Genomic DNA, 144,179 nt, shown 5'->3' on the forward strand with positions numbered 1-144,179 from the left:
TTGTGATAGGCCGGAACTTTTGCCGATTTAAAGTGCTACCTCACTGAAGCATACTGCCGAAGACACCCAGCAGCACACCCCCACCCGGTCACATTATACTGACAACGGGCAAACCAGTCGTCCCACTCCAAATATGCTGAGCGCTAAGCAGGAGTAGCAACTACCATTTTTTAAGACTCTGGTATGTCTCGGCTAGGGGACAGAACCAAAAGCCTTCCTCACTGGGGCGAACGCTCAACTAAAGGCCAAAAGTGAGGCAGTGTCAAGGGAGACGTTAGGAAGAAGAAAGTTATAAAGAAAGAAGAGAAAATATAACAGCAGGTACAATTCTTACGCCCTACCTGCAGGGCAACAGCATAAACGGTATCATTCAGATGTTGGAAACTTAATGTAACTAAAAGCTGAGTTTGATATTTAATACTTTTTATATCATAAAAGAAAGTTTCAAATCCAGGTCTTCATGACTTATTTAATGGTATTCGACAAATCATATTGCCTAAATATACACGTGCAACTCAGGGAAATCCTTAGTAAACAACGCGGAGCTAATTCACTCAAAAAGTGTTTTTGTCGAATAAAGTTTAAAAACAAATCTTTATAAACGTTAGGGTGAAATTATCAGTCATTGTGACCTACTTCTTGTACGCGACATAGCGGAAACACGCATATATGAACAATCCTGTTTGAAATAATATGGTAGATTTAAAGGTCGAAGGTCAAAAGTCCAATAGAATTTGAAGTTAATTTTGGTACGCAAGGAAAAGTGATTCCAGGATATTTCTATACACATATATAGATCCTTCTTGAGATAGTAAAGTTCACATGGACCAGACACACAGGTCAAATATCATGTTTCAGTTTAAGCGGATAAAATTAAAGGTAGTAGAACTAGGGTGTTCAAATGTCATTTGTAGTAAGAATGAGGGGCGTATGTCTGTCTGTGTCAGGTTTTTTTTTTGAAAATAACATTGGAATCTTTGGAAATTTTGGACGTGTTTTCTTTTTCTTTGGCAATTGGCAATTATCTGGGGTTTAGTTTTGGTTGCTTATTTCCCGTTAATTTTGGACTAGACTAGTATCCATGGACAATATGGATTTAATTCTAATTAAATAATGTTTTTTTTTTATTTATTGTATGCTTAAATTTTTTGAGATAACTATTCCCAAGGCCTAACCCCCCCCCCCCCCCCCCAAAAAAAAAAAATTGAGAGGGTCAGACCGGTGTATTATGCATTCATTCGCGTTGTTCTTGTAACAAATGATACGCGATTTAATGGCTGTTAAGAGAGAAGCTTAACGGGAATGGGATTCAAAAGTTGATCGAGTCATTAGAATTCTATTAATAGTAATCATTATCGAGCTGTCGAAATACGAACTAATAAAAGAGATGATGGTAGCAAACAAAATTAGCAATTTCATGACGATTCGATAAAGAATGATGCTGATCGAACAATGACATCGTTTGGTTTCGTCTAATGCGTCATTGTACCTAATACCCATAATTACCTTGAATTTTACGAGGACGTTCAGCACCTAAAATATTTCTTTTTTTCCCTACGCCTCGTCACGAAGCAAGTGACCTGTATACATACCGTCACAACAAACCAGCTTTAAACACTCCCTAATTAGTACTTTAATTAAAAATAACCAGTCTACAACCCCACAGTGAATTTGATTCCGCAAGTAATTTGATTCGCAGGAAAATAAAAATAACTCTAATCTAGTTCATGATCGTAAGTTTTACTTGTTTAAAATCCATTTCGTAATTACTTATCTTAATAATGTATGAAAAAGATAATTTGAATTATCTGGCTTGGGTTATTGGTTTAGTCCCAGGACAAACGTAGAAATATCTAAGGTGTCATTATGTTAAGCCATGCATGACAATTACTGTGAGTATTCTCTCTGTGACTGAATGACAGAGTCGTTATTATTTGTCGGTCGGATTAACACCACTCAGTAACAAAGTTGCATCTTGTCAACAAGCACCGCGTAATACCTAGTTACTTTAAAATATTCATCAGCTTTCCAGCAGGCCTAGAAAAATGTTAACAACATTTTTCCATAATCAATTTATTTATCTACCTGTCTATTTTCAACCAGGGCCCAGAAGGTGACTGCAAACAACGAACTCGTATTAACCAAAACATTCTCGTAAAACTAACTTTACAGTATTTTACAAATAGCATTCTTCACTCATTTCCCACTTGCCTATTTTAATGAATACAAACGGAAGTTTTGAAGTAAAGGCGAAATGAGATCTTCATTAATTAAGCTAGTAAGCCAATCAATCTTTAAACAACTGGACCCTGAAGTATATAGAAATACTAGCAAGTTATCTGCAATTAAAATATAATTTTGTAATTACAAAGATACTTTGAAATTTAGTTTGCCCCTAGCTGTTAAATAAATAGCAGAAAGGGACTACCAACAGTCAACTATTCTTTTTTCCCTTTTTGCATTGTTTTATTTGTTTATTGTACCTGTTACAGTCAGGGGTCATATGAGGACGGTGTATTTTTTGTAATGATTCCGATATGATAATGAATCATTATATCAGAGTTACTGTATAGTCGGTTATATTTGCTGTCATTAAATATAGCGCGAAGACAAATACCAAGCGAATGTTTATACAGTGAAATCGAAATTTTATGTATATACTCAAAACAAATGTAAAATAGTGTTCGAGTATTTGCTGCAGTGTGTTCACATAGAACTGTTGTGTGAAATAGGAAACCCACAAGCTACCTTCCATTGGGACTACCGCGAAACACAAGTCCCACAAAATTAAATGACTGCACGCTATTAAACAAATGTACTATTACTTTTCATTGTTAACGGAAAACATTTTTTCTCCATGAATATATTCATTTCTTATTTCCAGCATCTTTAAAATTATATTACAGACGTTTGTTACTACCCACTGTTCAATGATTGATTTCATTTTTTTTTAATGTTTAACCAATATTGTAATATACTAAAACAATATTCAATACGATTTAAATAATATTAGTGACCATCCCGTTCTATATCATAATATTTATTTACGGCCATTTTGATATCCCATGCGTCTTTTATGGATATTCAAACTCTTGGCTAAGCGACTTACCGATTGGACCTGGAGAGGATGGTACAGGTGGTTGATAAGTTGAATGAAGTGGTTAATGTCCTACCGTAAGCTTAGGTCATTTAAGGACGGCTTCCCCGGTAATAAAAACTGCATGTGGTGAATGCTAGCATGTTTGGACGGTTGCAGTATGTTTGTTTTTGCCTCCTTATGAGAAACTGAGAAGTCTTTGCCGAAGGTCGTTAACATGCCGTATGCAATAAAACACCGTTATCTCGAAGTCACTCATGTTCTGAAATCATCGAGATATCTCGAGTTTTCGAAGTAACTAAGTATATTTTATATTTTTTTTTTCTGTCGGGACTGAATTTTAACTTAGGGTTAATCTAGATTTTCTAGGTATTACAGTTCGCGACAACAAGGTTTGGCTATATTAGGTGTTATTGATCAATGTCTTTTGGCTCATTGATCAATGATATTAATTTTGTTTGGTTTGTGTTGTCAAATGCATCCTTGCCCTTGCTAGCAAACAAAATTATTCTCAAAGGAGTAAGTCAAGGTTACCAAATTTCGTTGCTATCATTTTTGTGAATTAAGGAATTCTTTAAGTTAAATGGCCGCTTACTATACTCAAAAATATATTACCTTTATATCAATTATTTCACGCATTGTCCCTCTGTTTAAGCTTCTTATTTCATACATACGCCTTGTTGGATCCTCATCCATTTTAAACTAATTATTTTGAGTTAAAATTCGCCATGATCTGATGTATGGTGGGTTTTTTTATTGGTTACAGCAAACATAGGAAGTGGGGATAGGATATAGTAAATTCTATTCGGAGTATCTATATATAACATAAAATAATTGTTTATCTTTCAAGTTGATATTTGGTTAGATATATTAATTGCAACCTACTTTCAACTTTCTGATGTTTGTCTTTGTCGTATTCATTTCCGGCGCACTGTAGGCTTACCTCAATGAAAAAGTATTTCCAGACTTCAGCTTGTCAGAGGTTGGTTTTCATTAAAATTTATACACATTAAAAACGATGTAAAAAATCCATGCTCTTTTAAATTAGCTACTAAAGTGAGTTTGGTTTGGTTTGGTTTATTTGTTTAACGTCCTATTAACAGCTAAGGTCATTTAAGGACGGCCTCCCGTGCGTGCGACATGCATGCGTGTGTTGAGTGCGTATGTGTGTTTTGGAGGCTGCGGTGTGTTCGTGTTAAGTCTCCTTGTGATAGGCCGGAACTTTTGCCGATTTATAGTGCCACCTCACTGAAGCATACTGCCGAAGACACCCTACTAAAGTGAGATGCATATCAACTATTTGCTTGCATCTAGCTTCTTAAAAATGTTGCCCAATGGAACATGTGGATATTTTTTTCTAAAATGATTTCAAACTAGAGTAATTTCGGATTTTTTCGGCCATGAATGAGTTTATACGTACGTTGGAAAGGGTGAAGGAATGTTGTTTTTTTTTGCAATTTTCAGTGACAGTCGTATTCTGAAACAATGCGATATTCCACATTGACTGATAATACTTATGCTTAATTTTGGTAACTTTCTCGACTCATCTTTAGTGGCACAAGTGGTATACCGGAAGTTTGCTAAGTCGGTGAGTTGTCCAAGATATCGCAACCGATACAAGCGTTTGTATGATCAACCGATATTAGCCACTCGAAGCTTTAATATTACGAGCGTGTTTACCAACACTATTTAATTAAGGTAAAACATGTTTTATTTAAAGTAATAGATTGCTGACTTATATCTTCGACTATTTTTTGGTAAAAGGGTAGTATAACCACGCGCGTAATGATAAAAAGTTAACAGGACACAGAACTTGTTTCCGGGATTCCATGCGCAGTAGAAATTAGCGTATGGCGGAAGTACATAGCCTCCACACCAAGGGCAGACATAACAGTGCATGGGCACTAGCACTAAAGCAAACAAACAAACAACCGCATATATTATCGATGAAATCGTAATTTTATTATACAAAGTCAACAATAGTGTTTATAATGAAAGCAGAAAAATAAGCCACACTGACGGATTACTTGATTTCCGAGTCGTACTTCAAATTGATGTGAAGTATTTTTTGGTCTTGTACTTGAAATATATATTCTTTCATTCAGACATTAACTCCTTCAATATCGCACAAGATGGCCATTCTTTACAAAATGAAAAATATTTTACAGTATTTGTAATGAGTAACCACCATGTGCGAAATTATTTTATTCTGAAATTATCATGCAAAGATGTTTCCCATTGTATCAAACTTCACGAATACTATTAATAAGTGTACACGTGTTTTACTCTATCTAATCTCTTTCCAAATCTAAATTTCAGGGAAGCCGTTGTTTCGTATAATTTCAGAATATACAGAAACCGAGGACTTCATGGATCGCACTCGTTGTGGACTGTTAAAGTCTACCTGGTACAGCCCAAACTTCTGTGTGTATCCACTGGTCCACTCAAAGTTGTCCATAAGTGACCAGGCCATATATCCTCGTACATCCACGTCGTCAAGTTTTATAGCTAAAAAGTAAACATAAAGGTCACGTGACGACTCAATGTTTTAATGTGCAGAAAAATATCATATTATGAGAAACGTACAGTGACAAAACATTTAAACAGCTTTGTGACTAAACTGTCATATTAAGTATGACGTCATTACGCCCCTACGTCATCGTATCATTAGCATAATTAAATATAAATGTTAAAGGCTTTACTTGTATCAAATGTTACCGAACCGGGTACCAGGCATTCTATCCTCGAATTGGAAAATAAAAAGTAAACAATTGTTGTATTATAACGGGGTTAAATACTTAGATTTTTTTTATAAACAAACACATTTTAAAAACGTTGTGAGAACTACCAACATTTCTTAGCTCACATGAATGTCAATCAAAGGAGATTTTTTTTCTCAAAAAAACAGCGGATGGGGGTGTAGAACAGTAAAGGGAATGTACAATCGATTATTGCATCAAATGTTTAAACTACAGAAATGATACCAAAGCCTTGTTAAAAAATATAAAAAGAATGCCGCTTACCAAACTAATTTCAAACTAATGACTTAACAAAGAGCAACAACCCATGAATTGCCAAAACGAAATTATTAACTTAAAAAACAACTGCATCATCATGATTATAATCTCACAAAGAGATAGGTAAAAACAATGAGCGAATAAATACATGATAGGAGATCTCCGGAAAAAAACAAAAGAATAAAAAGACGGAAAATTTTATATATATTTCGGTTTAATTGATTTGACAGATTTCGGTTTATCCAAATATAGAGCCATACACTTTCCTCGTTTGATTTCATGATCCTGCTCGTTTTATCTCCGTTGAAATCTGCATTTGAATATTTAAATAAATGCAAAAATCATATTTTAGTAACCCAAGCTAATGATAGGAGTAGGAACTGTAACCGTTGGGCTGTTAGACAATTTCTTTAAAATGTTTATTACGCGGCGTTCGCGTAAAACGGTTTTGTGTATTACGTCACATACCTTTCAACATCTCGTTGATATAATCCCGATAGTAACGTATACGTGTCTCGTCATTCAGTTGTCCTTTATCGGAAACCCCGTTTTCTGTGACGTAGATCGCAGGACTATCATATCTGTCGTGGATCCACTTCAAAAGCTTCCTAAGTCCCCAGGGATTCACACGTAACCATGACGACTCCGATCTATAATACAACAGGAGTTCTTATTGCGTAAGCCTTACTTAACCGCCTCTTACGCAATCTCACCAGATTAATAATTGATACTTCAAACCCATAAATTCAGCTACTTTAATTAAATCTTAAATATCTATAAATAGCCCCTATTAAAATATACATTACAACTAAACAAACATTCGTTAATATACACATATGGCTTGTTCTAATTGATACGACAAACGGTATGTCCCCATGATTGGTGTGGGCTTCCTATATTTTCTATTTAGGGAGCATTAGGGAAGCGGCGAGTAAAACTTGCCATATCTCGCTGCTGACGTGATGTGATGTTTGCTCAAGGAGCATTAAAGATCATAACTGAGTCGCTGCCTTTGTTACAGTATTTAGGATCGCCTGATGGCTTTTTCCCTGGCTATTTTGTTTGCGCGAGATTTTGTTATCTTTTGTTGAGTTCACAGACTGCTAAAAAACTCAAAAACTTCTAAAAACAAACAAACAAACATGAAACATTGTCTTTAAATACATAGATTACCTATTCCAGCAATTGTCGTAGGTGATGTCTAGGTCCTGGTCGTTTTCATAGCTCTGATCTTTGATCGGACGGTCAAGTTGAGATACAAGATTAGACGTATAATGATTCAAGCCGAAAAAATCAGCAGATTCTGCAACAAATATGTTTGAAATACAAGCCTAAAATTTGATTAGCTTACCAAAATGTTATGTGCAATTCTTTATTAAATTACTAAACGGAATCTAATATACTGAACACTTAAATATGGTGATTATAAATGACCCGTCGAGTACTTTCTCAGTTCTTGTGACACAAATTTGATAAAATAGCAGGAAACCATCATTCAACGATTTCGTCGAAAACCCTATAGGTAAACATTGCATCAATATATATACAAGACTGTATACCATTTTTCAATGTTTCAAATATCTGAGGACTTAACAAAGTTTTCAGCTTTAAAAAAATATAATTTTACGAAATATTTAAAAAAAAATATTTTTCAAACTTGAATACTATTTCAGACTCAGAATAACAATCTTAACAGACTAATTTTAGCTAAGATCATCTGCTTACTTTTGTTCTGTGCAATTTCTTCTGGAGTGAACTCCGGAAGTCGTGATTTCGAGAGTCCTTGCGCTAAGCTCTTTGACTTCACCACACGTTTCATGACAGATGGGTAGTCCCCATTACCAAAGATGGGATTGGCGAACCATCCGAGCTTAAACTGCAGCGCGCGCTCAGCGGCGTATCTATCATCGGCCGAGCGGAACTGATTAGGTTGTTTCCAATCACAGTCCAGAGTTATGCCTACCTGACCTGCAACCAACCAAAAACAGAAATTATTCTGTATCATATGTCTTTTATTGAGATAATGTAACTATTTTCTTTCCTTTGTACATCAGTACAATACCAAGCAGTAATGATTTAATAATGATTAAGCAGTTTGCCTACTACAATATCGTTTGTAATTAATGTCGACGGGACTTAGCAATGCAATAGATAGGTTATCTCGATTATCAAAATATCTGATACTGAAAAGAAATCAAACACGTAGATAAGCATTTTATAGCCACTTGCAGTTTTAAAATTTAAACATCCAAAAGAACACATAAAACAGTGACGTTAATACGATATCGTGTTTCTTACCGTTATATTTAGACCGGAAGTGATCATCATATGTGTGGTAAGCTTTTACATGAGACCGGATGATATTGTGCGCCACCTGGTATACAGCGTTACCAGGACTATATACACCAGGGGCAAATACCCCGATACCATATCCCAACCAGGAAACGACAAACGCCTCGTTGAATGTGATCCAAGACTTCACCTGAAAAGAAATCAATTTCGATTGATTATGTTCACAAATCAATCAAGTGATTAACACATGCGAATTTATTGATTATTTATTTCTTACAGGCAATGGCTGTGTAAGGAGATAAAATGTTTATTTCAAATAGATGTTACATACACAATCTGGTATTGTCTTCTGTGAAAAAATTTCAACTTTGTTTGAAATGATAACTGACTGAAACTTGATAAGTATTGATGGTCCTTTAAGAATAGAATTGCAATACTAATGTCTATAATTAGAAGACAAATTGCATTTTGTGGTCAAACCTTATAATGCATAAGCCGAAAAAAAATGTTTGTATAAAGAGATTAGATTCCACTTATTGTTTTCCTCTCATTCATGTCATAGTGACCTAATAAAATGATACGAGAATATCTAGACATCTAGACAGAAAATAAAATCAAAAACAACGGAGGTAGCATTTAACAATAAAGTGATTGTAAATTAATTTTGTTTTATATATTTAACATTAACAATTTGAAGTTTCCTTGATACCTTGTGTCCAAAGTTTGCAAAGCAGATCTCAGCATAGGCATTGAAATGGTCGATGATAGTGTCGTTCTCCCAGCCCCCGATTTCTTGCAGTGCCTGGGGCAGATCCCAGTGGTACAGGGTGACAAATGGTTGAATGCCGTTCAAAAGAAGCTCATCTATGAGATCGTTGTAGTACGCAATTCCCTTGGGATTCAAAGTGCCAGGTGTTCCATCCGCCATGATACGGGACCATGAGATAGAGAAACGGTAGTGAGATACCTAGGGAACAAAATACACGTGCTCTAAAACAGGATCAGCGCTTAAATGTGAAAGAGAGATGAATATGAAGATGAGACGAAAATTAGATGAACATGAGATGAAGATTCCATGTACTAAAGTTTTCATCTACCATTGAACATATTGATGATGTACATAAGAAAATTATCACCACCCTAATTCTCATTTCGAGAATGTGACCTCACTCGGATGGATTTGACCTAGATTTGCATGGCACTTCATACGATGAAATAAAAGGTGGTTATCTTTCCATACTTTCTATACGTTTGTTCGTAATTGCCGTCGTTGAATGAAGTTTTAATTTTGATGGAAACGTTATGCATTATTGTATGTTATTTTTGTAATTCTTTTCTTGCAAATTCAAAGGTTTTGCTCTAATCATGTTTGTTTTCATTGAATCCTCAGTTCAGTTCTATTTATTTTGATTTATTTTATATATTGTATTTGTTCATGTCTTTTACTGTTGGAGTCGGTTTTAATAGCTCATTAGAGCTAATGTTGATATGTTATAATATGTGCCGACTACACATAAAGTTTGAATTGAATTAAAGTCTACGTTCCATGTACGTCGTATATTGAAACTATTCCGAAGCTGGATGACTGATCGTTTTGGTAATTTCGTGGCAACCAAAAAGGTCACTTTCAAAGATTTCATAAGTATAGGGACTTTCAAAACAGGAAAATTTTATCAGCCTGGTGATTGGTCAGATGTTTTTGTCGGACACCAATCTAATTGATTATGCAAGAGCATGCAGTTTTGACATGACATATTCAAAGAGCACAGAGAGAACTATATACAGGTGTACTTGTATAACGACAGCTGGAACGTCATAGAGTTACATATTACTCGATTATGTGTCAATGATCCATGCTTTAATTGATGTTGACGTTACACATGTATCACAAAATATGCACTTAAATGTACACGTCATATGATGACGTTCCATGCCAGTACGTGTATCCACAAAGTGGTGACGTTTTACCCCCAGTTGCTTCAGCATTTGAACATCCTCCTTGTATTTGTGGTAGCTGTCACAAGCCACATCCCCGGTGTCGTGGTTGGCAATTCTCCCAGCATGTGAAAATACATCCCAAATACTAGGTCCTTTCCCTAAAACAAAGATAGATCCTTTCACTACAGCTCATATGACTAGGTTTTTTAGGTTGATAAACTTTCAGATGTTTGGAGAAATCTTCAAATCATTCCGGGACACACATTGATATTTTTACTATTTAATTTTAATTCGAAAAAATGGAAAATTAAAACAGAAATGAAAATGTTCAAAGAAAATCACGACGAAACGGATATGTAAGATTAAACTTACCATCCTCGTTCCATGCCCCTTCTACCTGGTAAGCAGCTGTAGCAGCGCCCCATGCAAAGCCGTCTGGGAACGAGTCATGAAGAAACATGTCCCGGTCTTCTACATCTGGAATGGAACGTGAAAACCTGTGTAATCTGTGATATATACTGTAACAACTCTGTAACTTATGTGTTAAGTGTACAGGGTTTATCTATCTTGCCCGCACTTCAAGTAGGGCAGAACAAATATACTCCCAGACCACATCGTATGATTTGCAAAAAGGCGATTAAATATGTGATGTAAACTTTTTGTCTACTTTCTGAACAATCGTTTTTTCTTTATAGCGCCTAATTAACATGATGTTGCTAAATATTTTGCCTGAAGTTGAATGTTTGTTCCTTTGAAAAAGATCATGGGTTCTTCCCCTTGATCAAACAAACGTAAAGTCAATAAAATCGTAACTTGCTGTTCTTTGCCTTACATTTAGCTTATAAGGGCTGGTTACAATACCATACCATGTACATGTCTGATACTGACATTTCAATGTGACAAAACGATAAAGAATGTCGGTGAGTAGTCCAAGGACAATATTAAACAATGTCAAACCAAACCTTATCGGTTTTAAAATGATATGCAACAAATATTAGATAAATCTACTTTAATAACCAATTAGTATGACGTTTAATATGGATATGATTTCTTACCCGCCTTTACGTAAGATGATGTATCCCAACCAGCTGGGAAGCCATTGTTTTTGACGAGATCAGCAAAGAAGAAGGCAGAGTCTTTGACAGTTCTTGGTCTCTCGTTACGCTCGAAATTCACCTTGATCAGTCCAAACTTCTCAGTGTATCCAGACGCCCACTCAAAGTTGTCCAACAAAGACCAAGCGACGTAGCCCGTCACATTACAGCCGTCCATTGTAATAGCTGTGTGTAAATAATGAGAGGTTTATCATTTTTCTCAGGTGAATGAGGAACACAACAATGATAGGATGAGAGTATTTAATTTGTTGTTTTTGTAAGGCCCAGTCATTTGCACAATTTGCTTGAGAAACGCTCATGCGTTTATATTGCGAATAATTGAAAATATTTAAACCAAAGATATGAATCGAAAATGTTAAGAAAGTGATTCCCAAAAAACGACGAACAAAATTAACATTTTACTGAAGGGTTGACAACTGTGTTTACGAGCCGAATGCTTGTTTATGGTAATTAAACCCTTTACATCTTTAAGCGACAATCTTGGTTTGAATTTCTTTTTTGCCTTTATACGGGGATGTAAAAACTATTTGATTTTTTCAACAGGAACTAAAGAAGATTTTACCTCTGAGCATGTTGTTGATGTATCCTTTGTAATAGTCAAGTCTAGCCTGATCCTGTAATGTTCCGCAGTCTGATATACCGTTCTCTGTTACATAAACTTTAGGATTTCCGTAAGTGTGTTTGATCCAATTCAGTATGCTTCTCATCCCACTAGGATTCACCTTGAGCCACGAAGAGGATGATCTTAAAAAGACATTTTAACTACTAGAAAAAAAATAAAGTAATATCTATGATTTTGTTATGGATTATAGATTGACTTTAGTAGCTGCAATATACATCTACACCTGTGTCTTTTCAGCTGATGATTCTAGTCTATTCAACAGTTAAGTTATATAAATACTTCTATGACTTCAAAGTGTAATTTTTCAATTTTCTACTCAAGTTGGACTGATTTGAGCTACCAAATTTAACCCGTTTCATTTTTCCATGAAATTGACCGGATTAACATAAATCTGCGGCTATGAAAAAAATGCGCTCATTAGGGATAAACCGCCCGTTTCTGCAACCCAGTACGTACATAATGTGAAAAATAGTCAATAAGTCTAGACGTAATTTGCAGTAATAATTCGGAGTCAAACAAATATACCTTATAGAATATCCTGGATTTGGAGAAAGTGAACGGGACTACGTTTACGTAATAGAACTGATACTCATACAGAATTATTGATACAAATTAAACATGAACTAATTCACATTTCTTTAAAAGTAATGTCATTCATCACCCGGGGAAATCGATCGAAACATTATTCAATCCTTAGAAGACACAGACACAACCCTATAGGTTACCAAAAAATATTTTTCCAGAAAAAGATGGCAGCGGGAAAACTAAAGCGAAAGTTGCTTTGGTAAGTGGAATGTTTTATCTGTGCACTTTGGCCACAGCAGTTTCAAGTGTTTTCATAACTCTGGTTACTGTCATTTGACTGTTTGATTCGTACTAAATATTCATGAGAAGTTTATTAGAATTCATTATACATGATGATCAGCAAGTGTAAACATGATTTGTCCTTATCGAATTTTGATAAATATTAAAACGTGTTAAGAATCATGACAATATTGAAGGGTACATATGATCTCAGTTTTGCAAATGGCGTTGCAATTTGATCAAAAGAAACAACATGTTGGACAACAGACGTCTATGGCACGAAGATAACTAGACATTTCATTTTACATTAATGCAAGCATTTCCTAATTAATTTATCTTTGAAAAAAACATTATTAAGGAGTATTACAAACTAGTCTGGGACAATAATGAACTGCGTTAAAATATTATCTAATTGAGTGTAAGGGAGATAAGCCTACCCTGATTCTAACAAAAAAATAGGAAACACTTTTTATTGATTGAAAGTTTGTCGTATGAGAATAATCATCATTCTGTGAACAATAAAAGGGAATTAAGACACAAATTTCACTTGGTACTTTCAGCTTCAAAATTTACCTACACGATGCCCATCGTTCAATTTAAAATCACAAATCAGCTTATTCTTAATAACCCACGTGTTGAATTCCTTTCGAAAATACTTCTAAGAGCGGGGACACGGTATTTACTTTAAAAAAACCCTGAAAAACTTAATTATACACATGCACAACAATTTTCTGGCTTTCTTTGGCGAGAGGCCTAAATGTCGCACTGACATGACTGTTTTTTTTGTGCTTTTTGTAGCTTTTTTTGTAGTTTTACCATCTTACACAATTTTCAGCTCATCAGTTCTACATACCCTCTCCAACTAGGATCGTCCTCAGTGCGGGTCTCGATGTCGGTGATGTAACTGACGGGGTCAGTAGCACCGCGGGGATTGTTCGACACCAGTTTACTTGTGTAATGATTCAGACCAAAGAAATCGGAAGCACCTTCAACAACAACAAAAAACCCGTTAACACAAGGGTTGTATTGTTTGTAGTCTTCCGGAGAATGAAATGACAATGGGTTTTGCTTAACACCAGAAAATATCTCTAGATCTTCAATGAAAATGACGTGTTGAAAATAGTATGATATGCTTATTGTTCCTGATCACATGGTTATATGCACTTTTAAATGTCCCAATGCAAATCTATATTTTGTTGATAGTATGTAGTTGTTTGATCGATTTTAAGTTAGGATAGTTTATATGTTCTATTTTCACGTCGACATTGTTATGTTAAACAAGACGCTTATTGACTTGGAACATATGGGCATATTCACTTTCAAATACCCTATGCAAATCTTTATTTTGTTAATATTGTGTCATTGTTTGAGCGATTTTGAGCTAAGATAGTTTTCTTGTCTTTTGTTTTCACGTCGACCTAATTATGTTTCTTTTCTTCATTTTGTAAATATTGTGTCATAGTTTGATCATTTTTGAGCTAGGTTAGTTTTTGATCTTCTACTTCATGTCGACAAAATTGTTTTTTTTTATAAATCATTTTTCTCAAAAGATTAACCTGTAGAAATATCAACAATATTATCATACACGTTTCTTACCCTTATTACGTTGTTTCTCGGCAGATGTGAAAACCGGAAGACGAGAAATATTTTTCATAACATCTGGATAGTCGCCATTGCTTCCAAAAATAGGGTTGGCGAACCAGCCAAGGCTAAATTGCATCTGTCGCTCAGCGGCGTCAACATCTGCTTGTGATCGAGTTTTAGGAATTGCCCAATCGCTGTTCATCGTAATACCGATCTTTCCTGTTTGAGGAAATGAATCAAAACAGTTACGTCATCGATAAATCCACAAATACATTTCACGTGTATAATCCTCATTTTTTTAATTTTTTAATTTAAGTCAAGCAACAAGTGTTGTGTTTCCAATGACTTAACAAACCACACAATATCAAGCCACCTTTGAAAATAAAATTTAAAAAAAAGAGTTAGAAACAGAGCCAAATGATTTAAAATGTATTTTACACTATTTCGTCCCTCTAGGACTCGTCAATGATGTTAAAAACCTAATCGATCAGAGGAGAGAGAAAATAACTTGGATGGAAAGTTGCAAGGGACCCATATTTTCAATATAGCTCACACATCTCTATATTGGATTGCAAAAGAACGTTAAGCACACCTTTATATTTTCTACCGTGTCACTATTCAAGCGAATCGAAGTGGGACAAGATATGTCATTGAACAGGAAGGGCGGAGCGGGCGTAGGGACATAGGTACAACTATTTCCCTATTAAAATGGCGAGGGTATAAAAAAAGACAAAAATACCTTTCTGATATTCCCTGAACTCAGTGTCGTATATATGGTAGGCTTCGGTGTGGGCAAGGATCTGGTTGTGTCCTACTACATAGGGGGTTGTAGCAGGCTCCTTAATCCCCGGGGCGTTCACACCAGAACCGTACCCGAGCCAGGCGACCACCCAAGGTTCATTCAGAGTGATCCAGAACTTCACCTAAAATATGTTATATGCATTACTACGACATAGTTCATAACAACTATCTGTGTGTGTTAAGAAAATGACTGGACATCACTGCTGGTATGGTGAATCATTCCTCTCAGCGACATTGGTATACTCTCTCACATAAACGATAATGTGTTATTGATATAACTGTTATAATATACACTTAAATATCTGGTATATTTCAGCATTGAGCCAAATGGTTGTATACAGTTGATTTAATTAAGCAATTTAGGTGACAGATAAATAGAATGTCGCCTGTTCGTTAGGGCGACGTGAAATATTTATAACCTGAAGCTGTATTCCTACACTGACCGACTCACTGTAAATTGTAGTATACAGTTTCATAAATACAATTTGGTTGACTAACGACATTTTCATTGTATTGGGGTTAATGTTCTCACAACAGCCAGGATCATACGAGGACTGGTGTAACGGGTACGTCAGTGGAAGAAAGCAACGCACAGAAAAAGCAAATACGTATAAAAAAAAAAAGAAAAAAAAAAGAGAGGTATAGATGGTAATGTGCAAACCCCGCATTTGAGAAAAATCATTGTTTTTGTATTTTGTATTTTGTATTGTGTTTCAAATGAACGTCGAGTACATAGATATTTTCTTAAAAAGTGTCAATATTCAAATATGAAAACACGACAAATCGGTTACGGCTCAGCTCGGGGGACTAGAATACATCAGCAGGGCCTTCTATCATAACTAAACATACCTGATCTCCAAGTTCTCGAAACATGACTCGTGCATAGGCACCAAAATACTGCGCTATTGTCTTGTTCTCCCAGCCTCCCATTCTTTCATGGAGGGCCTGAGGCAGATCCCAATGGTACAACGTCACCATTGGTTCGATCCCGTTAGCCTTCAGCTCCTTCACAAGGTTCTTATAGTAGGTGATTCCGGCAGGATTCAGGGTCGCCTCGGTTCCGTCCGGAAGGACACGGCTCCAGGAAATTGAGAACCTATAGTACTTCACCTGACAGAAAAGTACAATAGAAGTCATTAGCGTCTTTACTGAGTTATCGTTCCTGTTCAAGGCAATTCGCGAATTAAGCGGTATTGGGCTTTAATCAAGTCATTTATATGCTTGAATTCTATGCATTTTGTTGTGTAAACAAAATGCCCGGTCAGGCAATAAGTTATTGGTATATCACTAGCAAAATTGATCTGCTTTTGATCTATTAAAATGACTTCTTCAAAATTGTTAAAATTGTTCAATCTATTTATATATATATATATTAAAAATGTTGATATTAATGCTTGAAGGATATTGCATAAAACTCTCTGACGTAGGCCAAACCAACCAATGACGGAGCATTAACAAGCAATTGTCATCGTGAATGAAGATATATGGGGAGCAGACTGTCTACGTGTTAAAAATAATCCTGTTTTTTTTTCAAAAGAAATAGAAAGAGCAAAACCTATAAAGAAACCTTCAAAATGTTGCTTTACCACTGTCATGGATTACTTTACCACTATCGTGAATTACTTGACCACTATCGTGGATTACTTTACCATTATCATGAATTACTTTACCACTATCGTGAATTACTTAACCATTATCGCGGATTACTTTACCACTATCGTGGATTACTTAACCACTATCATGAATTACTTTACCACTATCGTGAATTACTTAACCATTATCGCGGATTACTTTACCACTATCGTGAATTACTTTACAACTATCGTGAATTACTTAACCACTATCGTGAATTACTTTACCACTATCGTGAATTACTTGACCACTATCGTGAATTACTTTACCATTATCATGAATTACTTTACCACTATCGTGAATTACTTAACCATTATCGCGGATTACTTTACCACTATCGTGAATTACTTTACCACTATCATGAATTGCTTTACCACTATCGTGAATTACTTAACCACTATCATGAATTACTTTACCACTATCGTGAATTACTTGACCACTATCATGAATTACTTTACCACTGTCGTGAATTACTTAACCACTATCATGAATTACTTTACCACTATCGTGAATTACTTAACCACTATCATGAATTACTTTACCACTATCGTGAATTACTTGACCACTGTCGTGAATTACTTGACCACTATCGTGGATTACTTTACCACTATCATGAATTACTTTACCACTATCGTGGATTACTTTACCACTATCGTGGATTACTTTACCACTATCGTGAATTACTTTACCACTATCGTGAATTACTTTACCACTGTCGTGAATTACTTAACCACTATCATGGATTACATTACCACTATCGTGAATTACTTGACCACTGTCGTGAATTACTTGACCACTATCGTGAATTACTTTACCACTATCATGGATTACTTTACCACTATCGTGAATTACTTGACCACTATCGTGGATTACTTTACCACTATCGTGAATCACTTGACCACTGTCGTGAATTACGTTACCACTATCATGGATTACTTTACCACTATCGTGAATTACTTTACCACTATCGCTGATTACTTTACCACTATCGTGAATTACTTCACCACTATCGTGAATTACTTTACCACTATCGTGAATTACTTTACCACTATCGTGAATTACTTTACCACTATCGCTGATTACTTTACCACTATCGTGAATTACTTCACCACTATCGTGAATTACTTTACCACTATCGTGAATCACTTGACCACTGTCGTGAATTACTTTACCACTATCGTGAATCACTTGACCACTGTCGTGAATTACTTTACCACTATCGTGAATTACTTTACCACTATCATGAATTACTTTACCAGTATCATGGATTACTTTACCACTATCGTGGATTACTTTACCACTATCGTGAATTACTTTACCACTATCATGGATTACTTTACCACTATCGTGGATTACTTTACCACTGTCGTGAATTACTTTACCACTGTCGTGAATTACTTGACAACTGTCGTGAATTACTTGACCACTATCATGAATTACTTGACCACTGTCGTGAATTACTTTACCACTATCGTGAATTACTTTACCACTATCGTGAATTACTTTACCACTGTCGTGAATTACTTGACCACTGTCGTGAATTACTTGACCACTATCATGAATTACTTTACCACTATCGTGAATTACTTTACCACTATCGTGGATTACTTTACCACTATCGTGAATGACTTGACCACTGTCGTGAATTACTTGACCACTATCGTGAATTACTTGACCACTGTCGTGAATTACTTGACCACTGTCGTGAATTACTTTACCACTATCGTGAATTACTTTACCACTGTCGTGAATTACTTGACCACTATCGTGAATTACTTTACCACTATCGTGGATTACTTTACCACTATCGTGAATTACTTGACCACTATCGTGGATTACTTTACCACTATCGTGAATTACTTTACCACTATCGTGAATTACTTGACCACTATCGTGAATTACTTTACCACTATCGTGGATTACTTTACCACTATCGTGGATTACTTTACCACTATCATGGATTACTTTACCACTATCGTGAATTACTTTACCACTATCATGAATTACTTGACCACTATCATTAATTACTTTACCACTATCGTGGATTACTTTACCACTATCGTGAATTACTTTACCACTATCATGGATTACTTTACCACTGTCGTGAATTACTTTACCATTATCGTGAATCACTTGACCACTATCGTGAATTACGTTACCACTATCATGGATTACTTTACCACTATCATGGATTACTTTACCACTATCATGGATTACTTTACCACTATCATGGATTACTTTACCACTATCGTGAATTACTTTACCACTATCGTGAATTACTTTACCGCTATCGTGGATGACTTTACCACTGTCGTGGACTACATGTACACGGCTTATATTGCATTCATCACCAGGCCAATGCATTATTAAAAGGTCACTGCAGACAATATATAAAAATAAAAATAAATAAATAAAAAAAAAAAAAAAAAAAAAAAATAGGAAACACAACAACTTCGACCTTTTTTGAAACATTTACTGCTAGAATTTGACTGGTAAATCTGAACTAATCCTGAAAAGTATGACCAAATACTTCGTGTTTCGCGCACTCACGTTTAGAGATTTGATGAGCTGCACATCCTCTTTGTAATGATTGTACTGGTCACATGCTACGTTGCCATTGGATTCGTCTTTCACGTGACCAGAGCCGTCCATGGTGAATACGTCCCAGATACTAGGAGCTCGACCTGAAAGTTACATGCAGTGATAAAGGGGTGGAATTTTCATCAGAGTCCTCTGTTTAAAGATCTTAAGAAATAGTTGAGACTTTTAAATCGATAACGTACATATGTCTTTTAAAAATCAGGACAGTTGTTATCATCGAGATTTTTATTTATTGACAGTGCATCAAAGAAATAAACATAACAAAATCAATGCTTCTAACATATTGATTATATTTTCATATTAATTTTTTCTTTTTTTTTTAGTATTTTTTGTTTTTGTTTTTTTTTGTTTTACGATTTATTTGACAATATCATGCAACATGAAAGTACTAAGTACTAAGGAAATGTCCTTCGTAGTTCCATGTCTTACAAACTCTTTTAACTGTCCAAGTTTAGTGACCAATACATAACAACAGTTTAGGTGGTTAGGGCTGTTCTTATATACACATCGTTTCTAATTTACACAAAGTAAACACCGAACAGTCTAGACTACAACATTCATTAGTTGAAAGTACCTTTATATTTTCTCCGCTTTAAATAATTGGTTAGTTTTGATCAGAAACAATTATATAACCTTATATTTCAACATCTTTTGAAGAAGCTTTAAATCACATTGCGGAATGTTGTATTTGCTTGTTTTTAAGGGGTATGAAATAATTGATTTATAACGAGGTAAACAAATGAAATATGTGCTACGCGACGTATTAAATATATCAGCGTTTTGGGTATAACAGGATTGATTTGTACATTACACTAAAACTTAAAATACGTTTTAGTAATAAATAAAGGGAATCTATGTCATCAAATGCATGTCACGTGTGATTATTCTAATCTCTAAACCAGCCTTAGTTTTAAACCGTGAGACAATGTAGACAGTTGTGGGGACCTTTGAACCAAATTTTCCTGCTACCAGACAACTAAGAAATGCTTATCGTGTAATATATACATAACACACAACTCCCGTAACGAATGTGACGCAGGGTCCTAGATACGTAAAACTATAGATGCGAGTACTCTGGTGATAGGTCAATGGAATCTAATATCTTGTCACGGGAAATAATTTAACATCTTGAAAACAAATATCTAATGTGCTGAAAAATCCTTATTTCAAATCTCGTACTGTAAATTTGAATAATGAATGTTGGTACGAAACATCGGTAACGAATTCTCGTTATGAAACAGACATTTCTTCCTTTGAAATATGAATCTTGAATCTAGGTTTTAAACAACGATAACGGATTCTCCTAATGTAACAGACATTTTGTATTTTGAAATATGAATCTTGAATCTAGGTTTTAAACAACGATAACGGATTCTCCTAATGTAACAGATATTTCGTCTTTTGAAATATGAATCTTAAAGCGGGTGATAAACAATGCTGACAATGTTGCTTTGTTCCAACATGTAATCTTTTTGACATCGCCATGTCCTCTTCAGTTATTAACAACCGTGAAATGTGAATCACTTCAATGTTTGAAACCGGTTGACATTTCATTCGAGATAAGGGGATATCTATGTTGTATATTGATCAATTAGGCACCATGCCCGTATCTGTTTGTCCAACATGGATGGGGTCTCTATCATCAAACCCGTCGAATTATATAGACACGCTGTGTCCGTTCAGGGGTATAACCTACTTAAATCAAATAGCTTCTCAAGAACATTTGCTCTCTGTGCTTTGCTCTAGTTCAGACCAGGTGACTGAACTAAATAATTCAGGCATTCTTGGTAAAACAATCTTAATAAAATAATCATCTGAATTTTCATCTATTATTTTAAAACAAAGGCATTAATCTCCTGAGATTCAAAGGAACTATTTTGGAATTGAGAAAACAAGCGTACTTAAATCAAAGCCTAATTAAAAGTCTAACTTTAAAGTACGTATATAACTTACGTACCCCTCGAATACAAGATGTACGTCGTGTGCCTAGGTTACATGTATTTCCTCATTCAGTTATTTAGATTGCAGCCACCACCCCACCCCAAACATTGATAATGAAAGTCTTAACACTTTTATTAGAAAGAGTTGCAGTCCAAACACCGATCCCTGTCGAACACCATTCGTTTCATAAATCATACAAACTCTACATTGTGTTATTTCACCAACTTTCGCAAGTTTCATGTAAATATTCCCTAATGGAAATTCTTCTACGCTAACGATTTGTTGATTTACTGTTTATTTTTAACAATTATGAACAAAAATAAAGAACATTATAAATCACCAAAATTGACAAAGCTGTAGAATATTTTTGGAGAATATATACCAACGATATTTCAGAAACAAAAAGGTCTTAGCGATGCAATCTAGTATTTCAAATACACGTACCCATATATATATATATTAGGCATCAGAATAATTTCAGTTCGCGTTTGTACTTCCGTAAATTCTCGTTGTAAAAATGCATTTTGATTAAAAGTTTAATATATTTATATACGTTGCATGTTCTACCCTGTCGTCCGGCTATGTCTTGAATATCGTAAGACAGCATGTGTATCATAGTAAGACACATGTGTAATATCGTAAGACAGATGTGTAGTATCGCAAGACAGATGTGTATATAGTAAGACACATGTGTAATAGCGTAAGACAAATGTGTAGTATAGCAAGACAGATGTGTAACATCGTTAGACAAATGTGTTGTATAGTAAAAGACATGTGTAATAGCTTCAGACACATGTGTAATATCGTACGACAGATGTGTAATATAGTAAGACACGTGTGTGGTATCGTGAATTACCACTATTGTGACTTAAAATAATATTTGACATGTCACAATAAATAAATCATACGATTGTCTCGGAAGAGAAAGGGTACCTGTAAAGTGCGAAACGAAATCACAACGAAACGAAACAAAATCAAACGAAACACAACGGAATCAAACGAAACGAAAAATGAAATATTGAAAAAAAAATGAAGCAAAAATACAAGATTGTACATAGGCCTAAGTGTGATATTCTCATTGGTGTAAAAAAAAAACCCAGAAAAGAATAAATTTATCGCAATATTCACTCAGTATTTTAAGCATGAAATAACTATTCAGAATATATGCTTAGTCCACAATCTTTAGACATGCAAATCGCGTAGTGTATTGGTGCATGTTCGATCTAAAATCACGCTACAGAGAAGATTTTAAGCAACTCCTCTTGTGGTAGGAAAGCAAGGTGTGTATCTGACCGTGAAAAGTTACGGGAAAAATTGCTGTATTTGAAAGGCGCGATTCGTATAAAAACACTGGCTTAACGCGCATGTTCCCGTATTGCTGGTCTTAGTATGGACAGAATGGAAGCATCAGAGGACGACTCCATTTCTGTAACGTTGATTAACTGTAAATAATTCTGGATATGTTTAAGACAATAATTAAATACTGAATTCGTTAAGTGAATTTCCTATGATCGAAAAAGGAATATATTTTTTTACTTCATTTCAGCTTTGCTCAGATATTTTCGTATGATTAACTTGTTATTTACATCTAAACCCAAGCTCAGACATGCATTAAATAACGTAGCTTAACGTTCTGAAAATAACGCTTATAGCAAGTTGAACTACGTTAACTAATGAGTAAAAATCAAATATGCTGTTTTAAGAATAACGTCCCTTCATTTTGAAAGTGAATCTAGCTGGCTATCAGTGATTGTTGATTAGCAGGTAGGTAAGAAATACTATATATTCTTTGCGTTTGATTTCGTTTCGTTTCGTTTTTCATTCGTTTCTCACTTTACCCGTAGAGGAAAGGCATACCGTCATGGCAAGCCAACTTAACATTTATTCAAGGAGCAATGTCGATTCTGTATTTTATCGAATTATATCAGATATCTTATATAATTATATAAGATATCTTATATACATTATATCTCATATAGCATATGAGATATCTTCCATATTATATAAGATATCTCATATACCATATAGATATCTTATATAATATATAAGATATGTCATAGAAATTAAATGAGATATCTCATATAGTAAATGAGATATCTCATTTAATTTTCTATATAAGATATCTTATACATTATATAAGATATCTGATATGTTATATAAGATATCTTATATAATTTAAATCTCGTTGCTATATAAGATATCTTATATAGGAACGAGATTTCTAGGCAATAAAACAAGAAACTAAGTTCTCCCTTGAACAGAGCATGTGGAATGGCACTATGGCGGAGAAGGATAGATTATTCGATGGCATTGAACAATGTGTTGACAAGGCAGAACATTTTCTTTTACATGGCAACGGTTTATCAGAACATATACTAGGCTATATAGATGATTCTAAAGCAGCACTAAATGTATTAAAAAATCATCATGGTTTGTCCAGCCTCGTGTCCGACCAACTTCCGGACGGGGAGACTTCATTTCGTCGTTTTGTTAAAATCTCGTTGTTATATAAGATATCTTTTATAGGAACGAGATCTTTGATTATATAAGATATCTTATATAGTATATAAGATATCTGATATATTAATTAAGATATTTTATATAGAATCTGATTTAATTTCTATATAAGATATCTTATATATTATAAGATATCTCATAATATCGTATATGAGATATCTTATATAATATATAAGATATCTTATATAGTATATGAGATATGTTATATAGTTTATAAGATATCTCATATGCTATATAAGATATATGATTTTTTTTTCTGAAATACAAGATCGACATTGCTCCTTGAATAAATGTTAAGTTGCCTTGCCATAAAATTCGGTTGTTTGATAATTTCACATACATTTTCATACCTGCCAATGTACACGTAGTATTTCATTTCAAAATATTTTATTGTCAATACAAAAAATATAAAACAAAGTATTCTTATAGAGAGAATCATTGTAGTTAAGTATTGACAAAAGGGGGTGGAAAACAGGCTAGGCCTGCATTTTCAACATCAGCATATATATATACCTAAAAGCTCGTGCCGTATATCAAATAATTGAACTCGCTTAATAAATTCAATAATACATTACATAGGCACTCGTGTCAGATCCTCTATATATGCACTAAAGTTGGTGGCATTGGGGAACTTTTCTTTTGACAATTAAAATAAACACTGGGCTGTTTAGTTTTGATAATTCACTATAAGCAACATATCACGGCAAATCAAGCGTCGATGCCGAGTCTAACAATTCTCCCAACTTTGCGAAGGATTCAGTTGTTTATTAACTAAACAGCAGCAAATAAATGTTGTAATATGAATTTAAGTATTCATAAGTTAGACTTTGTACCTGTCCCGATCAGATAGTACTTATAAGTAAGTTATTTTGTATCTTTAAGTGCACACCATCTTGGTCCGCCATCTTGAAAAGAACATTCTCAAACTGTTACACGACAGTGAACCTGTGGACTTATCTCGTCATTGTTGATAGAAGTAAGATTCGTGTACCGATACCATGATATGAAGATAACTAGAAATAAGTAAAATAAAAAATATGAATAACACTATCGGACATACAAAGAAAATTTCAGTTAAAATCGAGCTAGAATTTATATAAAACTTCAAAAAAACGCAGGGAACGTAAGCTTAAGCGTTGACGTTGAACGGTCATGTTATGATATTTACAGTCGTAATAATTATCATGGAAGACACTTTACCCTAATTGACCTGGATGGCATGTAACGGGCGTCTCGTATGTTGTTGACTGAGGTAGTCACCAGCTACTATAGTGAGAATCCCCCTCAAAATTACCCTGGCTGTTGACGAGGATATATACCCAGCAAAAAATTAATCATAGCAAGTCCAATACTAGAATACCGTTATGTGTGGCAAGAAAAAAAATGAAGCTGATATAGTTGCATTTGTAGTCACATATTGTGATTTCTTTCAAGATATGTGTTATTTCAATATCGGGGATTTCGGGATTTCAGATTAGTAAAATCATTAGATGTGTAGATGTGAATTCATGGATTTCGTGTTCCATAATTATTATGTCGTCATGAAATCGTATCAGTATTAATGTATGAATCCAAGCCTACTGTATTTATACTTCATGAATTGCAATACCTTTTGAAAAATGTATTCACCTTCAAACTTTGATATAATACCCAGGTTTGATTCTTTATTAGTTGAGTGACTATCACAAGTCTACAGTTCTAAGATTAACCGCGTGACTGGAGCAAAAACTCAAAACTTCGGGCTTTTGATCCTATTTGTCTATGATTCATTAATCCGGAATATGTGGTTTCCGGATATTTATGTCATAATATATATATCATTTCTCGGGATAAATTTATGTCCGAGCTGTAATTAGTACGTACCATCTTTGTCCCAGGCCCCCTCCACCTGGTACGCCGATGTCGCCACACCCCATGCAAAGTCGTCAGGAAATGTCCCGGGGGTCACAGCATCTGGGTCGTATTGCGACTGCCCCATCCCTACCATCTGAGCCCCACCCCGGGGGGTGAGGACGAGGAAAAAAGACGCAATAAGCCAGATTTTCCCCGACACCTCCATCGCGATGTGGGTAAAAATGGATTTGATACCCGGACAGCCTGCTTTTATATGGTCGGAACGATTTATTCAGAAAGATAATGCTTACGTCTAAAAGAATCAGGTCTTTGAATATACTTGTAGACACATCACTAATTATACAAACATTAAACAAATGATAATATATATATCAACATGATTTTTAAAAAAATCTTATTAGTCGAACTTTAACAGAAAATGTGCAATTATACTTTATCAATTGTAATACTTTAAAAACAAAACCTTGAGCTAGAAATCATCAATGTCATAACTACTCATCATGCAGGAAACCTATACGGATTAAAATAGATACAAAGTTCTTGCTTCGTAAAGACGATACATTGACGTGTTCGAATAATTACTACCGCTATTTTAACACAGACGCATTTACGCTTACTAGTGAAAATACATTGTATGTAAATATGTAATGAAGTGGAGATGTTCCGTCTGTATAACGTAAAATGAGTAAAATTCGTCATACATGGATTCGTTTTTTGTTTGTTTGTTTTTTGTGTGTTTGTTTTTTTAATTTTTAATTTTTCTTTGTTTTTTTTTATATCTTTGTGTTTGTTTTGTGTTTGTTTGTTTGGCTTTTTTAAAAAAAATTTTTTATGTGTGCCCTTTTTTTTTTACATGTTTGTAAGTGTCTATATAAAGGCGGTGTCCATTAATAACGGACTAACGCGATACCCACACGTCACATTATATAATGATAACGGACTAACGCGACACCCACACGTCACATTATATAATGATATCGGACTAACGCGACACCCACACGTCACATTATATAATGATAACGGACTAACGCGACACCCACACGTCACATTATATAATGATAACGGACTAACGCGACACTCACACGTCACATTATATAATGATAACGGACTAACGCGACACCCACACGTCACATTATATAATGATAACGGACTAACGCCACACCCACACGTCACATTATATAATGATAACGGACTAACGCGACACCCACACGTCACATTATATAATGATAACGGACTAACGCCACACCCACACGTCACATTATATAATGATAACGGACTAACGCGACACCCACACGTCACATTATATAATGATAACGGACTAACGCGACACCCACACGTCACATTATATAATGATAACGGACTAACGCGACACCCACACGTCACATTATATAATGATAACGGACTAACGCCACACCAACACGACACATTATATAATGATAACGGACTAACGCGACACCCACACGTCACATTATATAATGATAACGGACTAACGCGACACCCACACGTCACATTATATAATGATAACGGACTAACGCGACACCCACACGTCACATTATATAATGATAACGGACTAACGCGACACCCACACGACACATTATATAATGATAACGGACTAACGCCACACCAACACGACACATTATATAATGATAACGGACTAATGCCACACCCACACGTCACATATAATAATTACGGACTAACGCGACACCCACACGTCACATTATATAATGATAACGGACTAACGCCACACCCACACGTCACATTATATAATGATAACGGACTAACGCGACACCCACACGTCACATTATATAATGATAACGGACTAACGCGACACCCACACGTCACATTATATAATGATAACGGACTAACGCGACACCCACACGTCACATTATATAATGATAACGGACTAACGCGACACCCACACGTCACATTATATAATGATAACGGACTAACGCGACACCCACACGTCACATTATATAATGATAACGGACTAACGCGACACCCACACGTCACATTATATAATGATAACGGACTAACGCGACACCCACACGTCACATTATATAATGATAACGGACTAACGCGACACCCACACGTCACATTATATAATGATAACGGACTAACACGACACTCACACGTCACATTATATAATGATAACGGACTAACGCGACACCCACACGTCACATTATATAATGATAACGGACTAACGCGACACACACACGTCACATTATATAATGATAACGGACTAACGTGACACTAACACGTCACATTATATAATGATAACGGACTAACGCGACACACACACGTCACATTATATAATGATAACGGACTAACGTGACACTCACACGTCACATTATATAATGATAACGGACTAACGCGACACCCACACGTCACATTATATAATGATAACGGACTAACGCGACACCCACACGTCACATTATATAATGATAACGGACTAACGCGACACACACACGTCACATTATATAATGATAACGGACTAACGTGACACTCACACGTCACATTATATAATGATAACGGACTAACGCGACACCCACACGTCACATTATATAATGATAACGGACTAACGCGACACCCACACGTCACATTATATAATGATAACGGACTAACGCGACACCCACACGTCACATTATATAATGATAACGGACTAACGCGACACCCACACGTCACATTATATAATGATAACGGACTAACGCGACACACACACGTCACATTATATAATGATAACGGACTAACGTGACACTAACACGTCACATTATATAATGATAACGGACTAACGCGACACCCACACGTCACATTATATAATGATAACGGACTAACGCGACACTCACACGTCACATTATATAATGATAACGGACTAACGCGACACCCACACGTCACATTATATAATGATAACGGACTAACGCGACACCCACACGTCACATTATATAATGATAACGGACTAACACGACACTCACACGTCACATTATATAATGATAACGGACTAACGCGACACCCACACGTCACATTATATAATGATAACGGACTAACACGACACTCACACGTCACATTATATAATGATAACGGACTAACGCGACACCAACACGACACATTATATAATGATAACGGACTAACGCGACACCCACACGTCACATTATATAATGATAACGGACTAACGCGACACACACGACACATTATATAATGATAACGGACTAACGCGTCACCCACACGTCACATTATATAATGATAACGGACTAACGCGACACCCACACGTCACATTATGTAATGATAACGGACTAACGCGGCGCCCACACGTCACATTATATAATGATAACGGACTAACGCGACACACGACACATTATATAATGATAACGGACTAACACGACACCCACACGTCACATTATATAATGATAACGGACTAACACGACACCGACACGTCACATTATATAATGATAACGGACTAACGCGACACACGACACATTATATAATGATAACGGACTAACACGACACCCACACGTCACATTATGTAATGATAACGGACTAACGCGGCGCCCACACGTCACATTATATAATGATAACGGACTAACGCGACACACGACACATTATATAATGATAACGGACTAACGCGACACCCACACGTCACATTATATAATGATAACGGACTAACGCGACACCCACACGTCACATTATATAATGATAACGGACTAACACGACACCGACACGTCACATTATATAATGATAACGGACTAACGCGACACCCACACGTCACATTATATAATGATAACGGACTAACGCGACACCCACACGTCACATTATATAATGATAACGGACTAACGCGACACCCACACGTCACATTATATAATGATAACGGACTAACACGACACCGACACGTCACATTATATAATGATAACGGACTAACGCGACACCCACACGTCACATTATCTAATGATAACAGACTAACGCGACACCCACACGTCACATTATATAATGATAACGGACTAACGCGACACCCACACGTCACATTATATAATGATAACGGACTAACGCCACACCCACACGTCACATTATATAATGATAACGGACTAACGCGACACCCACACGTCACATTATATAATGATAACGGACTAACACGACACCAACACGTCACATTATATAATGATAACGGACTAACGCGACACCCACACGTCACATTATATAATGATAACGGACTAACGCGACACTCACACGTCACATTATATAATGATAACGGACTAACGCGACACCCACACGTCACATTATATAATGATAACGGACTAACGCGACACCCACACGTCACATTATATAATGATAACGGACTAACGCGACACCCACACGTCACATTATATAATGATAACGGACTAACGCGACACCCACACGTCACATTATATAATGATAACGGACTAACGCGACACCCACACGTCACATTATATAATGATAACGGACTAACCACACCCACACGTCACATTATATAATGATAACGGACTAACGCCACACCCACACGTCACATTATATAATGATAACGGACTAACGCGACACCCACACGTCACATTATATAATGATAACGGAACTAACACGACACCACCACGTCACATTATATAATGATAACGGACTAACGCGACACCCACACGTCACATTATATAATGATAACGGACTAACGCGACACACACGTCACATTATATAATGATAACGGACTAACGCGACACCCACACGTCACATTATATAATGATAACGGACTAACGCGACACCCACACGTCACATTATATAATGATAACGGACTAACACGACACCCACACGTCACATTATATAATGATAACGGACTAACGCGACACCCACACGTCACATTATATAATGATAACGGTCTAACGCGACACCCACACGTCACATTATATAATGATAACGGACTAACGCGACACCCACACGTCACATTATATAATGATAACGGACTAACGCGACACCCACACGTCACATTATATAATGATAACGGACTAACGACGACCCCACACGTCACATTATATACTGATAACGGACTAAGCGACACCCACACGTCCACTCTATCTAATGATAGACGGTACTAACGCGACACCCACACGTTCACCATTATATAATGATAACGGACCTAACGCGACACCCGACACGTACACATTTTATATCCTGCTAACGGCCTAACGCGACATCCCACACGTCAATATATCAATGATAACGGACTAACACGCGTACACCCACACGTCACCTTCTATAATGATAAGGACTAAGGACACCCACCACGTCACATTATATATAATGATAACGGACTAACTGCGGACCCCCCACAGTCACATTATATAATGATCACGGACTAACTGCGGACACCGCCACGTACACATTATATAATGATAACGGACTAACGCGACACCACAACGTCACATTATATAATGATAACGGACTAACGCGACACCCACACGTCACATTATATAATGATAACGGACTAACGCGACACCCACACGTCACATTATATAATGATAACGGACTAACGCGACACCCACACGTCACATTATATAATGATAACGGACTAACGCGACACCCACACGTCACATTATATAATGATAACGGACTAACGCGACACCCACACGTCACATTATATAATGATAACGGACTAACGCGACACCACACGTCACATTATATAATGATAACGGACTAACGCGACACCCACACGTCACATTATATAATGATAACGGACTAACGCGACACCCACACGTCACATTATATAATGATAACGGACTAACGCGACACCCACACGTCACATTATATAATGATAACGGACTAACGCGACACCCACACGTCACATTATATAATGATAACGGACTAACGCGACACCCACACGTCACATTATATAATGATAACGGACTAACGCGACACCCACACGTCACATTATATAATGATAACGGACTAACGCGACACCCACACGTCACATTATATAATGATAACGGACTAACGCGACACCCACACGTCACATTATATAATGATAACGGACTAACGCGACACCCACACGTCACATTATATAATGATAACGGACTAACGCGACACCCACACGTCACATTATATAATGATAACGGACTAACGCGACACCCACACGTCACATTATATAATGATAACGGACTAACGCGACACCAACACGTCACATTATATAATGATAACGGACTAACGCGACACCCACACGTCACATTATATAATGATAACGGACTAACGCGACACCCACACGTCACATTATATAATGATAACGGACTAACGCGACACCCACACGTCACATTATATAATGATAACGGACTAACGCGACACCCACACGTCACATTATATAATGATAACGGACTAACGCGACACCCACACGTCACATTATATAATGATAACGGACTAACGCGACACCCACACGTCACATTATATAATGATAACGGACTAACGCGACACCCACACGTCACATTATATAATGATAACGGACTAACGCGACACCCACACGTCACATTATATAATGATAACGGACTAACGCGACACCCACACGTCACATTATATAATGATAACGGACTAACGCGACACCCACACGTCACATTATATAATGATAACGGACTAACGCGACACCCACACGTCACATTATATAATGATAACGGACTAACGCGACACCCACACGTCACATTATATAATGATAACGGACTAACGCGACAACCCACACGTCACATTATATAATGATAACGGACTAACGCGACACCCACACGTCACATTATATAATGATAACGGACTAACGCGACACCCACACGTCACATTATATAATGATAACGGACTAACGCGACACCCACACGTCACATTATATAATGATAACGGACTAACGCGACCCACACGTCACATTATATAATGATAACGGACTAACGCGACACCCACACGTCACATTATATAATGATAACGGACTAACGCGACACCCACACGTCACATTATATAATGATAACGGACTAACGCGACACCCACACGTCACATTATATAATGATAACGGACTAACGCGACACCCACACGTCACATTATATAATGATAACGGACTAACGCGACACCCACACGTCACATTATATAATGATAACGGACTAACGCGACACCCACACGTCACATTATATAATGATAACGGACTAACGCGACACCCACACGTCACATTATATAATGATAACGGACTAACGCGACACCCACACGTCACATTATATAATGATAACGGACTAACGCGACACCCACACGTCACATTATATAATGATAACGGACTAACGCGACACCCACACGTCACATTATATAATGATAACGGACTAACGCGACACCCACACGTCACATTATATAATGATAACGGACTAACGCGACACCCACACGTCACATTATATAATGATAACGGACTAACGCGACACCCACACGTCACATTATATAATGATAACGGACTAACGCGACACCACACGTCACATTATATAATGATAACGGACTAACGCGACACCCACACGACACATTATATAATGATAACGGACTAACGCGACACACACGACACATTATATAATGATAACGGACTAACGCGACACACACGTCACATTATATAATGATAACGGACTAACGCGACACACACGACACATTATATAATGATAACGGACTAACGCGACACCCACACGACACATTATATAATGATAACGGACTAACGCGACACACACGACACATTATATAATGATAACGGACTAACGCGACACCCACACGTCACATTATATAATGATAACGGACTAACGCGACACCCACACGTCACATTATATAATGATAACGGACTAACGCGACACCCACACGTCACATTATATAATGATAACGGACTAACGCGAAACCCACACGTCACATTATATAATGATAACGGACTAACGCGACACCCACACGTCACATTATATAATGATAACGGACTAACGCGACACCCACACGTCACATTATATAATGATAACGGACTAACGCGACACCCACACGTCACATTATATAATGATAACGGACTAACGCGACACCCACACGTCACATTATATAATGATAACGGACTAACACGACACCCACACGTCACATTATATAATGATAACGGACTAACGCGACACACACACGTCACATTATATAATGATATCGGACTAACGCCACACCCACACGTCACATTATATAATGATAACGGACTAACGCGACACCCACACGTCACATTATATAATGATAACGGACTAACGCCACACCCACACGTCACATTATATAATGATAACGGACTAACGCGAAACCCACACGTCACATTATATAATGATAACAACCAAACGCGATACCAACACGTCACATTATATAATGATAACGGACTAACGCGACACCCACACGTCACATTATATAATGATAACGGACTAACGCGACACCGACACGTCACGTTATATAATGATAACGGACTAACGCGACACCCACACGTCACATTATATAATGATAACGGACTAACGCCACACCCACACGTCACATTATATAATGATAACAACCAAACGCGATACCAACACGTCACATTATATAATGATAACGGACTAACACGACACCGACACGTCACGTTATATAATGATAACGGACTAACGCGACACCCACACGTCACATTATATAATGATAACGGACTAACACGACACCCACACGTCACATTATATAATGATAACGGACTAACGCGACACCCACACGTCACATTATATAATGATAACGGACTAACGCGACACCCACACGTCACATTATATAATGATAACGGACTAACGCGACACCCACACGTCACATTATATAATGATAACGGACTAACGCGACACTAACACGTCACATTATATAATGATAACGGACTAACACGACACCCACACGTCACATTATATAATGATAACGGACTAACGCCACACCCATACGTCACATTATATAATGATAACGACCTAACGCGACACTCACACGTCACATTATATAATGATAACGGACTAACGCGACACCCACACGTCACATTATATAATGATAACGGACTAACGCGACACCCACACGTCACATTATATAATGATAACGGACTAACGCGACACCCACACGTCACATTATATAATGACAACGGACTAACGCCACACCCACACGTCACATTATATAATGATAACGGACTAACGCGACACACACGACACATTATATAATGATAACGGACTAACGCGACACCCACACGTCACATTATATAATGATAACGGACTAACGCGAAACCCACACGTCACATTATATAATGATAACGGACTAACGCGACACCCACACGTCACATTATATAATGACAACGGACTAACGCCACACCCACACGTCACATTATATAATGATAACGGACTAACGCGACACCCACACGACACATTATATAATGATAACGGTCTAACGCGACACACGACACATTATATAATGATAACGGACTAACGCCACACCCACACGTCACATTATATAATGATAACGGACTAACGCGACACCCACACGTCACATTATATAATGATAACGGCCAAACGCGACACCCACACGTCACATTATATAATGATAACGGACTAATGCGACACCCACACGTCACATTATATAATGATAACGGACTAATGCGACACTCACACGTCACATTATATAATGATAACGGACTAACGTGACACTCACACGTCACATTATATAATGATAACGGACTAACACGACACCCACACGTCACATTATATAATGATAACGGCCAAACGCGACACCCACACGTCACATTATATAATGATAACGGACTAACGCGACACCCACACGTCACATTATATAATGATAACGGACTAACGTGACACACATGACAACTCTCTCATTACCAGTATAGCTAGTCAGGGTTGTCTGACATTATTGAACGTTAGTCACCGCACCTTATATCATTCAGCAGCTTTTTCCTGGGTCGAAGGAGACTAAATCGTCCAACCCGTACCAACCGCATAATAGGAGGCGCACATAGGGTCTATGAGTTCAATTTTCGTATCAAATCTTACGGTGTTGACACATATTTCGGTCGACACAATATTCGCTGTTTGCATGGTTTTATAGAAAGAGATAGTGGTAGACAGACTGGGTGGCCTTCAAAGTTATTATGTATCAGGACGCGACTAGGCCAGGTCGGCAGAGAGGCCGATTACGAAAATCTAAGTCGCCGACGGGATTCAAAAGTCAATCCTCCCCAGAAATATCTGCGGCTGATCTACATCTATATTTAAATGCAAATATTTTTCTTTGCATCACAGATTCAATCGTTGATGTTTGTATATTTACGTTGGTGCCATTCAATAACTTATTGTTAAACTCACTTTTTAAATAAAAACTGTGTAGCGTTTACAGGACACCACACAATTATTCTCTTTATATACTGTAAGTTTAACCTTCCCCGGGGACGACGGTTCTGTCGTTTGGCCCTTCCATTATCTATCACGAATCAAATTAAACAATGTTATCCAGACCGACCACTTCAGTCAGTGGTCAACGGCAATGCTGTATTTGTTTTCTAATAGAATGTACAAACGCGTAACGGTCGTTATAGAACCCCCGACTATTTATACGAAATCGGCCCTTTCCGATATTATCGCGTCCAAACACCTGTTAAATGTTCTGAGCAGAGAAAAACAAGAAATCAATTTTCAATATGGCCAACTTTCAGCCATTTTGTTTCTCTGTTCTGACTCAAAATCAGAAGGATATAGCACTGAACTAAGAGGAACCTACATCAAGTTTGAGAAAAAAAATACAAGAAACTGTCAAAATCCAAGATGGACACTTGTAAGCCATTTTGTTTTCCTAAGACAAAAAATAAAATGGGCACAACCAGAGATTAAGGAAAACATACATATGATATTCGAGAAAGATCCCTTCAGCACTTTCTAAAAAATAAAACTTCAATTGCCAAAGTCCAACATGGCCGTCTGTCGGCCATATTGTTTTTCGATCGGTCCAAAAATACAATATACACAACTAGGGTCCAAGGGGAACTTACATATGAAATTTTAAAAAGATCCCTTTAGTACTTTACTTTATAAGAAATTACGATAGCAGTGGTTTTTACGACAGGGCGTGCGATGGACGTTGGACAATTTGTATAGGCCATTATCTATCTGATGATGGTAAAAAAAACGCGGAGTGAAAACATATTGCCGTTTAAAAGTTCATATCAGAATGACCAAGGTGATATTTTCACGGATTCAGAAAATTGTTTCCTTAATCTCAGGAAATGATAACAAATGTGATGACATCTTTGTCATACCGTTGTCTATTTATCTTGTGCAGTACATGTTTAGAATGTGAAATCATGTGCATATATTTACATTAACTAACGTATGGCGTAAAATGTAAGGGATTTCGGTTAATGAAGCATCCAAATCTCCCATAGTACGCACGCATACACCTCACGCATGCATCTCGCGCACAGAGGAGGTCGTCCTTATGTGACCTTAGCTATTGATAGGACGTTGAACAATCCTAATCCAGAGCAAAACTTATTTGAAAAAAAAAATCGAAATCTGTTGACATGAACTATTACAACTCATTGAAGCTCAAGTATGGAGTCTTTTCCTCTAATTAAAGTTCTTTTTATTTTAACATATTTTATTTGTCAAAACTGAAATGGAATAAGACACAAGTATAAACTTATAATCCGTTAATTAAAGGTATTGCATTAATTTACATATAATCAGATGAATATACATATAGGTCAGCTTGGTAATCCTAAAGGTCAAGGTCATTTAAAGATACGGGTAATCACCGATATTAGCAATTCAGATGGTACTTCAACGTATCATTAAACACCACAGGGACGTGATATTTTGTTACTTATACGCTAGGTGTACTTGAAATTGTATTTATGTGGACTTTTAAGACATTTAACGGGTTAGATATTAATTCGGTAGTGAGGTGATATCACTGAAGGGTGGTATTTAATATATATATATTCATAAATGTCTGCAACCGAAAAACACTAATTATCACGAAAACTCTACATACACGCAGACTGTGCAACAGATTATCAGGTCCCTGTGGCGTTCACGTGTAAATACCGGAGAAAGAAGCTGAAGTTTTAAGGAGATCTCTCGGAGCATAAACCTGTATCTATTTATATACTCTACGAGGGTGTGTATACCCTATCATCAGCACCGTGCTAGAATGTATTCCTAATTCACGTGAACAAGGCTTTCTTGGTTACAAAATCTCGCGGCAACAACCGGGTCACAGAGCTGGCCGGACGGACTTACACGTTACCAGAACTCCATCCGTCAAAGGTATCGGATATGGTTGTGCGCCTTGCGCTCTTGTGTGGCGTCCTCGCCTTCGCCCGAGGGGTCGGGCGAGGAGTTTATCTTTGGCAAGTTCCCTAATGATTTTGTGTGGGGTGCTGCAACATCGTTTTCAGGTAAGCTTGCTATAAATGGAGCCAGTAAAATAGTAATGACATATGTACATGCTTTTCACGCGGATTATAGCTTTTCAACATACGAGATGCGATACATATTATATTTATATATTTAGGAAAAATGAAAATTATTGTTTCCTTCCAAACCATTTTCTGTTGATATTGTTGTAGTTGATAATTATCAAAACGTCAAAATTTTACATAACATAATACATGTACACATATTGTTAACTCCTCTTAAGGGGTTATGCTATAATTATCATTTAATTTACTGTGATTTGTAGCTCCGGTACCAAATAATTTCAATCTTAGAGGAATATGATTTATACTTTAAATAAGTTATATACAACCGTTTTCATCAAATTTATTCAGTCTATTCAGTTTTGCAGGGAAAATACCATTTAGTGTAATTAGATGTACATACAATTGTCTTCAAAGCTATGTCATTCATAAGTACCTGTAAAGTCAGTTAAATATTATTTTTATTTTTCTCATTGTAATTAAGTAATGTTGTAATTATGATTATGCGAAATCAAACAGCATAACTTATTTGATGGTACATCTTATACGACAGATGTAGAGATTTTTCAGCAAATTAATTTTAAAGATTGAGTCTGCATGCTGTCAATACCTACCATCTAGATTTCTAGTCTCGTTTGGCATTTTAAAGTGGCGTGGTTGTTGATTAATCGATAAACTTAACGCCCTGTGTGATTTCTACAAAATCTTGACATAATCGTTGCGGCCATTTCTTCTGGCTCGTAAACCATATTCAGATCGGTAGATAAATCCCGAGTATTGTCGAATGGATTTGTGATAAGGACATTCGGTGTATCTTTAATGATGACACAAAAATATTTGTTTACTCGGCTACCCCTACCTCTCCGTTATGTAATAAAGAACCAACAAAAATTACAAATTCTGAATTAGCTATATTTACACCCAAACAAATAAATCATGAATTCGACACAAAATAAACCTTTAAATACCAATATGTTGTATTTATGGTAATAAAAGTTTATCTTTATAACTTTCCAGAAAGTACCGGACTTATCGCTAGCTTAGGCGGACAATGCCCATATTACAATCTACTCGGTGATATGAGAATTTTCCTACATCCCTATCCGATGTGAAGTTTGTCTCGTCCGTTTCGTCACAGACCTCCTATATCCACCGTTAAACCCACCTCTCCCGTCATTAAGCACCATCCCATCAAATCTTTCAGACTCTAATATAAATCAGCGAGATTAGAACCGTCGTATCAACTCGTTGACATATGGCTCAGGTGCATGCGACATTGCTGTGACTAACACGTGCACGCGTTCTGCCCCACCCCCTCCCCCTCTCAAATAAGAATCATATTGCGGGGAAAGCTGTTAGACCCCTCGCCACTCACCGTGGTTATATCCTCCCCGCTAGGTAATGCCTGTATCTATAAATGTATATTATCATATTCACAAAGACCAACTTAAATATATAAATATCAATATCTTTTCCCGGAGTATTCGTCCCTCTTTTCCCCGTGTACATTTCCAGAAACAAGAAGGATAACCCACTTGGTCACTCTGACCAGCATCTTTCGATAAATATTCGAAGTTAAAAAATATATATTGCTATATATATATATATATATATATCATTTTGAAGCTTTACGTCAATCAATGACACGTTTAAAAGATAAAAGAATTACAAAGTGAAATTCTTTAATAAAAAATATCGCTCGCTTAAACATATAATTTGAAAATGGACACATCTCGTCCACAAAATTCGGGTTAACTTTCTGATTTATTTCTTTACTTTTGTTACCAAGCAGTCAATTTTTCAATTTCAAGGGGATATATGATATATCATTTTGATAGCTGTATTTTTAAGACTAATGTCTGCACTAGTCAAGGACATATAGTTTTACACGTAACGCCCAAACGTTGGATCTCCTTTAAAATGACACTCGATGGGTGATAAATTATGCCCAGATTTAATATGAATGTCTGGATTTGTTTTCAAATCTCTCTAACCAGGAGACGGTTATAAATCGTGACTATATTGTATTCGGATATAACTGTAATAGTTACAGATTTTGTTTATCACCTTTCTAACAGTGACAATTGGGTCAAAGCATATCTTCAAGGCATATTTTGTCTATTATAAGAAAACGAAAAATCACATACTGTTAAACATTCTAAGTAGTTTGACGTATATAATGATTGCACCCAGAAAGAATGAATATTACATATTCTTTCGCAGTATAATGATCTTATCAATATTTTGAACCCAACAGACCCCAGTTTCATCAACATCCAATAACAAGGAATTGCCTTTAATTTCCCCATAGGAAAGTATTATTTGATTTAAGAAAACACAGTTGATAAACTTTCTTAAAATTTTGTCAAGTTTTTCCATGGAAAATTTTAAGCTAAGGAATATCAATTGGCCATTATTTATTAAAAGATGGTGTGCGTGTAATATCATTGTTTATATATGTAAGCAATAAAAAGTACAGTAATCCACATATTTTCGGGTATTTCCGGCAAAACCGGAAAGATGCGATAACACGAATATTTCGTGAGACTGAGAATTCATTGGTCATATAGCGTTCTACACATTGTGAACTCTATAAATATAACATCGCGATTAGTTTATTATCACAGCCTCATTTAGCGCGCTTCATTAACTTTGCCTTTGTCCAGTTGGCATTCATCAGCCCATAACTTCCAACTGAAAGCAGTTCAATGCTTATATTTACATTTGACAATGATTTTTAAAGACTTTATCCAGGAATTTTGCTTCTACGATGAATGAACAAATTATTATCGTCAAAGACGGAACATAAAAAACGATTTACCTTAGTTACAAGTAGTTCCGGTGGGTGAATATATTCATGCGCGGCATTGATTAATGTCACGTTTTGGGTGTCAATTATGGTCACATAGACTGCAAATCTTTTTACTTAGTTTATATCGTGGCTTTGCCACCAAAATGTAAATATTAAAAGTTATTGTTCTATTTACAACGAAAACTAACATGATTCAGTTTCCTCATATTCCTCCACGCAGGAAAATCTCTTGGGATGCAACATACATGTTTAGAATGTCTTGGTGTTGTAAACAAATTATGGTTTCCATTTCTGTTTTTGGTATTTTAAAAAGTGCAGATACCCCCGGTACTAAGCTTTAGGAGTATGTATAGTTTATTTAAGCAATGAACAGTGGTTTTAATGTCGTTATAGTCGATATGGCAGCAAGATGTATGGTGGGCAAATGTAGCATGGGAACCCGCCCGTTAGGGTTTCCATGCTACATTTGCCCACCATACATCTTGCTGCCATATCGACTATAACAACATTAAAACCACTGTTCAATACTTATATTTACATTGTCTTACTATTTTCGTCAACTTTGAAAAAAACTAAACCAACACAAAAAAATCCCGCCTTTTTAATGTCATATGACCCACTGGGTGTTATAGGCGTATGGTGGCAACTGCCTCTTAGCGTTATGTCGATGGCGATATGCGGAGCAATGTAAATATATGCGTGTAACATAACAGAGTATCTATTTTTTAATAGGAACATTTATCCAGCTAAATGGTTCTCAAGCATATCTCTTAATTTGATAGATTTCTTTAAATACAATTTCCAGATAATTCGGAAGCAATCGAAACGGCCTGCTTTTCCATCCAAATTTATGACTAGGTATCAGTAATGCTGATCCAAATACACATGTACATCGTTATGACAATTACTTCTTGTATGCAGCGTGCGTTAATCGAATTTTCATTTCAATAAGGTTTTCGGATTGTTCAGCTTTCGATTAGAGCATGTTCCATTGTAGTCATATGTTCATTGTATTCATCTGCTTTGATCCCAGACTGCAGTTGCTTCGAAATTATGTAAACACATTTTTTTTCCAATAACAGATAAAGATCCTTTCCAAATGACGTCATATGACGAAGCTGATCAGAACATTGGAGCTGCCAAGTTTCTTGGGGTATGTTAGGACTATGAAATAGTACTGGTATTTTACTTGCTCAGATTTTAAGATGACATTTTGCCTGCCTGTTGCTGAAATGTCACAAGCAATTGGTGCTTTCACAATTTGTTTGGGTTAATGTTTTATTTTCTAATTCTACCCCTCCCTATATTGCCAGACACATTATAACGCCTATGAAGTTATGTAACATACTACTAAATAATGGCGTTATATTGATATATATTCGAATCCGTTTCCCTGGTGCTTTTGTTCATGAAGAGAATACACAATGGGTTCAGTGGGATATTAAAACAATGGTATTATATTGATGTTTATTGAACACCGTACTTATATCATGTAAACAAATGGATTAGGCAGCAGGCAACATATACACGTCCTCCCAAAAGGCATCTCAAAGTAAATATAGTAAATACAAGATACCGTTAACAGTACAGTATGTAAATAAAGAGAAATAGATTGAGGAATGTAAGCATTAATGTTAGCATTATACAAACATTCAGGGAGAAGACTCATGACTTCGTGTAATGTATTATAATTACTTCTGTAAACGTCTACTCCAGCTTATACAGGCTTGCATATCCACATGCCTACACCATGGCATACACCTTCATACACTCTCACACACCATCACACACTCCCACACACCATCATGCACTCTCACACACTCTCACACAACTCCATACACTCTCTCACACACTCTCACATACCATCATACACTCTCACACACTCTCACATACAACACAACTAGATAAGATGTGTACTCAGCCTCAGTGAACACTGTTTTCCAGGTATTTTTGGTTTCTTAAGATTTCCTTTTTTACTCAATTTCCTTTAAGGTTTCACATTATCACTTCGCTCTGAATTGGTCGAGATTGTTAACGGAGAAGGATGGACAGAACAGTCCTGGATTGGATTATTATAATCACGTGATCAATGCTACCATAGCAGCAGGTATGACGCCAGTGGTGACGTTACTCTCGGGGGAACTTCCGGTTCACATACAAGAAGTCGGCGGGTGGCTCAACTCCTCTACATTACGTCACTTCCGGGACTACGTCAGACTCTGTTTTGAAGCGTTTAGTGACAGGGTAAGACAAAAGTTTCGATTTCACAGTTTTATAGTTAAGTCTACAAGCACTTTTAATCGAGTAGCCGACACCATGATTTCGTACCCTGGGCAAGCAGGTAGGGGTTACCTAGTTTACTCATATGAGTACCTTGAGACGAGTAATGTCATCAACAAATATGGGCATCTCAATGTCAGATGTAATATTTAAAATCTGTATTTGTCCCCTGTGGATGAATCTAGGGTGACAATAAGTTTCATCTCCGTCCGTCTGTGTATGTCTTCAGGATCGAAATGTGTCAGCGATTTAACGCTTTAATTCCTTGAATGATTTTAAACACACAATTATATAAAGGACCATGATATCCCGAATAAGATTCATGATAGTTGCAACAAGGTCAAGGACACCATTATTATTTTTAGAAAATCCTTAAAGGCGCTCTAGCGCAGGGCCGGTAGAGGACAGGTATTGCCAATACTTAGTATGCTTAACAAGGATGCAAATGCTATTTTGTGGCATATGTCTATGTAGGTACGTATTGTTGCAGACAAAGCATACTTTGTTTCTTCATTGAGGTTGATGTACAAAGTGACAGTTGTTATGGTAGAAATGACTTTTACACCTTGATTTGGAACGCTACAAATGACCGTGTCTTAAACAACTACATGTTTGTAAGATCTTATGAATGCCAGAAACTGGAAACCCAGTATAATGCCGTATTAAGTTCTTTGTCTCATGCATTCCTTTCAGAAATCACAAATCAACCTTGATTAAATAAATCTGGATTCGTACATAGGCTGGGGAAGTGTAAGCATGCCGTGCATCACTAGGTTGTATATCGTAAGATAGCGACAAAATGGCCGTTCCTTGCTTAATTCGGGATACGCTTCTCCGAACTATGTCATCTGTAGAGGGGACTTTTTAGACAACGAGAATAAGTAATGCTGTATAATGATAGAGGGTGGTTAAAATCGGATCCCTAATGTATGAAATGCTTTCTTCTGTCTTTTGTTGGTGTTTCCTTGACAACCATCTTTCGAACCATCTGGTTGTTGTGAGGACATTTTACCCGACCAAACAAACAACAAGCCTCCTTTTAGGCGTCGTATACATTTCCGGTTAACTGAAAAATGTTGCACAGATGTGTATTGATATTTCGTGATAGAATAGTGACCATTATGATACATCGACTCTTAAGCCTATGCGAACAATTTCATTACATGTCAATATGGCGCTGAAAACTTCTGGATATCTTATAAATGTCTGGCATCAGCATTAATCCTTTAAAGAAAACCGATTTAAATATAAGTTACATATTAGTGAAATTGTTTTATTGTGTAATTGATACAAAATATATACATATATATATTATATACATCCCAAGCTATGACCTTCATGAGTCAGTATTCACGTGTATGTCTCGTGTACGGACAGATATATATATAAGTTTAAGGTCATGTGGACTATGTTTTTAAAGTGTTGGCTGTGATAAGAGTAACTTAGAAACGCCTGACCGGAATTCGATGTGTTTCTGATCGTATATTAGTTGTGACCGATAAACACATTAAGCAATATCGTATGCCATACCGACGTTGTAACACAAACTAGTTACATGTATTTAATCGTCAGTGCACGCGTCATCAGAAACACACTCCATTTAGCAGCAGTAAGGGAGAACAGATATTTTTCGATACAAGTCTTGACATGAACATATTTTCGATTATTGTTTGTTTGTATTGTTTAATTGTTTTTTGTTGTTGATTTGTTTTGGTGCGTGTGGCGGAAGGGTTTCTTATGCAGATTCTATAGTTGTTTGCCGACCTGGAATCATAGGTAGTTCTGATGAAGCATAGTGTCATTTTGTTTATGTATTTAATTTTTGGGACTATAGCAAAACTAACACAGATTGTACTTATAACAAACCGGGAAACAATAAGGATAATTATAATAAATAAATAGATAAATAAATAAATAATAAATAAATAAATAAATAAATAAATAAATAAACAATAAATAAAATAAATAAGTAAATAGATAAATAAATGAATAAATATTTAAATGAACCCTTCGATACAAATATAAACATGTACTTTCGAACCTAGCTATGGTAGATAGCAGCAAGCAGTTGAAAACCTATATTTTTGTGATTTTAATTTAAAAGGTCATTTTAACCGAATACAAACATTGCAAAATTGATACCATTTTATTTGGCACGAAGTCAAGATAAAGTCTTTCATTCCGTCTATTATGGGTCAGTAAGACGTAAACGTGAAAAATCTTTACAAAAAAAGTAAATTGTATACTTTTTGCATATTACATAAGTTTATGTTTATTAACTGTGATAATAGGTAATTATTTACGATACAAATTTGATATTTTTATTGTTTTGAATGCATTTGAAACCAAATCTAGAGTACTTGTTTTAACAGGGTCGTTCAGATCCGTGTAATAGCTTTCCTTCTCGTTAAATGTTCATTAGCAGTCATAGATCACACTTCAAAACTTTTGCGTAGAGATGGCACAATTCTTGTGATGGAGATGTTCAAACATTGGAATCGAAACAAAATAAATTGTTGCACTTGAACGTTTTCATTACGTAACTTTGACAAGGACATGGTCTGTTGCTACAGAACGGATTGATTTGTCAACCTTCTTCAACGAATCCGTTTTCTGGGCTGGAACTAAAACGAATCTTGTTTACCTGATCATTGATAGGCTTGCTTTGGTATCCAATCAAAATTGCGCTTTTTGACTGACTGGGTCATTTACGTGCACATATGCAAATATATCTGGACTAAGTGATATATACTCAACCTGTCAACCGAGTTTTCATGTAACCAAAATCTCCAAAATGTGATAACAAACTATGTTTGTTTTGCAGGTTAATTTCTGGGTTACTGTGCAGGACACACATTCCGTGATAACATCCGCGACTCCTTCAGCAAAGGTCAAGGCTAATCTGATGACGTCACATACCGAGGTGTACAAAATGTACCACAATGAGTTTAAGAAATCGAGGGGAGGTAAATCATTTTGATGTTTAATTACGCCGAATATGAAGTTGATTAGTATCTCTTTAACCACCGAAGAATTCAATGGATAATTTTTTTTTATATAGATGAATAAATAAGAAATAGATAAAAGTTGCCGCTTTACATCTGTGATTTCATCAGATATGTACTCCGACCTCATTAATTTATGCTGTTCACAGTGTAATACGAAGAAAAATTCTGATTTAATTGGGTACATTTTAAATAAGCAACAAAATAACACTGTGTTTCTACCCCATACAAAACCAAATGTAACACCAATGTTTCTTGACTATTGTAGGTCAAGTAGGTATAATTTTATCTTCTACCTGGTACGAGCCACGTGAACCGCACGTGCCTGATGACGTTATGACAGCTTCTTCGTCATTGGCCAGTCACATAGGATATTTCTTGGAACAGCTCATGCACAATGGTAAAATATTACATACTATATACCATATACGTAAAATATCACTTCTTTTATACCATAAAGGGAAAATGAAACAAACTTTCTACCATACAGGTAGCATATCACATATATACCATATAGGTAAAATATTATTTTCGGATATCAGAACCTTTTTTTTGACATTTTATACATTACACGATTATGGCAAATTGAAATTGATGATTCTTAGATAATTGTTTATACTGTTTCATCGCCTTATTTTATTTATATTGATTTTTTTTCAGTCTTATATCTAATACACATAGTTTAAATAGGCATAATGAATAAAGTAAAAGTTGACGTCCTCTATCTCTAGTCTTGTCAGAGAAAGGACACTTTTCAAAAATGCTGTTTTTTCTATTAGCCGCGATTGACTTTTTGGGTGTGGAGTACCCGACAACCAACATGACGTCACGGTTATCTGTTACCGAAACAGCCGGAAGGTCGAGGTAAACTTTAAATCAGAATTTTATATTAATGAATCCGGAAAATTAAGAATATAATCTGAAGATATATATTAGATAGCATTTGAGAACAATGTTCGTCCCTTTTTTGTTATAGCACAAGTTGCATAGTTACATTTCCACGCATCGTGATTTCTAAAATAAATACCCTAGAGGTGCGCCCATATATCTATGAATAATATAAACGTTCTTCTTGTCGTCCGAAGGCAGTAAATACCAGTCATTCAAAATGGTATTTAACGTTCAGCACTGAGACATGTACAAAAGGAAGTATAATTTAATGTACCGGTGTACTTTAAGTTAGTCAATGTTTTTAGCATTCCCGAACTATAACAAACATCAATTTGCTTAAGGTCAATATGACGACAGTTGGCAAAATATATACAACTTGCAATTTCAGAGCAACTCAAACAGAAGAGGGCAGTTATACCCAACATCTGCGTGAACTACTGACACGGCTAAAGGGGTCCGTCCAAGGACTGCCCATATACGTCATGGCAAGCACAGTTCACACAGACCATTCTAGCAGTTCTCGGGATTTGGAGAGAGTGGATTGGTATCGTGATCAAATCAACGAAATATTAAAAGGTTTGAGCTTACTATCAATCGCAACTCTTACCGCATTCTTTTTTGAATATCCAAGGGAGTGCCAGACATGGTCACAAGTGATTATGTCTCTAATAACAAAAACCAAGTCATGTCCCAGTACCCTTTCAGTTCCGGATTCCACAATGCGCTTTATATAGGTGATCTAATTTTATATTGGACGGGGGGTAATCCCATACCTTCCGCTTATCCAAACCCTGGAAAGATATTTTGATGTTCATAACAGTTTTAAAAGCCATTAGAAAGATTACAAAACAAATATTTGATATTTTTACTACATGAATGTATCTTTGTTGATGAATTAAAATCCTATCGAATATGATAAACAAATAAAAATAAATTGACATGCGCAAACAATCATTTCTTATCCTTCTGCAGCAATCACCATTGATAACTGTTCGGACGTGAAAGGTTTTTTTGCAACCTTACCTGCCGCTGCACATGTAGGGATGGAAAACCGGAAATCAGACTCCAGTTCGGAAAGAAGTCTGCCGAGAGCTTCCGAATTATACATCCAACAGGTTGTCAATGACAACGGCTTCACAGAAGGCTACAACATGATTGGCGGCATGGCAACTGGGCATGTTGCTAATGAAAACTCCATGCTATTCGACAAATTTCCTGATGATTTCCAATGGGGCGCATCAACCTCTGCTTACCAAATTGAAGGAGCATGGAACGAAGATGGTTAGTGATAATACAAATATACATGTATACAAAAAACCGAGTTTCTTTTCTTCCTACCCCTACCGTTCTGATATTGATAATACAATCTAGTTCTATCCCCTATTTTGAAGGATAAGCAAACAAGCTTCAAAATATAGCATGATTGCTTAAGGTCAGCTTAATATTTTGCATTCGTGGAAATGTATTTGTTAATTTCTTCATGTGTTTTATGACAAAATACTACGGTTTTATGCAATTCGATACGGTATCTTTGTAGGAGTTTCCATAAAAAATCAGATTCAATTTCGCTATTGCGTCGTCGGTATTCCGTGTTGTTTTTTGTACAAGCAGATAGTTGATAATATATATATATATATAAATAATATAATGTATTTTTTGTTTCCTCAAACAGTTTTGTAATACAGATAGATGTTCTATATATTTGAAAGCACCTGTGTCATATTTACTCCTTTTATGAATTGATGTAATCTGTTATTTTTTAAACTTTGAAAACTGAATAAATCAAGACATGTCATAATGGAATGAAATCATCATCACTTACATATTTAAATTATTTGTCATCATAATATGAAATAATTGACAGATAGATACAAAGTTACTAAACTATTTACCTGTGTACCTATGTTTGCTACAGGGCGAGGCCCAACCTTCCTCGACTTTATTTCCCAGAGCCATAATGGTGCCATTATAGACAATTCCACAGGAGATGTGGCATGTGACAGTTACCACAAGTATATGGACGACATCAAAATTTTACAAGATACAAAGGTATTTCTACTTTAAGACTGCAGGTAGTAGGCGGGTTTGAAGTATCCTGCAAACCTCGTTATAATTCATTTGAATAGTAGTTCAAAATAAAATATGTGCTTGACGATCGCTTTAAATTCCATACAAGTGATTATGAAATTTATTTGCGGCAAATACACCTCCCCATAAAAGGGGCCGCGGTGGACTAGTGGTTAAGGTGTCCCGACACTTTATCACCAGCCATCCATCTCTGGGTTACGGGTTCGAAACCACTGACCCTAGGTCGAAGGCTTTTCTCGGGCTGCTCCGACTTTTCTCAACCTCCAATAGAAGGCACGTCCTTAGATGGACCCTGGCTGTTGATAGGACGTTAAAAAAAACCCATTAAACCCAACCTTCCTATAAAGATTTTGACATTTCTTATCAAACAGTTTTGAATTCCATTCGGCGTCTCCTAGGTATCAGTACTTTAGACCCTTGGCATCAATAGCTAGCCCTAGGAGGAAGAAACAGCTGTATGATGTAAATTCACGGTTTTACTCAAAATTGGTCATGACAGATGCCAATACATGTCGTAAAATTCTACAACATAGACAATGACAACCTGCAACAGGTTGAGGATTCGTTTCCTGATTTTTGCTTAGGTTAGTTTTATGTAGTTTAATGGCATATAAATTGTCATTTGAGGACGGCCTTCCGTGAGTACAAGTTACATGCGTGTGTTAAATGTGCATATTTTGATAGCATGGGCACAATTAGTATAACTGCAAGAGATATCAAGCAGGACACCTTACCCTGTCACATTATACTGACACAGATGAACCGCGAACAGTCGCCCCACCACAAACACAATGAGCTTTAAACAGAGTATTAACTGCCATATTTAAGGAATATGGTATGTCTCGGCTAGTGGACGGTTTCTTTTTTTCACGACAATGGTTAAGAATACTTTGAAGGACAGGCGTAAGTATATATTATTATCGGTACAGACAAAAATATCCTAATTATTGAGGAGGATCCGACAGGCAAGGTGAGTTCGGGCAATACTGTATATAAAAATAATAAAAATATACCTTAACCTGAAAACAGCGACAGGACCAATGGGATGACAATGACTTTGTCAGGGGGTCTTTACCGGGAGGGACTACTCTGGATTTATCACCGAAATGTTGTTGTGGATATTGAATGATTCAAATGAGGGACTATAAATATGAGTTTCAATAACCTATTCCAGTCTAAAAGCTTAGTGAGAAAGATACATAATGCACATTGTTTGACACTAACAATATTACTCATCAGGGTTTCGAGGATAGTTGTAATCTAGCCACTGACACTAACACAATATATTTAAAAACATCAATATAAACTCTAAACTTTTGTTTGATAATGAATATAGATTAGGAGACTGTGTCCCGAACGTCGCTGACAATTTCTGTTGCGACAAAACATGCATGACGCTGTTAATACGGCATTTGCTGTCTATCACTTTATTTATTCAAAAAATGTTATTTTCAGAATTGAAATATTAATCATAATGCAATGTATCAATAATTTACGAATGAACCATCACGGTATTTGTAATAATTCACACAATTTACGTTGTCCCTTAACAGGTAAACACGTATCGCTTTTCAATCTCCTGGGGACGAATTTTTCCGCATGGTGCCGACCACACTGTTAATCAGTTGGGTGTCAATTACTACAACAAGGTCATCGCTGGCCTCTTAGCCGCTGGAATCGAACCCATGGCCACTTTGTATAAATATGATATGCCGATGGATCTGGTTCAAGCTGGCGGATGGACGAATTCATCTACGATCGAGCATTTTAAAGCTTATGCGAGAGTCTGTTTTCAGGAATTCGGAGCTAAGGTATGATTAGAATTATTCTGTAGTATACTGATAATAAACACAAGTACATAACTACTAAATAATGGACTAAAGGAAATATTTTGTCAATTATTTCATGTCATTTTTAAAACTAAAATATTTCGGTTTCATGGTGAATTTTAGAAGCCCTTAGAAGCGTTGTCATCGCTATGATTTAATTCGATGAACATTTGTATACGTTGTTAAGTCCAGCACTCAATGATTAAGATATTGTTTTCCCCAGTTACAATATATAAGGTCAAACAGAATGTTTACATTAAAAAATATGTTAAAAATGACGTTTTCTAAATCAAGTATGATATACATGTACGCCATCACCCTTGTAAACTTTTCTTGTGAATGAAATGAGGAAATAACGAATATAGAATGTGAAATGACAACTATTTAAAGAGGGAAAGCGCTTACAGAATTTCGAATATATCTTTTTGTCAATACACAACACGTATCTCGGATGTTGCGCCTCAAAAACAGCATAACTGTACATACAGCCGTATATTGTTTAAAATAATAGGTGAAGACTTGGTTTACAATCAATGAACCGTATGTGATGAGCCAAATGGTGTATGCTAGTGACGGGTCTGGTACGAAGGACTACATTGCTGCTCACAACATGCTATTGGCCCATGGTAAAACTTACCGCATGTACGAGAAGGATTTCAAGCCCACACAAAATGGTAAGTAGGTAACTAGTGTAAAACCTACTATCTGATCCTGTAACTATGGTAATTGTACAGTGATGACGGGCATTAACTTATGACAGGTCATGCAATCGTCACTTTGTATATGATAATATGCATATAACGTCACATTATATCCTCTGAAAGCGTCAATCGTTGTCAGAGAGAATGGATGTTAACCTGTCTTCCGCTAAGGAATATTGAAGAGACAAACAGTATCTGTTGCCTTATTGTTATACATTGTCTCTATTTTATATTAGTTCCTTTCAATTTCAACAAATTTTATTTCTTAATAAGAAAAAAGATTAAACAACTGGCATAGCCTATATAAATTCCGTTCATTCCTATGTAATCATTCGTAGAGATATTTTTACTTGTTGGTTCCTAAACCATAAACGGTGCAGCAGAATACGTAAACATTCTCGCATTATCCAAGGTTTGAAACCAACTTCAAATACTATGTGTTTTAAAATTTAATTAAACACAAACGCAACGAGGAAGTAGACATATCAGGCAGATTCAAACGATTGAAGTGGGTGCAGCAATCTTATATTGGTAACTTTACTGTCACATAGATACACAGATGGAATTGGAATTATGTCGAGATGTGTGAGGAGATGGATTTGGTGTCCAGCTGATTTCACTCTTTGTTACTTGTAATAGAAGGTTAATTCTCTATACATGTGACTATAGGTTACACGTGGTCAGATCTTATGCCTCGATTTTTGATAGAAGAGTTATCTGTCTATTTAAAACGTGAATTAGTAGATCGTTCTTTCTTTGGTTTGGTTAGGTTTTATTTGCTTAACGTCCTATCAACAGCTAAGGTCATTTAAAGACGGTCTCCCGTGCGTGCGATATGCATGCGTGAGGCGAGTGCGTATATGTGTTTCGTTCTTTCTTTGATTTATATGTTATCAACAAGCAAATGCTATTACGGTCACCATCTTTGTGAACTTTGTGCAAACCATACAACCTTGAGAAGTTTTCATCAACTCATCTTCTGAATCCCTGTGTTGTAATGTCATGTCCGAAGTCGATATCTGTCTTGAAAATAGCAATGTTTCCTATTCTTACTTATAATTGTGTGTACACTAGCCACTCAAAAGGCAAAATGTGTTTATAGTGAAAAATGCTATAAAAGTGTAATTTTCTCATAATACAATTAGTCCAGATGTCTCGACAACTGAAGGAATTATCATTGCCGAAACCCTATCCTTGCCGGAAACACATTCAATGGCGAAAAACATTATCTTTTCCCGAAAATATGTGTAGGATTATAGTATTAAGATTTGCTACACATGGTTTAAGGGAAATAATGATGCGCACAGGAGCGCTGGAAATTCTTATTTCATGTTGATATAATTTGATAAATTTTATGAACTGAACGCAAAGACTCTAGATTGTTTCATCTTCAATTTTCATTTAAACTAGTTACGTGCTGTCTTACAAAGCGAATAAAATTCAAACTTTTTGCATATCTATCTTCGACCAATATGTGATAGATAGTTTTAGAAAATGTCTTTTTCTGTGTTGTTTATCTTTCTCAAATCGCAGTTAAATGTAAATATTGTCTCGACATAGATTCATTCGTTACCGTTGCATTATTGTTGCTTTCGAAGAATTTACATAAGAAAAAAGTGGAGCACCCTGGAAAACTCTGAAACGCTGAAGAATAATTGAAAAGGGGAAGAACATACCCTGGTGCACTCCTTTGTTAGATGCATTATTTTGAATAGGGGAAACCTAGTAACCGCATTAATACACCAAGCATTTTCATTTTTTCAGCGTTAAACATGCAATATTAAAAATAAAACCGCCACATGTTTGCAGTAATTTTTTCCCTTGGTGTATGACTTAATGTATGACTTAATATAATTACTATTTTATTGATCATGTGAGCATCAATCGTAAGAGAGACGTCCTTAATATCGGTGGAAACTCAAAGTCGGACCATATAACAGAAATCAATGCATGAACGGAAAACAATTGTTGATAGAGCATTAAACACATGATGTTTTAGATAATTTATGCAAAAGCATGCAAAACCTGTTGCTTTTTTCTATAGAATTTCAAAAAAGCCTTATGTTCTTGAAATATAAAAGATTTTTCCAAACTTGAGAATAAAATTTTCATATAAAAAACGGGTTTAAAAGTATTTAATTAATAAAAAGTTGTTTTCGAATTTAAAAAAATAAATATCTTACTATTATTTAATGGTGTATTCGGCAGGTAAAGTAAGCATAGTGCTTTACTCTGAATGGATGGAGCCAAAGCAAGCTGGGAATCCCTCCGATATGGAAGCGTCTGAACGGGCGATGGAATTCAAGGTCGGATGGTTCGCAGAACCAATATTCGGCAATGGATCATATCCCGATGTGATGAAAAAACGCGTAGCAGAGGCGAGTCGAGCTCAAATCCTAAGCGAGTCCAGATTGCAAGACATTACGGATGACGAACGCCTTATCATCAAAGGTAAAACAATTGTTGATCAATGATTTTGATATGAACTTTCAGGTTTCAGAATGAATTAGTTTTTTGATAAACAATAAAAGAATTTGTATTGCTATATAGTGTTTACAATACAAACGACTGATCTATAAACATTTTAAATATTTTCAAATTTTATTTATATTTGTACTTTAAGGTTCTGCGGACTTCTTCTCAATGAACATATACCGCACGGCACTAGTAACATCTGCTAATCCAGCTGATCTGAAGACGAGATTTGAAAAAGATGCTGGATATGTTCTCAGCGTTGATCCATCCTGGAAAGAGTAGGTTTCTATGTCTTTTTTGACACAATGATAATAACAATTAATAATAATATGTTTTAGATAAATTGAATAATTGCATGAAATCTGCAGACATGATAGATTGTGTTAGAATTTGATAATTATTTATCTGTAGTGAGGGTTAGGGAGCAGATTTCCTTCGTGCTCTTTTGGAACTCTAAATTCCAAAACATCTACATTTTATAAGCTTCGTCGGAGGAGCCTTGTTTCCTTCCTATTAACTTGATTATGCTTTTTGTTTATATGTTTGAAGCTTGTACCTGAGCAAGAAGGAACAACATGTTCAATTTAAAAAAAAAAAGTCGGTAAGAACATTTTTGTTCAAAAGCATCGTAAAGTCTCGATTGGTGTTCGTCTTTTTGACACACGAAAATAGCCAAACCTCCTGAAACCAACAGACATTCACCAAACGCATACTTTTTTGCACACAAGGAACGCCGTCATTAAATGACCATAGCTGTTGATAGGACGTTAAACAATTGCAAACTAAACCACACCAGATCTTTTTGAAACATGTAAATGACATCTCACTTAAATATGTCTTTATGACTTGAATAACATCTTTCAGAACATGTGGTGGTAGGATGTATACAACTCCATTGGGCATGCGCAAGATGCTGAATTGGATTAAACGCAAGTATGGAGATATTCCTATCTTAATAACAGAAAATGGAGCATGCGATCAGACTGACGGGATAGAAGATCAGGATCGGATAGATTTCCTTCGGGATTATACCAATGAGGTATTGAAAGGTGAGAATGTTTCTGAGATAAATTTTCAAAAATGGACGAGGAAGTTTTCGACCCCTGTAGAAGTTGTTTTGACACAGTAACCTCTTAAGAATAAATCCAATATTATGCTTGATAAAACGGTCTCCCGTTTTCTCCACTCAAGTTTGCTTCCCCGTGAAAATATTGATATGTTATAGTTTTTCTTCATTGTCTAAATTATAACCTATGTGTTAATACCGGGGTATATCGCAGTACACCTTTTTATTAAGTTAATTCCTACCCGCAAAAAATACGCCTTCCTGGCGTATTGAAAGCGTACTGGCTCCGAACATTCACGTGTTATTCCATTATGTATGCTAATGAAGCCAATATGGCAATAACGAGTGAGAAGTCTCCGAAATAAGGTGTTAAAGATATTGACGTTAAAGTAAGAAATGAGTATATTCTTCTTTGAATTAACAAGCCTACCAAAAAGGCATTCCATTATGGATGCTACACTGTCAGTAAAAATGGGAGATACATGGAAACCAAATATGTACGTAATATTACTCTTCCTTTCCGTTTTAAAAGTATATCGGAATATGTGTGTATGATAGAGCGCTCAGCTGATCAAAGCACTCTTCTAGAATACACTTCTAAAGTAGACTTCTGAACATAAACTGCTCTTAGCATAAAAAACCAGAGGAATAAAACGACTAATCAAGCAATTCAAGTTAAAAAGCTTCGAATCGAGTTTAAAAAAAATATAAGTTTCAGTATTCAGAAACGTTTTTTGAGATACTCCTAGGATAAAAGTATGTTCCGGTCATCGTTTCTATCCACATTTTGGTTTTAGCTTTAAGTTGAAATGTAGGACTTTTAATCGTAATATGGGCATTTACTAAAAATTAGTATGCCACGAAACTATTTAAATACATTAAAACCATGAAATAAATGAAGTACCCACACAATTTTATATTATGCAGTTTATGACAACTATTATCGATTGTATTAAAGCTATACGACTGGACAATGTCAGCGTGACTGGATACCTGGTATGGAGTATTATGGATACGTTCGATATCACCTTCGGCTATGCCAATAAATACGGTTTGTACCACATCGACTTTAGTGACCCTGATTTGACCAGGGTTCCCAAACATTCAGCCTCCTTCTACAGACAGCTGGTTTCGGAGAGCGCATTCCAACATGGCTACCCTGGAATCGGAGGTAGGGGCGTCGCACCTGAGATGGAGAATGAGTTCTTCTATGATGTTTTTCCTGAGGATTTTGTTTGGAGTTCAGCAACAGCAGCCTATCAGGTGGAAGGAGGCTGGGATGAAGGTGGTAAGTAATTGCCAGTAAAGGAAAATATGCCAGAGAAACGAAGATGATGTTAGCAAAATTATCTTATTCGGGAATATCGCTCATAATATTTTGTTTCAAGTTTGATGACGCATTATTATTTTGAAAAATATCCAAATGAGGTTTGTAGTATAGTATAGTATGTGTATGAATGGATAACAAGGTATTTCCTTAAGAGATATTAAGAGAGATGTGATTTATTTGAAAAATACCTCTCCATTAATGGTAGATCACGATAGTTTTCACATGAAAAACAAGAAGTTTAATACTTTATATTTAGGCACCGATCAAACTGTTAGTATATATCTAAGATACGTATAAGCTCCTAGAAAATTAATTCGGCTGTAAGCGAATGGTAGATTTGAATACATTTGGAGGCATTTGCATTGAGTTGTAAACAGTTAGAAGATGAAATTAACACCCCTCTAAGGATAGGGTGTATTTTGCGTGATGAAAACTGAACAGAAGACGAAATATAAAATTAAATTTATAGTAAATACTAGAAATCCTTTCGCTAGAGCGCCTATGAGTCTAACGGTATACGTACATTGTTTCTGTAACTAACACTTTACAGGGCGTGGTCTATCAATCTGGGATGTTTGGGCACAGACCCCAGGGAAAATTGCAAATAATAACAACGGCAATGTGGCCTGTGACAGTTACCACAAATACAAGGAAGATATACAGCTGCTCAAACACCTCGGGGTACGTTTTTATTCTACAGTCAGGTTAACTGTATTTGACGATACATATACTTGTCCTTAATGGCAACCATGGTTAGTTGAATATAAAAACTGACCTATGACTACTTCCGTTTTTCACTTTTTTTCGCACGCCTAATACGTAAGCTTGACCACTTGACCCTTTCCACACACACACTTACATACATCACATGTATGCAAGCATGAATAACGATACCTACCCGAACGCCTTTCAGAATCTCAAGCAATGCCCTATTTAAACAGCGTCAGAAACAATATACATACATGAATCACACTTGCAACGAGTACATCAATATATTATTTTAAATAGACTATATCCAAACGGACACGGTTTTTTTTTAGATCTAGAATAAATCAAACGATAAAAGGATATGAAAATCAAACGATAAAAGGATATGAAATTCAAACTCGGATAAAAGCCCTGTAAATATTTATCATGAAGACGTACTTTTAGCATGCTTTATATATAACCCGTATCGAAATCAGTTTAACAAATAATTCGCAAACCGTTAACAAAAGTTACAAAATGCACTCATTCGGCATACTTTCATATTATATATTAGTACAATTGTCAATCGTTATTTGATTTGTTTTATTCTTTGCAGGTTTCCCATTACCGTTTCTCAATATCCTGGCCAAGAGTCTTACCAAACGGCACTGTGGCAAGTGCTAATCAAGATGGTATCGACTACTATAACAAACTTATTGACGGTCTTCTGGCGGAGAACATCCAGCCCATGATCACACTCTACCATTGGGACCTTCCTCAGGCCCTTCAGCTCAAGTACAACGGATGGCTTAATGAATCTATGATCGATATATTCTCTGAATATGCAGAGTTCTGCTTCCAACAATTCGGAGACCGGGTATGTTGCGAAATTATTATGCATTAGACAAACATAACAAAAATATATGACGTACTTATAGCATAGTTTGTCATGGTCAGGTAGCGTTTTTGTGCATTGCTATTGCAATCAACCTTATGTCGTTGGATTTATTTTTTACCTTGAGTATAGTGTACATCCGTATCTTATTATCATATTATACTTATCATAACTATATATTTTTAATGCTTTGTCTCATTTCCTTTAAACTCCAACACGTTTGAAATGGTGTGTTAAAAAATAATTTTGATTAACAGTCAAAACGTTGATAGCGTAGCTTATTTTCAATAAATAAAGATTATACAGGATTTACATGCTTATGATTGACGGACGATATAAGTGTTTGAACTTCTTCAGGTAAAATTCTGGATCACTTTTAACGAGCCGTGGATTGTATCGTGGCTGGGATATAGTGTAGCCGTGTTCGCTCCGGGAATGTATGGACCTGGGACTAACGCATACATTGTTAGTCACCACTTGATCCTAGCTCACGCCAAAACGTGGCAAATCTACAACTCCACATACCGTCAACAGCAAAACGGTAAAGCCCACAAATTATATTCCCTGTACAGCATATACTCCCCCACACGTATATTATTAGCATTTGTGATATTTTAGCGTATTTGCTCATAAATATTCGAAATAAGTAAAGATTAACGCTGAATATAATATCACCAATTAAAACTTGTCATAGTTATCGCTGTAACACTGACTAGTGTAATGAAACAAAATGATGAAAATTTGCCTGAGTTTGTGTTAATCTCAGAAAAAAAAGTCATTTCCTCCCCGATGCATGTACTGCTATATTATAGACTTCGAATACCATTGACACACCAGCCATAAACACAATTGAAAGAGAGGGAGAAATCATAGAGCGAAAAGGCTTTAGTCATTCTTGAAAATAAGACGGTTATTGTGATAATGTCTTTATAATGATATATACATGTAGTTGCATGGTATTAGTCAGGTGGTTACAAATATTCAACATTTTCAGGTATGAATGACAGGTGAATAGATAAAAGTTTAAATAAAATATAGCTGGAGCTGATATGGCAGTCATCGTTGAATCAAATTTGAAAATTCTGTTATGAAAAAGATATTTGAATGTAATATGACTAAAATCTATCTGGATACATTGGACTCTTGTCTAATTTAAAACTACTCCGGATGCAAATTTGTATAAAGATATTTCCGAACTGAGTCATAATGACAACAACTAATGACTCGTGTATCCAAGTATGAAATGACCTGAAAAGACGAAATAAATTTGTAAAATTTGGCTGCAGGACAGGTCGGTATAACTCTGAATGCTGGCTGGTCGGAGCCCGAGGATCCATTCAACCCGTCTCACCTCGAGGCTGCAGAGAGGGCGACCCAGTTCGACTTCGGCTGGTTTGCCAATCCTCTTGTCCATGGTGATTATCCTGATGTAATGAAGTGGCAGGTTGGGAACAAGAGTGTTCTGCAAGGATTCAACGAGTCGCGACTACCACAGTTCACAGACACAGAAACAATGATGATTAAAGGTTTGTTAATATTCATTTCAGGACAAATGATTTTTAATTTTGCGATTTAGTTTCGGGAAATGTACATTTTTTGTTTAAAAATAGGGTGAACAACTTTTCATCTTGTGAAACTCGATAAAATCACACTTAATGAATACAAAATTTTAATTTATTTGTTGACATTTTAGTTTGCTGTGAAATCAAATGATAACTTCTGATTTCCCAGGAGCGACAGATTTCCTCGGTCTCAATTTCTACACATCCGGGCTAGTACATCCAGAGGATAGAGACATCAATGACATTAGTTACGATGCAGACAAAGATACTGGGGGCTCTACAGACCCAAAATGGCTAGGGTAAGGAAAGGATCAGGACTTCATTTCAAAGTAGGCTAAATCGTTTTTGAAATGTTTAGGATATATATTTCTTTCTTTATTAAAGTGAAACTTTTGTCCTGATTATTTGTATCTGTTATTTGTTTTTATTGATTACAAAAGAACAAAACAGTGACAAAATAAACCAGTATATAAAACTATCTGAATTAGAAATCTCAAAACAACAACAAAAAACAAAGCAAAACAAGTTTTTGATCATGATTGGAGAAATCACTAAATGATCAAAACTTCCATACGTGCATTACACATAAATATTTATGTTTCAAGGTCAGGGTCAAATTGGTTATGGGTGACTCCATTCGGTATCCGAAAAATGTTGAATTGGATCAAAAATCATTATGGAGATTTGCCTGTGTATGTAACGGAGAATGGAGTGTCCGATAGGAACGGGTCCTTGCCAGACGTACACAGAATTAACTATTACAGGTCTTACATTAATGAAGTGCTCAAAGGTGAGATTCAAAATCGAGTTAATTATTATGTATTTTATACAGGAAACGCAAATAAAGATAGATGTAATTATAACGTACACCTACATTGTACAAAGAAAGTCACTTCTGGCAAAATTTTAAAAGTCATGGAGGATAAGCTCAACACTAATTCCATCCTCATTTATAGAATGCTCAATATTAATCACCGATTGATACAGTAGTATTTCTTTAGAAATGATGCGATATTTTATAAAATAGGCTTCGCAATCAGTCATCAACTGTACGAAATATGTATAATCAGATCAGAGCAAATAATCACATGAACTTTTGAAGCATATCATCACGCTTGTTTAAAATAATTTTAACGCTATTTCCTTCTCTGTGCATTTAAGTTGTATAAGTTACAATTATGACTTACAGCTCGGAAGCTTGATGAAGTAAATGTGAAGGGTTACACAGCCTGGTCTCTGATGGACAACTTTGAATGGGGTAGCGGGTATGACGAGCGCTTCGGTCTTCACTTCGTCAACTTCACTGATCCTGAAAGATCCCGGACACCGAAAGAGTCGGCATTTTTCTATTCTCAGGTTATAAAAGACAATGGCTTCCGACGAGAGGCAATGACAGCTCCTGGAGTTATAAAGACTTACACTTACGAGAATGAGTTCCTTTACGGGGAGTTTCCTAAGGGTTTCGCTTGGAGTGCGTCCTCATCAGCTTACCAAGTAGAGGGCGCATGGAATGTTTCTGGTAAGATATTAATTCGTTTTTGTTATTATTACTTTATTTGACAAGATGTATTAAAGAAACTTAAACAGGACCGATCAATCGCGGTTACTGTTCACAGATTGTTTATATAATGTAGTGTCGTTATTCAAACTTGGGAATAAGTTGTGATACATATAGTATACAACTTACCAGGAAGCTTGAATGGAACAGGAAAACGTAAAGCATTATAAATATTCAATTTCGAAATAACAGTATATAAAATATTTCCCTTTTAAACTCAAAGATTAGTATCACTGAATTCCTTCTTTATTTTTCCAAATTTCTCAAAGAGAACAGCGAACAGTTTTACATAATTTATTGATTTCGAATTTTGGCATGTATGCTTGAAAACTACTAAACGCATATCTAATAAATAGTCGTACACATATAGGTTTCTGTACACTCCTTCCAATTATTACTGCAGATACAATTTTTTGGGGAAATGCCCTTTATTTAGATAGTAAGCGATACTATTATTATACTAAGATATAGATATAGAGATTGTCCTTTAGATGGAAGGTGACGTTTTGATAGAAAATATAGGAAATGTCTTTCAGATGGATGCTATGCTTTATGTAGTAGATACGAAGATATTCTTACGGTGCATGGGATATATGGTATTGTTTTAAAAATGTATTTGCATCTGTCGTATCTTAAATGATTACAGGGCGAGGCGAGAGTACATGGGATAAGTATCTCCACCAACAGGTACCAAGTTCTGGTAATGCTGATGTTGCCTGTGACAGCTATGACCAGTACACGGAAGATGTCAAAATGCTCAAACAACTTGATGTAAATATGACTTGATGTACCAAATGACAACACTTCTGATAACTGACTTTTTTCATATATTTCCACATAAAATGCAAGTGACAAAATTGATATGAACACATTTTACACCGGCCAACATATTTCTGTCTGTCGAGGAAACAAGTAACAAGATTTGATATATTTTCGTCTGTGTCCTTGCGTCCTACCTAAAATCCTACCTAAAGATACTTTTCCTGTTTTTGCTTTCCTGTCGTTATAAATTTACGTATTCAATATACAAATATCGCTAATAAAGAGACAGCTAAAGATTAAAACTTTTGATTACATTTTAAAAGCAACGCTTGTCAAGATAATTTGTTATTTCACATTCATAATATATCCTTGGTATCTCTATTATAACATGATATTTTAAATCTTCATCAGGATGCATTTCTCAATGAGTACGTATTGCTAACACTTTGAAATTAATCACATCAGTTTCAAGGTCATAAATGTGTCAACATTTTGCTTGTACGAGAAAGGATTATACAAAAGTATACGTCAGTATATTTTCCATACACTCTTTTATATTTATGCTTTGCAAAGATGTGTTTATATGAATAAAAAGTCATTTTGAGTAAATATAGTTTCACTCCATTTCAACTTACACTCAACAAGCTTGAGCTTCTGAAGTACTTAGATTTGTTTTATGTTGAATATATGATGACAGTTTGCGAAGTGTGCAATACTCATAGTGAGGCTTAAAACCATTTAATGTTAGATGAAAATACTTTGCATTGATTCCTTATGCTTGTGAAATATTCAATTTCCTTTACAGCACATTCTATATCTCTTATTCCACTCAAGATATCACCGGTGGGGACAAATATATTTGAAATATCTGTAATCAGAAATACTGATATTATATCAGTGTTGATAATGCAATGCGCTTAGTAACCAGAACTCATCATTGAAATATCTAACGAGTCATTTAGGATACAGTTAAGTACAATATAAGGATTATTCATTGCAAGTAATATTATTTTATTTCCCTTGTGGCATATTTGACTGATTTTGTTCCATGTTGTTTTAGCTTATCAAATCCAATTAATATAGCACTATTCAAATTTTCTTTTGCCAGGTGTCGCACTATAAGTTTTCTCTATCTTGGTCTCGGATCCTTCCCAATGGTACAAAAGGCAACAAAAATGACGCGGGCGTGGCATATTATCACCGCCTAATAGACACCCTATTGGAGGCCAACATCCAGCCTGTCATCACACTCTTCGACAGCGACTTCCCACAGGCACTACAAAACAATGGAGGATGGCTTAATGAGTCAATGGTCGATTATTTTGTCGACTATGCCAGGATCTGCTTCCAGGAATTTGGAGATAAGGTGGACTCTTTAGTTCTTGAAATTGAAGTTTATTTGACCCTCTAATGATAATTTCACATACTTGTCTACTCTGAAATTCAAATAGATTCTTGAAAAATAAAAATGACGATGAAATACAAACAGTAAAGAATATCTGAATGTGCTAGATGCCATGGCCGTTTCACTTTAAATGTCATGAAATGTTTTAATACAGAAGATTATCACATTAAATGGTCTTAATTCACAGTTAAATCGTACAAAAATTGCCTTCGCACACAGGTCAAGATGTGGTACACAATTGATGACCCCCACACATTTGCAGTATCTGGATACGTTGGTGCTACGTCACCTCCGAGCGTGTCTGGAATAGGCACTGAAGTGTACACAGCCGTCCACAATCTTATTAAGGCGCACGCAAAAGCTTACCGAGTGTATGATACAGACTTCAGACCCTCACAGAAAGGTAAGTGTCAGAAATGTATTATCAAGATTAACTTTTTTGTCTTCCTCTTCATACTGATGTTTATCGCTAGAACTTAACAAAGAAATAGGTTTCGTAGAAGGCATTACTTATATTACCCTCAAAATAAAGTGATGTGTAGCGTTTCTTTCGGATACGAAACTTTGTCTATATAAGTCCAGGAATTAATGTGACTACGGCAGTGATAACCCAAACAAATTATTCAAAGATTTCAAACTTTTATGTACACATCAATGACGTCATGATACACATAAATCCTAGTCCGAATCAACCATTCAGCACTTACTATGGTGTCTCACACAATCCCACAGAACACACTAGGTACTGGTGAAGTATACATCCCATATTAAGGAAAACATACAAATAGAAATCCACTAGAAAATTCTGAGAACACAGATACGTCCCAAAGTCCCAGATCTTCCCGTGTTCTCTCTTTTCTTGGTGTTGGTTCCTAAAACTACACTCTAATTTGCGAAAATACACTCCTTCCGGCTCCTCCGGCGTTTCTCGATCATACTGTTTGATCAATCCCGGTTGCTTAAGTTCCTTCGACCTATATATAGCTCTTTGATTGATAATGTGCTAGTTATTGTTACTAAATATACCCAGTCAAGCGTCAATTATACAACATTCTAATACGCAAACTCCTGCAATACACAACTCCATGTCATTAGCTGTCTAAAATGGAAATGATGCAACTCATTACAGTAAATACTCCTTGTGGGTCATTGTTGTCACAAAGTTCAATTTTTATTATGTTCAGTATGATGCCATTAATGTAAATTGAGGGCCAGAGTTGTTTGAATGTATATTCTGTATAAAAGCAAACAAAATATTCATTATCAGTTTTCGTATTTTAGGTTTGTTTCTTACAATTGGGAATACTTTTATATTATCTTAAAATACAGGAAAGATTGGAATCACATTACATGTAAAATGGGCCGAGCCAAAACAGACCTATAACCCGTTCGACGTGCTTGCATCAGAGCGGTATTTGGATTTCAATCTTGGATGGTTCGCCGACCCGATTTTCCTTACCGGACAATACCCACCAGTGATGAAAGCACAGATCAGCATGAAGAGTAAACTCCAGAACCTTACAAAGAGTCGCTTACCGGAGTTCACGTCTGCGGAACAAGACATGATTCGAGGTAAGACTGGCTTCTTAATGATCAGTATGAGATGTTGATACTTTTGATTGGTTATTTTGTGACATATTACAAACATAGTGAAAAGAGTTGCCAAAAAATGTTGTAAATTGAAAGCAGAAACAACACTTTTTTTTATTACTTTTCCAAATATCCTGCCGGAAAAAAATCAATGTTTACTTCTACTGTAAAAAGATTAAATAGTTTAAAACAATTTTTGAATGAAACAGCTTATTTACAGTATCAAAACAATGATACAGATTGTATAAAATACAAAATTTGAATCGGTTAACATAAAGTGACCATTATATAGGGATTATAGTTACGTTTTGATCAATATTTGCCGGTTTCTGTACCACACTGATACTCAGAAGAAATTTACGAGTTGCACTCTGTTATTGTGAAATGACATTTGCCAAACCGTTCCGTTTTAAATGACCGACAATTTTGACTTCCGAATTGTAAATATTTGAAAAGTAAATATAGTGGTGTAATATGATGCTACAACCATTAGAAAGGGAAACAATTCGTACACACTATCAAAGGTAAAATATGTAACGATGTACAAGAGAGATAAGGGAAGACTTTAAACTTCTTGTCCAAAATTTCAAACGAAACATGTGATATGTATAAAAATGTGCTTTTCCCCACCTCAATAGATATTTTACTTAGGTAAAATTCCATACTTACTTTAATATTGTTGAACTTATAATCTACATGAAGTTTTAAGTTGTATTTGATACTAATCGAAACTGCAGGTTCGGCTGACCACATGGGAGTCAAATTCTACACGTCACAGCTAATAAGCAATTCCAAACAACCACCGTCAACACCAAGTTATTATGACGACCAGGATCTCAAATCAGAAGTAAATCAAAGCTGGCCTGAGTAAGTATTTAGATAAACAGTTTTTCAAAAAAAAAGTGTAGCTCTTTGTTATATCACAATATTAATTTATTTCACGAATACACATAGATGAATAGATTCGTAGATATACCTAAATGTTGACATGTGAATACTAGTCAGCCATGAGGTAAAGCCACAATAAAAATTGCAGTACCTTGTCAATAGCAGTTAAAATATTATCGTAATATCCGACCTTGCGATTCCTTAAAATACAAATTACGAAAAATGACCTTAAAATCCTACCGAAATAGCCTTTCCATAAAAGTCTCAATACTACGATTTAATGGCTTTGAACATTATGAAGCATTTGCGAAGAGTGATGCTATTTTTAAACTCGGCTGTAGTTTTAAAATCTTATGCCATTCCAAATCCATCCATTGTTACTTTTTGTGATCATGAGACAGTGAATATATAATGCGCTTATTTTACCTGCCGTTTCTGTATTTCCGTACTTTACTGTGTGTTCATTCAACTATATCGTTCAAAGCGAAAAAGATAAGGAATGCTTGGAAAGTAAACAAAGATGTTGTTTTATCTGATATTTTTTCTTTAAATTACGTAAAAAACATTTCAAGCTTTATTATATTTGAACACAGGAGCGGGTCGTCATGGTTACGCGTGACACCGTTTGGCATGAGGAAACTGTTAAATTGGATAAAATATAAGTACCCAGGTGTGCCTGTGTACATTGCGGACAACGGAGTGTCGGATAAGGATGGGTCACTCCAGGATGACCATCGTGTCAATTATCACAAAGAACACATCGACGAAGTCCTGAAAGGTTTGTAAAAATAAGAGTGACCTAAGTGATCGATTGGCCACTGACATAACTTCTCTTATAACCAAAGCAGACGCTTGTTCAAAATAAATCAGTTTTTCTTTTCAAATGTGTTAATTCCTGAACTGCAGATCTACTGGTAAAATGTCAAGCTGTTACAATTTCAAGAATGATAATGCATTTCGACGACACTCTATACAGACAGACAGACAGATTCTTTATTTCCTCAATTTTGAGATTACATGTCTTTTATCAGTGAACTAATTAACATGAATAAAGTAAAGAAAACATGATATATACATGTTACATTGCTACATTATATGCGTTGCAGATTATTTACATAATTCAGTGTCACCGGTATCTCAAACACAGAAATTTATGCCTCAAGAAAAGTGCTAACTTCAAATAGCATCTGTTCTACGCAGTGCGCAACTCCAGTGATGCAGTTCTCCCACTCACTATCGTCTATATCCATCACCATTCTACTTCCTAACAGAAACAAGTACTGCTCATCTTCTTCCAGCGAATCCAATTTAACGTAATCACTAACTTTCAGTGTGTTAACAACATGCTCCAATAGCACATCTCTACTGCTGAATAGATATGGACATTGCACAAGAAAATGCTTTGCTATGTTGTCTGTTTCTTTTCGACACAATTTACAAGTTACTCTTTCGGCTTCTGTCCTATACGATAATTTTATTAATTCCGCTATTGTCCACGTTAGGTTTGGATACTTCAAGCTCAATTCCCAAAGAGGATTTGTGCCAATGTGTGGGTGTATACTAGTATAGCACTTCAGTAGATAATTGTTCTCACTTTTATAGCACCACTCATTGAAATAAAACTGTTCGGTAACGTTTTTAACAAAGAGTTTCCACTGTCTTGAGTTGCATGTCAAAGATGAAAGAACGAATTCAAGGAAGAATGAGTGTATTCCAAATCGTATCATGGTGTCTGATATGTCCCGAATAAAACTGGTTCTACAAAAAGGGTTCTTTCCAAATATAAAGTTACTCACCCGGATAAGGAATAAAGTTTTCCAAACGAAATCAGTGCTAGCATTGCACACCTTATTCCAAAAGAATATATATAACAAGGTTGACTATTTAGATCAAAATTACCGAACGGTTACCTAGTACTTGGAAAGCGCTACAACATAAATGAATACATATAGAGTCTGTAATCTGGTAAGTTGTTGAACTTGAAAATTTTTTGAAGCATTAATATCTACGCAGCAATTAAATTATTTAAATTCGGATATTAATAAAATCAAAATATCTTTTGGTCAAAATGATATCAAGGTCTGTGAAATCGTATTTATTTAGCGATTCACCAATATGCGATTTAATTCAAGCAGATAAAACATAGTTGAATTGTAGTGCATCCTCAATTCAAAAATACGTTCCAATACTTTATATGTGTCAAAACTCATTTCTAATCTTATAGTTAGTTTAAATGTTAGTTATTTTCCTTGATTAACCTAAAACATTTTCTTTCGACTGTGACCTTGAACCTAATTGTCGGTTTTGTATTTTAGCTATCAAGCTTGATGGATGTGATGTTAGGGGCTACTCCGTGTCATCTCTAATGGATCAGTTTGAATGGGGCGCCGGTTACACAGAGAAATTTGGAGTATATCACGTTAACTTCACAGATCCTCGCCGGACCAGGACACCGAAATTGTCCGCAAGTTTTATTCGGAACGTAGTTCGAGCAAATGGATTTTACAAGGATCTGGACCCATTGCCCTACCAGGACGAATTTCTGTATGAAACCTTCCCAGAAGGCTTTGCATGGAGTGCTGCTACAGCGGCTTATCAGGTGGAAGGAGGCTGGAACGAAGATGGTAAGTATAAACAATGCATATTCTTTCTATACAAAAGGACGAGGTTCTATACCGTTTTTTTTTTGTCGTGGCATATAGCGTTTTCCTTGGCTGCCATTCCATCATAATTACCTGTCCGCTCATTTGTCTTTTTCACGAATGCAGGTATGATGATATTGTTCATGTCAAGTGCTGTTTCTCACACAAATAGAAGCAAAATTGGAGAGCTCAGTCCACTATGGTTAAAGCATCGACCATAGATATACACGATGGTCCGTTGTAACAAGCCGGGCTCTAATTTGTTTTGGAACTAATTAGTTTCCCTAACCCCTGTACAACGTCATATCTATGCTCATCTAAGGACCGCCCTTCATGTTCGCGATACACTGCAGGTTTCAGTGTTAAGGCCTCGTCAAGAAACATGTGTGAATTACCTAATCAGTATCCCCATTTACACACTACACTGTTATCTATCAAAAAAAGATAACACAAATTGCTAAAGCACCAGAATATAGTAAGAGCTCCCACTAGACTTCGTGACGGCGAGTTACAATAATAAGAAAGAGAAGAAATGATAAAGTCACAACTATGTCAATATTGTGCAAATCTTACTCTTAGATAAGGGTAATTCATCATTATTCTTAAATAGCATTGCATACATTTTGATACATCAGTGAAAGGTACGATGTACTGTGTGTGTGTGTGTGTGGTATTTTTGTTTTTTGTTTGTTTCTTCTTTACGGGACGAACACTTTTATATTTCGTTATCATGTTAGTCTGTTATTTATCATCTTTGTTACAGTAACTCAAGCAACTGAACTTTTTTCAGAGTTTATATATGTTTTCCCTAATCCGTCTTTACGTGTTATTGTATCGTAATTACAGGTAAGGGATTAAGTATATGGGACACGTTCTCCCATCAAGGTCACGTGGACAACAATGATACTGGCGATGTAGCATGTGACAGTTACCATAAATACTTGGATGACGTCCAGCTCCTCAAAGACATGAAGGTATTGAAGGAGAAGGCATACATGCCATTATTACATTTTCATTTTGTATCAGATGCAAATTGGTCTATATGCGATCACGTGCTGTTCCATTAAAAATCTAATCGCTCTCTTTGATAATGTTACAACATCGTATTCACATCTGTACGCATAATTAGATTTGTCAAACGCATTCCATGAAGTTGAAAGATATAGCAATACGATATATCATACCTGTAGCATTCCCTTCACTTGTTTTGATACCAAAATGTACCTGCCTTCATCGATATTGGTTATCATTCGCTCTTTGTAAATCATCACAGCGATAGAAACAAAGTATTATAACTGTACAAGATCAGTATTTTTTCTTGATGACAAAACCTATTTGACAATCTAGCGTAGTTTCTATAAATATTTATGGCATTTTATGTTTTATGATAGCATTGATGTCACGAGGTATTTTAAAGTGCTAATTATATTTTATTTTGAAATTTAAATCATTTTTATATGAATATCTTAAAATTTAAGGTGACACATTACCGGTTCTCCCTATCATGGCCCCGAATACTACCAGACGGTACCACTCGCCACGTGAACCAGCTGGGCATAGCTTACTACAACCAGCTGATCGACGCCCTTATGGACGCTGGGATCACACCAATGGTCACACTGTATCACTGGGACTTGCCTCAGGCTCTACAGGACCAAGGCGGTGGCTGGCTCAACGCCTCAATAGCTGACGCCTTTGCCGACTACGCTAGGCTTGCTTTCCGGGAGTTTGGAGATAGGGTAATCATACACATTATGATAGGCGGTCTACAACATAAAATATGTTTTATTCAACAAGTTCGTCCTTATGTCTAGAATCTTTAAGCACAATACTTAACTGACAACATCATTCTCATAAGACTGCTAAACATAAGATTTCAGTAAGTTTACCTTGACTCGAATAGCACCCAAAGGAAGTAAATCAAGAACAATATTCGTGACACTTCATAATTAAAAACAATGTTCGTGCTACTTCATAATGAGTATAAAATTATTATTCTAGGTGAAAACGTGGATCACCCTGAACGAGCCATGGGTGGTATCGGTCCAGGGATACGGGCAGGGATACAAAGCCCCCGGGATCGTCAGCCCCGGGGACAAGGTCTACATCGCTGCCCACAATCTGATTAGGGCACACGGCAAGGCGTACAGGGTTTATGAAAACGAGTTCAAGCAGAAGCAGCATGGTATGGATACAGTGAATTACTTGCATGGAAGAGATGTAAATTATATTCAAAGGGTCTTAATAATTGACAGAGTAATTAGCTTGCCTTTGAAATCATATAAACTATCAAGCCTCGCTTAATTTGAAAATTGACAACTAGATCTCGGATAAAAAATTTAATCTGCTAATTTGGCAAACATCGAGTAACTTAAAAGCAATCAAATGAATTTCTTTAAAGTTAACTTGGTTTCATAGGTAAAGTGATATTGACCTTGACTATTAGCTAAGGTATTCCGTAATATTTGCTACCGTTACAATCATGTTACTTTCACCTTAGCGGTGCATATGTGGGAATATCTGTTTTAGGAAAGGTGGGCATTACCTGCAACTGTGACTGGGAAGTACCCAAAAGTGAGAGTGTTCCATCCGACAGAGAGGCAGCCGAGCGCGCGCTCCAGTTCCATTTCGGTTGGTTTATTAATCCAGTGTTAAATAACGGTGACTACCCAGACGTCATGAAAATGCAGATCGCAAACAAAAGTGCTATACAAAATCTGACAAAAAGTAGACTGCCAGAGTTTACACCGGAGGAGAAAAAGAATTTAAAGGGTAAGAAGTAATAAACAGTAGAAATATCTAAATTATAAAGTCGTGTCTTATTGAGAGAGTTCACTCTGTTTTATTGATCGTTATTTGCGGATGATGATATAAATTATGGTAATTGAAAAAGGTTAATTTTGTAAATGATTAATTTATATTTGAATACTAATCAATCATTGTGTTTCGAAAAAGCCGTAATGCACAATATTAAACGTTTAAGTTTATTTAGTAAAATGTGCCGCTTTTTGCAAAATATCAGTATGACAAACAGCGTAATATGATACAAATATTGAATGAATTGGGAGTTTTTCATTGTATGTATAATAGAATTTAGAATATAAGTGAAAGTTGTGTCACTGACAAAGAGCAGACAAATTCCAAAGTTCCCCTAAAAAATGCACCAGTAACTAAAAGTCTTTTACTCTAAGCTGAAGATGAATGTAATAAACGAAACTTTTTTTATATTACCAACGGCATGTTTAATTTCAGGAGCCACGGATTTCGTAGGATTAAACTTCTACACTTCCAATCTTGCGGAATATTACCTGGATGAAACCTATCCTCGAGATTACTACTCAGATATGGATGTAAAAATGTCTAAAGATCCGTCCTGGCTAGGGTAAATATTCATGTCAAATCCTTATAAAACTTGTTATGCTTATAGGGTTCATTTTGTAGTCTTTCTGCAATAAATTATTTTCCGCTCATTTAGTAATGGAGACAGACCTAGAGCTACATTTTAATATATTTAATATTATATGTTCTCTGTCCGACCAGCAAGGTATTGCTGCGAATTGTTAAACTAAACAAAACATATTAAAAACTGTGTAACGCTTTCTTACAAATCTACCATGACAGCATAATATTGAAAATGCGAAAGTGCAATGTAATGCATACCCTAGCTTATTCAATTAATTATCTTTTTCTTCAAATCAAGATCTGGGTCTTCCTGGCTGACGGTCACTCCGTTTGGAATCCGCCGAATGCTGAACTGGATTAAGGATCACTATGGTGACGTCCCGGTTTATGTGACAGAGAATGGCGTCTCGGACAGAAACGGCTCCCTGTCTGATGATCATAGAATCTTCTATTACAAACACTATATCAATGAAGTTCTCAAGGGTAAGTACATCGTATTACTTTAGATGGAATGAAAAACTGTTATTTATTAAAACTGAAAATGTGTTGGCACTCACCGGAAATACCAGACTATCGAGTTAGTTAGATATGGCTTAAATTGGTGCTTCGTGCTTCTTTTGGCTTTGTTTTGCTTTGAATTTGCTTTGTGCTTTCGAAAAGATCTTCTTCCCAAAGCATTGTAAAACTACTGAGCTTGATACCATTGTATTTCAAAAACAATGTCACCTGAACATTTCTCAGAAAATAGTTATTTCACACGACATTTTATTTTTCTACATTCTACTTCGAATAAATATAAAGCCTTTCTGTCAATATCATCAGATCATATTAAAATATTGTTTCATGTTCGAAAGTTTCTTACCACAAAGTGACCAACCCTAGATTTACGGCGAATTCAGAAATAATTAATCAGCGTGAAGCATTTTATCAAAAAATATATATACTTCAGTTTCATTACAAAATGTCAATTCATAATTCACGATTGACTAAACCTAAATTGCCTGCTTTTAAAATTTGCTCCTCATCAGCACTAAGAATTAAATGGCATGGCCATAGAAAGACAGTTGAATGGAGTTAAGGGGGTGCATGCATATATTGTTATCGCTGTTTTATTTTGAAACTGATTCTCTGCAGCTATCCACGTAGACAAAGTTGACGTACGTGGTTACACCGCTTGGTCCCTGATGGACAACTTTGAATGGTCGCGGGGATACTCCGAGAGATTTGGTCTTCACTATGTCGATTTCACTGACCCAACAAGACCAAGGACGCCCAAGGCCTCAGCCAGTTATTACCGAAATCTTATTGAAGACAATGGCTTTTACAGAGTAATACCTACAGTCCCCACAACACCAACTCCGCCTCCTAAAAGAGAGGACCGTGGTGCTTCTGGAACAAGTTCTTCACACCAAATTTCATTCCTTCTCATCACTGGACTCATTTTAGGACTGTTGACGAGTACTTTGCCATAATATATAAGCTTATCTTATGTAAAACATATCCACGATTCACAGAATTCTGGAAGACACTGGGAGGGAAAATAATTCATCACGTACAAAAATTTGTGAAATTGTATTTATGGCTTAAACATGTATACTGTATCTTTATGTGTTAAATCGATAAGCTGACACGAAATCAAATCTATAGGAAAATAATAGTGAAATAAATGTTTGGAGTAAAAGATCTATTATGCACCAATGCAAAGCAATATTTATATTACCGAATACTATATATGCATTTACAGATATCATTTGATAAATAAATAATTGAAATAATTATTAACGTGCATTGCTGCTATACAATACACATCAATTACCTCAATATGCCCATGACTGCTTCTGTTCTGGAGGAAAATGCCACATATTAATAAAGAATACCCGTGTACAACTGTCGGCAGTTGATCATGAACATATTTCTGTAGAGAACAGATAAACACCAATAATTTGATCAATCGACGATCGGTTCATCGCCTATAAATACATAAAAAAAATGTATAAATAGAGGCCGCTCCAGTCTTCAAGCAATATATGCCTGAATAGCACTTTTTTCAATTTCAACAACTTAACTACCTCCGCATGTTTAATTTTTATATATAATCTCGTCAAAATGGTCTTCGCGGGTATGGCGGTTGTATTTAGGCTAAACTGTACGTTGATGTCGGCGATTTTTTTCGGGTCAGTTCATGCTCAGCGTCAATCTGTAACTCAAATTCAAAACCTTTAAAAATCTCATATTTGAAATTATCACAAAAAAGTTATTTATTCTGTCCTAGTTTGAAAAAAAAAGTGAAACGAAAATATAATTAACTTACTGTGTGCATTTTTGAAGGAGTATCGGATGTATTTTGTAGTAGTCCTTATGTGTTCAACTTCTGGATTCATAGTATAGTAAACGTTCCTTTACATTCCATATTATTTTAGAGTTATATTATTAACTTTATGTTTAAAAATGAGGGTTATATACATTTGAAAGATATTTTGTGATATTTTAATGACAGACGACGCCGATGTATTAAGGATTTATCTCACTTATCAACCTATACATTCTATTTCACTTACATATTGTGAAACATTCCAGGATAACTCTTAAACTGTCAATGTGTGCTGTATGAGTCACGATTGAACCAATCAAATAAAGAACTTTAAAACATCACTTAGCGTGAATTTATGATTAATAACTAAATATTGAATCAGTGTTTTACTCACATAATCGAATATGGTATACAATCAAAAGAGCGGACTATCTTTTGATTGTGAATTTAGAAAGATATGCTGGTACCCATGGCTATTCCATTTGTCTGTTGCTTGCTTCTAGAAAACTAGTCCATAACTGCTGGAAATAACTCTGCTTAACGTGACAGTTTAAGAACCTCGCGAGAGATTTTTGCTTTTTTTCAGACTTGTATGGTACTTTATAGTAATATATTGTAAAATGTAAACTAATCGGACAGCACAACACATTTTTTTTTAAATTCTAAATGCTGATGTGACTCAAGTGATATAATTATTGTTGCATTTCAATCCCAAGCACTCATTAAATACTCTATAAAGTTGGATGTATCAAGGAAAGCTACATCACTAAGTACAATTTTGAAAGACCACAGCCATAACTGAACAGTCGCAAGTAACTTATAATTTGTCCATAATTAGTGTTAAATTTCTTTGCTGCTTTTTCAATATTAGAACTCTTTTGTATAATCACGATTATGCCTGTACTGTTCGGAGATACCACGAAATATCAGTAGCTATAAATGGAACTGAATTGTGATTGGCCTCATAACAAATAAACATCAAGATACGTCGAAAATACAGATGTTTCAAAGTTATCATTATGGAAATTGGGCAAATCCGAACAGTTTAACAATTTGTCTAAATGGCAAAAAACTCGACCGGGCACAGCAATTTAAGAACAAGTATACCTCGGTAATGTGAAGGATTTCATCAATTATTTATCTGTGACAAACAAACATAGTCGTAAACAATCGAACGAAGGTAATGTTAAATGAAGGAACATTGAAGACTACATTATAATACCATGATGTTTGCAAATGTTGCTAGTTTTATAGCAGCAATTATTTTTTTGTATTTTCTTATGTGGTTTGGGAGACAAAAGCTGTACAGTAAAATGATATAAAAATTGAACCGGCAAGGAATATGACCAGGTGTGGATGTAATATAAGCGTCATTTGCTTCATCAGCGCTTGATAATATACTGGCTTAAACCTCATGCCTGCATGCTTTTCTTTAAGTTTGTTATAAATTTGATATATATTATGTGTTTTGCCTACAAGAAAATAAATAAGTTACAAATGCTTTCTCCGCAGTCCTTATCTGATTTAAGATTCAGGACAGATTCTATATTGACTTTGAAAATATGCAATATGATTGTAGAGATTAAGTTTAATTCTAGAAATAAAAAGTTATGACATTATATTTATGTGGTAAACCATTGCATATTGATCTTATAGTGATATATCAATACGATATATATATATCCTATTCCTTCTGACTTTTCGCTGGTACTGTCAAATAAATGTCCATGTATTGTGTAAAAAAAAAGCCCTTCCAAGTATCATGTCACCTTCTCTAAGGTCATTCAGACAAGACGAAACATGCCGATTTATTATCTGTAGCCAAATCAGCAACAATAACAATAACACCTTTCAATGTGATAATTCATGAAATAAATCCTTCAAATCTGATATCGTGCCACAGATGTAAGGAATCCATTCTAATCTGACATCGCGAAACTAGTGTAGTTGTGAGGTAGATAATAGTTTGATAATATATCACATATTACGGATCACTGGTTGAGTTATCTGACGTGTCGTCGTAAATAAAGCTAATTCGTGACGTGATATATTGTGACGGCATTATAGCATCATAATCACCAACTATGACTACCTTTACTTTGACTTGGAATCTTATCGAACTCAGGATCAAGCGTAATATGTGTCAATGCTGAATATTTTTTAGATTATAAGGATGTACATAATTTATAACAGAAATATTTTATTTTTAAAATTCCTTTATCTTTTTAAATCAAAATGTATATAACACAACGTTCAAACAGTCGTATAACTTGGTCACTTATTGTGATACCACATCACTGCAGCTATTCACCTAGACGATATTGACGTGCGTGGGTATACTGCTTGGTCACTGATGGACAACTTTGAGTGGTCCAGAGGATACTCGGAAAGATTTGGTCTGCACTTTGTCAACTTCAGTGATCCAACACGTACAAGGATCCCTAAGGCGTCTGCCAGATTCTACAGACAACTCATCCAAAATAATGGCTTCTTCGGACCAACCCAAGCTACCAAACCTTCCCTGCCTGGTCGGGGACCCATGGCACAGGAAAATGAATTCGTGTACGGAACATTCCCAAAAGGATTTGTCTGGAGTGCAGCAACCGCAGCTTACCAGATCGAGGGTGGTTGGCAGGCAGATGGTAATAAATATTTCTGATCACAAAGTGTCAAAATTGATTATATTTACGAAAAGGATAAATGATAAGTTGAATCTTTCATTTGCTTGTAGATGAGATAACAGAATCACAATTCCAGATAGAAGACCACTGTTTGTCAACTCAAGAATTGTATTTTGATCGTAAAAACACTGCTAACACAGAAGGGTAATTCAAAGATATTTGCCTTTTATGCAATATCGGAAATCAATTAATTCGTTCCCATGAATAAACGCAAGAGTTTCTACCTTTGAAAAAGGTTGGCATAGAGTTCATATATATGGTATCATCTTTATCTAAATTACTCAATGATGACGATACATGATTTTAGACACACTTTAAATGTGTTTAGGTAAAGGTCCGAGTATCTGGGACACGTTCTGTCACCATGGTCACGTTGACAACAATGATACAGGTGATACAGCGTGTGACAGTTACCATAAGTTCTTGGACGACGTCAAGCTTCTTAAGGACATGAAGGTAAACTGGTTGCCCTTCCTCTCGGTATAATATAACTTTTCACAAAATGAAATACACTGCCAACCATAAAAAATCTACACACCCTCTTTGGACTTGTTGAATTATCATAAGCAAATCGGGAAGTGTGAATATACAAAATTTTCTTTTGACCGGAGATAAATAATGGAAATATATAAAACATTACTTTAAGTAGTTAACATAAACAAATTACTGTATTTCAAGACATTTTCTGCAAGCTATTAAGAACTTATGGATAGCAGAGTACCACATCAACATCGCGAGAATTCCGAGAAAACGAAATGTTATTCTAACCAACTGAATTGAAGACAACGGCAAAAGCTGAGCAATACATAGATTTATGTGGAGAGTCATAAAAAATACGATAAGAATTAAACCAGGTTCCAAAAGGGGTCTGCACCTATTGTCTCGTTTGGCGATACTTCTTTGATGTTACGGATTTTACATCATTGAAAATAATGATTTTAACCGAAATGAGACAATAAGCAATTTATTCTGATATGTAATTTTTTCTGTAGAGTTGTGCAGAGTACATCTTTTCATGCATGTGATACATATCCTGTTCCTTGGTTTATTATAGACATAATATAAAGATACAGAGAGTACATATCTAATTTAACCCAGGTGACACACTACCGTTTTTCCCTGTCGTGGCCCCGAATATTACCAGACGGTACAACGCGTCACGTGAATCAGGCCGGAGTGGATTACTACAACCAGCTGATCGACGCCCTGTTGGAGGCTCGGATCACCCCTATGGTCACACTCTATCACTGGGACCTTGCCTCAGACTCTACAAGATCAAGATGGAGGCTGGCTCAACCCCTCAACAGCTAACGCATTTGCCGACTACGCCAGACTAGCCTTCAAGACGTTCGGAGACAGAGTAAATACAATGATGCAATCCTACATTCATATGCTCAGACTGTCAATTAACGCGGTGAAATTATATCATTTTTTGTTGTAATGTAGTATATTACGTAGTATATTAAACTTTGTTGTATTGTCATTTTATCACTAATCATTTTTCGAATAATATTTTCGAATTTATTCCATTGCTTCCAGAGAGGCATTTCAATTTCCTGCATGAACTAAATTTCATGTTGACGTAATTAAAGTTCTTTCCAGCCTTTGAGTTTTGCACGAGGATCAGTTACTGATTTATCATTTTGATATCATATTTTACTTGTATTACTTGTAGGTAAAGATTTGGATCACCCTGAACGAGCCTTGGGTGTCGTCCGTATACGGGTATGGGTACGGAAGTATGGCCCCGGGGATCGTGAGCCCCGGGGACAATATTTACATTGCTGGCCATAACCTTATCCGCGCCCACGGGATGGCTTACAAGGTCTACCAAGATGAGTTCAGTCAATCCCAAAACGGTAAGAAGGCAAGATTTATTGCTTAGGTTTTTGTTTCAATTTTTTTTTAGTGGTCAAATATTTATGACCATGACATAGAAGGTTTGGATGCAAAGCATGGGGAATCCTTGAAGTTATTCACTGAATTTGATCTTTGAATTGTTTTTTTATTAAATTCATTTGTAATCATAAGCAACATTTAGCCATCAATGTCACCAAAATTTATTTTGATCAATACCCCTTTTCGGCAATTACGATTGACAACATACAGTTGAGTGTAGACTAAAGGTTACACCCAAGTGCACTCCGAGTGCACTCCATTTGGACTTGGAGTGCACTCCGTTTGGACTCCAGGTAAACTTGGAGTGCACTCCAAGTGGACTCTGAGTCTACCTGGAGTTCTATAAGACACCATGCCTACCCCAGTTCTATAGTCAGACTATACATGTATATATATATATATATTAATACTTTGATGCTTTTAATATAATTTACATATAAATAAATATATTTTTACAAATGACTTTTGTTCTGTTAATATTACTATTAACATTTGTTTAGTCTACTAGGAATATTTCTTTTATTGTTAATACATGGTAATAATGCCTTCATGTTAAATTTATATTTATTAAGATACATAAAAGACAGTTATACAATTTATGCTATAATCAGGTTTCTATGAAAGTTAATTGCTTATTATTGCATATTTCATTAAGATGTAAGTAAATTGTATTTCATTTGATTAAGGAATTGAAAATTATTTCAATTAGAATATTTATTACTGTACATATATCATGACTGTAAAGGAAGTTTAGATAATATATCTATATATGTTATTGAAAGTTTACAGGATTTAATGAATTATGTGGTTTTTTTAATAAGACATTCTCTACATACATGTACTCAATTCAGGCAAGTAATTATAAAATAAACAATCATTTTAGTTTCATTAGAAAAATATACATTTACAACTGTACATATTTGCGAGCATTACCTAGTTAAATTAATGTTCTGACATAACGTACACACAAGTATGTAGTTCTGGACTACCCATAATAAATGACAGTATCTGTTTAATTGCTATTATTATTGGTCATGCATGACTGACTCTGGCCTGACACCCCTGATAACTGTGCCAGGTGAGTTTTAGGAGCCAGCTACAGGTACTGTCCTGGGTTCACAGAAATACCTGTGTCAATTTTGTCACTGTATGGCTTCAAATGATGAAGCTGTGCAAAGCAGGGTCACAGTGGTATAACCTCAGGCCAATTAACAGAACAGTAAGATTATCTCCTGACTTGAAGGAAAGGATTGTAGCTCTCCAAAATTACATGTATAAACGAAATACCAGTGTAATTAAGGTGGACATGTCAAGATAAGTAGTAAAACTATTAACAAATTGGTTAACAGGTTTAAGAAGACCAACTCTATTGAAATGAAGTCATTCTATACTGAAATTAGAAAGTAAAAATAAGCTGTTTCTTATATTTATTACATTGTAATCTGTCTAAACCATAAGTCATTGAGACCAAATGTATTGGCTGGTTTATGCAGGTGTCCGGTATGTAGAGGTACAATGTTGAATGATATAAGTTTAAAAAAAATTAATGCAAATCAAATTAAGAAATGATGCAGTTCTTATCTTGTTATATTCAAAAATATAAAGACATTGCTTTAAAAAAATAATTGTAAAGAAAGAGATTAAAGTAAAAAAAAATCAGTGTAATTCCAAATGGTATAATGAATGTAAATGCACCTTTTCCCAAACCAACCTATAGCCTTATACCCGTAATTAGTACACATTGTTCTCATCCAGGAAATAAGATTATAGAGCCTGAGGTAAAATTTGCCTAAGGGCAGTTGGACACGGCAACATATGTACCATTTACCTGTAAAACTGACCTGTTGGAACTACATCGTTTTCTATTCCCATTCAGTCAATATCTATCATGATATGTGTCACTCATTCATTATATGTAATAGATACAGTTCATGAATGTACAATGGTTGTTCAAGCCAATTATAAAATCATAAAGTTAAATGTTCAAACTTTAAAAAAAATGACATAAGGCCAGCTGCATTTGGTGTATGGAATGTTTGATAAGTATTTATTTAACTCAAACATGAAAATTATATTAATCTATGTTGATTTAAATATTGACCTCTAATACTCTATACATGCTTCCATTATAATATCAAAGACATAAAGTAATAATACCAGTTTGAAATTTTTTTCAAATATTTGTTTTTAATACTGTAATAGGAATGGACAATCATATCATTTCAAAAGTGTCAGACATCGACCGTCACAAGTCTGTACCTATATTCTATATGACCTTGGTATAGGTCAGCCTGAGTTTCCGCTAGCCCCGACACCATACCAGACATATGGTGTCAGGGCCAGAGGAAACTCGGGCTAGGTAAAGGTAAGGTGTGATGACCAGTTTCCATCTAACAATTAAGGGCGTCTTTTTCTAGTTAGATGACCATGTGTACACCTGTCCAGATCTTCACACCTTATGAGGTAAACTTGGAGGAAGGGGTCATTATTGGGGTCAGTGTAAGTCTGTCTTTTCTCCACGCCCCTGTAATCATGCTTGATATACAGGTAAATTTTTACCTGGAAGTTGGGGGGGGGGGGGGGGGGGGGGGGGGGGGGGGGGATTGTATCTTATATAACTGTTAAAAGAACTCCATTTATGACCAGGATTTATGAGGCAGGTATAACAAAACAAAGTTGATTTACCAAATGGAAATTTAAGTCTGATGTTAAACCGTAAATCAATATTAGACATTGGATCCGGAATATGCTTTCAAGGTGATAAAAATATAAACTGTTGGAAGTAAAGTTTTTGAAATATTAAAAACAGTAGTACTTTGAGTACAAGATAGTTCCAGTACACATTCAAACTCTACATTTTAAGAGACCACAAACAACTTAGGGGGGATTGTATATATCTTATATAACTGTTAAAAGAACTCCATGTAGGACCTGGATTTAATGAGGCAGGTATAACCAAAAAAAAATAAAGTTGGTTTACCAAATAGAAATGTAAGTCAATCTGATGTTAAACTGTAAATCAAAATTAGACATTAGATCCGAAATATGCTATCAAGGTGATAAAAAAAACGAACAACTTTCTTTTTTATTGTATGTTAAGATAAATATAAACTGTTGGAAGAAAAATATTTGAAATATATATAAAACAGTACTTAGTACTTCGAGTACAAGTTATGTCCAGTACACAATCAAACTCTACATTTTGAGAGACCACAAACTGCCAATTTTCTACTAAGTGACGTGGCTTGTTAAAACTCTTCAAATCAAAGGAATGCTATCATACATTTTTCAACGAAGTGCCAGATCTATTCATTTTATATAGGATTAACTAATAGAAAAAATCAATTATATTAGATGCTGTTAGTTAACCAACGAAAAATGAACCAACAGAATAATAAGATGATATATATACAAAGATAAAACAGTAACACATATTTTATTGTTACATGTTTAAGGAGTCTAAATGTATAAAAGTATACATCTATCTATAAACATTATGTATATATATACTTGGTTACAGGTACATGTGATACATGTGGACCCAGGTAGGATTGGGGCCTGATAGGACTCCAGGTAAACTTGGAGTGCACTCCGAGTGCACTCCAAGTTTACCTGGAGTCCAAACGGAGTGCACTCCGAGTCCAAACGGAGTGCACTCGGAGTGCACTTTGTGTAACCTTTAGTCTACACTCAACTGTAGGTAAACAAATAAACTAAAATAAATATACTTAATATACGTAAGCTTAAACAGCATATCTCATTACTTCAAAACTGTCCTAAAGAGTATTTGAGATTCGCGGCCTATTGTGGACACCTTGCCTATGTGCTATATAATTGCTAGCGATAATTTAGTAAAGGGACATTAGGGGCTCAAGGAAAGAGTCCAGCTCATACAAAATTAACTTTTTTTTTTATTAATAAAGCAAAATGGTATGAAAAAGTGGTTTTGTTTCGGTTCGGATATTTTCGGGTGTCGATGATTAAGTTACATCTTCATATGGTTTAAAGGTTTGTATGTATTTTTGCAACATATGAGGAATATAACAGTCACCAACATTTTAGTTAATTCTTAATTTGACAGGGACCGTGGGCATCACATTAAATTGTCACTGGACTGTACCTAAGTCGGAGGGCAGTCGCCTTGACCTTGAGGCCAGCGAGCGCGCTCTACAATTTTATCTAGGCTGGTTCGGGCATCCAATCATTATCGACGGCGATTACCCGGATGTCATGAAAAGTCAGATTGCAAACAAAAGTGACGCACAAAATCTTAAACACAGTAGACTTCCAATATTTACGGAAGAGGAGAAACAATATCTAAAGGGTAAGTAATCGTAATCCAAAATAAACCAAGAAAAATGCACTTTTCCCGATAATAACAAGTATTCAATGTTAAGTAAGATATCAAAATCCGTCGTAAAAACTCCTTTAATCAAGGTTTTGTAAGGCTTTTTTTATCTACTGTCAGACGTGAATGTGGTATTACTGCTGAAGCTTTTAAACAAATGCAAACTAGTCATAACCTAATTGCACTTCACATCTGATGTTCTGGGGGAGTTTCTGCTACATTAGAACATTTTAAATGAGAAAGTTTGTTTGGTATTACATCCTTCCTGATGTTTTTTTTTTTTACTTTTCCCATCTATTCCCATGCATACCAGATCGACCCATCGCCGATTACATTTATTCGGTACACGAAACGTGATAATGTAATTTTTTTCACAAAATTAATATCATTATCATTTAGTCTTCAATTTAACCATATTAATACTCGAGTATAAACGTTGGTTTAGATCATTCAATACTTTCGCTGAAATTGTGTAACAAAATATATAATTGAATCTAGTAGAATGTACAAGGTATTGTTCATTACGAATATCAAAATACATTTTGTATGTCTAAAATATAAGTTTAAAAAAAAAAAAACGTTTGGGCTTCTAAAACTAATTTACCTGAGATGTGTGTAAATGTATTTGACTAGTTAAATGAATACGAGCCAGATTCACGTTTGTCATAAACATATGTATTTTCATTTATTTGATAACGATTGTTACAAATACTCCATATGTACATATAGCCGTTGTGTCTAGTACTGTATGATGAAAACAAACATGTATATGTTTTTCTATGAACATTGCTTTGACACTCGTCGATGAATAAATAGGTGATTACCTTTCCCAACCAAATATAACAAGAGGCCCATGGGGCCTGTATCGCTCACCTGGTTCGATTTGACCAAATGTCAAAATAATGTTCATGTTCAATTCCTTTTGTTTGTTAACCTCAAACAATGCTATTTATGGTTATAGCGTGGGGATCCCAACTGCTTTAAAGAAATAATGAAGTCCAGACTCTCTGAGTTTACAACATGCATTTATAACTTTATGACTAGTAGTGATTTAAAGGAATTACCTCTATTTCCCATATGGGGCCCCGCCCCTTTTGCCCCTCAGGGGTCAGAGTCACCATTTATGCAAAATCTGTTCCCCTTCCCCCAAGAATGTTTCTTACCAAATTGGGTTCAAATCCATTCATAACTTTATGACTAGTAGCGATTTTAAGGAATTACCTCTATTTCCCATATGGGGCCCCGCCCCTTTGGCCCCTCGGGGGTCAGAGTCACCATTTATGCAAAATCTGTTCCCCTTCCCCAAAGGATGTTTCTTATCAAATTGGGTTCAAATCCATTCATAACTTTATGACTAGTAGCGATTTGAAGGAATTACCTCTATTTCCCATATGGGGCCCCGCCTCTTTGGCCCCACGGGGGTCAGAGTCACCATTTATGCAAAATCTGTTCCCCTTCACATAAGAATGTTTCTGACCAATTTGGGTATAAATCCATTCATAACTTTATGACTAGTAGCGATTTGAAGGAATTACCTCTATTTCCCCATTAGTCCCCGCCCCTTTGGCCCCTTGGGGGTCAGAGTCACCATTTATGCAAAATTTATTCCCCATCCCCAAAGGATGTTTCTGACCAAATTGGGTTCAAATCCATTCATAACTTTATGACTAGTAGCGATTTAAAGGAATTGCCTCAATTTCCCCTATTGGGCCCCGCCCCTCAGGCCCCTTGGGGGTCAGAGTCACCATTTATGCAAAATCTGTTCCCCTTCCCCAAAGGATGTTTCTGACCAAATTGGGTTCAAATCCATTCATAACTTTATGACTAGTAGCGATTTGAAGGAATTACCTCTATTTCCCCATTAGGCCCCGCCCATTTGGCCCCTTGGGGGTCAGAGTCACCATTTATGCAAAATCTGTTCCCCTTCCCCAAAGGATGTTTCTGACCAAATTGGGTTCAAATCCATTCATAACTTTATGACTAGTAGCGATTTAAAGGAATTGCCTTAATTTCCCCTTTTGGGCCCCGCCCCTCAGGCCCCTTGGGGGTCAGAGTCACCATTTATGCAAAATCTGATCCCCTTCCCTGAAGGATGTTTCTGACCAAATTGGGTTCAAATCCATTCATAACTTTATGACTAGTAGCGATTTAAATGATTGCCTCAATTTCCCCTATTGGGCCCCGCCCCTCAGGCCCCTTGGGGGTCAGAGTCACCATTTATGCAAAATCTATTCCCTTTCCCCAAAGGATGTTTCTGACCAAATTGGGTTCAAATCCATTCATAACTTTATGACTAGTAGCGATTTGAAGGAATTACCTCTATTTCCCCATTAGGCCCCGCCCCTTTGGCCCCTTGGGGGTCAGAGTCACCATTTATGCAAAATCTGTTCCCCTTCCCTGAAGGATGTTTCTGACCAAATTGGGTTCAAATCCATTCATAACTTTATGACTAGTAGCGATTTAAAGGAATTGCCTCAATTTCCCCTATTGGGCCCCGCCCCTCAGGCCCCTTGGGGGTCAGAGTCACCATTTATGCAAAATCTGATCCCCTTCTGCCAAGGATGTTTCTGACCAAATTTGGTCAAAATCCAATAAGAACTTTTTGACTAGTAGCGATTTGAAGCAAATGTTGACGGACGGACGACGGACGACGGACGACGGACGCCGCACCATGGCATAAGCTCACCGGACCTTCGGTCCAGGTGAGCTAATAATACGAAATAGTTCATAACAACAATGAACAGACATGCTGTTGTTAAATTTCTAGGCTCTACGGATTTCCTTGGACTCAATTTCTACACCTCAGACGCCACACAGCACTATGTATACCCGGCAGTGCCTCGTGATTATTTTTCTGACATGGACGTCAAAATCTCAAAAGACCCTTCTTGGCTCGGGTACACAATTTATACATTCTATTGATAATTAATGCAATTTTTAACACTTCAGTTATCATAGCTTTCTAAGAAAAAAATGACAAAAATCAATCCTGACCGAAAATAAAATTGTACTAACTAATACGTAGGTCAGTTAACGATTACAATGTATCTGCATTTTTGTCCTAGATTTACGACAAAAGGCCTATAGCATAACAAAGAGTCATAAGTAGGTTTGAAATGTCGCCTGGAAACATTTACGCAATATAAAGAAGATTTACGAACCTTCTTTTGAGGTTAACGATACATTTAGCTCCGTGTTTTAAAAAGCTGGGTGCAGGAAGTGTGAGGAAAATTATTCTTTACATCCGAGACACATCACTTTTTGCTAGGTCTGGATCTGATTGGTTGAAAGTAACACCTACTGCGATACGCCGGATGCTGAATTGGATAAAGGATCAGTACAAAGATGTACCTATCTATATAACGGAAAATGGAGTTTCTGACAGGAACGGGTCATTACTGGACGAGCACAGAATCGACTATTACAAACACTACATCAATGAAGTCCTCAAAGGTAATGTAGGCCTGGGTTACCTTGGATCATTTAACATGATAACAAACTAATCCAATAACCAAAATCCCGCAAAGTGATATATGACTGGGTTAATTCCAATCTATATTCGATAATCTGTTACAGGTCTAGTCCTTACTTCGCATCTGAGTTTCCAAATTTCCTGTCCACAATATCACTAGCGATGTCTAAAACTGTAAAACAGCTATATATTGCAGATTTGTATCTTGCATAAACTTATCTATTAACTGTTATTCACTTGTGTGGGTCTTTATTATTATCTTTTTTTCCGGCTCACGTGACTTCAAACATTGACAGGCGACAATGAAAGTTCGTTTTATCGTGTTTCATGATAGTGCATATCATCTGGCTGTTTGCTGTTTCAGCTATTCATCTAGACAATGTTGATGTACGTGGCTACACTGCCTGGTCATTGATGGATAATTTTGAGTGGGCGCGGGGATACACTGAGAGATTTGGCCTCCACTATGTCAACTTCACTGATCCAGATCGACCAAGGACCCCCAAGGCGTCCGCCCAGTACTTCCGAAAACTTATTCAAAACAATGGCTTTATCAAACCTCAACTTAAACCAGTTCCTTCTGCAGGAGAAAGTAAATTTTACTATGGAACATTCCCGAAAGATTTTGCCTGGAGCGCGGCGACAGCGGCGTACCAAGTTGAGGGTGCCTGGAATGAAGACGGTAAGGAATATTTCCAAAGATGTCAATTGTTTATAATTCGTAATTGCCATAATGGAAACTACTGATTGAAATTGTTAGTGTCCAAATTGAGATGATTTTCATGTTACAACAGTATCTTATATGATAATTATAAGTATAGATGCAATGGCGGTTCGGTGATATCATTTTGTCAGAGACGAACGAAATTGGTATCCAAAATAGAACTGTATTAATAGCTCATTGAGTTATTTAAAGAAAGAGTGTAAATTTGTTGACGAAAAAATTGGGAAACAAGAAAATGTCTATGCTCCTGCTCATAGTATATGAGTGAAACCACGCATGTGGAAACCTCACCCGTAATTGAAACCAAAATATATCAATAACACATATCGGATGCAAGTTGTTTACTATATTGATTATAAGTATAAGGCATTTTATTTGTTTTGATATTAAATAATGCCGCTGATAATACCAAGAACAAAGACACTTACAGAATTGACAGCTGAATCTTAATTGCGAACAGGTAAAGGATTAAGTATCTGGGACACGTTCTCCCATCAAGGTCACGTGGACAACAGTGACACGGGTGATGTAGCATGTGACAGTTACCACAAATACCTAGAAGACGTGCAACTTCTCAAAGACATGAAGGTAGTACCAACCATTCCGATAAAGATATTTCAATTATATTAGGAGATGCCTTGGTACGTTCCTCGAGTTTGAGGTTCTGTCTCAAATTAGCTTGCTTTTCATTAGCTATGGTTTAAAAAGCCTAACTGATTGAATATATCATTAATGCTTTCTTTCTTTTGTATATTTTCTTTTCCAAATATATTAGATCAATATATAGTATACAACAGTATTTTCAGATCACTGACTGCAGTTGGTGAGACGAAGTCTAGCAATAGACGGAGTCATGTAGGCGATAAAACAGAAGCTAACTATTTTGATTGGTCATGCCGTTACTAATTCGTCATTTTGCCGAACAGGTGACACACTACCGTTTTTCCCTGTCGTGGCCCCGAATATTACCAGACGGTACAACGCGTCACGTGAATCAGGCCGGAGTGGATTACTACAACCAGCTGATCGACGCCCTGTTGGACGCTGGGATCACCCCAATGGTCACACTGTATCACTGGGACTTGCCTAAGGCTCTACAGGACCAAGGCGGAGGCTGGCTCAACGCCTCCACAGCTGATGCCTTCGCTGCCTACGCAAGACTATCCTTTCAAAAGTTTGGAGATAGGGTAAACTATTGCTTTAAATAAGAATATCATTTTGTGGCATTTCTGATAGTTTATTGTTGATATGTCTTTTTTCTTAAGTGATATGCAGTATTCCAATGGTTTGCTTTGGTTTTATTTTGTTTAATGCCCTTCCAACATGTTCATCAAAAGGCAATCACCTTGCTGTGACCAACACTGCATGGGCGAGGAGATATGTGTCTGTGTGTCAGGAAGGCTGTGGTATGGTCGTGTTTGTAATAGCGCGGAGTTGATGCCAACTTTTTAATATTCTTCCTCACTAAAAATATACAAAGTAAGACACCCAGCAGGACAACAAACCCAGAACCATCTTACTGATGATAGGAGAACCAGTCGTACAAACTATAGGATATTCAATGAGTGACATTAAATTATGTTTTTGTCAAGACCTTATTTGTTTTGGAGAAAAATAAATTGTCAAACACAGTTTATAGTCAATCATTGAATATCTATACACATTGTTCGTTTTTCAATGACGTTTAATTCCCGACAGGTAAACGAACCAGAAAGAAATCAAACTTTTCTACCAATCGATACGAGCTTACCACATGAAGTGCTTGACAATAAATGGTTTAATATCCAAACCACATTACCTCATAATAAATCTACTATCATGTGTTAGCACAACCTATAGCCATTGTAGTCCAAAATCGTGTTTCTCGTGACTATACCTTCAAGGTATTTCAAATACCTTTCCTGCAAACAGATTTTTGTTTTTTTACAAAATTTGTTATCTATGATAAAGCAAAATAGGAAATAATAGTTTGTGTCATATGTTTCAGTGACCTGTAAATGATGGTGATAACTAGAACTGGAATAACAGGCGACATAAAAGTTATTTTATGAAAATATAAGATTTAATTATTTTACAGCATTTGCGAAACAAGTCATACCACTTCTATCAATCTCTCTTGTTAGTGTAGGAGGAAACGGAGTAACCGGAGATGAAAAATATGATTGGGCAGGTGACACCAGCCTTTTTGCGTCTGATCTGGGTATTGAACCCCGGCCGCTTAGATGAAAGGCAAATGTGTTACCACTGTACCACATATCTTAAATCTATAAATAACATTTTCTTTATTGAACTGAAATATCATTTCAGGTGAAGACTTGGATTACCCTAAACGAGCCATGGGTTGTATCAGTCCAGGGGTACGGGCAGGGTACCAAAGCCCCGGGTATCGTCAGCCCCGGGGACAAGGTCTACATCGCCGCCCACAATCTGATTAGGGCACACGGCAAGGCGTACAGGCTTTATGAAAAGGAGTTCAAACAGATACAACATGGTATGTATATGAGATGAATATAAGCATTCTAAAATAATAAGTTTAAAAGGGTTAATACCATATTTTTCACATGATTAAAAAAATATTTCAACATCTAATATGTTATATTAAAATTTCAACAGTATATAAGGTATTTAATGCATAACTTCTCTAAATCAAATCAAATTTAGGAAAACAAGTTTTCTGAATTACAAAGTCAAAGGCAAATCAATATTTGAACTTTGAATGTCACAAAAGTTGTCGTGCAGTATTTTTCATCAAAATCATCGTAGATGAATAAATGAGATGTGTAGGTAACAAAGTTGAAGCTTTACAATAAATCATTTAGTATATTCTGATATGCAGGTCACACCATCAATCTAAAATAAACAAAGACCTCTTATATTAATACACGCATAAGTGAAAAACAAAAGTTAGAGGAAAATTTTATTTGTTTGCCAGGGAAGGTGGGAATCACATGTAACTGTGACTGGGAAGTACCCAAAAATGAGAGTGTTCCGTCCGACAGAGAGGCAGCCGAGCGCGCGCTCCAGTTCCATTTTGGATGGTTTATAAATCCAGTGTTAAATAACGGTGACTATCCAGACGTCATGAAAATGCAGATTGCGAAGAAAAGTGCTAAACAAAAATTAAGACACAGTAGACTACCGGAATTTACAACGGAGGAGAAAGACTACTTGAAAGGTATGTAATCGGATATGCGAATAACATTATTATTAAGCAGCAGAAAATATTTTACATGGAATGGATAGAAGCGAATGTGTTTTTGGCTGAGAGTAAATATGATGCAAGGTGTTAACTCAATTAAAGAACAAAGGAAATTGAACAGCCATAAAAACGTCACTTGTAATCCTGTCATTGAATACCGTAATTGCTTGTGGACTGGCCACTGTATCGTATAACTCCTGTTAGTACATCGCCCGCTGCATATACGTTAAAAAGATCATGTACTTACAACAGTAAGCAATAATATTTTAATTTCCAGGTATTTTTCTCCCTAGAAGCAATTGAATTTAAGATTTTTTCCGCATTAGTTTTAACGACATTAAAATATAGCCGGACAAGCGACAGGAAATTACGTTAAAGAAATTGTCTTTTACAACAATTAACTGAATTTTATCATTTTTATCTCTTTTCAGGTGCAACTGATTTTGTAGGTCTAAATTTCTACACTTCCAACTTGGCTGAGAGCTTTATTGACCCATATACCCTGCGTGATTATTATGGAGACATGGATGTCAAGCTTTCTAAAGACCCGTCTTGGCTAGGGTGAGTTGGATAGAACTGTAATCCTACTAACCGTAAAATTTTCTTGTGACATCTTACACATATATAGCCTCCATAGCTGCATTTGTAGCTCTCAAGCAAATTTCGCAGGCTTGCCAAACTTTTCTCTATGAAAAATATTTCACAATTTTATACATGTATAACTGTTAATGACCGTATTTTTAACAATTTACTTTCGATTTTAAAGAACACAAGCAAAACTTCATTCATAAAAATGAAAAAAAAATACAATTTACCAGAAAGCCGAGGATAACAGCTAAATATATTCCGTGCGGGGAAGCGGAATGCTAAATTTGCTTTTAAGTACCGACAGAAAAAAAAACACCGACTGAAAATAATTATAGTCGTTGAAACAAAACCTAGAAAAGGACGGAGTCATGAAGGCGATCAACCAGTTACTAAAAGAGGCGGACAGAACTAATGTTAGTGATTGGGTGGAGTCGTATAGACGGTAAAATAATAACTGACTAACTATTTCCCCGTTGATAGCTCTGGGTCTTCCTGGTTGACGGTCACTCCGTTTGGAATCCGCCGAATGCTGAACTGGATTAAAGATCACTATGGTGACGTTCCGGTTTATGTGACAGAAAATGGCGTCTCGGACAGAAACGGCTCCCTGTCTGATGATCATAGAATCTTTTACTACAAACACTACATTAATGAAGTTCTCAAGGGTAAATATATAATTAATGAAAGTGGTGTGAAAAAAAAAATTGTCGTAGGATAGTAGATCAGTGAGCAGTATTCGATAATATTCATGTAATTAGCACAGTGATCAGACAGCGCATGCTCACAAATGGTGTGACGTTGTGTATGTGACGACATTCAAACCGATTGGTCGAGTCCACACACTGGTTAATACTTTCCTATATTCATACATTTAAAGCATAATGAGTCTAGCCTTATATTTAATAATTCATATTTCAACATTTTATTATTGGTAAAACTGAGCAAGTGTGAGTTGATAATGATCGAATTAGAAATGGAACTTGATAAACAGACTTCATGCCTACCCGAGTACATTTTGTACTTCATTGCGCCGAATACGTTGTAGTAAAGATTTCTTATAAATTCAACTTCAATCTTCACTACAAAACACTGTATTGATTTCTCCATCTCGGTCATTTGATTGACTCAACAAAATAGCCCCAAACAAATGTTTCCATAAGGTGCTTAATATACAGAGGTCGAAATTGCTTATGTGAAGGAATGATTGTTAATAGTTTAATGCCTTCTTTATACTTCCTTATCTTTTAAACCGAAATATTTCCCCATTTCCAGCAATTCGTCTAGACAACGTGGACGTACGAGGTTACACCGCATGGTCCCTGATGGACAATTTTGAATGGTCGCGGGGATACTCCGAAAGGTTTGGTCTCCACTACGTGAACTTCTCTGACCCAGCGCGACCCAGGACACCCAAGGCCTCAGCCAGGTACTACCGACAGCTCATCCAGGATAACGGATTCTTCAATGGGATAGACAGTGGACCGACGAGTTCACATCCGATTGAAATGGTTCAGAATAAAACTCTGCCAAAGGAGAATGTCTTCGTGTACGGCCAAGTTCCGGAGGGGTTCGCCTGGGGCGTGTCAACTTCCGCGTATCAAATAGAGGGAGCCTGGAATGAGGCCGGTAATAATTTTGTTTATTTATTTTGTACATGTATAGTATTGCTGTCAAACTTCTTGAAAACGAGAGAGTTATTTCTAATAATGAGGAAAACCGGAGATGTAACACTATTATTAAACTATCGCGGTTGACTGCCGTCATTGGATTATCTATGTACACCAAATTGTCTGTCATTTGTAAGAAACAGACCTTCTCGTTAAAATCTTCATTACTTTAATTAATTTGTATTTTCCGAAATATCTCTTGTGAAAAACTATGTTCTTGCTTTTCTGATTAAAAGTCCAGATAGCTTTTTCACCGAAAAATATTAATAGATCAGAATTGGCCCTTTGACCAGAAAAGATAAAAAAAAAATGTTTTTTTCTTCATATTATTTGTTTATGTCAAAAGCTTTTTGTGGTGAAATACATTTAAAGAGATAGAAGGGCGTCAATTGCAACTTCAGTGATTTTGGAGTTATATTGGAACTAATTATATTACGATGGTGATCACTGATGCTTAAAAAGTGCCAATTTGCCGTTCTCTGCTCAAAAGAAAATATGATTAAATGGGAGTATAGCGAAAAACATTAGTATTTGGGAGAGGAAGAAGTAGGCATAAGCGAGATGGAGTTTAAAATATTGAGATTTTGTTTCGGAAGTATAACTCGTTAATGCATGTTTGACTATCTACAGGAAAAGGCGATAGTATCTGGGACGTTTTCACGCATCATCACACATCTACCAACGATACGGGCGACGTGGCGTGTGACAGCTACCACTACTGGCGGGATGACGTCACGATATTAAAGAAGCTTCAGGTAAAACGTCAGATATTATTTGTTATGCTGACGAAAAGTTACTTCATTATGAACAAAATATCTTAATTCTAGACACCTTCGGCTTTGTTCAGTCTTATTTCCGTTATTTTACAGCGGATTTGTTTCAACGGAAGAGAACATTTCCGAAAAAGAGCCAAAAAGAGCCGAATACTTTTTTCTCATTCTTCAACTTATAATTCAATCAGAAGCTCGATGATTTAGATGTTTTTTCTGAAAGAAATAAAAACGAAAAATAAAAAATATTTTATAGAATAATTCATTTTAGGTGACACATTACCGATTTTCCATCTCCTGGCCACGTGTTTTGCCTACGGGAGCCGCCGACAACATTAATGAGGCGGGTCTTCAGTATTACGACGACCTAATCAATGCCCTGGTGTATGCCGGGATAGCTCCAGTGGTGACTCTTTACCACTGGGACTTGCCTGAATCCCTGAATCAGACTGGTGGTTGGCTGAATGATGACGTCATCGTCAAACAATTTACAAGCTTCGCGGAACTGTGCTTCTCGCGATTTGGTAATCGGGTAAATATTCATATCACTCAAGGACATTATCAATCTATTTGATAATGTGTAATTTATGTAATTTTTTATGGTTTCGAGTTGCAGTGCTGTTTTCCCTGTTTTTTTTATATATATACATCTACATTTTTGACATAATCCTATTATCATTTTTGTCTTTTTAAACATAGAAGTATAATTTTTGGGGTGTTTAAAACTCCATATTTTATCATTCGGAATGAAATTCATCAGTTTGGTATACAGTCTTTTAAGAAATATATTTATCCTAAAAAATAAACAACAATGGTAAACTGAGCTTTTGAAAACGTTTGTCTCAAGGAGCTTTGCGACCGTTCACTATTCGGCGATAGGACGAAAGTCAGCTGTCCAATTCTCGAGACGCATCTTCCTCCAAATCGCACTCTTACCGCAAGCAGTCTGAGGGACAGCTGCTTGTTTTAACATATCAGTCTCTAATGACGATTAACAACTGTGTTTTTGTAACCTTTGATCCTGTAGGTGAAGACCTGGATTACAATATCTGATCCCTACTCCATAGCTGTGAAGGGATACGGACTGGGGACGCTGGCCCCAGGGGAGGTGGGACAGAACGTGTACATAGTAGGACACAACCTTCTGTTGGCACACGCTGCTGTCTACCATCTGTACAGTCGGACATACCAACCATACCAGAAAGGTGAGTCACGTGGTCAACCTGTTGTATTCAAGTGTATGTCTTACTTAAGATTTAACCATACTTCTATCATGTACACAGGTATATATCACTCCATTTTGCCACAATTTGTCATGCTAGTTTTTAAACGAACATTAATGTTCGGTTATTGCCATCAAGAACTGGACTGAGAAATATGACCATATTTGGTAGCCACATTCACCAATACGCCATCTACTGTCTGTTTCAATGAAATATGGCTGCCCCCATTGCCTTCCGCTTCAAATAATTTACTTACAAAAACACCTTCGTTTTATGTAGTAGTTTTACCGAAAATGTTGAAATGTATTCAGTAGATGTTTTCAAGATGCATACGATTTGAGAAATGCATAACGCTAGCGAAATGTGAAGACTAAATGAACCTGAACATTACGAATAACTCCAGGTCAATATATTTATGTAAACAAATATTGCGCAGGCGCATTCGTCTCCGGATGTTTAGAAAGTTTTGCTCTTCCGTGTTCATTCCAAAACGGCTGACATTATAGCATCGGTCTGCAAATATGTCCGCGATTTACTTAAATGTGTATTATATATATTCTAGAATGTTACATCATTATCAACTAGATGAATATTTCTATAATTTAGAGAAAGAAATATATCAATAACGGCATACGAGACGATACATTGTATCATACTATAGGTTACTGTACTGCGTACAGTACATGTTTGCGAGAAAGGTAGATACTAGGTGGCATTTGTGGTCAGGGTGACTGGTCATAGCGTTAACATTGTCATCGATTTCCATATTCCATTTTCCTTTGACGAAAACGACCAATAAATCAAATGCAAATGATAATATCTTGTTTGCCATGTGCACGGGATTGGTTGTTGTAGGCGATACTTGGAACGTATTTACTGTTGTAAGGGAGGTAACTGCAAGATTACGGAAATCAAAGGGTGAGGACAAAACCCGGAATGCACTCAGGCGTGAAGAGATTTTTCATAATATTTTGTATTTATTAGGACATATCTCCGTTATTACTGAATGGATTTTTGTTCGGACACCAGAAGTAAAAGGGTTAACTTATCCCCTTTAAAATGGTATAAGTTATATTTAACAGTATCAAAAATTAGAAGTGAAAGTGGTGGCCGGAATGAACCCATATGGAATAAAAATGTCGATATTTACAACTGTTTTCGTTATAATAAATACCCATATCTCAAATATTACTGAACAGATTTTTGTTCGGGAACCACCCAAAAATGGAGAATTTAGTACTCTTTCACATGATATAAACTGTTTGAATACATGTTCGATATTACTTTCAAAAGTGGTGGCCGGAATGAATTGATGTGGTGTGAAAAATTAGCAAAATCGTCAAAGTTACATGTAAATTTCCATCCTTATTGGTCCATAACTCTTTTATTACTTAACCGAAATCTGTTCGAGACACACTCTAGACAAGATAATTATATAGGCTTTAAGCTGATATAACTTTTATTAATATTCATTACAAATTCGGTGCAAAAGTGGTGGCCGGAATGAACCTAGGTGAAATTCACGGACGCCATTTTGAACAAAAGGTGAATGTAAAAACAACACAAGCTACATGCTTGTTCTTTAATACAAGGGAAGTAACTCGAGCAAGGAAAAATTACCTGTAGAACTTTTAGCCATTCTGTTGGAATGTTACCATGCATGCTCTACGACGTGGACGCAGTTCTACTTAAGAGCCCATCTTTTTATTTTTTTTATTTTTATTCTTTTATTTTCATAGAGTCAGTACATTTTTGCTTTATTGTTTTATTTAAATGAATTTATTTTTTTATTGTAATCTTTTTATTCTATTTTTGTTTCATTGTTATATGAAAATTAATTTTTAAAACCTACGATGATCGGAACATAACCAGTCTTCTGAATCTCTAAGATTTGCACACTCTTTATGTTTCTAGAACGGATATATCCCCATTACTTGTTTGAAAACTTGTAACCCAGTGGTCTCTTCCCTTATGGTGAATTTGAACAGAAGGTGAAACTACAGATTGAAAAGCTATTTGGTTTTTCCATTTGCATTTATTTGAATCATATACTGGAGCTAAGTTTGTCAACTGAAAACCATTCAAACCAGGAAATTGTTTAGACATTATTGATTGTACTTCATTCATAATATCAGAACAAATCCATTCTTTATTGGAAATTTTAAGTTTATGGCTTTCATTTAAGTTATTTACCCATGGGTTTTGTAGCGACTTTACGTTTTTTAACAAGTTGTACATTATCTTCGCTAATATTACATGTATCAGAATCTTCTAACTGAACACGTGGTTTCCTTTTTTACAGGACTTAAAGTTTCCTTTTTAATAGATTGATTTGTAGGAGTCTTTATTTGTTGAATAGGAGTTTTTGATGGACCTAGTTTTTTCGTAGATTTTGGCGTTTTAGGTGGCGTACTATCTACCACTATTGTATCATTATCTTGATTAGGAGTAACCGAATCAGGTGCCGCAATTACATCCCTATCATAATCGTTACATCTTTTTAAACTGTTTTTAGATAACTGTTTTAAACTAACGGTTCTTTTGCTGTCTACAATTTCATCCCCCACTCGTTTTTTAAATTACCTTTGACAAAGTCTACGATTTCATTGGGGTTTAAAAGTTTTTTGAGTATGACAATTTCATCTTTTGGAATCTTAGCATATACAAATTTATCTAAAAGTTTGTATTGTCCTATTCCTGCCATTCCAGTTTGAATGTTATAAAAATATCTATACTGTAGCAACTGTAAACTTAATGTTAAAACATCGACGGGTAATTCCTTACCTTTCACGTGAGTTTTCAAGACAGCGTTGATACTTTCTGACGCATTATTTGTAATACCTGACAGCGGATTATACAAACCATTGAACTGTTGAATGTTCCACTTTGCAGCATGTAATTTGATGTCATTCTGGAGATGGTTGTTGAAGTAGTTTAGTGCTAATTGGGACCACTTACCTGTGCGAAGTTTGACTGTGTCGTCAAAGTCTTCCTCGTTTGACTGAAGAATTCTAGTTAAATCTTGTAAATAAATAGCTATCTCAGAACTATCTAGGTGATTCTTTTGTAACCAGTATTTAAAGTCTCTTTTAATATGATTCCAGCAGAACAGATTAGTACAATTTGGTAACACCTTTTTAATTGCATTAGAAACACCCTTTTCTCTATCTGTTATAATTGGAATATTCTTTTTCAAAAGTTTTGGAACTTTTTCACAAAGATAATCAAACAATCGCTCGTGACATTTTTGAAATTTCCTTTCATGTACCAAAAATGCTAATGGAATGTTAGGTTTGTTTTCAAAAAGGATATGTTGGAAAATGACTGGTGTCACATAAAAATCACCTAGATTAAAAGTTGTGTCATACCCTAAGCACATTGTTACTGAGCTATCGTCTAAATCTAACAATTGGTTAAAAACCTCAAAAATTTCTAGTTAACAGTCATCGGCCAGCGTAAGCTCATCTAAAGATTAATTATATTCATCAAGGTGTGAACGAACCGCCCGTTACCTGGTCATGGTGACCGGTGTACCGTGTAGGCCTATAGTATGTTGTCGGCTTGGACATACTCGTAAATGGCGTCCGTGAATTTCACCTAGGTTCATTCCGGCCACCACTTTTGCACCGAATTTGTAATGAATATTAATAAAAGTTATATCAGCTTAAAGCCTATATAATTATCTTGTCTAGAGTGTGTCCCGAACAGAAATCGGTTAAGTAATAAAAGAGTTATGGACCAATAAGGATGGAAATTTACATGTAACTTTGACGATTTTGCTAATTTTTCACACCACATCAATTCATTCCGGCCACCACTTTTGAAAGTAATATCGAACATGTATTCAAACAGTTTATATCATGTGAAAGAGTACTAAATTCTCCGTTTTTGGGTGGTTCCCGAACAAAAATCTATTCAGTAATATTTGAGATATGGGTATTTATTATAACGAAAACAGTTGTAAATATCAACATTTTTATTCCATATGGGTTCATTCCGGCAACCACTTTCACTTCTAATTTTTGATACTGTTAAATATAACTTATACCATTTTAAAGGGGATAAGTTAACCCTTTTACTTCTGGTGTCCGAACAAAAATCCATTCAGTAATAACGGAATTATGACCTAATAAACACAATAAATCAACAAAAATCTCTTCACGCCTGAGTGCATTCCGGGTTTTGTACTCGCCCGAAATCAAACGTTAAACCAATTTGATTGGTCGATTCTTCCATGAATTTGGCAGGGGGTTTACAATCGAAGTGACAGATAACTACGGCAATATATTCAGATGATATCAACAATAACACTTTTAGATACGTGTGGTCGGCAGTTGTCATGTTTAAAATGAACAATTATATAGCTTGTTTTTATTTCGGCAAAGTCGAGAATATTTACTGAAACGGACCACAGGTGAAGCAGACTTGGAAATACCGAAACGAAGAAAAATGGGGCTCAATTATAATATAAATTGGCATTATTTTCAGAGAATTGACCCACATATATGTTTTTCAATGCCTAATTGTATCATATGTAAAATATTAGTGGTTTACGAATTTTAAATTAATTTTTCATTTGCGAATCGCGGCCCGATTGTCGTTCGAGTTGAATTACCGAAATGGCCGATAGTGGACCCAAATCGATATTTTTACGAGAGAATGGACCCAATATAGGATCTATTAATCTTTGGTGTGTGTATAGAGACCATATGCATTTTTTTCCTTTACCTGGAAGTATTTTGAAAGAATTTGCAAAATACCGAATTCACGATCAAATTTTCGATTGTGACGAACTACTGAGACGGTGTTAAGTTCATGTTAAGTCAATCTGATTGAAATCAGCTGTTACATATGTACACATGGCTACGTTTACTATGCAATACGCCTACGTATTTTTTTTTCAAAGACGGAAAACGGAAATCCGGATTATCTAAAAACAAATGCAAAAAGACTTGTGATATTCACTTAATTTAACATTCAGCCATTAATTGTTATTTGTAGTTTTATAACTTCTGAAATAGTGTGATCGATTCTCTGTATAATATTGCTGTGGAACTTGTGTTATTTTTCAAACAAATTCATTTTGATAATTTTTTAATTTAGAACGTTCATCAAGTCATGTTCAAGACTTGAAATTCTCGCTACACCATACTTCAAACACAGTAATCAATGAATTGATAAATTGAAAATTGAAGTCAAGCAAATGAGTTGATATTTACCTAAATAATTTTTCAATATACAACACATGTTCAGATGACTATTTGTGCCATGCTGTTACAAGATTTCAGTTATAATTCTAAAATTGAATTAGTATGTAAATATATGTTATACTGTCAATATCCACAAAGCGAGTGCAGTCTACTGTACTCGGTCATGCCGTAGATAGCGGTACATACATTTTTTTTTTTGTATACGTACTGCTTACATCTCGTGCTTACTTGTGTGAACTATAAATCAATAACAAAAATGGTTCATATATTTCTATATATGACTTCACAAATTATGCGGTGTCTGAAGATCTGAATGAAGATAAACGATGTATTAAATTATTTTTATGAAATATTCAAGTCATAGATCATTCTTTTTTTTTAAAGTACTGATTTCAGGTCCATTTTGGTAATTCAACTATAACGGCAATTAAAATACTTCTCGTTTTTTTGTTAAAGCTGGAAAACGGAAATCCGGATTATCTAAAAACAAATGCAAAAAGACTTGTGATATTCACTTAATTTGATATTCAGCCGTTAATTATTATTTGTAGTTTTATAACTTTTGATATATTGTGATTGATTCTCTGTATAATATTGCTGTGGGACTTGTGTTATTTTTCAAACAAATTCATTTTAATAATTTGTTAATTTAAAATTTTCATCAAGTCATGATCAGGACTTGAAATTCTCACTACACCATACTTCAAACACGGAGTAATCAATGAATTGATAAACTGAAAATTTACCTTAAATAATTTTTCAATATACAACACATGTTCAGATGACTATTTGTGCCATGCTGTTTCAAGATTTCAGTTACAATTCTAAAATTGAATTAGTATGTAAATATATGTTATCCTGTCAATATCCACAAAGCGAGTGTAGTTTACTGTACTCAAAGTCATGCCAGTAGATAGCGGTACATATACTTACTGCTTACATCTAGTGCTTACTTGTGTGAATAAATCAATAACAAAATGGTTCATATATTTCTATATATGACTTCACAAATTATGTGGTGTCTGAAGATCTGAATGAAGTGAATAAACGATGTATTACATTATTTTTTATGAAATATTCAAGTCATAGATCATTCTCTTAAAAATATTGATTTCAAGTCCATTTTGGTAATTTTACTATGACGGCAATCAGGCCTAGAATGGCGAATAAGCCCCTAATATTTTACATATGATTAATTTTGACATTGGAGAACATAAAATTGTGTCCATTCTCTAAGCACTGGTAGAATGTACAGAATAGAGCTTCATAAATATATTCTCAAAATTACTAATTACCCCGGTAAATATAACATTTTACATAAACATCCCATGACTGATGGTGAACTTAAACTTGCAAATCTCCTGTGTCATTCCAATTTTGATATGTGTAAATATATACACGTACTGTATATATATATATATATATAGTTATAGATATGGAATGCTTCACAATTTGCATACAGTTATGGAATCTTATAACCCCCAAAACTGTTCTCTCCACATAAAGGTGTGATTTGTGCAATTACATTGCTGAATTGTGTGGTTCAGTATGATTGGATGATCAACATTGGAAAAGGACAATAAATAGGGAATGTGTCGTCCCATCGAATGGACTGTAATCTTTGTGATCAGGTTTGAAGTTGAAAATGAATCTTGAAGTTTTCTTTTCCTGTTTGCTGAATTATTCGATGAAGATAGTCTTTATCTGGTTGTTATTCTTTATCACATTGTTTACCATCCTGTAATTATACCAGAAGTTTATCTTCTCATATACAGATTTATTAACATCAAATGATTCCTGAACAAAAGGAGTCAAGTTTTTTGTTTTGAAGTACCATAAATGCTTGAGTACAGTTTCAATAGGATACATTCCTAATTCGGGCCTTGATTAGCAGCTCTGGTTTTGGTTTTCAGTAATTCTTTATGTGTGTTTCATCATATTAAGTTGAAATACAACTATGTATGCCAAACTAACGATGGAACTAGACTAAATTTAGTTCATATGAGAAGTTGGCATCAATAAGGTCACAGAGTCCTGGCTGTATTATAACTGATGATGCCTTCCCGAAAGAAAGAAGACATATTTTATTTTCATCGATCCAAGATAGATCAACAAACTTCCAATTTCAATTAGGATCTTACAGAAACATGCATGTGTACAATCAAATCAGAACAGCTGCAAACATTTCAAATTATTTGCAATTAATTCCTTAACCGATATCAGTAAATTTATCAACTTAAAACTAAGAAGATTACTGATTTTGCATTAAACAATAATGTTCGTTTACAGTACTTCCAGTACTTTGATTTCTTCATGTGAAGACGGATTCCTGAACAATCGACTTCATTCTGAAAAATTCACCAATTGTAATAGCATGCGTTTTTTAATTAATTGTAAGAGGGGTCCTAATCGTATAACCTTACGATTAATATGATAATGAGCAAGCCGTTTCTGCTGTACTTTGATGCGTTTTTAATTCCCGCAAGAGGGCGCAGCGTTTCTACGGCTATGTGTGAGATAACTTTTATATACGGCTTTGTTAGTCTGAACATAAATATTTTCTATTCTAGTTTAATTTAAAAATGTTAGTTGACTAAATTGTCCCTTTAAAATATCGGATAGCTTTAAGTATTTGACGCTTCTGTGTGCTCTTTCAGGGAAGTTGGGGATATCTCTCACTGCGCCATGGGCACAGCCAATGAACCAATCAAATCAACAGGATATAGAAGCCTCCGAGCGTGCGCTTCAGTTCATGATAGGCTGGTTCGCCAACCCGATATTCAAAGATGGAAATTATCCAACGATGATGCAAACATCCGTTCTTGAAAACAGTTTGAGGGAAAACCAACTTGACAGCAGACTTTCTGAATTTTCCATTCAGGATCAGATAATGTTGAAAGGTAAAATGATGCCACGAATATAGATGTTTTAAGTAAATATGCGGGAAAGTGGGAGTGGACAGCTATTGATTGACAGCTATACAGTTTCCTTTTGTGGAAAGAATTAGGAATACATATCTGCTCAGTTCCAAAGGAAATATCAAGGCTGAGTTCAGTTAATATTAACCAAATATTTCAAATCGAAATGATAGTAAAAATAACGTCTTAAGGACCGGGACATCATAGTTAAAAGTGAAACAGCTAAAAAAGGAAGTTTACTAAATTATTTTAAATGACATGCTGATTTAATGATTCAAAATTTGATAAATATTTCGTTTTGTAGGATCTGCCGATTTTCTTGGACTGAATTATTACAACTCTATCGTGGTAAAAGAGAGTGAACAAACGTCACCAAAATCCCTCTCTTATTTCTCGGATATGAATATCGATATCAGTGCTGCCACCATGTGGTCAAGGTAGGTAACTCTGACATTTACTAGTATAAAATCGCTGTTAGGGGCAAGTACCAATCTCCTAGAGTTTCCGGCATACACTGGTATGTGCATGTCAGCTGGCGTCAAATGTTATGAATTTCTTAGCAATTAAAAAATTAGTGTTTCACGTTCTGACATTAACATATCATCGTTTGTCTGAGCAAATGTGATATTTGACATTTTTTTTTATACACAGAGGATTGGAATTTGGTTTAGCAATTTACAGGAAAAACTGAAACATTGACAGCTATGATTTGTATCTATCTGAATCCCAATAGAATTTTCTAAAAAAAAAAATGAGTATTTGAACTTTGTTGAAACGTTGGGATGTTTTTTGCGGATGAGGAAATCTAGATAAAAGCAATACATAAAGACATTTTAAGTAACGATACAAACAAATGATCCTAATATTACTATTAAGTCAAAACCTTACCATAGTCTCGCTTGTATCAACAGTAGCACTAACGAGAGTACCTGGAAGCCAGAGGGACTTAGACGAATACTAAACTGGCTCCACCAATCATATTCCACCACGCCGATCTACGTCACAGAAAATGGAGTGTCGGACACGACAGGTACAATGGAGGATTCGGAGCGGGAGGACTTTCTTAGACAGCACACCAATCAACTCATTAAAGGTAACAACCATCTTAAAATGTCTTATTAGTCTTGAACAGCGTCATTTAGTTCTGGGCGGTCATAGCCTGAACTAATACAATTAACATTCATTAAACAATACGCCTAGTGACATCGTTTGCTAGTTGTCGTCTGATTCTGAATCAGTCTTTGGGCTTCGGAAGCATCTAGTCTCATTTATTCTTATTTTGGGAAATATACTTGCCAAAGATTCAAAGGATCTACGATTTTGATATCCTTTATTCTAGACCACACTGTTTTGCTTTCTGAATTTTCTATAGATAATTTGTCTATAATCATACCCAGCAACAAAATGGTGATACGTTGTTTATTGTCTGTAAATCTTGTACCGATAATCCATCCTTGAAACACTATTTAATGAAACTACCTTTGTTCGACATTTGTTTATGCAAATTTAAAGAACAACTATTTTGCGAGAACAAGTTCATATTTTATTGTTACACCAATGTACAATATCCGAAAGTTATTCAAAGCTTTCGTCAAAATCTGGAATTTATGTCAAGTTATAATTGCCCGAACAATGGAAAATTGTTACGGAAAAAACCCGAAAAGTTCCGGATTAGAAAAAGAAAACCCACTCGAATTAGAAAGTACTGTTTTTGGTCTGCTCATCTGTAGAATATTTAATGCGTAGTTTAAAAGAAAAACATATTGCATACATGTCATAAATATGACAAAAGATTGATCTCATGGCCGCCACCAATTACTTATTACTTTGTTGAACTTTTACAGCTATAACCTTGGACAAGGTCAAAGTTGAAGGTTACTTTGTCTGGTCATTGATGGACAATTTTGACTGGGAAGAAGGATTCTCTAAGAGATATGGACTGTACCACGTGAATTTTCAGAAAGCAAAAAAGACGCGCACAGCTAAAAAATCTGCAACCTTCTACAGGCAGCTCATACAGGACAATAGTTTCTATGACAACAGGACAACAACTTCACAAACACCTTTGACTACAACTCCGAAAGTAGTGAAGCAAAACCATGGTGTTTCCGGAACAATATCTACTCATCAAACACCATTCCTTCTCATAAGTTTGATTCTTGTAGGCTTCAAACTAATCTAGAATGAACAGCATCCCATATGCCTTTCCAAAGGTCATGTCATCGGTGTAGAAACATCATATTAAATATCATACAAAATTTCAAACTTTCATACACGTTCTACGTTTCATATTATACAGTGTTTTGCATGGCAACAATTATCTTAGTATAGCTAGCATCATATATTCATTATACGGTTAGTTTATAAGGTATTTAGGGAACGGTTTAAGGATTCTGTTTGTATTTTAATCATGGAAGAAATCGATTTCGACTAATAAAGCAGTGAGCTGAAATATTTTTCTACATTTTGTGCGTGCCAGTGTGTGGGGGATGGGGGTCGGGTCTCCAGTATATTTCTGATTACTGGAGGTTTGAGGGGTAGCGGGTATTGATTTCATTACATGTTCTCTTCAGCGAATGAATATAAGTCATTGGTTAATCCAAAAATTGGTAGACAGACAATATTTGATACATCCTCATTATTCTTTATATAAAATTAATAATAATGATAAAACAAAAAACCAAAAAAAACCAGTGCTTTATGTATCTTTTCAAGAGGGTTTTATTCTTTATTAAAGTTCTGACAAAAAAATAGTCAAAATCAGGAAGTTAAGAGCTTCGTGGTCAAGTTATAAAGGACTGGTCATGATCGATAAAACTCATAGTTTATAACGTGTATCGGTTGCTGTTCTTATTTCTTAACTCTGAGTGTGCATATTGTAGTTACTGGTTCTATTCAAATAAGTTTTGCTGGAATAGTTATAATATAGTAGATTTTTCTTTTGAAATAATGTAACTTATTTGAATTGTGCAAATTTGATATGGACTTTTGATTATACAAACTTTATAAAATGGATTGAAGGTATGTTTCAAGATGAAAAATAAAATAACAAAAAAAGATATGAAGTGGAGGGAGCTCGTTAATATTGTTCATGTCTACATTTGATATAGTTGGAACATGGAGACAATGATTCAAAATGTCCTGGCTGTGCAAGGGGCGATAAACCCAGCAAACAAGTTGGAAGGCTTAAAGGGCGACAACTCTTCCTACGTCTGGTAAGGCTGCCGGTAGCCACGACGAGAAATAATTTTAGACCGTACAAATAATTTTTGTCAGGTTTTTCATAAATTCAACTTTTGTGAATTTGTAATGTAACTTTTGTGAATTTAAAAGGATTCCACAACAAGCCTCAACAACGCACGATTTTTAAATAGGACCTTTGCTACGATGGCTAATTCATTAAATGTAGGATTTTCATACAGAATCCAGGAAAAAATGTGTAGGTGGTGAAGTGAGTGAATCTATGATGAAATTGATAATGTCGTTGATACAATTTACGGAACAATCATAATTTCAATTTCAATTTTATTCCGAATACATAAGTACATATATATGATTGCAATATACATATACTTTCATGTCATATCACAATAAATTTGTGTAAAATACCAGAGAGCAACAATATTCAATATCATATTCATATTATGAACTGAAAAATAAAACTTCTAAAAAATGATGTTAAGGTGATCAGACATTAAGACCAAGATAGAAGTGTCTTATAAAAATTATCATGACGACATATTTGAAAGAACTGATTTTCCAGATTACGTTGTTTTAAATGTTTAATCGTTCCGGCATTTTGATCAAACATCACAAAATGATAAAGTATTATAATATTTCGTTCAAGTTCGAGTTTCAGGGGTTTTGTGACAATGTCAAGGTCACTGTTGCTATTCTTAGCCGGGCCGGTAGGGGACCCAGTATGCTTGACGATAACAACGCTCGATAGAAGGGGGATAACTCTTACAGGCTTGTTGCACATGTTTTACCGAATATAAAACGCAACTATCGCGATTTTTCCAACTGAGCCAGGGTTCATCACATATATGGACATTAAAAACACATTCTTTAAGAGTATTTGATCACACTATTGTATATCCTATAAAAGTCCGATAAAAGCGGAACTATGCTCCTGTCAATTGCCTGGTTCTTCATGCTTTCATTAGGAAGAGATTTATTCCTAAATAGAAATTATTCGTTTTCAGCGTTTTAACTGGCCTAATACATACTGTTGATAAATTACACATAAACAGTTAGTAGCACCAGTAAAAAATATAAAACCATTCAACATTGTTAGTATTGACAAACACAACATAGATGATAGGAACCGGAAATCGGACAGTGGGGTGCATGCTGGGTACTCACCGTGACAGCCACTTCCTCCGCAAAGGTACCAACATTTCAGTAAGAGAATAAGTCAAAGTAAAACCTCTATTAAAAATTTTATGAATATGATATAGGTTATAAATATAAAGACACTGAAATCAACATAAACCGCGACTCGGTGATAAATTGATATCATATTTGTGCTTTTAAGAATCCGTTTTATTCATCAGTAGAGAAAAGTAAGAAATGGATAGACAACGATGACGTCTGGATGTAAATTCCTTCAGTACATTGCCAGTTTGACAAATCACTTCATATTTATGATTATCAGAATATAAAGTTTATTGTTTTTTTCCGATCTGTTGGAGATCGTTAAGTAGAATAAAAGCTGAAAACGAGGACATGATACACTTGCCTTTCCGGACACCTTGAAGGCGGCAAAGCCACGGGACTAGGCAGAGATTATGTTAATACCAAATCCCTGCGACCACAGGGATTTGTTTCTTCACAAAATAATGTAATGATGTCTTTTGTTTACCGGCAATATACAAAAGAAATTTACATATTTAATAAAACTCCAACAATACATGCACTGTACTCACTGCGGCTGTCTTTTACTGTGTATATCATCCATACTGACGTCATTGACATCACTTATTCATCCTTCCGTCCTTCTTCACGCCAATAGCTTGATCATTGATATTTTTCCTTGTAAGATAAAAGCATATATCAAAATAAGATTGTTACAGTTATAGTCCCAGAATTTGAATGTAAGTATATGTAATGTAGATAAAATGAAATATATTAAACAGCAAAAGTTTGTTTCATATGGAATGACTAAATTCTTATTGAATACATTCTACATGTGTCCGAGCTCGGTTATAACTGAAATAATGACGTTAAGCCCAGCCAATTGATCAATCTCTTGATCAATCAATCACTTGATCAATCAATCACTTGATCAATCAATCACTTGATCAATCAATCAATCAATATCAAGCGATCACACTGCTCTGTCTTGCTTTATGATAGGTTGCGTGTCAAAATAACGACATCAAGTTGTGTCAACACTAATCATGACGTCATATCTATCTATCAATTATATACCTGTGGTGATGTCAATATAGTATTATACCAACCTGGTAGAATTAAATATTAACCAAAGTCAAAACCCGAGGTCAAACATTTGTATTTTAGATTGTACAAGGTCGGTACATCACCATATTGACCGAATCTAAAGTTCTCAATTTTTATATTAGATATAAAACTTGTTTTTCAAAAGGGTGGAATTGCATGACTAATAAAAGTTATCTTGATAACAGAAATTACATTAGCAATAATGTTCATAATGTCAAAAATGCAATATCAACCTGGTGTTTAAAAAAATCTGACACGTCGGGTTAATATCTCAAAAGAGTAATCTCCGCGTGACCATGTTTTAGCCAATGAGAATTAAGGTAAGTTTTAAATATTATCACACAAACTGTAACGTTTTTGTTAAAATCAATATGTATTATAGAGAATATAACGAAAACAGACATCATGTGAAACTCCAGACATACGGGCATACGTTCAGTCATAAGGTTCACATGGAATAAGTTTAAAGGGTAGCTAAACTGAGGAATGATAAAAAACTTTGTAAGCCTAATTTTGCTATACAGGTCAAATATCACAGAAACAATTTAATCAATTCTTAGTATGTACATGTACTAACGAGAGCCTTGCTTTCATGGTCATGTAATTTTCTAAACAGGCAAAATGTGCGGAAGGAGCAGGTATTATAGAACCAAAGTAATCCTGTCGTTATACTTACAATACGTATATTTGTGTGAAATTATTCAAACCGTCATTTGCATTTCCAGCTCAAAACATAATCAATGTGTACGCTAGCAAAGCATCATATCCGGTCAAAGCTTCATATCCGGTCAAAGTTTCATATCCGGTCAAAGCTTCATATCTAGTCAAAGCTTCATATCTAGTCAAAGCTTCATATCCGGTCAGAGCTTCATATCTTGTCAAAGCTTTATATCCGGTCAAAGCTTCATATCTAGTCAAAGCTTTATATCCGGTCAAAGCTTTATATCCGGTCAAAGCTTCATATCTAGTCAAAGCTTCATATCTAGTCAAAGCTTTATATCCGGTCAGAGCTTCATATCTTGTCAAAGCTTTATATCCGGTCAAAGCTTCATATCTTGTCAAAGCTTTATATCCGGTCAAAGCTTCATATCCAGTCAAAGCTTCATATCTAGTCAAAGCTTTATATCCGGTCAAAGTTTCATATCCGGTCAAAGCTTCATATCTTGTCAAATAAATGTTCCTATTGTATCTAATACACACATATGTGAACATAATGCATTTTTCCAACATGTTTTGTCAAGAGTAACACAGGTTACAGATTAATATAAAAAAGAAGGTACGTTGTCAGCCATTGTACATAGAAACAACTGATAAAGATAATTATCATAAATTACACCGGATTTGTGACATTTTTAGGCTTGTTAAATATCACTGGATATGCTAATTGCGTTTATACCCTACATAGGCGGATACAGACTTTTTGGCAGCTATAGAAGAGTTTGAATCTGTACGATGCATGCGCTATTGTAAAGAGGCCATTTTCATTGCACGGTCCCCTGTGATAGCCATGTCTAAAGTGTATTGTGAAGGAAACCAGGAATCATGCTTCAGTCCCCTGTGATTGTTATGTAATATAGAGGAAATATTGTCATGCTTCAGTCCCCTGTGATAGTTGTGTAATATAGGGGAGCCATGAACCACGCTTCAGCCCCCTGTGCTATGTAAGTAATGTATGGAAGACGGGTATCACGCTTCAGTCCCCTGTGATTGTTATGTAATATAGAGGAAATATTGTCATGCTTCAGTCCCCTGTGATAGTTGTGTAATATAGGGGAGCCATGAACCACGCTTCAGCACCCCTGTGCTATGTAAGTAATGTATGGAAGACGGGTATCACGCTTCAGCCCCCTGTGATAGTTGTGTAATATAGGGGAGCTAGGTTTATTATAAAATGAAGATACTGTCATCACTATACAGATTCCTGTGTCATAGGGAAGGTACTGGTCAACACCTACCTGTGATAAGGTGCCAAACAATTGTTCCTATCTTAAATATTCAGACCGCTGTCTACCTGGACGACGTTAATTAATTAATTTCAGGGATTAGTAGTATTTTGAGGGATAAACTGTAATTTATCTACCTGAATAGGGTGTCAGAATTACTTAAGTTGTCTTCACAGAGAAATCAACTAGAATTTAGCAAAGCAGCAATATTAACTTAAAGATGCTACACCTCCGACAGAGTGTAATAAATTGTTATTATTTTGACAATAAATGAAATTCAGTCCATGGATATATGACTATTTAAGACCTACAATTAAAAAAAGTTATACCGTCAAAAAATGTTGTAATGAAGCCAAGACGCTACGAACTTTTGAACATTATAATCTACTTTGCATACACTTGACCTTGATCGCAGTGCATTCTGGGAGAGATTTACATACAGAAGAAAACACACATAGTGGACTTACTTTTATTCAGCTGGGACAACAATATATTGCCTGTTGCCTATCATAACTAAAAATTTTAATTGCGAGTTTTTAATGCAAGCAGAAAATAAAAACTAAACAAACATTTAAATATTATCCGTTGCGAAAAATCACGATCCTGTGCATGTTGTCACCCTCGAACCGAAACGCTTTCTTAGCGTTATCCCCTTCGGACCCATTTGCTGGATTGATACAAGTGTGATTTATCAACAGGTTTAAGTTGGTGAACTATAAAAAGTGAATCTGCAATCACTACATATCACAAAAGAAATCTTAACCATTGATCCAATCGCATCATATGCTTACAGTTTTCAGTAAAGATGACAACAGACCGAACATTACACTATGTACGTGTGTACGTTACACACTTGCCTCTCCAATAAAAACCCAACTGTGTCAATTCCGCATGAGTTCCGATTCCGTTGTCGTTTATAATTCCACCTGTCTGTTCTCCGATTAAAATCTTCCCTTTCTTCGTTCTCTTTCATAATCTAATGTATGCTTCCTTCCCTCTGGAGATGTTAGGCTAGCACATGTGACCTTCCTCGATTCGCCATGTGGTTCCTACTCGTTTGTGTTTCTGTTTTCGGCGCATGCGCAATCAGTATTTCATACACTATGGAGGCGGGGCGAAATGGAATTTCTTCGGACGCAAATGATTATTTTGATTTTTTTTCAAATTTTAAAGATAAATAAGAAGATGAAACTTTCCGAGGATGGTAATATTGTTAAGTGTGTAACTTTTATTGGTGAAGAAAAAAACATACATTTATGAGTCTATTCGTGTTTTTAAGTGAAACAAATACGGTCTGTCGAAGGTGTAGCACCTTTAACATAAAAAAAAAGAATTGATTTGAAATTGTTTTTTTATGCAAACATGCTCCGTTAAAATCTTCAAAAAAATTAACAGCAGTATTAACATATAAATTGATGCTAAAATTGTCTTTATCTAGAAAGATCGATTGTATTTGACATATCTGTAGGATTATTTTGTGGGGGGTATAATGAAATATTTTATGTTTTAAACACAGATGCAATATGTACCGACATGTAAGCAAAGCTCCACTAAACCCTGATCGACCCTCCCGTAAGTCTGTCCTGGTCTAGATTTAGATTGTTATAGTTTAGTCATACTGCACTGTCATCTACTTTTGTGTCCTCTTCTCTGATTGGATACTTATGGTTGGTGGTTCTGTTATCGGAAGTGTCTACAAAGTCACTTCTGATTGGATACACATTGCCAAGGGAAGTGGTGTTTTTGGATATCCCCCTTAAAGGCGAGTATGAGGGGAAAGGAGATGGAGTGAGTGTGAGATGAGAGTGAGTGTTAGAGGAGAGTGAGTGAGCATGATAGGAGAGCGAGTGAATGTGAGAGGAGAGGAGAAAAGATGGCTGAGATGGGTGTGAGAGGAGAGTTGAATGTAAGAGGATGGAGAGTGAGAGGAGAGGAAATTAGTGTAGTAGAGTGAGAATGAGAAGGATTGAGTGAATATGAGAGGAGAGGAAGTGTGAGAGAATGAGGGAAGATGAGTAGATACTGATTGGTTGAGGCGGACAGTGAGACAATCAGATCAAGTAGCATGAGAAACATTGAGTTGTTGGAGTTAGCTCCCTTGTATCACTCCTTACCACCTCCCTCGCTTATGCAATCTTGGATACACTGCATTTCATAGATGAAGGGAAGGGTATAATAACTTTGATGACATTACCAAAGGATTGCCAATAACTGGTAACATCCAGGTACCATATACAAATCTCCTTAATACAATTTAGGGTGTATATTCATTTATTTTTCATTTCCAGCATTTTTGATATATATACAATAAACAAGATGGATAATAGAAATAGGAACAGGTGTCACAGACACTTAATATGTCAACCTATCACCATTACTAAACAGGTGTCACAGACACTTAATATGTCAACCTATCACCATTACTAAACAGGTGTCACAGACACTTATGTCAACCTGTCACCATTACTAAACAGGTGTCACAGACACTTGTGTCAACCTATCACCATTACTAAACAGGTGTCACAGACACTTAATATGTCAACCTATCACCATTACTAAACAGGTGTCACAGACACTTGTGTCAACCTATCACCATTACTAAACAGCAACTTACCGGTATATGGCAACACCATTAATTGATAAAGCAGCACTCGGTAACATACACTTATTGGAAACAAAATTAATTCAAACATATTACAGTTGAAGGATGGAAGACAAATATAGTATATATTTTAAGCCATATTAGTCTACATTAGAAAATCTACAAGTTTTGAGTATATAATTCTGAACGGCTAAGAGTATTATTTTTTGTCAACTAAAGGAAGATATTTATCTCCAAATAGTAGCAGCTCCAGACTAGTTTAAAAGCAAAACTTTGTAGATAGCGTCTTCTTATCTGATCTATCGTCTATATTCTAACAAAAAATGTTTGTCGTTCTCAACGTAGTCGCATATACATAACGGAGAAGAAATATTTTTTGCGAATAAATGGTCATTTAGGGAACTACACTCGATTTGTAATCGTACGTGATATATTTGTCCCTTACGGGTACCGATACTATAATGGATAGGTGTTTTATGAATGTGTTTCATGTCGAGAAAGGATTTTATGGTGACAGTAGAGAGATTTGTGAGAATATTCCACTGACCTAAAATTGAGGGAAGGAATGATTGCTTATAAAAATGGGATTTAGATGTAATGAAAGTTTGGTCCGAGTTCCTGGTATCGTAGCGGTGACCTTCAGATACAGTACCTGGGATAAGGTCATATAGGTATTCCTGTGTATATTGGTAAAACATTTTATAAAACTGAATAATTTTATGTCTCAGTCTACGATCAAATAAGCTGACTAAGCCTGATTCTTCGAACATTTTCTCAATACTTACTATTTTAGTTACACCCGTTGTAATTCATGTTGCTTCAATATTAAGATTGTCGAGTTTGTTCACTAACTCTTCCGGTATATTTCTCCCATACAACATCTCCATACTCAAGTAAAGGTCTTATACATAAATACATGGAAAATATATTGTCTGTAACGTGTTTCTATCTAGTTGGAATTTTAATGTGCGCGTGAGATTTAGTTAAGGTGATGTTTAAGAGATAATGTAGTTAACGTGGTCAGACCAGCTATACCGTTGGAAGAGAAGAAGATTCCAAGATGCTGATAGAAAGATAATTATTTATTGGTGCTTAACTCACCTTAAGATAAGGGTGAGTTGGTGGGTTTCTTTTTCAGCTTAGGGTGATGGATGTAGATTTAGTTGGATTAAATACTACAAGCTACTGACGTGACCATGCATTGACCCCTTCTTAGTCCGGTTCTAATATTCTATGTGTCGTTATACATTATCAGCAAACAATTTATAATAGAATTTATATCAGAAAGCAATGTCTTTGATATGCACTGAAAATAGGCAAAGGACCAAGTATAGAGCCTTGGGGTACTCCAGCATTACTAGATGCCCAACCGGAGTTAATTTAGGTAGTGCCAGCAGATGATTACGTCAAATCGTTTTGAACGTCATCATATAGGCCTAATAACATATTTACTGTCATACATGGCATGGTCACGTGATACTGTGAAGCGTCATATTATCCAGACTGTACTTCCTGTACTGGCATATTGGACTCCCAACCTAATTAAAGTTACATGAACATTTAACAACATCTCATAAGGGGTCACGTTCTGATGACCTTTGAGATATGTGTATTTCACTTTCAGGGCGAATTGTCAAATTGTCGATGTCATCGAAGCAAACCATTTCGTCACAGCATGCATCTGAAGCAAACCATTTTAGCATATAATATATAACACCTATATGCTTGTGGGACGAATTGACTTGAAAAAAATTGACAGATTATGCAAGCTATGCACTCTAGTCATGCTAATTCGCACAAAAGATTCACTTTCAAGATTCTGGAAGTAGACATTTGATTGGCTAATCCAAAAGATCACCCCGACGTGTCCCTTATGGGATGTTGTTAGAATGTTCATGTAACTTAGTGACAATGACAATCTAGATTCTAATTAGATTGATTGGACGCCACTTATGACGTCACAGACACCCACAACGTTGTCGAACTTTAAGTCAGAATATTTTATATTTTGTTTGTTTGAGTCGCTTTGTTTCGTCTTCAATATCTGTTTATTTCTGACATTTATTCTTCCTATCAAATGTTTCAAGGTCGATTTGTTTACTTACCCTATATGTAGGTCATCGGATTTGACCTTTATCAGAAAACTGTTCTCATATGTCTCATTGCCCATATTACGATTTCGCAATTGCCATAACTGTTGTGGTAACAAATTCTAACAATGATCACACATTCTGATGATCTCCCGACAGGTTTAAAATACTGAAATATCTTTTTGTCAAATACAAATATTTAAATGCTGCTCCTAAAAACACAATGATATATCAGGCTGATCAAGCTCGGGTAATTTAAAGAGATCCGTTAAAATTTGTTGGATGACATATTCCGAAAATGCTGATGTAAACAAAGGGCAATAACTCTTGAAAAAAAAGAATCGAATTTTCGCTTAGAAAAACAATTGTTTAACATGAGTATGCCTACCAAGTTTCAAGGAGATCGGTAAAAATTAAATTTCTTCGGAGATCTCCGAACAAACACAAGTTTAATAGGAAAGATAACAAATAAACCTCAAGAAAAATATAAGTGTATCCGTCTATTTGATATATTTGTGCTTCAAATGTTATATCGTATTATTTCTGAACATTCTGAGAATTCAATACAGTCAGACTTTGTTATCAAGAACTCTGATAAATCGAAGACTTTATTTAACTCGAACAAAAAATTCAGTTCCGAGGGTAAAAATTCCATGTACATGTATCATACATTACATGTATACTCGGTTATTCAAATACTCTTTATATGGCAAAGCTTTTTCATGACCCGATTGACCTCGAGATAACGAGCTACTACTGTAATTGGAAACAATTATGTCAGCTCATATGTCAGCTGAGCCGAGAGAGATCACTCACTCTGTATAAAATCACTGAATACTTAAAAACAGTTCTTGTCAAAAATGTTCTAATTATTCTTCAAAAATTGAAAAATAAATTGTAAATGAAGGAGACTTCTAAATTCTTTTCCTCCATTTCCCTCTAATTATCACCCTATCTCTTCTCTTCTTAAACTCACATTTTCAAAAATAAAATCACTTTATGTAATTTCTAATGTCATCTTGTGTAAATATTTGTGTTGTATACTGTTTTTGGGGAAAGGGCTTTATATAAGTTGGAAAACTTGTGCCCGATCCCTTTATATAAACTAAAAGCTTATATAAACATGGATGTGGCGAACGTGTATATGAACAAACAAATCCTATATTGTTTATAATCGATTCTAAATTATCGAGAGATTTATTCAGGCCCAGTTGGCCTCTTGTTCAGGAGAATATGATCTTATTTTCAGACTAACCATAATATTGTGAGATATGCATAATTTTGATAACAGTAATTGTGACAGGATTTTTTTTCCGGTCAATACCAATATTTAACAACCCACCGACAATTCTTAGGTCGTGTAACCATGTTTAGACCGAGGGGAACGTTGTTGATTTCATCTCGGCGGACTGCTGTCAATATCACTTATCACCAGGGAACCGGGAAGCCTATATCGACTACCTGTCAAAATAGTCTTTATCGGAAATGAGATTTTTATAAAACAATTGCCGAAATCTTGCCGGCGAAATGTCAAAAGTGGAAAATCCGAAAGTAAACTACGATTTTGATAAAATTCGACTGCCTAATGCATGCCATAGATTTTCGATAATCTTGTTGTGGAGCGTTGCTATGGACTAGTTTTACTTGGGGACTTGTTTTGCAGGAGAGAAACTGGCTTTACGGCCAGATAACGCATTCGTCAATCCCTATTAGTTTTGATTATTATTATGTTAAAACTAGAAACTGAGTATGATATCTGATTTCAAATCATTAAACCATTACTGATAAATATTTATACCGGGATTAATTATCAATCTCGCGCTCTCTCAATTATAGCGCCTATGACGTGTTTCTTAAAATATGTCAGGCTATAAACGAACTGTAACGAGGGATATTTTGTTATCAGACAAGCTGCTAGAAAATGTGATATTAATGTCAATGCGGAATATTTCCTGACTTGGAGATAAAAAACAAATCCATACACCGAATGGAACAATTTATTTTTTGGAGGAAAATGATGGCCTCAACATCCAGGATCTGTTTTATATCGGATAAACGTCATAGCGAATAGCACCAAGGTCGTGTAAAATCGGGTGTTCGTATGTGTTTAGGGGTTTAACGTCATCGTAACAGCTAATATCATATGAGGACGGGTGTCAAGGAGGCAGAGAGAGCAAGAAAGCACAGAAAGAGAGGGCAGTGAGGGAAGAAAGGAAAATTAATCAGATGTCTAGGGAGACAAAAAGAAAGAATGAAAAAACACAGTCCCTTAGTGTAACAATAGGGTCAACAAATAAATAGAGTTTTTCATGCGATGCCAACTGAGAGAAAATCTCTCCAGCGACACTGCAGGCAGTTCTACATTAGACGCCTCACACCGTCGTGAAGTCGAATAAGATTATCCCTAGGTATATATTTCAACAGGAGTTATACCGACAAAACACACAGCGATTTGAGGCGAAGTCTCTAAAGCTGCACCCAACATATCGACATGAACAATTCTCCCGTCAATCAAGAGATTCTACACATATCGTATCTTATTCTGTGATTTTTAATTCAAAACGGAGTGAGACAAGACTCTCCGATTCTAACCCTGCTGTTTTTGAGACATTTTTGAATATTTGATAGGCTATAAGCTAAATAACACTTTAATGTGCATGTTATCATTTTTCAACCACAAACTAAACTATATCTGTATTCGTTAAAGTGCGGATCGGAAATGACGGCCTATTGTAAGTATATGTCCCCGACCATGAATGGCGCGGATTCATACAGTTTGCAAACAAAATTGGTTTCATACCCCGATGAAACTAAAAACAAATGACATCAATGCTTAAATGTTCGTGGTTATTCTCCCATGAAAGACGGTGCCACTTTAAAGAGGCGCAAAATTAAATCATGATAACATTGACATAACAGCTTTATATTCCACATGCATCCGATTCCATCCTTAAATTAAAAATTTCAATTCGAATGCATGACTGGTTTTAAGAAAAAAAATCCGAGTTAAGGAACTTTTCTTCAATTGTAATGCTTTCCTAATAAGGAATTAAAGTTACGGAGTGTCTTTAGTTAAGAAATGTTGATGAAACTGGACCAGGTACCTCTAACAACGGTTCCATCCCCAACAATTATGATAATTACAGACAACAATTAAGTTAAGCAACTCAATCTGGAGATGTATATTTACGCAAACCCGTTCCAAACTGGGCCAAACGGACCGTAATTCTTCGATGATTTTAACACCAATACCAATACCAATTCATTTGATAACAACTTTAATGTATATCTTACATAGGATCGCTTAACTCTTTCTGTACTTCGTGTTCTGTTCCGGATTCTGAAGTACATGTAGTTATTAGGCTCGCCAACAGAATGTTTAACAAAATGCGAACTGCAGATGTTAGGTTCGATTTTAGTTCAAAATTTTTCTACACTTTGATCGGCTTTTTCCCTTCCTTTTCTTGTTTGTTTGTTTGTTTTTCATGACTTGTTTTTTATTACTTTTTTTTTTGTTAAGTTTTTTGTTTTTGTTTTTTAATAATGACAATCAAAATCACTGGAATGGTACAATGTATTACGGAAATCAGATACGACAGGTAATGCTGTAGTCGAGATTGACGTTTATTAGTTTATTTTGCTAAAATTTATTAAATAATCTTAATTATATGACGTATGGTAATTTGTTTTCAACAGGACGGGGTAACAAGCCTGAAGCTTTTCTCTCTGTCCGTCTCTCTCTCTCTCTCTCTCTCTCTCTCTCTCTCTCTCTCTCTCTCTCTCTCTCTCTCTCTCTCTCTCTCTCTCTCTCTCTCTCTCTCTCTATCTCTCTCTCTCTCTCTCTCTCTCTCTCTCTCTCTCTAAATGCTGATTACCGTTAATGTAACGTCCATTAAGGAGAAAACAATGTTAAACTAGATATCTTTTGGTATTCGGTGTTCGCAACCGATCCATAAACCCTTGTCAGCACTCACCAATTATATCCCGTTTCTATAGCAACGACATCGTTTAAATTCAGAGCAATCGAATTTATCAAAACATATTTTAGAAGGTTCAGCATCAAATTGATGCTTACTAATTGACTGACAAATGGATTTGCTTCTGGCGAAGCAGAAGGAAATTAAGTGTATTTTGATTCCAATTTCTGAATCTGCAATGAATGAAATACTAAAATACACGACAACACTTCGGTTCCCCGACCATGACTTGTTGACACTATCCCAGAGACGCTTAAGTATGGATCTCACTGCGCGATTCTGGCGTCGCGTAGGGAACTACGGTTATCAAATGTCTTGTCATTTCCAACTTCAGTAATTTGGAATTCGGAATGCATACATTGGCATGGTAGCAAACACTTACGCTGAACTGAGTTGTTGACACTATCCAGAAGACGCTTAAGTACAGATCTCCGCGCGCGATCCTTGACGGTAATTCGGCTTGTTCCCATGGGAACGGATTTTATCAAATGTCTTGTCATTCCTGCTTTTAACTTATCTCGACGAACGGTCCCAGAGATATTAGTCATTAGATGTTCCAGAAAACTCTGTCCCGCAGGAGTAATTGTATTGGAATTCCAATAATAGAAATTTGGCGAAATTGTGTGGTAGTTCAAGATTATATACACTTCCCTTCATCACCTCAACAGAGAAATTGATGACCTGTCAATCAGTCCCTATTGTCTATCGGGAGAAGTGAGTATTTCAAGGAAACACGACGGTAAACATGTAAACGTAAAAGTCAGAGGTCCGTTAAGAATTGAACGTCATCATTTCAGAACATATCGAGGCCTAGGACACACCCACGTGTATGTATATATATGCGCATGCGTCATGATATTCACTCAGCATGTGATTACGTTTTTTGGTTTGTTTTCGTTTAACGTCCTATTAACAGCCAGGGTCATTTAAGGATGTGCCAGGTTTTGGAGGTGGAGGAAAGCCGGAGTACCCGGAGAAAAACAACCGGCCTACAGTCAGTACCTGGCAACTTCCCCACGTAGGTTTCGAACCCGTAACCCAGAGATGGAGGGCTAGTGTTAAAGTGTCGGGACACCTTAATCACTCGGCCACCGCGGCCCCCTGTGAAAAGTCAAGCACGTGACGTGAAATTCCATATTGAGCCAACATTTATAAGCCAATAACATAATGGAACGCTTTATAATGTTAACCTCGATATAACGCCTTTCTTTACATAGAGTAAAACCTCAATAATGTTCCTCGATTACATACAGTATAATCTCGATATAATGTCCCCCGTGTATACAATTATATGCAAATGCAATAAAATTAAATATAATGTCCCTCGTTTAGAAACCGTGAAATCTTGATGTCCTTTGTTTTGATATACAGTAACAATATCGATATAACACCACACGTTTATGTACAATAAAGTCTCGAAATAAAAGTCTCATGTTTATATACAATTAATTCTCGATATATAACGTCAAACGTTTATATACATGAAATCTCGATATAAGGCCTACATGAAATCTAGATATAACGCCACACGTTTATATATACAATAGATTCTCGATATAACGCCTCACATCTATAAACATGAAATCTCGATATAACGTCAAGCGTTTATATACAGTAAAACCTTGATGTAAGGATCTTGTTTACAAGCGTTAAACAGAAAGACAAAATTCAAGAATCATTTCATCTCATAATATTTAATGCACATAAAAAATCCGTATCTAGAATTCCGTTATTTCCAAGCTAAAACATGTTCTGCAATAAATGTCAAACGAAATGTTACATATGGAAAATATCTCAGATAGATCGAAGGAAAAAAACAGAATATGCAAAACTGTATAAAGCCATTCCCTTTATGTAAAAGCCTTGTCACAAGATCGTTCTCATTGAAACCACATTTACGTGCAAATTAGTTCTGACTTGATAAAACCTACTGGATTTCCTTTTATGTAGATGAGTAGCAAATTGGATGTTTGTCTCGGTCGGAAAGCTTCCATCACTTAAAGTATTTGGTTCCATGAAATTCCCCCTCATCTATACTGGCAGTCAATGCTTGTTGTCTCCGACAGGATAAAATGATAGACTCTAACACATATTGGTATCGATATGTCTTCCTAATATAAAAAGCTTCGGTGAAAGCTAAGACTGTCTGTAAGCAACTTACGCAGTGATATATTGCGTGTACACGGAATCAACGTGTCCGTCAGCGATAGTTTCAGTTCCGTTGTCCGCATACGTTCTGATTAAGTGACGTCATGATGGAATGACCATCACCGTTATCAGTCGGAAACTACTCGGCGATTTCCGGCAACAAAAACATCTCAAAGAGCCGAACGTTTGTTTAAAGTTGACACAACGAGATAGATAATCGTAATAGCGAGTTATTACCGAATTATCGTATGTCGACATAGCAAGATGGTCTTTGATATATGGAGTTAGTCAGTTATCTCCTCAGTCAAGAGCTTGGAGCCAGACTACAGATCTTAGCCATCATAATGTTAATATATATTGACACAGAAATGTCATCATGGGGGTATAAATCCCGTACAGATATCGGCAAAAAAGGTTGAGCTGTCGCGAGAGGCGACTAATGTGATGGTCGATCTGGAATCGATAGATTCATGCTTTGCCTTCTACCTTGTAACTTAATGAAAACTTCATCAACTTTGTATCTTTCAATATTTATTTTGTAACTTCTTTTTCCCTTTAAAGATGTTCCCATGGGTGCTATGACATCACAGAAGCACGTATGAAGTCTGTCATGGCGCTACATTTTGATGATTAAGCAGATGTTTACATTTATAAAATCAGCTATTTCCGATATCTTAGCAAAATATAAGTCCTAAGTTAAACGTATTTCAAGCATTCTATCTTCGATAAGTCTAATGATTTAGCCTAATTCTGTCGTTTTTCTCAAAATCTAAATTTTTAACTGAGGCGATCTCTGCAGAGAGAAATGCCTTAGACAGGCTCCATTACTTTAGATATTTTCCTCAACACAGTACAATCTAACTGGCGTCAAGTTATACAGAGAAAATAGTCATTACCTCGGGCGGAAGTCAATATTCAATACAAGTCCAACCTTACCAATACTTCAAACTGCTTATCAGAGTAGACAAAGATATTGAACGTCGTTCGGTTGATAAAATGTTCCCAGACGCCCATGTACTGGCACAACATCCGGTTCGGGAAGTCCGTTCCTTTTTCATTGCCCATGGATGGCTTCTAAATTTCACCGAGAGTTGTGTATCGGAAATTAAATTGTCAGGTTTGACCTTCGTGAAAGCAACGTTGAGACTTTATATAACAGCTGAGAACCGAACGTGATTGATTAAATAGTCTACGGCCCTGCGGACCTTAATTCGTGTTTGTCTCCAACAGATGGCGCTCGTGACGGACCATCCTCGATCACTGATGTTCTGGGCTGTCGACCTCATGGTAACGAGGTTGACATTAATTCGGGTGCTTTCGCTCGGCACGAACCAGGGGTATTATTCAATGTCAGATGTTTGGACTTCCATGGACCTCTGTAAACTTCGTATACATAGCTTATAACAAACAGTCTGGCTTCTGATAGCCTTTGGTTCAAACATGGTGTCTACAGAGGAAATTACTTTTTCGGGAGTTTGGTCAATATAATGATCAGATTGTGTACATTAAACGGAAGATGTTGAATAAATGACTGGGTGAAATGAGGAGGATTTTTTCGGCACTAATTCCGGTCGATACAAACTGACGACCTTTATTTACATGCTCCGAACAGACTGTCTGCCTCGTTATCAGATTGTCAAATTACATTTTGTCTGTCTGCCATTACAAGCATTAAATTAGTTCCCGTATTGAGTTCGGGGAGGGCTGATGTGGCTATCAACTGCGAGTCTCTACCGACATTCCGCATGTTACAAAAATCACAATTGATGACTAAATACAAAATAAATTGGACTGTTAACTGTAGTGTAAATCATTGCCCTATTCATTAGGCGGATCCAGATTCACAATCGAGCCGAATGGGAGAGGAGGTTATTTATAGGGAAGTTTGTGGATGCAGTGATTTTATCACCAGTTCTAACTCAACTCCGGAATATCGTAATATTGAGCTTAAACATTTATCAGATCCATAATCATGGTCCGCTATATTTCCCGAACCTAACCAACAGCGGTATCCCACGACCTTCTCTCCTATATCTAAGCCTCAGCCAAAGCGCCTATATTTTTTTCCCAACCTACCCTCCTATATACAACCATCAACCTACCCTCCTATATACAACCATCAACCTACCCTCCTATATACAACCATCAACCTACCCTCCTATATATAACCATCAACCTACCATCCCATATACAACCATCAACCTACCCTCCTATATACAACCATCAACCTACCCTCCTATATACAACCATCAACCTACCCTCCTATATACAACCATCAACCTACCCTCCTATATACAACCATCAACCTACCCTCCTATATACAACCATCAACCTACCCTCCTATATATAACCATCAACCTACCCTCCTATATATAACCATCAACCTACCCTCCTATATACAACCATCAACCTACCATCCTATATACAACCATCAACCTACCCTCCTATATATAACCATCAACCTACCCTCCTATATACAACCATCAACCTACCATCCTATATACAACCATCAACCTACCCTCCTATATATAACCATTAACCTACCCTCCTATATACATCCATCAACCTACTCTCCTATATACAACCATCAACCTACCCTCCTATATACAACCACCAACCTACCCTCCAATATACAACCACCAACCTACCCTCCAATATACAACCACCAACCTACCCTCCTATATACAACCACCAACCTACCCTCCTATATATAACCATCAACCTACCCTCCTATATACAACCATCAACCTACCATCCCATATACAACCATCAACCTACCCTCCTATATACAACCATCAACCTACCCTCCTATATACAACCACCAACCTACCCTCCTATATATAACCATCAACCTACCCTCCTATATACAACCATCAACCTACCATCCCATATACAACCATCAACCTACCCTCCTATATATACCATCAACCTACCCTCCTATATACAACCACCAACCTACCCTCCTATATATAACCATCAACCTACCCTCCTATATACAACCATCAACCTACCATCCCATATACAACCACCAACCTACCCTCCTATATACAACCATCAACCTACCCTCCTATATACAACCATCAACCTACACTCCCATATACAACCATCAACCTACCCTCCTATATACAACCATCAACATACCCTCCTATATACAACCATCAACCTACCCTCCTATATACAACCATCAACCTACCCTCCTATATACAACCATCAACCTACACTCCCATATACAACCATCAACCTACCCTCCTATATACAACCATCAACATACCCTCCTATATACAACCATCAACATACCCTCCTATATACAACCATCAACCTACCCTCCTATATACAACCACCAACCTACCCTCCTATTTAAAACCACCAACCTACCCTCCTATATACAACCACCAACCTACCCTCCAATATACAACCACCAACCTACCCTCCTATATACAACCACCAACCTACCCTCCTATATACAACCATCAACCTACCCTCCTATATACATCCACCAACCTACCCTCCTATATACAACCATCAACCTACCCTCCAATATACAACCACCATCCTACCCTCCTATATATACCATCAACCTACCCTCCAATATACAACCACCAACCTACCCTCCAATATACAACCATCAACCTACCCTCCTATATACAACTACCAACCTACCCTCCTATATATACCATCAACCTACCCTCCAATATACAACCACCAACCTACCCTCCTATATACAACCATCAACCTACCCTCCTATATACATCCATCAACCTACCCTCCTAATTACACCATCACCTACCCTCCTATATAACAACCATCACCTACTCTCCTATATACAACCATCAACCTACCCTCCTATATACATCCATCAACCTACCCTCCTATATACATCCATCAACCTACCCTCCTATATACATCCATCAACCTACCCTCCTATATACATCCATCAACCTACCCTCCTATATACATCCATCAACCTACCCTCCTATATACAACCATCAACCTACCCTCCAATATACAACCATCAACCTACCCTCCTATATACATCCATCAACCTACCCTCCTATATACAACCATCAACCTACCCTCCTATATACAACCATCAACCTACCCTCCTATATACACCATCAACCTACCCTCCTATATACAACCACCAACCTACCCTCCTATATACAACCACCAACCTACCCTCCTATATACAACCATCAACCTACCCTCCTATATACAACCATCAACCTACCCTCCTATATACAACCATCAACCTACACTCATATATCTAACCGTAAACCTACCCTCCTATATACAACCACCAACCTACCCTCCTATATACAACCATCAACCTACCCTCCTATATACAACCGTAAACCTATTCTCCTATATACAACCATCAACCTACCCTCCTATATACAACCATCAACCTACCCTCCTATATACAACCACCAACCTACCCTCCTATATATAACCATGAACCTACCCTCCTATATACAACCACCAACCTACCCTCCAATATACAACCACCAACCTACCCTCCTATATACAACCATCAACCTACCCTCCTATATACAACCATCAACCTACACTCATATATCTAACCGTAAACCTACCCTCCTATATACAACCACCAACCTACCCTCCTATATACAACCATCAACCTACCCTCCTATATACAACCGTAAACCTATCCTCCTATATACAACCATCAACCTACCTCTATATACAACCACCAACCTACCCTCCTATATACAACCACCAACCTACCCTCCTATATACAACATCAACCTACCCTCCTATATACAACCATCAACCTACCCTCATATATCTAACCGTAAACCTACCCTCCAAGGACCAATCATCCTACTCTACTATAGGCAATTCCACATTTGTATCTTTCGCCAATCCTTTATTTTCCGACAGTTATGTCATATTTCAAACTCAAACCGCACCTGCGGTAGCGTTTTGCGTAATTCAGCACGACTTGCTGGATTTTTTTATCTGGAGTTTTGAAGTCTAATAATTATGAGGCGAACAAAGAGAGATATATATCTATCGATTTTTCAAGATAAAGTGAGATGCTAGGTTTTACATTAAGATTTGTAATAATACAAGCATCGGCACTATTTACGATAATTAGATAGATGGCACGTGGTTAGCACGTGCTTTCGTGCTGTAGGTATCAGGTAGCCAACGGCTTTTAAAATTTAACTAACACAAGTATGATTTTATGACGTGGGATCTATTATCTCACCGCTGTAATAACAACCCTTTTACGTTTTCTAGCTAATGGTGGTTTAAAAACATAGTTTTGACAATCAATAAACTTTTTTACCTTTTACAGCAGAAGAGTGCTGAATATTACAGACAAGTGGAGAGGTTTGACGGGCGATCGTATTTATTGCTTTTCTCGCGTTATTCGACGTTGATTAAGTTACGGCATTTATTCTGTTATATTATTGTTTTCTCCTAGAAAGTGATAGGAATATTGACAAACTGTCAGAAATATAAAACAATGATTTACATTTCGTGAATATTTCAGGTTTGTGTGAGCGGACTGACAATGTAAATGTACGCATGGCTATGAAACTCATTTCTTTAGTTTCGCATGTCCTCGTTCAATGCTCAACCTGAGACTCAAGATGGTTCTTAGTTTCTGTGACCACTGACTAGCATGTTCTTGATAAACATTGGATTTGTTTTCAGTAACCAAAGGATTATATCATATTGCCGTACTTTGATGTCACTTCCTGTAGCCGAGCTTTGAGGTCACCGGATCCGGAAGTAAACAGTGCAACTTGATATAAAGCCTGCCCGAATCAATATAAGGAAAACAGTGGGCATACTTACGGTAAGGCAAGACATTGAATTATGTTGTAGATATAGACACCATTGTTACCGGGATGGACTAGTCTCGTTCGTTTTCCAATATACTGTAAACCTACATATTTTTGCGGTAGTCTTATTTCAGCGTTTCAAGTCGTCCGCTAAATTATGATTGCGCTGATTGTAGTTTCTGTATGAGTTTTCTATGACAAATACCGCGCGTGCGTTAAGCTGTTTCATTTCAGTTATACGCTAAAATTATAGTGCGCGAAATAGGTCTGAAGTAATTGACAATTCTATGATCGAGAACAAATTGTTAAATTGGTCCACGAAAAATCTATAAAACTATGTATTACTTTGAATATAGATACATATGTAAACTCTATGAATGTTTCGTGATCAGTAAGTCAACGAATAAAAAAAGTCAGAATGTCACGTCACAAAAATTTGCAATCCTACGGTATCTCTCACGATAGTTTTAGAAAATATCTCCAAAAAAATTGCAGACGAAAACATGGATCGGGCCTTGGTTGTCTGTTCAATACCAATACGCCCTCAAATAACAAACCAGCATACTTGACATGTGCCTAAGAAACAATCGATGACGTAGTCTGGAATTTAAAAAAAATTGATAAGGTTTTTTTTTATTTTATTTTTTTTGTATTTTGTATTTGTTTATCATTTATTTACACACATATATATATAAACTTATTTATTATTTCACATCCACTGTAAGCTTTATAAACTTATATTAATCACTTCTGTTGGCTCGGTTGAAGCGCGTGACAGGAATCACAGAGGAAGGAAATAGGAGAACCCGGAGGAGATCCGAGTAGTCGGCAGGTGACTCCATACCTTCCGTTCGTGGAATCGAACCCCGGTCGCCTAATTGAAAGACGACTATGTTACCGTTGTGCCATCCGACCATGGCTACTTTAGTATAAACTTTTTTTCGTTTCATTCAGACAAGACAAAACAACAGATATCGCTTCAAGGCTGAACATGATATGGAAACAAGCTGTAAAGCTTATGTTAAACCACTTCCCTTTAATTGAAATTTACAATATAGAGATGGACAAGATCAGCAATAAATCTAAAATGTGAAAGAAGATTTGATTAAACTAATGTGTATGCATCCATAAGAAGAGGAGGACTTGCCTGGTTAATCATTTCTTCGTGGTTTTAAACATAATCAAAGCTTTCACGATTATGCATGTCTTCAAATTGATGGGAAAAAAATAAACAAGATCATGAATTGATTTTGACTTCAAGTACTTGATTTAATTCCAATGTGATGTTAGTATTATATATGAAATCAGAAACGTTTAGTGGCTATGATACACTTTTGAACAAAGCTCAACAATTCACTATTTTTTTTGGGAGGAAAGGTTAACATCTCCAAAACGTAACATCCTTTCTGTAAGGATACTGGATTGAAGTAAGTCGTGCGGAGGGCATCGCAAAAGATATTGGAAGTTTGTTTCGTTCGATAATTCGCATGAGCAAAGAAGACTATCAGTCAAGCTTTTCGAGTAGAGGTAACTATTCAAGGAGCTGCATTTGAAGTACGATGGAGCTTTTATGGAAGGTCCATGTAAGCGTTTTTTAAGATTTCGAAATGACGGATTTACTTTAACATCGGAAGGAAGAAAGTTCCAGCAGTTTAAGACGGATGGAATGAAAGAATTTTAAATAAAGAAGTATGACAAAGCAATGGACAAATGTTTTCTCCATCTCTAGTAGCATGAGTTTGTACATCGGAATTTCAATTTTCAATTCGGAGTAAGGGGGGGGGGGGGGGGGGGGGGGGGGCTATACTATGTACTATGAACCAATTCATGAAACTGTATGAGTTCATAGTTACTTTAATCACAAGCAAATTAGTGTCAATTTATTTAGTGTTTAAAATACCTACCAGTAAAACCACCATATTTTCTGCCGGCCACGCCACTATCATAAAATCAAATGGGGTTAAAAAACAGAATTTCGATTTATCTGTTTTTTTTTGTGTTTGCACTAAATAAAACGAAAGTGTCCTTAACGGAAGTTCTGAGACACTTTAAAGATTGGAGCTCGTAAAGTCGATCCATTGACTACTATGGCCGGCACTTTTGGGTGATAAACAGCTATGTCCCTATAGTCTAAAAAACGCTTGTAACGCCTCGTAAAGTCAATAGTCTTTACAGTGTGAAAGCTTCACATCAAGAAATGAGTTTCAAGCATCTACAAAGCTATCAATCTAGTTCAGACAAATGCTTCGAACGTTTCGTTTACAAATGTGCTTCTTCCAAACATTTTAGTACATCAATTTAGTCAAGTTCTTACAACGCTTTGATCTATACATCTAGGGAATGACTGTTGTGTGTTACAAACTCCTCTCCGAGCCGACGTTTCGGATTGACATTTATTAGATTAGATTATTAACAAACAAAGGCAGCTTTAGTATCAGAGAGCTGATGAAAGAGTTTGTTTTAAAGATATGTGTTAAAACACACCCTTTAAAGATAAAGTGTTACCCCCCTATTCTGATGCCTACGCGGATTAAAGCGTGTTTGAACTCCGGAGCGCGGTTTCCTTCGATTTTCAGCGACGGGGAAAAGGTTGTTGAATAAGACCATTTCTCTCTAGGAACCCCTTGGTACAAATAAATCTTGCAATCGCCTAACTACTTGTTTTAAGCTGCATGATTTTACACACAATAAAATAAAGAAGAGAGACCGAATTGAAAGATTTTTACCTTGTATCCTTTTATAAAGAACGATATAAGAATATTGCCTTGAGCTAAACAACAGCATTTATTGCTCGGATGAACAAATATTTGCATAACATAACAAATAAAGTAGAAAAGAATTTTTTTGCAGTTTTTGTAGTTTGAATAATGATTATTTCCTGACATGCTGGATCAATCGAAAAGTGTTTCCATTAAGGTTGTATCCTACCATTCACATTATACATGCAGTTGTTTGTTTTAGAGTTACCACCCCCCCCCCCCCCCCCCCCCCCCCCCCCCCCCCCCCCCCCCCCCCCCCCCCCCCCCCAATATGCTAAGTGGCTAGTTAACGAAATTAGATGTACCATTGATAATATTTTAGGACGAGTCATACATTTTCCAATTTAGAACTCTTTTCGAAATAAAGGTGCATGTAGCATACACCCTTAAGAAAATCAACTTTCAAAATACGGTGTTTTTTTCGGATAGAGATATTTACCAAACCTTTACAATGGAACACGACAGCAATAAGGTGTGAAAATGTCTTGTAAAATTGTGGAGTCAGCACAATAAAAAATTCACTGGTGAGAAAACATCGCGTGCTACCATAGGATGTTTTGCAGGGAGATAGATGTGTTTTCTAACACCCATATATTTCAAAGTAGCGAAGTGACAGGGATATTAGCCGTTACATGTTAGATGGTGTTCGTCTTCCAGACATACGTTGGCGTTAACTGTAGACAGATATTATTACCGAATGCAGCGGGCTGGCGCGTGACCTTGAAATCACATGAGCCGGACTTGTGTGATATCTGGGACTTGTACAAGTCTAACAAGCCGTTGTATTTTAGTTGTAAACCTCTAGCCTATCCTTAGTTTTATTTTTTTTTCAATTCCTGCTATAGAATGAGATTAAATAATTTCGTTCTAACTTTGGGCCACTGGAGGCGGCTAAATGAATTAAACGAATGTCGATCTAATTATTGCCCAACATCTGCTAATTGCTGGCAACAAACATCTGAATCTGGCTCCAGGATCATGAAACAATGTTATTAGACTTAACGTTTTGCTTAGTCAATATCGTATGACGTCACTTTTCCTGACCTTTTTTCTGATTGGTTAAGTCAAATCTTCAGGCAATTTTAGATTAGTGATATGTTCATGATCTGGTGTCTGGAAAACTCCGAAACTGCGGCTATCATAATCCAAACGGCCCATCCGGGTTTTATTTCACTGTGAGATACATCAATGTCATCGGTAATTTGATTCGGTGAAATTTACATATACATGTTGTCCATTTCAGCATTTCGTCATCGACTGTGGATTTGTATCCGGTATCAGATTAATTACTGGGAGTCCTTTTGATTGCGAAAATTTCACATACGCGTATAGTTTACATATCGTATACCCGTACACAGGATATTGGTACCACGGAGGCGGAGCAGGAATAGCCAATGACAATGACAATGACAACAACAATGACAATTTGTTTAAACAGTACAGTGTAGAGAATAAGAATACAGACAAATGGATAACAATGAAACATGGTAAAACAGGATGGACAGCGGTATTGTGAATTAATTATTATAATAATTTATACTTGAAAACTCTTGACTGTTAAATATATCTAATAATCTACATTCTTCAAATATATTTTTCACATGTCTCAACCAAGACGAGTTATAATATGACATAATCGTTAAGAGTTTGTTGCTCAACTTATTCTGATTATTTTTTGTCAATTTAGCCCAAAATTCAATCATTCTGACTTTAACATTAACATCAAATGGGAACCGATCAAGTTCTCCATATATCATAAAATTGGGCGTAGACGTTTTAACATTAAGAATATGTTTACAAAATTTTAGGTGCGAACGTTCAATAAGTTTATAGTTACAGAAACCCCAAACTTCACATCCATATAAAACAATAGGTTTGACAGCTTTATCAAATATATCCAGTTGACAATCTATAGATAAATTATGATCTCTACATTTAGTAATAGCACCATACATTGCTTTGACCCCTTTTTTATAAAGCTGTTTGATATTGAATTGTGTTAAACCAGTTTGGGTAAAATAAACCCCAAGATACTTAAATTCTTTGGTCATTTCTATAAGATTATTTTCACCGTATGTAAAATTCAGATCGTTAGGAATTCTTTTTCTTCCAAAAATCATTACTTTGGTTTTGCTGGTATTTACTTTAAGATGCCAAAGTTTAGAATATTTTCAAAAATGGATTTAGCTGCTTTTGCAAATCATCAGCATTTTCTGATAGTAAAATAGTGTCATCAGCATATAACATTACATACAGTTCTAATGTGTCACTTATATAAGACAAACCTTTACAACCATGTGACTTAATAAAACCTTCCAAATCGTTAAGAAATAGTAAAAAAAAAACGGAGATAGGTTATTGCCTTGCCAGACACCGGAAGTACACACAAATACATTTGAGAATACACCATCTTTACTTACTTTGGCCTTGATACCATTGTACATATTTTTAATAATCCGAAAACATTTGCCATTGTTATTATTTATTAAAAGTTTATTTCAAAGACCAATTCGCCATACACTATCAAATGCCTTTTCGAAATCTATAAAGGCACAAAATAATTGTTTTTTAAAATGTTTAGATAACTCAATTAATGTATAGAGCGAGAAAATATGGTCAGTTGTGGAGTGGTTTCTTCGAAACCCTGCCTGATTTTCGAGAATGAGTTCAACATTATCAGCATATTTATTTAAACGTTCGTTTATTATAGCTATAAACAATTTACCCAGGCAACTAATCAAAGTAATAGGTCGAAAATTATGGGGATCATACAAACTACCATTATTTAAAAAAAAACCAAAAAAAAACCAGGGATAATATTTCCCATAAGCCAGGATTCGGGCACATGATCAGTATTCAAAATATAATTGAATAATTCTACATATAATGGCATCATTAAGTTGATTTGATATATTCGTTACATAGCATATCGTCACCAACAGCCTTATTATTTTTAAGCATTTTGACACAATTCAATATTTCATTCGGTAGTATTGGTTCATTAATAAAACCATTACCTTCAAGTGTAGATAGCTCAGTGAGCTCATTAATAGTCGACACGTGATTATCTTCACCTTCAAAATTTTTGTTAAAACGTGTCTTAAAAAAGATCTTCAATATCAGCTTTACAACTACTTTTTTGGAGCAACAATTATAAACTAGTTTCCAGTATTCTTTTGGATTTAGATAAGTTTTGCAAGATTTGCAGTATTTTATTACACCGTATGTAGCTATTGTTACTCTCAAAAGTAATATAAACGTGATCTTAGGTGATTCTTGAACTCTTTGTATTAGATTTCGTTTTTTTTTTTTTTTTTTTTTAAACATGGGTGTTTAAATTGACTTATACTGTCTTGTACGATAATATACCTAATCTTATTTGCGATTCGCTGGTGGCATTATCCACACCTGTCTCGCATTGATAGCCAATGGATGGCTTGGAAACTACGTCAGAAACGATACTAAGAGAATAACAAGATGGCGGATCCATCTCTCGCTTCTCGGTATGTTTGTCTTACTTTTTAGTCTTATCTCGCGACGCCCCATCATCAAATGTACTTTCGAATATATTGATGAATCACGTTAGAGCGATATAAGAGAAAAAAGTAAGACAGACCTACCTAGAAGAGAGAGATGTATCTGCTATCTTGTTGTTCTCATCACTACTTTGTGACTTTGTGACGTAGTTTTCCCACCGTGCAATTGTGAGGTCAGGACTAATGAAAGGATCGATAAAAGGGTATGTTGTGTACGGCCGTTTGATCAAGATGTTCAGTAAAAAAGGGGTTAAAAATGTCACGGTCATGAGGTTCAAAGGTCAAGATCAAATTTTACAGTAACCAGTCAACTGACCTTGTCAGAGTTCATTTAGTTTAATCTAGGCTGCGAATTCGAAACCCTGCGTGGGGCAGTTGCCTGGTAGGCCGGTTGTTTTTTCTCTCCGGCTTTCTTCCATCTCCAAAACCTTGCACGTCCTTAAATGACATTGGTTGTGAAAAGGACGTTAAACAAAATAATCCAGAAATGAAGATCGATCGGCAAGCAGCTAGGCAGGGTCAAGTGAAGCAACAATAATAAACTACATTGAGAAATTGCATCCTAAACTATAGCATGTCTTTGACTCGGTTGCGGTCAGGTTAAACAATGAAAAATATCAATCCTCCGCCAATCTTTCCATCAAACATGATAAAATGCATTCATATTTCGATGTCAATGCTAAGTCTTAGAATTTTATTCTCATAATATCTATGGTGTAACCAAATTCCTGTCACGCCCCAAACAACATCATCTAGTTCTGCGGTGGTCGTCAACTTCCCCCGGGCATAATTTTGGCCCTGGTCATCCCCTCTAACTCATGATTGCTGCAAGACGTACCAAAGCAGCACGATAGAAACATCATTGTCACAAAAAATAACGATACAGCTACTGTCTTTGAAAGGTCATTCCTTCGTTTGAATAAAGTAAAGGTCGTCAAAATTAAACTTACTGGAAAATATGTATTTTTTCCAAATTCCAAATTTTTCCAAAGTTTCGAGTATTATGTCTGAATTCGACCCGAAGTATCACTAATTACCGCAAAAACTTGCGGTATTTGTATACTATACGCCTTTTTCTGATACATTTCAGCGTTAATTTCATTATATGTAGGCACAAACACTCGTAAAATCATCGTTCTGATATAGATTTCATCAATAGAAATTATGCATGATTCTGATGTGCGAATGAAGGAGTGTCCCTTTAACATTGGCATAAGGATAAATTTTCTGAAAATGAAGACTACTGAATGCGTTGAGATCCCAAGTCACAAATTGTCAGTTACTGATGTCAATATAGTTCTGTAAGGAGATCCTTGAGAGTACTTTAAAAGCCCGCGAGCCAACAGAAATATAAATCAAATTGCAGTACGCTATTTTACAGTGAAGTTTTCAATGTACCGTACACCCACGTATCAAACCCACGTACAACTGGCCCGTTTTATTTCACCCTGGTAATTTATTCATTCAAGTAGCATAGAAAATGTAACCAGGGAGATGTTAATTATCCTTGATCATAATTCATTGTCAACTGTCGCTTTGGTTGCAGTACCAGGTAGCATGTTTTTTTTTATACTTACACACAAATAAAGTTTCAAAAAGCAAAAAATGAAAATGAAAATAACCTTTATTAATTTTATCGTCGTTTACATGGATAACAAGCAACTTAAACTCTGTAGAGCTTTTATTACGACGCCGACGAGGGAACAAATATTGTTTTGAAAGTTGGAGGAAAAGCCACGAGAAAAAAACCAACGTGCCATCGATGGGTAAACAACGAATCAAGCAGACTTCAACCCTTGCAGCCAGCGCGGTTCGAACTCACGCACGACTGCACTGACGACAGTAAGCCCGTACGCGATCACGGCTACCGAGGCACCCGCGCGCACACAGATCTGTTAAGAAAATGTCCAATATAGGATGTCTAAGGACCACATTAAACACAACGTGTTTAAAAGTGACTAAAGCTACATACGGTGAAAATGCACAAAATACTGCAAATCTCTGCAAAACCAACCCGTGTTATGTTCCTGCCCCAACTCCTTAGTACCAATATCTGGTGTACTGATATACGCAGTGGTTCCAGGACTATGAAAAAATTAACTAAGTTGGTAGAGCCAGGAAAATTCTATTTTTAGTAACAGTGGTTCAATTTTGACCCAAGGTGGATGAAAACTGAACTCGTAAAAGAGATGTTGGCTCTTAGTGTATTAGGATTCCTACCAGAGAAGTCAGGTAAATAAGGAATTAGGTTGAGCATGGACTTCAAACGACTATTTATAGTAACGGTGACCCCAATTTGACCCCAGATAATTGCAACTAAAAGTCGTACAATAGATGATGGTTGAGAGTAAGTGAATGAAGTTTCAGGGAAATAATGGAGTCGGTAAAGCGAGGACATCGGAAATTTATTTATAGTAACAGTGACCCTAGTGGTTGAAACGCGAACGAACAAGAGAGTATATTTGTAAATACCCACTCGTTTCGTTCAATCAATGATACAAAGAAGGAAAGTACTGTTCAATGGGGGCCTTATAACTGTCAACAGTGAGGAAAGCGATGTCAAATTAATCAATATTGCAGGACAGCCTTGCGCCTGCCCTTGAAACCATCACTGACGTCATGACCATGACGTCATAGATGATAGTGTTGTCTCTATATTGGTGTCTATGTTTCCAGTGCTTATCTATGTACACACAGCGTTCCCTAGTAGACGACAATGCTACAGTTACTATATATAAATATATCACAGGCACGTCTTCAAACGTTCATATTCATTTTAGAATTTAAACTCTGATCTTATCAAATTAACGATGCCAATACGTCCATAATATGGTCGCGCAGTCGTCTGTACGGATCGTCAATCCGTCTTCCGTTAGAGCAATCATTCCTCCGTAACAGCACTCTTGGGATATACGGAGGCGGAGACGTCTTCCTGAATATCCATATCGGAGACTGATTACTGTTTTAATGTGTGTGCAGCTACGCCTGTTTATACTGCAGATGCAGCTCTCCCCCAAAAAACCAAATCAATATAAAAGGCCGGTGAAAAACGATATAAACACCGCCTTATCTTAACGACTCCGAGACTGCCCCATCATCTCGCCAAATTTCCGATAGCGTCCGTAATTGGGAGTGTATCCGTAACCTAATGTCCAACGAAAAGGGGTTTATATAACCGCGATTTATCATTTCCGCATCTCATTCACATGAATGTTTGCCTTTTATGGGACGTCGAGCTTTTATGTGCGTACCAATAATGGTTTCGCACTAAATGCAGCCATGACAACCAAAACATTTCATCTAGATCGGTAGCCGTTAGAATAATGAGAATTGGTTCTGAAAAAAGTATAGATCCAATTATTCATATTCTTGGTATATTGATATCTGACATTCAATAGATCACGTTATGGTATCGACTCCAATCTCTCATTATTAGGGTATAACAAATACGTCCCTCGTGATGAAAAAAAAAACAATCGCCCTGGATGCTATCAAGGGGAGTTTTGATAAATAAACCCCGGACGTTTCCTAAGACATCGATGAAATTATGAAAGATGTTTAATTATGTCTTAGAGGACCAATGACAACACCATTCACACAGCAATACAATACCATTTGATAAATATACATCGTGCCTCATTTGGAACCCCTCCGTTTTTTACACAGGAAAAGCCAGTCGGAACCCCCGTCATTTTCTCTGAAACTAGACTCGCAGACGATGGCGAGGTGTTCCGATTATAGAAAAGCACGTGTGCTTTCATGAAATATATAAAGGAAAAGAATTCCGAATGTTGTGTATAGTGTGCACGTTGCAAGGAGTGACATGAATTATAAAATTTCTTTTGACAAGATTTTTTAATAAATATGTTAAACCATGTAGGCAAAATATAAATCGGTCCGTTTGTATGCACCTTACCAATGTGTCATCCGTCCGTGTGCACTTTTCAACTGCGTCATTAGTTATCGAATTTCCCTTTAAAATGAGTTTTCAATTTTTGTGTACTTTGGAAAGTACCGAGAAAGTGCCCAAGATCGAATACCAAATGAGAAAGTTACACTACAGTTTCAGTCTCGCAGAAATTTTGCTGGAGAACAAATTAAACGTGAGGTAGCATACACCCTTAAGTGACGGTATAAGAACGCCGATGTGGCGCAGCGGTATAGGCTGCGGATATTTCTGTCCAGGCGATTGGGTGCCGTAGATCGTGAGTTCGAGGCCCGGTCAGGGCACGAGTCAAAAAGTTGGCTTCCTTCGTCATTTGTGTTTCTAAGCTATATATCTATTTATTAGCACAATGTATCATATACACTTTGTGTTGGTGATCCGAAGATAAAGAGATCGTGAGTTCGAGGCCCGGTCAGGGCACGAGTCAAAAAGTTGTCTTCCTTCGTCATTTGTGTTTCTAAGCTATATACATATATATATTTATAGATATTTCTGGATGTTTTTTTTGCTGCAAGTTCTGAATAATCGGGATAGATTTCTATCATTTTCCGAGGTATTCCAATTACATTATCCATTGATGTGTCCAAAGGAGTTCCGAATATCGTGTATGTTACACGTTACAGAGTGTAATTTGATTTAGATAATCTCTTTTGACCAGCATTGACTATCAATAAAAATATTAATATACTTGATTCGGGATTTTTTAAAAGGAAGGGGTGAAATGTTCCAATATATATCACGAATTAAATAACAAGACCCGGTCTCGAACCCGTAACTTCCGAACACCAAACGTACAAAAAAATTAGCCACCTGAGATTAGACAAGTGAACTTCCATGCCATCCCTGGCGTTTTTTTGTTTTTTGTTTTTGTTTTGTTTTTTTTTGTTTTTTTTCTCCGGGGGCGAAAACAAAACTTAAGTACCTTGTTGTGTCCATAAATATACAGCTTAAACCAAGGGTCGTTCAGGGGTCACCAATGTAATGCATGATGACAAGTTAGGGTCATCTCATAGCATCGAAATCACGCTTCGTTCACCTTAGAATGACAGAGCGAGGGAGCGAGATTACGACGGTACAGGACCAATCCTATCACAAGTCTGATTTTAATTAGATTTGCGCAGGACTAGAACGCGATAGCGAGGCTAAGCTAGTCTAATCTCGTTCCCTCTTTGTCGCGATAACACTTCCTCGCTCCCTTGCCTCGCGTTTTCGCTCCTTGATCGTCATGATCTCGCTACCTTGCAATGCCGAGACAAGGTCGAGGGAGCGAGATTCCGAGATTTGTCAGGTGCGGAAGCATGCGCACTATAAACAGACAAAATATCACTGATAAAGTCAGGATTTTCAAATATGGTGATCGTCGGGACATCAAAAATTCCTTCAGCTCTGAGCAGGTCGAGAAATTATCAAATACAGATACAACAACATACAGCAGCAGCAGCAGCAACAACAACAAACATCAAACATTAACGTTTGCAAATTCATGAGACCCTCGTTATTCAGTTAAATTGTCGAGACTAGCCATGCCTACCAAAAGGGGTCATAGTTCATTGGACATCTTGAGGATACACAAGTCACTGTTGTCACCGGGAAACTGTTTAATAAAATTATCAAGCGTCGTTACTGTCAGAAAACCCTAGCAACACAGCCGGGGACAATTCCAAGCTTCTAGTTAATGAAGTTATCACATGTCTACTTAGATCAACAGAACGCTTGATTTGCATGATTGTTTCGCCTCTGTGGGAACGGCGCTGAAGTAGGAAAATAAACAGAAAGGAGCCCTGAAACAACTCGCGAGCCTCGTAACCATGGTAAACAACAACTTTATCGCAACAAAAATAATCCCGTGGGCTTGATTTAGGATGTGATTGTATGTGGAAACAAACCGAAGTGAAGTATGTGTAATTTAATTTATAGGCATACTTCTTGATTAAAATTTTGCTTTAGCGCTAGGAATTGTATTTTATGTTGAAGTTTAGTTATTGCAATGGCGATAGGTTATTAATGCCCAAATACAATGAGTTATTTATTGTACAGAATATCGGAATTTGATCATGAACTGATGGACGAGCCAGAATAATCAATGCACTATATGATATACGGGTTGGACGAAACACTGGGTTTGTAGCTGATGATAGAAATTAACACCAATGGAATCATCTTATAAATGTTCCCACACGCTGAGACATTTCCATGTAAATAGGGAGAATTGTGTCAGTTTCTTTAGTAATCAAGAGCAAATGTACTTCCGAGATATTCCCCTTCAATCTGGAAGACAGCAAATTTTATTTATTGCCGAAATGTTCCCTCGGAAATCGGTAACACGGCCATCAAACCATCGACGTATATTATTAGACGCATTTTGTTTTTGAGACATTCCCTTATTAATGACATTCACAGCAGAAAATTGAAATCAGGCCCGTTACAGAGAAGTCACCCAAATTGACCACGGAGCTGAAACAAACCATTATAATGTTCTGTTCATAAAGTTAAACACCATATTTCATCAAAACTAAGCATCTAAATTTCCAACAATCAGAAAATAGCAAAGTGGTGGCCATTTCTTTTAACAAGAGGCCCAACGGGCCTTAACGGTCACCTGAAATTTGAAATATTTCAGTTAATTTTATTGACCATTTTTGACCCTACCCATCAGTCCTTGGGGTCAGTCAGGGCCAATATGTGCATATCATTAAGCTGTCATCCATGCTGATAATTTTGAGAAAGTTAGAATGAATTCTAATAGAAATAAAACAAATGATTGTCAAAAATATGAATTCCCTATATAAACTATAGCAAAGTTAACTCACTCCCCAGGGGCAAACATGAGACCCAATGGTGATTAAATTCACAGTTTTGGTAAAGCACCATAAGACCCTTCCATCTATGGAGAGTTTTTGATTCTACCAAATATGACAGTAGAGAAGAAGATTTTTGAAATTCAGTCAATTTGACCCTTTTTAGCCTCGCCCATCAGCCCCTGGGGGTCAGTCAGGGCCAACATATGCATACCATCAAACTGTTTTCCCATGCTGATAATGTTGATCAGGTTAGAATGAGTTCCAATACAAATCCAACAAATAATAGTCAAAAATGTGATTTCCCTATATAAACTATAGCAAAGTTTACCCCCTCCCCAGGGGCAAACGTGAGACCCCAAGGGTCATGAAATTCACAATTTAAGTAAAACACCATGAAACCCTTCCTTCTATGAAAAGTATTTGTTTCTATCTTAAATAGGTATTGAGAAGAAGATTTTTGAAATTTCAGTCAATTTGACCCTTTTTAGCCCCGCCCCTCAGCCCCTGGGGGTCAATCAGGGCCAACATGTGCATTTCATCAAACTGTTATCCCATGCTGATAATGTTGACCAGGTTAGAATGAGTTCCAATACAAATCCAACAAATAATGGTCAAAAATTTGATTTCCCTATATAAACTATTGTAAAGTTTACCCCCTTCCCAGGGGCAAACGTGAGACCCCGGGGTCATGAAATTCACAATTTAGGTTAAGCACCAAAAGACCCTTCCGTCTATGGAGATTTTTTTATTCTACCAAATATGAGAGTAGAGAAGAAAATTTTTGAAATTTCTGTCAATTTGACCCTTTTTAGCCCCGCCCATCAGCCCCTGGGGGTCAGTCAGGGCCAATATATGCATACCATCAAACTGTTTTCCCATGCTGATAATGTTGACCAGGTTAGAATGAGTTCTAATACAAATCCAACAAATAATAGTCAAAAATGTGATTTCCCTATATAAACTATTGTAAAGTTTACCCCCTCCCCAGGGACAAACGTGAGACCCCAGGGTCATGAAATTCACAATTTTGGTAAAGCACCATAAGACCCTTACATCTATGAAGAGTTTTTGATTCTACCAAATATGAGAGTAGAGAAGAAGATTTTTGAAATTTCAGTCAATTTGACCCTTTTTAGCCCCGCCCATCAGCCCCTGGGGGTCAGTCAGGGCCAACATATACATACCATCAAACTGTTATCCAATGCTGATAATGTTATCCAGGTTAGAATGACTTCCAATGCAAATCCAACAAATAATAGTCAAAATGTGATTTCTCTATATAAACTATAGTAAAGTTTACCCCCTCCCCAGGGACAAAACTTAAGTACCTTGTTGTGTCCATAAATATACAGCTTAAACCAAGGGTCGTTCAGGGGTCACCAATGTAATGCATGATGACAAGTTAGGGTCATCTCATAGCATCGAAATCACGCTTCGTTGACCTTAGAATGACAGAGCGAGGGAGCGAGATTACGACGGTGCTGGACCAATCCTATCACAAGTCTGATTTTAATTAGATTTGCGCAGGACTAGAACGCGATAGCGAGGCTAAGCTAGTCTAATCTCGTTCCCTCTTTGTGGCGATAACACTTTCTCGCTCCCTTGCCTCGCGTTTTCGCTCCTTCATCGTCATTATCTCGCTACCTTGCAATGTCGAGACAAGGTCGAGGGAGCGAGATTCCGAGATTTGTCTTGTGCGGAAGCATGCGCACTATAAACAGACAAAATATCACTGATAAAGTCAGGATTTTCAAATATGGTGATCGTCGGGACATCAAAAATTCCTTCAGCTCTGAGCAAGTCGAGAAATTATCAAATACAGATACAACAACAACAACAACAACAACAACAACAACAACAACAACAACATACAATAGCAGCAGCAGCAGCAACAACAAACATCAAACATTAACGTTTGCAAATTCATGAGACCCTCGTTATTCAGTTAAATTGTCGAGACTAGCCATGCCTACCAAAAGGGGTCATAGTTCATTGGACATCTTGAGGATACACAAGTCACTGTTGTCACCGGGAAACTGTTTAATAAAATTATCAGGCGTCGTTACTGTCAGAAAACCCTAGCAACACAGCCGGGGACAATTCCAAGCTTCTAGTTAATGAAGTTATCACATGTCTACTTAGATCAACAGAACGCTTGATTTGCATGATTGTTTCGCCTCTGTGGGAACGGCGCTGAAGTAGGAAAATAAACAGAAAGGAGCCCTGAAACAACTCGCGAGTCTCGTAACCATGGTAAACAACAACTTTATCGCAACAAAATAATCCCGTGGGCTTGATTTAGGATGTGATTGTATGTGGAAACAAACCGAAGTGAAGTATGTGTAATTTAATTTATAGGCATGCTTCTTGATTAAAATTCTGCTTTAGCGCTAGGAATTGTATTTTATGTTGAAGTTTAGTTATTGCAATGGCGATAGGTTATTAATGCCTAAATACAATGAGTTATTTATTGTACAGAATATCGGAATTTGATCATGAACTGATGGACGAGCCAGAATAATCAATGCACTATATGATATACGGGTTGGACGAAACACTGGGTTTGTAGCTGATGATAGAAATTAACAACAATGGAATCATCTAATAAATAATATGTTCCCACACGCTGAGACATTTCCATGTAAATAGGGAGAATTGTGTCAGTTTCTTTAGTAATCAAGAGCAAATGTACTTCTGAAATAGTCCCCTTCAATCTGGAAGACAGTAAATTTTATTTATTGCCGAAATGTTCCCTCGGAAATCGGTAACACGGCCATCAAACCATCGACGTATATTATTAGACGCATTTTGTTTTCGAGACATTCCCTTATAAATGACATTCACGGCAGAAAATTGAAATCAGGCCCGTTACAGAGAAGTCACCCAAATTGACCAAGGAGCTTAAACAAACCATTATATTGTTCTGTTCCTAAAGTTAAACACCATATTTCATCAAAACGAAGCATCTAAATTTCCAACAATCAGAAAATAGCAAAGTGGCGGCCATTTCTTTTTAAAATCCAGAAATGGGAGTCGAAGTGTTGAGCTTGTAATATATTCATAAATCATCTACAATGTATATACATAATTTCAGCAAAATCGGCCAACATCTACATTTTTGACCAATCAGAAGCTTCAATTTCATTACCATGGGAACCAATTTTTTCAATATTGTTGCAAACGTGTTCAGCATCCCTCAAAACCCCTACGTATCAGTTTCTCATAATACATCTACAAATACACAATAAAACAATTTAATATTTTCAGTACTTCGATTGTTTAATATTCTCTCTGGAGTACATCAAGGTATTCCTAAGGTAGTCAACCTATGTTTATGAAAATCAATTTTTACTTACTACATCGATATACCAATTGTCTTGAAAATTGAAAAAAAATATCTAAATTTTGACCCACCAGAGGCCCCAACTGGCGGCCATTTTGAGGACAATGGTCATTGGTTATTTCCTCCTAGAGCGTGTCTTTATACTTATCCATTCCTAAAATTTTCATTTTGATGCCCCAACTAGAAGAAACGTTATGACTCAAAAGGTTTGAGCCAATTAGAGGCCGTGGCGGCCATCTTGTGTGGTTTTCGGTAAAAAAAATATTGTTTGCACATTTTGAGGCCATCAATAATTATCCTTCACAGTTTGTTAAAATCCGACTCTCTTAAAAAGTCGGAAACCTTCAGGGCGGATAGCGGAAGAAGGGTCCCCTACGTAGTGTCAGATTTTACTTTCATAAACCCGAATCGCTGAGTATTAAGAAGATTGTTGTTTATAAGATGTTCAATAATGCGATTTCTTACAATGGTTTCCATCAGTTTACGTGCGATACTGACTGGTCGTTAGTTTCCTGCATAAAACTTATCTCCCCTTTTTTAAAATAGCTGTTAACTTCCCCGCTTTCCAAGCTGAAGGCATGACAGTCCGTATGAATTGATTGCTTGAAAAC

The 144,179-nt window shown here is 36.2% G+C and overlaps 2 protein-coding genes across 2 annotated transcripts; one reads left to right on the forward strand and one right to left on the reverse strand.

Annotated features, from left to right (window-relative positions):
* Positions 1-5,033: 5,033 nt before the first annotated feature.
* LOC117332906 (lactase-phlorizin hydrolase-like) lies at positions 5,034-26,043 on the reverse strand. Its single transcript, XM_033891971.1, has 16 exons — positions 25,825-26,043; positions 19,453-19,586; positions 16,120-16,380; positions 15,209-15,392; positions 14,482-14,688; positions 13,739-13,871; positions 12,022-12,203; positions 11,400-11,624; positions 10,717-10,821; positions 10,375-10,502; positions 9,116-9,373; positions 8,413-8,596; positions 7,840-8,082; positions 7,288-7,417; positions 6,583-6,764; positions 5,034-5,605 (listed from the first exon to the last, which is right to left on the reverse strand). The coding sequence occupies exons 1-16, from the start codon at positions 26,018-26,020 to the stop codon at positions 5,406-5,408; spliced, it is 2,952 nt and encodes a 983-aa protein (XP_033747862.1). The 5' UTR covers positions 26,021-26,043; the 3' UTR covers positions 5,034-5,405.
* Positions 26,044-38,019: 11,976 nt separating this feature from the next.
* On the forward strand, positions 38,020-106,203 carry LOC117332095. The gene is given in 59 exon segments (XM_033890980.1): positions 38,020-38,245; positions 42,161-42,231; positions 43,071-43,322; positions 46,183-46,324; positions 46,632-46,763; positions 47,143-47,227; positions 47,643-47,830; positions 48,227-48,535; positions 49,170-49,303; positions 50,896-51,153; positions 51,683-51,845; positions 54,081-54,323; positions 54,496-54,625; positions 55,212-55,396; positions 56,372-56,701; positions 57,294-57,424; positions 58,047-58,307; positions 58,683-58,866; positions 59,612-59,851; positions 60,057-60,186; positions 60,493-60,677; positions 61,077-61,406; positions 62,092-62,216; positions 63,316-63,573; positions 63,832-64,015; positions 64,942-65,184; positions 65,940-66,069; positions 66,684-66,868; positions 68,406-68,714; positions 69,579-69,706; positions 70,211-70,471; positions 70,734-70,917; positions 71,262-71,504; positions 71,985-72,114; positions 72,433-72,617; positions 73,269-73,604; positions 76,749-77,087; positions 77,455-77,582; positions 78,225-78,380; positions 78,382-78,486; positions 78,802-78,985; positions 83,107-83,349; positions 86,141-86,270; positions 86,642-86,826; positions 87,210-87,527; positions 88,030-88,157; positions 88,496-88,756; positions 89,877-90,060; positions 90,502-90,744; positions 91,200-91,329; positions 91,837-92,021; positions 92,629-92,982; positions 93,654-93,778; positions 94,065-94,325; positions 94,821-94,998; positions 102,884-103,126; positions 103,449-103,581; positions 104,056-104,237; positions 104,989-106,203. Coding segments are annotated over 58 exon segments (11,700 nt in total). The 5' UTR covers positions 38,020-38,245; positions 42,161-42,177; the 3' UTR covers positions 105,327-106,203.
* Positions 106,204-144,179: the final 37,976 nt, after the last annotated feature.

Source organism: Pecten maximus, chromosome 8 (assembly GCF_902652985.1).
Source record: "Pecten maximus chromosome 8, xPecMax1.1, whole genome shotgun sequence".
NCBI lineage: Eukaryota > Metazoa > Mollusca > Bivalvia > Pectinida > Pectinidae > Pecten > Pecten maximus.

What these genes read in the sequence shown, in the direction of transcription:
- LOC117332906 (XM_033891971.1), bottom strand. Translation starts at nt 26,020, where the DNA reads ATGGAGGTGTCGGGGAAAATCTGGCTTATTGCGTCTTTTTTCCTCGTC. An exon ending in GTTCAGGGAATATCAGAAAG is followed by an intron (nt 14,689 to 15,208) that starts GTATTTTTGTCT and finishes TTCCTCAAACAG; the next exon opens with GAAAGATCGGTATTACGATG. An exon ending in ATCATCTTACGTAAAGGCGG is followed by an intron (nt 10,822 to 11,399) that starts GTAAGAAATCAT and finishes GTTCCATTCCAG; the next exon opens with ATGTAGAAGACCGGGACATG.